The 143,398-nt window shown below is 40.8% G+C and overlaps 6 protein-coding genes across 12 annotated transcripts; 3 read left to right on the forward strand and 3 right to left on the reverse strand.

Annotated features, from left to right (window-relative positions):
* Positions 1-5,699: 5,699 nt before the first annotated feature.
* Positions 5,700-18,151, forward strand: coch (coagulation factor C homolog, cochlin (Limulus polyphemus)). The gene is made up of 15 exons (XM_069152834.1): positions 5,700-5,785; positions 7,677-7,718; positions 7,815-7,859; positions 10,768-10,924; positions 12,095-12,228; positions 12,515-12,586; positions 13,061-13,117; positions 13,287-13,434; positions 13,612-13,715; positions 14,226-14,452; positions 14,621-14,735; positions 15,161-15,304; positions 15,382-15,538; positions 15,647-15,741; positions 16,148-18,151. Exons 2-15 carry the CDS (start codon positions 7,685-7,687, stop codon positions 16,318-16,320), a joined length of 1,662 nt encoding a protein of 553 aa, XP_069008935.1. The 5' UTR covers positions 5,700-5,785; positions 7,677-7,684; the 3' UTR covers positions 16,321-18,151.
* Positions 18,152-19,907: 1,756 nt separating this feature from the next.
* strn3 (striatin, calmodulin binding protein 3) lies at positions 19,908-38,054 on the reverse strand. Of its 2 annotated transcripts, XM_069152836.1 has the most exons (16): positions 37,530-38,053; positions 29,707-29,810; positions 29,512-29,585; positions 29,009-29,087; positions 28,453-28,614; positions 28,236-28,374; positions 27,966-28,101; positions 27,732-27,871; positions 27,440-27,618; positions 26,405-26,452; positions 26,102-26,223; positions 25,568-25,735; positions 25,326-25,466; positions 25,066-25,173; positions 24,647-24,733; positions 19,908-24,117 (listed from the first exon to the last, which is right to left on the reverse strand). In XM_069152836.1, the coding sequence occupies exons 1-16, from the start codon at positions 37,806-37,808 to the stop codon at positions 23,948-23,950; spliced, it is 2,136 nt and encodes a 711-aa protein (XP_069008937.1). In that variant the 5' UTR covers positions 37,809-38,053; the 3' UTR covers positions 19,908-23,947. The 2 variants fall into 2 exon arrangements, with proteins under 2 accessions (XP_069008937.1, XP_069008936.1); XM_069152835.1 differs by having other exon boundaries at positions 28,236-28,614; positions 37,530-38,054.
* Positions 38,055-38,442: 388 nt separating this feature from the next.
* Positions 38,443-41,127, forward strand: ap4s1 (adaptor related protein complex 4 subunit sigma 1). Its single transcript, XM_069152840.1, has 6 exons — positions 38,443-38,762; positions 39,135-39,291; positions 39,385-39,471; positions 39,587-39,655; positions 40,069-40,080; positions 40,275-41,127. Exons 2-6 carry the CDS (start codon positions 39,154-39,156, stop codon positions 40,401-40,403), a joined length of 435 nt encoding a protein of 144 aa, XP_069008941.1. The 5' UTR covers positions 38,443-38,762; positions 39,135-39,153; the 3' UTR covers positions 40,404-41,127.
* Positions 41,128-41,173: 46 nt separating this feature from the next.
* Positions 41,174-69,769, reverse strand: hectd1 (HECT domain containing 1). 3 transcript variants are annotated; one of them, XM_069152838.1, is made up of 44 exons: positions 69,573-69,769; positions 66,236-66,409; positions 65,682-65,831; positions 65,335-65,569; positions 63,043-63,270; positions 62,197-62,478; positions 61,753-62,023; positions 61,473-61,549; positions 61,257-61,355; positions 60,960-61,074; positions 60,556-60,730; positions 60,073-60,211; positions 59,576-59,746; positions 58,831-59,053; positions 58,261-58,524; positions 57,937-58,148; positions 57,702-57,848; positions 57,245-57,339; positions 56,831-56,936; positions 56,597-56,731; positions 56,340-56,479; positions 55,817-56,029; positions 55,534-55,644; positions 55,265-55,431; positions 54,991-55,167; positions 51,721-52,722; positions 50,695-50,916; positions 50,251-50,384; positions 49,998-50,154; positions 49,768-49,838; positions 49,090-49,241; positions 48,938-48,992; positions 48,609-48,837; positions 48,370-48,452; positions 47,952-48,079; positions 47,510-47,711; positions 47,258-47,395; positions 46,639-47,123; positions 46,351-46,509; positions 43,195-43,273; positions 42,939-43,032; positions 42,519-42,669; positions 42,262-42,406; positions 41,174-42,154 (listed from the first exon to the last, which is right to left on the reverse strand). In XM_069152838.1, exons 3-44 carry the CDS (start codon positions 65,819-65,821, stop codon positions 42,017-42,019), a joined length of 7,746 nt encoding a protein of 2,581 aa, XP_069008939.1. In that variant the 5' UTR covers positions 65,822-65,831; positions 66,236-66,409; positions 69,573-69,769; the 3' UTR covers positions 41,174-42,016. The 3 variants fall into 3 exon arrangements, with proteins under 3 accessions (XP_069008939.1, XP_069008938.1, XP_069008940.1); XM_069152837.1 differs by having other exon boundaries at positions 56,597-56,749; XM_069152839.1 differs by lacking the exon at positions 50,695-50,916 and having other exon boundaries at positions 56,597-56,749.
* Positions 69,770-71,778: 2,009 nt separating this feature from the next.
* Positions 71,779-93,374, reverse strand: heatr5a (HEAT repeat containing 5a). 4 transcript variants are annotated; one of them, XM_069152843.1, is made up of 42 exons: positions 93,228-93,374; positions 90,944-91,173; positions 90,659-90,870; positions 90,401-90,509; positions 90,147-90,296; positions 89,799-89,970; positions 89,403-89,563; positions 89,072-89,321; positions 88,346-88,501; positions 88,001-88,251; positions 87,412-87,523; positions 87,048-87,200; positions 86,802-86,901; positions 86,236-86,345; positions 85,710-85,879; positions 85,456-85,619; positions 85,008-85,113; positions 84,733-84,923; positions 83,502-83,661; positions 83,176-83,365; positions 82,905-83,074; positions 82,460-82,486; positions 81,002-81,146; positions 80,636-80,818; positions 80,310-80,549; positions 80,007-80,185; positions 79,144-79,212; positions 78,817-78,996; positions 78,414-78,648; positions 78,196-78,300; positions 77,976-78,110; positions 77,747-77,874; positions 77,284-77,431; positions 76,698-76,871; positions 76,239-76,340; positions 76,051-76,134; positions 75,286-75,462; positions 74,992-75,143; positions 74,734-74,841; positions 74,372-74,474; positions 74,021-74,174; positions 71,779-73,844 (listed from the first exon to the last, which is right to left on the reverse strand). In XM_069152843.1, the coding sequence occupies exons 2-42, from the start codon at positions 91,067-91,069 to the stop codon at positions 73,697-73,699; spliced, it is 6,189 nt and encodes a 2,062-aa protein (XP_069008944.1). In that variant the 5' UTR covers positions 91,070-91,173; positions 93,228-93,374; the 3' UTR covers positions 71,779-73,696. The 4 variants fall into 4 exon arrangements, with proteins under 4 accessions (XP_069008944.1, XP_069008943.1, XP_069008946.1 ...); XM_069152842.1 differs by having other exon boundaries at positions 89,403-89,566; XM_069152845.1 differs by lacking the exon at positions 82,460-82,486.
* Positions 93,375-93,878: 504 nt separating this feature from the next.
* hikeshi (heat shock protein nuclear import factor hikeshi) lies at positions 93,879-96,230 on the forward strand. The gene has a single exon (XM_069152846.1). The coding sequence runs from the start codon at positions 94,191-94,193 to the stop codon at positions 94,785-94,787; it is 597 nt and encodes a 198-aa protein (XP_069008947.1). The 5' UTR covers positions 93,879-94,190; the 3' UTR covers positions 94,788-96,230.
* The last annotated feature ends 47,168 nt before the right edge of the window (positions 96,231-143,398 follow it).

Raw genomic sequence — 143,398 nt, forward strand, 5'->3', positions numbered from 1 at the left:
GTAATATACGAATGGAGTTTAACCTTTAACAAGGCATCATCTTTTATAAACTCTTCATATGTCTTGTGTTTAAAATCTTAATTTGTAAATTAAAGCTGTCCGCTTAATGTGATGTTGTTAAAACAACAATATTTACCTAAAATTTGCATGTTAACCTGATGTTGATCCAAAAACATGCACCTCAGGTCAGGTTACCTGGCGCCGGGCTAGTGGCAGCCTGCTGCAGCAGCTCCCCCCTGAGAGCCCCCCTGCTGTAATGAAGAAATTTCCCCTCGGGGATTAATAAAGTGTTTTAAATCAAAATAAAAAAAATTAACCTCTCTGCAGCGCCCCCTGGTGTGGAGGCAGGTGTCTGCAGCTTGTGAATCACTAGTGATGTTATTTAAAATCTTAAATTTAATTAAATATAAATGTTGTTAATGTAAGAAAGATGCAACAAAACCCTTTCAATACTGTTCCTTGCGTCATTTCAAGGATTTAAATCATTTTTAGGTTTTGTGTGATAATGATTAAACAAAAAGATTTCAATAAAAAAAAGGCATAAATTACAAACTCACAAACTCAGTTTGTTCTTCCCGACCAGCAGAAAATTAAACACAAACATCTTGAACAATAAACAAATTGTTTTTTTTGTGTACCCTGATGGAAACGTGACAGATTCTCATCTCAGTATTTCACAAGTTTTCCACGAGTTCTACTCGGTGTGAAACCCCACATGCTTCTGTTTTTATTATTTCTACTGCCGAGACCACCCGCCCTCACACACACAAGCTTGTACATCTGTCTTTGTGAGGACTCACGTTGACGTGATGTATTACCAGGACTCGTACCCAAACCTTAACCGTCACTGTTAAATGCGCAACCTCAACCCTGAACTGGACTCTGACCTGAACCCCCAGTCAGCCCAAAATGTCCTCACAAGGTTTGAAATTCATATTGGTTCTCACAAAGGAAAACACAAACCCACCCAGAGTTAATCCCGGCTCAGTGTCAGTAATGTTATGTTGACTTCATGACCCGGGAGCTGAAATAATGAGGAGCAGGAGGAGCAGGAGGAGCAAAAGAAAAGGGGGTGAAGATGTAGAGCCGGATGACGAAGAAGAGGGTGATTAAAAAGGAGGATTGCATCGAAAAGACTTTAGTCATCGACATTTATCTGATGCAAAAAGCTGTATAACTCTGGACCGTCATAAGAATTCTGTGTAAAATAGATTTTTCTTTTCAAACTAAAACATGGCTGACCAAACAACCCAATCAAAGCACTTTACTGAAGCTTCGGAATCAACAAAGAACGAAGAACTTGAATGAAAAATTTATTTAAAGCAACAAAGTGTAACCTGACGCGCCACAGAACCGTCTGAAAAGTCATCCCTTGAACAACAGCAAAGGACCTTGTGAAGAAGCCGCAAGAAACGGGTTCAAAAGTATCTGGACGCACAGTAAAACAAGTCCTATGGCAACATAACCTGACGGGCACTCAGCTCCAACTTTGCCATGTAAAAAAAAAAAAGCCAGACTACACTTTCAACGGCACATGAGGAGACAGATCTTATTTTTAGGAGAAATGGAAGTAATGAAAAAAATAAAAGCTGAAATCATTCTGACATTAGGATTTTTTTTAATTTGAATTAGATGTCAGAAAATGTAAATAATAGGATTTCAATGGATTTGGCTAACGCATATGTAAATTTCCAACTTCAATATGTAGACATTTGGTCATCAGCAGTGTCTTACAATTGAACACACACACCTGCCTGTGTACGTCCAAACACACACACATTATTCCTGGTTATCCGAGTTTTCCGCGTGACTGTCAGCAGCCTGCCGTCAACGTAGGAGTTCGTTTTTCGGTGCTTTTTTTTTTTTTTTTTAATATCTGCTGGATGAGGAAACATCCAGAAACACTCACTGACTGTAATGTTCTTATTCCAGCCTGTTAGACCTGAACATCAACCCGGAGAATTAAGCACTCTTTAATGCTGCGTTAATGCTACCAGCGCTCAGATTGAGTTAAGGTCTCACTGTTATGTAAAAAAAAAAGAAAAAAAAAAAAGGCTCTTCCCAAGGTTAAAGTGGATTAAAAATCGGACGCCTCTGCAGCTTCACCTGGAGGCAGCCGCCCTTATTACAACGATATTCCTATTTCAGCTGCTCTCATTTCTTGTCCACATCTCCTACTATTTGTACAGCATTTCTACTTTATATATTTCTACCACACTGCATTTCAATAGAGAAGTTTGTCCCAACTTTTGCGGACCCGACACGTCCCACTTCTCTCTCCATTTCATGCTTCAAACACGAGGGCGCCGGGTGATTCTTATCCCAATGAGTGCAGGTGGCCGGTCCATTCAAGTTTTAAGGCCAAGTGGGGCAGTAGTGAGGAGGGTTTGTGCTCAGCTGCTGGGATGAAGTGCGTAGGAGTGATTGAGGTAGCAGCGCCAAGGGGAGTACTTTTAGCCAGTCACTTGCGATCCAATTGCACTGTCGGATCGCGACGCCAGTTGCGCAAAGCCTCTAAATGGCAGAGGTGTCTCTTGTTGACTGATTGTGCTCTCTGGGAAGTTAAGGCACTGCGACGCATCGCGCTGTCACCTGGTGGTGCGTTATTTTAAAGGAAAGTTTTAGAGAGACTGTAACAAAATTTGCAGATGAGTGCATGCATGGTTCACTGAAAACATTTTAAACCCAGCACAGATCCTGAATCAGTGGTCTTCATTCCAAATCCTCTCCACCCTCCCCCCCCTTTTTTTTTTTTAGCTGACAGATCTTATTGGGTCCCGTCCTCTTCCTGCCTTGACCTCAGCTGACCATCAGATGTTTTATTTGAACCTTCTCGTCCTGATCTAATGTTTCACAGTAACGTCAGTGTTACGGGATTTTTAAGGGACAGAGATAACGTGGAGGGATCCCACAAAGAGCGGTTTGTTCTCCGAGGACTCTTGACACACATAGATCGGGTGTCCGCAGCTTTTCTGCTCTCTGAGGGCTGGAAAAGAAACCAGTGTCTTTAAATAAGGGAGGGGGTAGGATGTTATTTGGAGCATCTACACTAATCCAGGAGGAAGATGATCCAGCTGTTTCAGACTCTGCAGGAAGCGACCAGTAGTTCACTGTCTGTGGTGAGTGGTGAGTTCAGTGTCTGTAATAGCAGCATCTGTAGTGGATGACAGTTGGTCTAAACTTGCCCGAGGTCTCAACTTCAAGCTGAGCAGCAGCTCTGTGGGAGATCAGCGACTGTACACAGATCACATTCCTGCTCTGGATGCTACTCACTCACACTCACTCACTCACTCACTCACTCACTCACACACACACACACACACACACACACACACACACACACTCTCTCTCTCTCTCTCATGCACACGCGACGCCCATCTGATAAAAACTTTACAAAGAAACTAAACATCTGCTCAAAATCTCAATAATGAAGCCAGGAACAGGTTATATAAAAGGGAATAATAATACATCAGTCCACAAAACCACAACTCCACTTCTCTCAATGAGCCTTCTACAAGGTTTTGACCTAAGCGTACTGAAAGCATTCACGATTCATGATTAATTTTAAATCCAGGGACGTATCATATTATTAAAATGTTTCCAGGGCCAAGAAAAGTCTCATGTACAATGCCAAAGCAAAAAAAAAAAAAAAAAAAAGTAGTAATTTAAGTACAAGTAAGCATGCACTATCTGCATCCATGGTGTAATTTTTAGCATGTTAGCATGCTAACACAAAGTCCAGCAGAGGCTGATCATCATCAAATCAACTGTATAATCCAAATAAAATATAGAGACAGTTGTAGATCTGTAGAAGTCAAATGTTCTTGTTTTAAACCAGTGTTTTAATTAAATTTGACCTGTTCTTTTCCTGTCTGGATAATATCACGCTGGTCAGAAGTAACAATCCTCATATCATTATACAACGGCACATATGAGCTGCAGGAAAGCTGTGGAGATTTAAACACAAAGACACCCCTGATGTCTGGCAAACAGAACTGTTTTGACTGAAGCTTCCATCACATGGAAAAGAGTATTAGCGTCGCTCGGACGCAAAACAGACCCACTCGAAGAGAACGAACCGGAACTTTTAATTAGACAAAATCAAAACAAAAGACAGTAAAAAAACAAACAAAAAAAAATGCAGCAGAAAATGTTTCCATCTGAAACCTTTTAACAGTGAACTGCCCCCACAAATTTGTGATGAAGAAATGTTCACATTTCCATCCTATACCCGTCTGTCCCATCTCTCGCTTCATCTATACAAGAGTCTGAAAGCCTTCCGAAAATGTTCCTCTTTGCTCCGGTTACATTCCTCCCTCAAACATTTTCTTTGCCCTTCTCATTTTACCAGCTGCATGCTGGGAGCTGGCCAAGCCGAAATTCCTGCCTGTTGCTGTCTGGTCTGGCTGTATACCTGCACACAGGTACGCTGTAACACTACCGAGCCGACCCTGAGCTCCGCCCCAGCTCCGGACACTGACCAGAGCCTCGGAGGTGATAGAACAAGGCCAACGTGAAGAGTGGTGGTGTTGGACATTTATTTGGTGCAAAGTCTAAGCTGTGCATTACTACTCATGTTGAGGGGCCGAATCAGCAGCCAAGCTACAATCAACAAACTTCCTGTGCTATATAGAGCTCCGTTCACCTCACATGATATCTCATGTCTTTCTTTTGTTTGGAAACCTCTGATTTGTGCCTTAATGGTACAAAACGAAGCTTAAATTATAAAAACTTAAATTTGTATTCTACTCAAATATTTGCCAATTTGGCAACACAGTTTGAGACATACAAAACTGTATCATCTGCGTAAAAATATATGAGCAGAAAGATAATTTAATATACGAATGATGTAAGTAGTACTGAGCCAAGAATAGACCCCTGTGGCACCCCAATACTGATGCTGACCACAATGTGCATCCACTGAGGTACTGGCATTGATGGAAGTGAAACTTATCATGGCACAAAAAAAACCCCTGAAATTATGATATTTACTACACCTAGAATATTTACTCATTTAGTGAACAAACCGTTGGACTAAAACACAGAGCTAAAGATACACTTTCTTTACAGCTCTCCCACTATGCGAGATGTTTTTAAAGTCCACATCAACCATCAGCTAACCATTCAGCTGATTACTTGTCGCCCCCTCACAGTGATGCAGCACCCTGTTTACGCTGTTCTCAGTGCATGTAATAATCCATAAAAGATGTTTAAAAAAATTAAAAAAAAAAAAAAAAAAAAATTGAATGAGTTGTCAGTAAGATCAAAGTCAACAAACCTCAAACATCAGAGCAAAACGCAAAGTCGCTGCTTCTTTAACAGGCAGCTTTATTTGATTATACATCAAAAACAAATTGATTAGTCCCATATTTGTCAGCAATATTTCAGTGATTAAGTAGTTTCTTGTAGTAGTTTGTTTGTTTTTGAGGTAATTCTGTTAAGTTGGTGCTGATATTATTAATATATTACACACACATTGATTAATTGTTATTACTGCATTGTAAATACCCACTAAGCGGTTGTGGTTGATTTTTCTTCAGTTCGTTCCTATTTCTCCTTCTCTCCCTCAGGTTGACCTGTCACTGAGGCCCCTCCCACCTCCCCCTCTGATGTCACCACTGCAAGGTGCGTGTGTGTCTGTGTGTGTGTATGAGCTTATTTAAAGGGCTGCCTCTCTCTCGCCGGGCGATCAACACCGGCTCAGCATCGTCAGTTTACTGCCTGCTGCTTCTTCCAGGGAATAAACTCTGAACAGTTTTCCTCCGAGACGCCTGCTGAAGAAACAGTCAGTAAGACTGAGATTCCCACTGACTCTGCACAAAGATCCTCACTGACCTGCTGAATGACTTTCTTTTTGGCTCAATGATTGACTGGCTGACTGATTGACCCACTTTGTTAACTGGTTTACTTACTGTTTTTTTCCTGCTCCTCTTGCTAACTAGTTTGCTGATTGGCGGTTTCATGTATTCACTGGCTGTTTAAACTGGGATTGGCTCACTGATTGGTTGATTGGTTTGCTGACTTAACAATAATTTGTTTACAGTTTACCAATTTACTTTATTTGATTGTTAATTCTTTTGCTGACCAATTTGTGATTAACTGGCTTTTTACTGACTGGTTTGACGAGTGGTTGATTGATTTGGTGGCTCTGGTTGGGAAACCAACTTACTGTTTCTTTCCTACTCTGATTGGAGTCTACTTATTCTTTTCCAGTTGTTAACATTTTGAACTACTCCCTGCCTGGTTTGCTGACTGGTTCACCATTGGTTCACAGTTTGTTACCTAACCTGTTAGTTTTTACAAGATGGAAGATCTTGCTTAAATGTTACTGAATGGTTTGGTTTAGTTGTGTAATTTGAAATAGATTACTGTCTTGTCTGACTTGTCTTTAATTTCATTATGTGTATTAACTCATTTGCTAAAAAGCTGGTTGATTATTGAATAATAGTTGGTTAGCTGCTTTCTGATTTACTGTGTTAATTGTTGTGATTAACAGTTTTAGTAACTGACTGGTTGACATAACTAATCTAATTTTGTGCCCGTTGACTGACACTTTATGTAGTTACTACCTGGTTTATGAACTGCTTTACTCATTGGCTGATGTATTTTTAATGGTTTATTCTCAAATTATCTGTATTAACTAAACCAGTTGACTGGTTTACATTATGTTTATTGATTGACTTTGTTTGTTAAGTGGTTTATTGACCATTTTAGTAAAAAAACAGACACTATGGCTAATTGATCACTAGTTTACTGAGGTAACTACTGATGAAACCATTATACTCATTCTTTTCAAGATGACTAATCCTGTTTAACTGTTAATGGCATGATTTAAATGTCACAATTAACTCGTCTCCACATTGTTTACTTATTGACCGACACTGTTTTCTAGCTGCTTTCCTGACGGGTTTAGTCCTTTTTGAGAGATGAGTTTTGATAACTAATTTACTGACTTGGTTGAACTGTGATTGGTTCACTAACTATTTATTTTGATTACTGACCGGTCCATAAGTGGCGTGGTTGTCTGTGGACTGGTTTACTGACTGCCAGAGTAGCTGATGTCTATGTTGAAGCCAGCAACTGATGAAGTTAGTGTCAGATGGGGGATGGAAACTGAGAGAGCAGCGGTCTTCTCTACCTGATCTGGAGACGAGTCCGTCCCTCAACAAGCTCAGCGATTCATTCAGAAAGAAGTTGTGTAAAACAATATATGGTTAGAAAGAAGCCAAACTTTTATTCCAGTAAATGTCGCGAGATGGCCTCGGGACGCTGATGAGTAGTTAGGTCAGTTACATCTCCGGTGGGTTGCAGAGGTAGGCATGTTAATCACTGCTCTCTGAATGAATAGCTGAGCTCAGTGACTCATCTTGCAGAGTGATCAGGGAGAGACCCTGCTGGTCTCCGTTTCCACCGCCGGTCTCTCAGCATACAAATACATTTTCCTGTGATATATACTTAATTAATTAAAAGTCACAGCTTAATAAATATATAAAGTATAGTTTTGAAATGACATGATGCACTAACTGGTTCAGTTCCGTCCAGTCGTGTCTAGTTTGAACAGTTAAATCCTGTGTTATGAATATATGATTTACCGGCTGTTTATTAGCAGAATGATGTCACATATAAACATGTGAAGTATCTGCTTTTCACAGTAAACTGAGATCGTTTCATTTCAGGTGCAGAAATGTCTCCGCTGTCTGTCCTGCTGCCTCTGACAGGTACATTCTATTCTATTCTATTCTATTAAATGCACTTTCTCTCTCTCTGTTGTGTGTATGACAGGTTGATGTAATCGCTCTCACTTTTTCTTTCAGGCTTTTTCTTCTTGATTTCTTCAACATTTGGCTCAGAATCCAGTGGTGAGTCCTGAAACATGTCTGTCTGTCTGTCTGTCGATGCTGTCCTATCATATTTACAATACATGTGAGCTGCAAGTATAAAAAGTGAAACCCGTGTAACCATAGCAACAGCAGCGATGCTTTAGACTCTTCGGGCAGTTAACTAACAAGTGAAACTAACCAGACTAGAAACACACCTGTTTTATTTTGTATGCGTAACATGTATGACCTAAAGCTGTGGCTAGGTGCAAATGAATGTCCTCATAAGTGCAGTAGAAAACTCAGCACTGACCCAAAAAAGAACAAAAATAGTTTAAAATCCCTGTTAGCTCCCCCAGAGGCTGCCAAACGCAACGCAAGTGTCTGCCAGTTTCTGACCAAAGCAGTTGTCAGGTGCGGTCATGTGCGTCGTCGGAGCACTGATATCTTGAGGGAACAGAAAGTGACTGACTGACCAAAACCAGGTCTAGGAATATGCACCTACATAGGTGGGTCCACAACACACATTCCTTGTGTGTGCTTGTTACACACACATGGACACACAGCAGTGCACAAATATGCAAAAGATGAAAATGAGAAAGATTGCAAAGTGAAAAGCTATTATCATGAACATCAATCTACACCAGAGCAGATCTGTTTCCTCTGTTCTTCACCACCTGTTGGTGAATCTGCCATTATCGTAGTTATGATGGGAGAAATGAGCCAGAAGCACATCTGGCTCTCAACAGGAGCGAAACATTAAAAACTATGATGGATTTATTTCATGTGCGTCCAAAACACACCAATAATTAATTGAGGCAATAAGCAGCATGAGCTATGCGTCCTTACTTTGTGCTCAGATTATCCACTGCTAAACTGGCAAAAGTGGATTTGGACAAGTCTGAAATGGACTTGGGCCACGCGCTTTACACCACGCGCTGAGATCATCAGAATAGAGCCCAAAATTCTTATGAGCGGTCACAGCAGAAAGTGGCTGCAGTTTGGTGGTGGCGTTGAAGAAGAAAGCTCCATCAGGTCCATTTCTCGCTTGGTAGCGAGGGATTATATAAGATTAAAAAGCAGCTGCAGCGCTAAGACGATAGCGTCCTCTTTAGGAATGCTGTTTCCTTGTTTCCCTGAATCGATGCAACAGAGCCGGAGGGTGCAAAGTTAGCACGAACCACAGAGACACAATAGGTATATTAACTCTTTAAGCCCTAGAGGCCCCCCGATTGGGGGCCAGGGAGAAGACTTAGCAAAACTATCATTAAAATATGGACATATATACTGATATTTACACATCTGAACAAATCTCACAAGTGTTTCCTTTATTATTAAAAATGTTTGATTTTAATAAAAAATTTTTATTGTGGTTGCAGAGATATATTCTTTTTATTACGGGTATGCAATTTTCAAGCAGAGGCCTAAAAAATAGGTGTGTTTTTAAAGGGTTAACAGAGGCTGAAATAAACCGGTATTATCCTTTATAATCTAAAGGGTTCATCCTCTGGAGAGCAGGAATTAGATCAAGAAAATGAATGTTGCTGTTGAGGTGTTTATGTTATTTTTTTTCTTTCATGATCTAAATATAAAACAGCTGCGGCAAACACAAATACAAAAAGCTGCCCTCCCAAGTCTAAACTAAAAGTCATCACCAGGCAATACAAACAGGCGACAGAAAAAGAAAAACCTGTAAACAAACACAGCGTCTTAAAAATAAATTATTCAGCAATTGTTTACATTTACATAGAAACTCTCACAAAATCTTCCAAATTTCCCCCACAATTCAGCTTCTTTAACTTTAACTTCTAAACTAAAAACGGTGATAGTTCAATAAATAACTTTCCTTCCTTCATGACAATATCCATTTCTTTGCAAAGTAATTAATCATGATCGATATCCCGGTAGTAGGAGATCCAGACGTGGATTCATGTTGACATTGATTCAGTGAAAGCCTCGATAGACCTCCAAAAACGACTGGCAGAAGAGGCGGATAAGTCGTGTTTCAACACGAGCTTCAACGTGTCGTAAACGCAACAGAAATATACGTTACTAAGATCCTGATCCGTCATCTAAAACCTTTGATGAGTTATTTGTTTCAACACCGGCCCCTCTGTGGACAGTTTGAGGTAACTGGAAACTTCCCGGTACGACTTTTTTTACAACTTTTCTTTTCCGTGTTTATGTTGAACCCGAATCATAAAAATGTCTGAAATTCAACCCAACCACCCGACTGTCCTCTGATAGATGAAACAGATGAAAAAGCTCCTTTTATCCTTCGTCAGTCCTTTCAAAGAGGACATTTGTTATTTCGACTGTATTTCAATGAACTCTCTCACAAATAGTATTATGTAACATTAAATCTCCTTTTTTTTTTTAAACCATGTCATTAATCTTGTTGGTTTTTGAGTTCTTTATATTTCTTTAAAGGTGCTTTGGTTATTGTTTCACCTGTCAGTATAACAGTGACAAATGGAACAGTGCTAGAAAGTTTCCCGGTTTATATTACCATAATCACAACAAATCTTTGATATATTTTGTATTTTAATAACCATTTTTAAAACTTTTTTTCCTTCCTTTTCATCTTCCTTTTATTTATTTTGTTATACTGATCTTTATATTATAATTAAATCAGATTTTTTTTCATCTTCTGCTCTATTTTCTATTTATTCCATTTCTACCTTTATTATATCGTGTTTTATGTACGTTTTTATGGTTTTTCCAGCTTCTGTTTTCTTTTTTCATTTAATTATTTTTATAATGTATTTGTGTGTTATTTATTAATATTATGTTAATTTGCTTTGCCACAGGACTAAACCAATTAACCACATATGAAGTAGTTACAGTACTTTGACTTTAAGTGATGCCAATATTTGTGTAGTTTTACTTGAGTAGGACTTTAACTTGTATCTTGAGTATTTTGAGGGTATGATTTTGTTTCTTTGCTCAGTGCCTTACCCGGTGACCTGCGTGACCCGCGGAGCCGACCTGACGCAGGACGGCATGGTGATTTTATGTCCTCCTGACTGCAAAAATTGGAGGATGTCGGTGTTCGGGACGGGAGTCTACGCCTCCGTCTCCTCTGTCTGTGGAGCTGCTGTACACAGGTACGACTAAGATAGAAAAAAATTAAATAGGAGAGATTAATATTTGTTTTTCATGTCCTTGAAGTATTTTATGGGGTTTATTTTATCTCCATTAATTATTAGTCATTTTAAGTGCAATTATTCTCATTTGTTTGTCTAATAATACATAATTATTGGATCAAATTGATTTTTTTTTTTTGCAAATTGTCTCCATTTTATGAATTTTTAAAAAAAAATTATTTTGCTTTTTATTTGTTATTTTAATTATGTTTTTGTTCAAGTAATATCAATTACATGATTTTTCCATTGTCCTTTTATTCTATTTCTGTCTTTTTTATTAATTTTTCTTACGTCTTCATAATTTTTTTTAAATGTTCTCCTTTTAATAATTTTTTAAAATACATTGTTTCATGTGTGACAGGTTATCATTATTATAGTTCTTTGCTGTCTAGTTGTAGGTTGATTACTTCCTTGTTTTCTAAATACAGATACACTAAAGCCTTTAAGACGCAACACCAGCTGCAGCTTATTGTCACTGTTTTAATATGAATAAATATATTACATTACTTCCCTGTATGGGCGGTCAGGCTGCAGCAGGTGGAGGCGGGCGGAGCGAGAAGTGTTTCTGCTGCGTTGGGAGTAGATTTTCGGACACGTGGACCAGACTCTGTTCTGCTACCGAGATGTGACATAATAGTGAGCAGTGTGAGTCCCACTGCGTGCTGAACCTCAACCGAACACCAACACCATGAAGGAATGTGCAGGAATGAAGGATTAATCTTTTAACCCCAAGTGACCCCCTCCTTCCTCTGCAGAGGGCCTCCAGGGGCCCCCGAGAGGAAACACTCTGAACGGCACCGACTCTGCTCCCTTTATTCCCTCACTCCTTCATAGATGTTTCCTCTTCCTGTTATCTGAAGCGTTTTTCTCTCGCCATTATGAGCAGAACTTCCCGTTCGCGTCATGAAAACTTCAGGGACGCAGATTTAAGTTTCATCTCAGCTACATCAATGTAAAATGTGAAGTAGACGACCGTCAGGACTTATAAATCGTGCTTCCATATTTCAGCTGTTATCTTCTGTGATTGTCAGGTGACGACATCCAACCAGGAGTCTGTGCTGCTCTCTAATTCCCTACTTTTATTGTTTAAGGTTTAAAATGTGATGTTGGACTTTGTCTTGGCTCCTACAGGGGGGTCCTGGGACCGTCTGGGGGCCCCGTCAGGGTTCATAAGCTGCAGGGACGACACAAGTATGTGAGCTCCTACGCTCACGGCATCCACTCGCAGGCCCTGTCTCACTGGACCTCCTCCTTCAACCTCACCAGTAGGTGTAGTCGAGTAGCGATTCATTGGTTTGTTTATTGATCAGCTGATTTTAAAGTAAGACAAACGTTTGTCCCGGGTTTCTCCTGGCCCCTTCTTGTTTTCTTGTGTCTTCCCGTGATTTTCTTGGCCCCCAAACTTATAAATAATTATCATACACGGATCCGTAAGCTTCGGATGTTTGTCTGACGTTCTCACTGGATTCCAAGTACAAACTTGTAACACAGCTGGTTTAAATGCTGCTGATCTCCTCCTCACAATTTTCTGTATCTACTGTTTGTTACCAGAGCCTGTTAGTGTTCCACTGGAGCTGACCAGTGAGACTAGCACCACCGCTCTGCCTGCTGTCGCACAACCAGGTGACTGATGCACACCATCATATACTACTAAATCTAATCCACTGATTTCACTGACTATTAAACAACTATTACACAAAGGCATTTATTTCTATTTCGCTCTGTTTTATATTATTATAAATTTGTATTCATTTGCTTTACATCCGTTTTAAAGTGATAACACAGATATTTCCCGTTACTGTCTGGGTAATACGTCTTTCTTTTCTTGAGGCTTCCAGACTCAGCAGGAGTTTCATGCTTCCAGCAGACAGACGTTGTTACCTCAGCGTGCGTGCGTGCGTGTGTGCGCGTGTACTTGCATTTCAATCTGTGTGAGGACCAAGGTTGTGGACCTTAAGAGTGAGGATGTTTAATTCTGACCTTCAAGGAGCTGTTTGACGGTTCAGACTTTAGGTTCAGTTTAGGATGAGGGGATAAGGAGTGCATAATGTCAATGAGGGTCCTCACAAAGATAGAAACATGTGTGTCGTGTTGCAGCAAAGAAGCCGCTGAAGAAGCCGTCAGTGAAGAAAGCTCTGGCAGGCGGAAATAAAGGTACGTTGTATTACTTATGTTTTGTTTTTGTTTTTTATTCCAAAAAAATTGTTTTGCTATTTTTAATCGCCCACAATTTGAATTTCCTCTGCCAGGTCATCATAATCATTATCAATCTGCTATAATCATTATATTTAAATAAGATATTTACCTGTGTGTGCACGGGCAGACTGTAAGATGGACATCGCCATGGTGATCGACAGCAGTAACAACATCGGGCAGCGGAGGTTCAACCTGCAGAAGAGCTTTGTTACCAAAATGGCGGCCATGTTGAGAGTCGGACCAGCGGGACCTCATATAGGTCTGATACAGGCCAGGTCAGGCTCAACACACACACACACACACACACACACACACACACACACACACACACACACACACACACACACACACATTAAAGTTAGGTTTAGGGAATTTATGACATCACTGTGTGTCTTAACAAATACAGATGTGTATGTTCTGATTATCTGTTTTTATTTGTCTTGTGTTTACAGTGACGTTCCCAGGATAGAGTTCCTTCTGACCAACTACACTCAGCCTAAAGAGCTACTGTTTGCTATCAAGGAGCTGGCCTACCTAGGAGGAGACACCAACACAGGCAACACACACACACAATAAATTTAAGATGTTTTAGCATTTGTGGTATTTTTGAAATAGGACCTAAAGACAAACAACGCCACAAGAGGGCGCAGATGTTACCAGAACTGCCGCAATCCATTTTTAAAGTGACTGATTGTCTCAGATCTCCTTGTAAATACTGCTTGTCAGTTTATTATATCAAAAACATTATATTTGTTTACCTCTTTGTATGTTTTGGTGGTAAAAATATTTGTTTGTAAAGTTATAAATTCAATTGAGTAAATAGTACCATACTTGTGTAAATGCTCTTGTGCCCTCCATTGGTTGGTTTTGTTTGAACGTAACATTCGTTAGCGCAGAACACACAAACTCTAGGTTATAAATGCATTATGAAGAAACAAAACCTAAAGTTTAATAAGAGAAAAGAAAGTTTAATAAAGACAAAAAATAATCGTTTATTTCTTAGAAGGGCTGTGCTGCTGTAATTACATTCAAATGGCTTACTTGTTACTCTTGTTGGCCTCCTCAGGTAAAGCCATCATGTTCACCGCGGAGACCTTCTTCAACCAGGAGAACGGGGGCCGGCGGGGTCACCCTCGGGTGATGATGGTGTTGGTTGACGGCTGGCCGTCCGATGACCTGGAGCAGGCGGCCATATTGGCCAGAGAGAGCGGCATCAATGTGTTCCTTGTGTCTGTGGCCAAGCCGGCACCGGAGGAGCTCGGCATGGTGTGGGACAAAGACTTCATGAAGAAGGTACAGAATTTGTATCTATTTAGATGCATAAACACACAGATTAGTTATTAACGTGCTGACTGAGTTGGTGTTTTGACTGTGAGAAGTTACAGCAGCTCTGTGCAATGTTAAAACAGTAGAAACGTGAGTTTTCTGGGTTACTGACGGTTTCTTCTTCTCCTCCTGCAGGCCGTGTGTAAAGATAACGGCTTCTTCAGCTATTCTGTTCCCAGCTGGTTCAGCACCACCAAACACGTCCGACCTCTCACTCAGAGACTCTGCGCGCTGGACAGCCTGCTCTGCAGTAAGACACACCTGCACCTGTCTAAGGACAGCAGAGAGGACACAGAGGTCATGACCTAAAGAGCACTTTAGATTTGATGATAAAAACGTACAAATACCCAATAAATACTAGTGTTTGACAATTTATTGGAACAATAATGAAATCCCACCAGAATATTTTCCTAGCATAGTGTTTAGAGAACAGCTTAAAGACTCTGGGACTAATAAAGTAACTACCTAACCTAACCTTAAAACTAGAGTTGAATAAAATAACAATAGAAAAATATCCAAATTAGTTGAAAGCTTTGTATTTTCAGGTCTCTTCAACATTATCTGGTTACTGGACAGTAAATAGCAGTAAATATATTTTTTTTAATGAAATCACGTTATCTAAAAAGTGGTTCAGTGGTTAGCGCATTACATGAAAGTAATTAAATGTGTTTTTAGGCAAAACCTGCTACAACTCCGTGAACATCGGCTTCCTCATCGACGGTTCGTCCAGCGTCGGCGATGGAAACTTCCGGCTGGTGCTGGACTTCCTGGCGGGAATTGCCAGGAGCTTCGACATCTCAGATGTGGGATCTCGCATTGGTCAGCTAAGCAGCATGCAGACAATCCATTAACTGAGGTTCCGATTGGCTGGCTAACTGGCTGTGTTGGTGATGCAGGTGCGGTGCAGTTCACCTACGATCAGAGGCTGGAGTTCGGCTTGTTCGACCACTCCAACAAGGAGGATGCCATCAACGCCGTGAGGAGGATCCCCTACATGAGCGGAGGAACATCGACCGGATCGGCCATCAGCTACACCACCCAGAACCTGTTCAGGTAACACGGGTGCCGTCCCATCGCACTCCTGCAAATGCACATTAGATTCGTTGGGACACGTCAGTGGTACAAAGTAGACCGTTTTACAGTTTTAGTTTTCTGTGGCAGGCAAACAGGACGAGGCCGCAATTTCCTCATCGTGGTGACAGACGGCCAATCGTATGACGACGTCAGAGGCCCGGCGGTGGCTGCACAAAGACAAGGTGTGTGTGTGTGTGTGTGTGTGTGTGTGTGTGTGCGTGCGTGCGTGTGAAAACTGACATGTTTTCAAGTTCACTCGCTTTCCCGCTCAGCCCATAGACTTAAGATTGTGATGACGGATTTAAATACTAACAATATGAAGTACAAAAACTGACCATGGTGTCTTCTCAACAGTTTCACAGACATCTTATTTCTAATGGTGGTCAAAGGGGAAACTGCTTTGTGGGCTTCAGGGGATTTGTTTTTGTTGCATTGCTGCAGGTGACCAGTGCAGCAAATTGGCAGCACTGCATCAGCTCTATTAAATACATCAGCAAAAAAAAAAAAAAAAAAAAAAAAAAAAAAGCAACGGCAGTTTGTGTCACGTCTCTCTCCTGTTACTGGTTTCTCCTGTCCACCAATCACCAGGCATCACTGTCTTCTCGGTGGGAACAGCCTGGGCGCCGCTGGATGACCTCAGAGCGATGGCGTCGGAGCCGAAGGAGAGCCACACCTTCTTCACCCGAGAGTTCACCGGCCTCGCCGAGTTCATCCCGCTGCTGGTCCGAGGCATCTGCCGAGACTTCACCGAGAACAACTGAGAACACACACACAGGTCTGAGATTCTATACCTGCGAGGACCTTGGTTCTGTTAACATTACCTGGTCACCAGAACCCCCAAAGATCTGATCCTTTACTTTATCAGGAGTCACATGACCAACCTTTTTTTTACACTCTGAGGGTCTTTGCGAGATTGGCAGGTAGAGTCACACTAATTAGGTAATGCTGACTAATCAAGTCTCAAACAGACCAGAATAAAAAGTAGAAGACCAGGTCTTCACAAAGATAGAAGCACTCGAGAGAAGAACTCACACAAACTCTGTATATATACTGTACACATGTACCCTCTAATACTAATACATGAAAACACATGTACATAAAAGATGCTCTTATACATATAAAAAAGGTCTATTTAAGTTTGTTCAATGAGCTGTTGGGAAATTAAAAAAATCAACAGTAGAAACCAGAATCATTCACCCTTCCCTGAACGCTCCGCTGATGACTAAAAACTAGTAACACTTTACAAAGGCAGGAAACTACTCAGAAGAAAATACAAACTATAAAATGAAACTCTGATTATAGAGGGGGAAAACAAAATCAATAATTGATATATCCGCATCTCATGAAATAAATCAAATGCAATTGTAAGAAAGTTGACTTTCAATTATTGTAAAACAAACCCCTTACTTGAGGAAAATAATGTGATTATAATGAGATCTTTGTGTCATAATTAGAGAAAATTATCCCATAATTAAAAAATGTTTCTAATAAATGATTTTCTTCCAAATCTCAGAGGATAAAATTAAAGATAACTGGAGGAAAGTTTACTTTTCAGGTTCCTCTCTCATAGTTATAAGCAACAATTTCATAATGAAGAGACTTTGATGTCGGAATTAAAAAGTCTAGATCTCAAATTCACCAAAAAACTATTTTGTCTTCATGTAACCTGTATATAGTATATTCTAATTTAACTCACTGGAGTTTTCCACTGCATGTCGTGACCTTGCTCCAGTGCGATCACGTTACACAGGTGATCGTTTGTTAAATTCTGTTCAATAAAATAAACTATCCACTCATCTCGTATTTGCATATAACACTAGTTGACAATTCTGTAATTATCTTGATGTACATTTGCAAAATATTTGTATTTTTCTTTTTCTATCATCTATAATCTTTTTTGAGCTGCAGCTCCGGCTGAAACCAAACTCAGAAATTTTCATTTGAACCATAAAACTCCATTTAACACGATTGTGGTTATTTTACAATCAGATTCACGAGACATCTGTTTAACAAGGACAAAAAAAAAAGTTTCAAAAACGTCACTTCCGGGTGTTGGCAATTCTATTTTCCTACACTTGTGATCAATATAGTCAATGGATTAATAGAACATAATAAACTATGAATAATCTGATGATCATTTCTTTGCACTTCGTTGGGTACTTTTGATACTTTGCAGGACTTTTGTATTATTTTTACTTAAGTAAAGGACCTGAAGGATTTTTTTTTTCCCCTCCATGCCACCTACCAGGTTACTACACCCACGTCCATCTGCAGAAACAGTTTTAATTGTCTATAATGTTTAAACGGTTTCTTTGTAAAGGTCTCCAAGTTTTTACTGAAATAAACTGGATGAAAGGAAAAAAAAAAGTGGAAAACAGAAGATGAATTTAAAGGGTTAAACTCACCTGTGTGGGCTTTTGGTTGTCGGGCAGAAGTTTGCAAGCGTCCGACTGTAAGAACACATGCAATTTTTTTTAAAATCAGATTATTTTTTTCTGTGTGTGAATGAACCATTCGATAATGTTGTCCTGTTTCTATATTTATTTCCTGTTTTTTCTCGTGTTTTCCTAATAAAGAATAGTTGTTTTTACAGCTTGTCCACCGGCTTCTGGTTATGTTACGGACAAAGACGGTGGCGCCATCTGGTGTCCAAACAGCAGACAACAGTAACAGATGCTACAAAATGTTCTTTTACAGCTATTTCTGCTTTGTTAGCATCTGTCACTCAGTAATCAGTTTAAGGTTTAAACCATAAAGCTGCACACGGTTGTGGTTTAGTCCCAGTGTCTGAACCTGCTGCCTGCATAAAACTGATTTATCACAAACCTCATAACACCGGTTGGCAAAGATGTTGTCCCATGCAAAAAAAAAACAATTAAGTGTAAATATATTTTCAGATTTTCTCCACCACCCAGTTTATTTTTCAGCGTACTCATATGGGTTGAGCCCATCTTTTTTTGGTAGCCAGTCGCTGGACACTGAGGAGGGTTGTTCCTGAGGCCAAATACAGGTGGTTATCTCACAAGTGCACTAAACACGGTCAAGTAAAAAAAAAAAGCCTGATAGTAAGATTCCAAAAACAGATTTGACTTCAACATTAAAAAGTTTTATAAAAACCACGCACTTTAATTTGTGCAACAAACGAATACAAAAATTGTAAATGCCCGGACGTGGTAGCTTTGATTTGTTATTATTTCCAGATGGGAAAAGTTGGACTGTATTCCAGAGGTCAGGACGGTGCGTTTCCTCTTATACGGACTGTGGTTTCCGTACCTCCGTATTGGCAGGGCGAGCCGCCAGCAAGAAATTAAACCAAATACGAACACACTGGTGGGTATAACTGCAGTTTTGTCCAGCAACTACTACGTATGGGAGCTGCGCATACATTTGTTTCTGTCACTACGCCAATTTGTCCGTTAGGTGAACGTCGCTGAAGTTGATGAACGCTCGTTAAGTGACTGAAAAAAAACAACCCGCCTAAAGTTAAGCTGTCAATGGACACACTTCGACCTCAAGCTTGCCCAAACCAGACGAGAATGTCAGCATTCATAAAACATTTATAAAACGTGCCCTACCTGTATTTATTGAAAGTAGGAAGCACGCTAACGTTAGAGCACCCCCCTCCCCCCTCCCCCCTCCAACCGACCAGCGGGTTAAGGTTACCCCAAAAGAAGGCGGGAACGTGTTTGTAAACCCAAAGTTCCCGGATGTGCCGGTCTAATCTATAGCGAATCAGCTATGAACAGTTCCTTATGCACACTTCCATCCCTGATTTTAAATATTAGATGAGATCCTGTCCGACAGGCCAATGAGGAGGGAACCAGAAGACTTTAGAACCACCTTCACCTTGTGTCACAGTTACAAGATGAGGTCTCCAAAAGTATTTCTCTTTTAAGACTACTTTGCTCTTCTTTACTTACCAGCAGCTAAAAAAAACAAAACTGTCCTGGCTCCATCCTATAAAAGTGGCAGATCAATGGGCCTCATTGTATGCGGCTCTACTACAAAGCTGCAAAGTGCAAAAAAATGAGTCTGACCCATAGAGACACAACAGACACATGATAGGGAAATAAAGCAGGCTGAAAAAAAAAATACACCTGTGATGAAAACAAAGTGGAGCCAAGCGGTCCAGTGAAAGCATGCAGGCTGTAGTTAACAAATACTTACACCCCACAGTATGCTGTGATGTTATTTTATACTGCAAGTCCTCATTTGTGCAGCATAATGTTTCAGTAAATACCTGCAGTGTTGCATAAACTGAACTCCAGAACCTTTTTATTTTGGCGGTCCACGGCAATGACTGAAATCTGCTGAACACATGAAGCACAATGAAGAGCGGAGCGGCAGCCTCTGTACAGGTACACCATTTAATAGTTATTATAGACATTTTATATACATTTCAACAGCTGTATTCTGCTATGTGGTACAGTCTTTAAAATCTGCTGTTCATAGTTTGTAAAACAAAACAAAACAAAAAAAACTTACAAAACTCATCAAAACTCGCAGACTGATCAAGAACTTTTTTTTCCATTTTTTGGAAGACTAGAAAAAATACTTTTATTGTATTAATCATGCATTACACAAACAGAAAAGTCTTAGTTACACAGTAAATCGTAGCGTTGGTGAAAATAAAAACAAACAAAACAAACAAACAAAAAAGTTTGTTTCGGGTTGTGATCAATCAGGAGCCACTCGTGTTACAAATCCCTTCAAGTTAAAAAAAAAATAACATTAAAACCGAAACTGTGGATCAGAACAAACCACAACGATAACATTAAACTCCCCGTGAGTCAGAGCCGCTCGCAGCCAATCAGACGGCGGCGTTTCAAACCTGCTCTGATTGGACAGTTTCTGCTGGAGCTCTCATGTTTCGTTTCCTGATAAGACTAAAAACCTGCGAGTGATTTAAATAACCCCTGCTGTGACGAAGAGGAGCCGAACGTGGTGACAGTGAAGTGATATGAAGATGAAGACGAAGAGGAAGAGGCGGAGGAAGAGGAAGAGGAGCAGTGAGGAGGCAGTTATCCAAGTTCCTTTCTGAGACCTGCAGCTTCACCTGTTTACACTCAGACCGAGTCTGTGCAGGTACCACTTGCCAGCTTATAATTGGTGATTTATTACTGGAAGTTAGTGACCAGTTTCCATGGTAACAGCTAACAGTAGCAGGTTAATGGAAGAAGCTGCTTCACAATATGAAGTCCTGTGTCTGCTTATTGGCCTTGTTTTTACTTTGAATTTTTATGGACATTATTTAATTTATATTATCTGTTGTATTTCTTAACAAAAACACCTTTTGACATGGTTATAAACTTTTTAACCAGATACTTTTCATGTAATTGGGAAACTATTGTTTGTTTTTTGTCTGTTTTTTTTTTTTTACAAGCAGCTTTACTCGTATGGTGGTTTTGTGACAAAGTTCGATGCACACAAAAAAAATTAAAATGTTAAGAGTCAAAGATTGTTTGTGTGGAAAGTGTTTTTTTTACAACAACATTTTTCTTTTATGAAGACAAAATTAATGTTAGGGGTTTTTTTTTGTGTCGACGTCAATTGTATGAGGGACTTTTGTGCTTTTATTTGGTCAGTTGATGTTTTTAGACAAGTCGTTGGATGCTTACAGCCTCCGTTAGCATGATCACTGCTACCAGCTGCTGTTTCTCACTGGAAGAAGTCCCGTTTACCCTCCATCAGATGTCCATATTCTTTTTATACGTTTCCAGCAAGCTGCTTTCATATTTAAATTATTGTAATGTCCCTTTCTCTCCTGCTGCATGCTTGTCCTCTGAAGAGCAGGTTTAAACTGATATCTGATGTTTTGGAATAAATAAACACAGAATTGTTATTTTGGAGTAAATGTCATTTTAGACTGCCCTCTCCACCAGCTCACATGTTTACTGTTTGTCCAACGTTGCAGCCCGGACATACGCCAACAGACGCAGCAACCACAGCTTGTTGGCTCCCTCCTCTTCCTCGGCCGAGTCACAATACTGCTCAGCAGCAGGTCCTCTCTCTCTCTCTACATTACTTGAGATCTGCGTCTGAATCCCGGGAACTGAACTAGACTCCATCCTGACGAATCAGACAGAGGCGAGGTGTGTGAGTCACCATGCGATGGGAAACAGGAAGTGGATGGGCGAAGGTGTAAGGGGGGACTGGCAGTGGCGGGGATGGCGGGGCGGGACTGGACGGGTGAGAGGAAGCCGAATCCTCCACGGTGCAGGTAACGAGACATTTATAAAAAAGGATTATAAAAACTAGATTTATTTTACACAAACAAAAATATGTAACTACAGTAACACTAAACGCCCGAATCTTCCGCTCGTTACATCGCTGGGCTTCAAATGCAGGGCTCTGATTGGCCCACCAGGGGCTGAGGTCGGGGAGTATCAACCAATCCTATGTTCTCGTCAGGACGGACATCTAATCAGCTCAGACCTCCTCAGAGACAAACAGAAAATCTGTTTTTTTTTTAAACCGTCGTGGTCGCTTGTGAAGTATTTAGAAACAAAATCAGCTTTTTTTTTTAGCCTTCCAATTTATATTCCTTACAAACGGTAAAAAAGTTAAAATCTGACAACGGTTTTCTTCGTTTTCTTAAAATTTTAGCTCAGATTTCAGGAGATTTTTTTTTTTTTTTGAGGGAAAAAAAAAACCGGTGAGTTTAAACATCACATGTTCTGTTGACTCCAGCTGCTTGTTTCTGGAGGATTAAAGGAGGAAAAAAAAAATCCCCCTAAAATGTTTGGTTTTGTTTGATTTAAACTTTTTCAACGTTCACCAATTTTAGGGTGAACGTACCCTCTCTTCAGTCAGGATTTCCTTACAGAGGTACGACGCGCTTCTGGCATTAGCAGAGCAAAAACTGATATTTAAACCGTCATTACTGGAGGAGAGTTTACATGGACACGAGTATCCCGGTTCTGCTCATATTGTGGAGAAGATGTTTACGTTGAGCAAAAGAAATCTGTCTCTGATCAATACGAGTATCTACTTACTGATGACACTTCAACATGTCTCCTACATACAGGAACAGCTCAGTGTTAATACCATCTAAAAGGACCAGACTTCATTCGCATATCTGCGTATTTAATATCAGTTTGCGTGTTGGCAAATATCGAGGATGAACATTTACGCCTTTTCAGATCAGAGCAGCTAAAATGAGGGCCCAACAAACCCCATTCAATAACTCACTGAAAACTTTGTTAAATTACACACATTTCTTATTGAAACGGGTGTTTGTTACTCAGTTTTGTCAACAAGATAAAGGCCCTAAATCAAGTAGTTTCAAATTTTCTATCTGGCCTGCATTAAAACATTGTAAATACAGTCAAGACTAAACTGGGGTTGATGTTCACATGCAGATGTTTCCCGACAGGACTCGCAGGACTGCAGCTAGCAGATTCAGGTTTTTCTAACCAGGTTCCGGGTTTCTGAAATCAGGACCTAACAAGCAAACACACAACAGGGACTCTTGAAAATCCCGATCTGAAACCGGGACACTCGTGTCCATGTGAAACACTCAGGGTAGCAGCTACAAGTGGTTGGTTGAAAGTTTGACCGTTTTAGCAGAGCTGAGTGCAGCATTGCAAAAAAAAAGAAAAGAAGAAAAGAAGAGAAAAGAAAAGAAAAAAAGTTTGAGTGGGTAAATTTATGTCTTTCTGCAAACAATCCCACAATCCAATGGGCCGCACCGTTGTACGACTGAACAGCTGGCGGCGATGGCACAAAATGATGAGAAGTGGGCGGAGCGAATCAGTGAACCAAGGATCGACCCGTCGGCCGCAGACGGTGCAAGAAAAACCTCAAACTACTGAACGGCGCACGCTGATTTCAGGGGGAATTTTTCCTTTAAAGTCTGTCCTCTGCTCCGTTTCTCTGGTCAGGAGGTCACGCTAGTGTTCCTTTTTTTTTAAGGAGAGGAGGGGGAACCGGGGGGAAGGGTGTGTGTAGTGCCATCACAGTTACGTTCAGGACTCTGCAGACAGTGGGACGGGAGGGGGGCGGGCGGATGACATCACGGGAGAGGGGGGAGAGGGGGCAGGTGAGCTGCTCTGTGTCGACCTGCAGGGGGGTTAACATTTCCACAACGTTTCTGCTGCTGAATGTCTCAGTCTTTTTCAGTCAGTCACAGGGAGACCACGCCTCTCCACCTCGTGTGTGTGTGTGTGTGTGTGTGTGCGCGCGCATTCAATTGTCCGATGGAGATCCCGTCACCTCCAGTCTTTCATATTAATATATTTTCAGTGTTCAGAGACCTGAACAGACCTGAATCCTGTTTGTGTGTGTACAGACTAGCCTGTCTCTCTCTCTCTCGCTCCTTTTCCATCCGTCTATCGGTGTCTCTCGCCCCGCGGTCGTCCGCTTTCCTCTCCGTCTTTACCTCCTCGTCTACACGTAGACCCTGGCGAGAGCGTCGGCCCCGGCGGAGGCAATGTAGGCCTTGGACGGGTGGAAGGCCACGTCGTAGATGGCCTCCTCGCTCTTCTTGCGGTGAGCTGTGATTTCCTGAACACATGTTTTACTGTCGAGGTTCCACAGACGCAGGGAGCAGTCGTGACCTGAGGAAGAGGAGGAGGAGTAGGAGGAAGAAATATGGTCACGCACTGCAATCCAGTTTTTCTGAGGAATTCAATTATTTATATTACCACCTGCAGGAAGCAGCTTCCAGGGTCTTTACAGAGTTTGATTAATTCAAATGATTACTTTTTAATACCACATTGAAAAGAATTCAACACCCGTTTGATCGTCATATCAGTTACTGCAGTAAATGTACTTTATGTCTGACATAAAACCACCGCAAAGACACACACATGTCATTATTGTCTCGTAATCTGTTCATGCCTGGATCCACATATACAGTAGAAAACTGATGGGTCAGCAAATAATTTAAAAAAAAGAATGAATTGAAGTTGAAATAATTCACTAAAATCTGCCAAGTGCTTGTTTTTAACGGTCTACAGCAGGAAAGAAAAGGATATCTGAGACCTTTGTAATTTAAATGTAAAGCTTGTTTGGTGAAACTGAATTCAGTGCTTTAGGAGACCTTCAGATCCCCTGAGGTGGATGAAAACTTTAAAACAGACTTACTGCCGGACATCAGGTAGATGCCGTTAGGATCCACGGCCAGACTGGTCACTGCGTCCAGGTGAGCCACCATGGCATGGATCACCTTACCTGCAGGAGAACAGTTAAACACTTCACTGGAGAGTTCTTCTTTCTGATGATTCCGATTTCTGAACGAGCTGCGCATATTTAATTCAACTTTGGACAGAACCAGGCTGAACATTTCCTGTTGTTTCAAGTCTTTATGCTAAGAGAGCTGCAGCTTCATGTTTACGGTTACACGCACGACTGCACTAATCCAATTTCTGCCAGGATAATCGTAGCGGAGGCGAGAGTCGAGCTTCTCTTTTCCGAACTGTCAGTGAAGTGGATATTCCGACGTTAAATTGCTTCCGAAAATAAAATGATCGCCTCCCGTCTGAACGGCTCGGCTGCGCACTGACCTGACTTGTTATCGTAGAATTTGATGTGTCGGTCTTCGTGGGCGCTGATGGTGACGGGCAGCGTGGGATGACTCACCACCTTGTTGATATGATTCGACCCCGGGAGGGCTGATGGGGCGATAGGAGAACATACAGATGGTGTAGCAGCAAAATTACACAACTGCATCTTGTTGAAGGGAGGCGTCTTGTAATCACACACATGATCTTTGTGTGTGTGTGTGTGTGTGTGTGTGTGTGTGTGTGTGTGTGTGTGTGCTTACTGCTCTCTCCCTGCCCCTTCAGCACCAGTGCAGGCTGGGAAGTCTCCAGGTCATACACCACCACGTCTCCGCCGTTGAAGGACGCCACCATGTGGGCAGGGTCACAGCCGTTAAAGTCCACCGATGTGGGGACACCGTTCTCTACAAGCAGACACGCACGTCAATATGAAAACTGTCTTGACTGGTTAGTGCAGACAGGGAGGGGGGGTGGGGGGGTGGGGCTCCGCTCTCCATCACCTCACCTTTGTTTGTGTTGAAAGTGCTGATGCAGGGGTTTTTCTCTGTCGGGTTCCACAGTTTCACCGTTCCATCGGCCGAGCAGGACAGGAGGCGGTTCTTGATGCCGCTGTAAGCCAATCCCCACACGGCGTCCGTGTGCCCCGTCCAAGACCCCGCCAGGACGCTGGGATCTGATTGGACGAGAGCGGAGAGGGGCCTCGTGGTCATTAGACAGAAGAGCTTTTTCATTGTTCATTCTTTAAGTGAACACATTGGAAAAATGAAGACTGTTTTGAAAAGAACAGACATTTTTTTGGGGAAAGTAAAAACATTTTAAAAATGTGAGAAAGTCAGTTCTTGGACAGTTTTAAAATAAATTTTTTAATGAGGACCTTTTTTGTGAAATTTGAGTCAATTTTAGATATCCAATTTTTAAAAGTTGAGGCCACTTTTGGAATGAGCGTGGCAACATCAAGAGCCATTTTTAGGCGGAGACATTTTGTCTAGTCACCGCTGTGTTTGGTTTTAGGGCTGCAGTAGTTAAAAGGCAGACGTACCGTAGGTGTCGTAGGGGTCGACGTTAGAGCTGGGGATGTTCCACCACTGGATGGTCGAGTCGATGCCGCCGCTGAAACACTGTTCACCGCTGGAGGTCATCGCCAACGACAACACTGGACCACTGAAAAGACGGAAGACGCGTCGCAACTCATTTCTAAGCCTTTAACATTGGATTTTTGTGGGATCGGTATCTGGAGTTCATTAAGCCGTGATGCCGGCAAATCTATCATCAGATAAAATGCTACAGACACTTCCCCCATTGTGCAAAGTGTGATAGCAGTTGTGCGTGTTTGGATACGTACACATGGGCTCTGAATGTGTAGACGGGCTCCACATCGAAAGAGGCACTTCTGAAAAACAACACAGATCGTTATTTAACACAGTCACCCTCAAACAGCCTCTTCAGCTCGCCGATGTTTAGAAAGCTTAAGAGGCTCCGACGTGATGTACCGCGGCGCAGTAAATCCTCAAGGGGAATTCTTTACAGGGATTTACGTGTGGAGACACTGACACATCTGCATTTGAAGTTCGGCTGAATAGCGTCAGGAAAAAAAAAAAAAAAAAAAATTGGGGGGGAGGGGGGATGAGATGCAAATACTGAAGGATGTGTCAGGTCTGAGCAGAGAGGATTTTCCTCTGAAAGCAGAGTGAATCCAGGAGTTTTAAAGAGGATGAGGACAGGACGTCTCTGATTAACTGTTATTTCTTCACCAGCTGAACTTTTCAGATTTCTGGACCGTTTTGAGACCTACCATGTTGAATATTGTCGATTACATCAAGCACTTTGCAACCATAGCGGTTTTAACACCCGTGAGGACAGAGCACCAGTCAAAACCGAAGAAATCAACAGTATGAAATAACTGATATGGATTTAGAGGAAATAAAAACGTGTAAACAAACCAAATCACGCTTCATATTTAGATTGCATGTTTGCCTTTATGACAGCTTTAACACTGTTGTCAGGATGTGAAGCGGCTCCGAGAGGTCGTCCCCTGGGACGGTTTCCAGTTAATTGGTCCAAAGTTAACTGGTGGAATTTCTTCCCTCTTAAATGACACCGTTGAGCTTAGCAGGAGCAGCATTAGTGTTTCAGCAGGACAACGAGCCAGAAGACCTCAGAGACTTTAAGAGGACTGAGTCACATGACCTGGCCTCCGCGATTAACAACCTAAACCCAGCTGAGATGGTTTGAGATGAGCTGTAGCGCAGAGTGAAGGGAAAGCAGCCAACAAGTGCTCAGCATATGTGGGAACTCCTTCAAAATAAAAGCATCTGGGACAATTTTTTTTATTCACATTTTTTTTAACCGTTTATGTTTAGAGGTGGTGTTTGTGTACTTTTTGGCAGGGACGGTCTTGGTGAGGTTCCACAGTTTGAGGGTGTGGTCCTCCGACACGGTGACGAGGCAGGGCTCGACGGGGTGGAAGGCCAACGCTCGGACACCGTCGAAGTGGCTCCGCAGTGTGTATTTGGGGTTCCAGGTCTTCCTGAACGAAGACTCCTTATTGGACGGCAACTGAGGGCGGGGGGCGGGGAGAGAGGGAGAAAAAAAAAAAAAAAAAGAGTGTGATTGAAGTCGTCGGTGAAGATCTGCGCCTGAAAACTACAGCTGTGGTTTGTTGTTCTCACGTCGTAGCCGTAGTCCGTTTCGTCGTTGGTGACGGTGAGGTCGGCGAGGTCGCCCAAACCCAGCACGCTCTCTAACACGTCGTCGGCGCCGCCCAGTAGGAAGGACTTCCCCCCACCAGTAGGAAACGGTAGAGGCTCCGCTGTAGAGAAAGACACTTTCATAAATATCTCAGCACGGATAGAAGGCAGGTCAGAGGAGCTACACAGCCAGCAGGATTCGCAGACGCGTCTCACCCCACTCCGTCCCGTCTCCGGAGCTCCGAGCCTCGCCCGCCCCCTCACCGTCCTCGGCCGTGACAAGGAAGTCGAACTCCTTCAGAGCCTCCTCCGTGTCGGCGTCGTCCTCCGACGCTAAGCCCTCGTTCCCCACCTAGACGAGGAGAGAAGATGGAAATAAATAAAAATGGTGGAAGGAGAAGGTGCAGGGGACATACAAAAGGAAGGCAGGCAGTAGGATGAGATGCACAGTAGTGACTTAAGAGGGGCTCTCCGCTTTTCGCGTACCTTGGTCTTGTGTTTCTTGGCTCTGTGGTGTTTGTCAGTGCTGATATCGTCCATCAGGTCTCCCTCCTCGTCCTCGTCTTCGTCGCTGTCCTCTGCGTTCTCCAGGAAGTTAAACGTCTCCAGAACATCACCCGGACTTCTGAAAAGGCACACATCGTCACACGTGTTTGAGTTAGTGACACAGTGACTCTGTGTGTCTGTGGGCGTGTGCGTGTACCTCTTGCTGTCCTTGCGGCGCTCCGTCCCGTTGATCAGGTGCTGCAGGTTTTTGTTCTCCACAGATCCGTTCTGCTCAGAGCCCGACAGGCCGAGCAGAGAGCGAACCCTCTGAGTACGCACGTCCAGGATTGTGTCGGTGTATCCTACTTCCTGCAGGTACCTGAACACAACACGAGTTCATTTTCCACCATTTTTTTTTTTTTTTTTTTTTTTACTTCCTGTGCCCTTTGGTCCTATCTTTTACCTGCCTTGTTGCATCTCTAAAATGCACTCTGCATTTAGGATGGGCATTCATCAACATATTAACAATGAAAAACAATTAATCAAAAAAGAATGGAAAAACAGTTTGGTGCAGCCAACAAATATAGAATGAAAGTTTCACCTGGTTTTTTTTTTTTTACAACTTTAAGTGAATCAGGAGACATTTTTATTCTGATACGATGAAATTTGGGGAAGTTTGTGAATGTAGTTTTAGGTACTGGATATATCTTTCTAAACTCTGGCAAAGCTATTCAACAACATAAACTCAGCATGTTCCAGTCTGGTGTTCTTACTGTCTGAGTAGCTGCCGTCCTTGTTTCCAGGTGAGCTGACTGTTGGCGGGAACAGCAGAGACCTCTGAGTCTTTGGTGTCTGAAGGACAAAAAAAAACAGAAATAGTGACCGGATACAGCACCACCTGCTAGACGCGCCGTTACACTGGGCAACATGTTACCGCAGTACAAAACTGCTTTTCTTTTTTCCAGAAACACATTCACAGGGATCACTTTCATTATTAAAAATCTAAGAAAATATCAGGGGAAAAAAAAAAAAAAAAAAAAATCAGAAAGATTTGTTGAAAATTTGTATTATTGATTCTTATTAAACATTGAAATAACAGCTGGGAAAAAACAGACTTGCAGCTGATATTTTCAAAACTACTACTTAAATAAAAAGAGGATGAGAAGGAGAGCGAGTAAGACAGGAAGAGGAGAAGGAGAAAGCAGAAACATGAGGAGATTAAAGAGGAGGAGGAAGTGTATAAGCATTAAAAAAAATATGTTGATATATCACGTACCTGATTCAAAGCTTGGCATCTTCATCTCTCCTTGGTTTAACTCTGTTCCATATTTTAATTTGTGGTATTTTGCTCTAAGGAGGGAAAAAAAGAGGGAAAAAAAACAACATTTCATTTACCTGATTTAACATTAAAATGAACAAAAATATATATATATATTTTTTTATTTCAAAGAGCAGAACAAAAGTTCCTTACCTTTCCTGTTTCAATGCGTATTCTAACATTTTTATTCTTCTAACCAGGTCGTTCTTCAGGTTCTCCTGACCTTTCCTCTCTCCCTGCAGGAATGCTATCCTCGCCTGGAGAAACACAGAGAAAGTTACAGCGTCACGATTCATTTCACATCTAGAACACAAATGTGTGCAAATGTTTCTTCCGAGTTAGTAGCCTTTAATTACGGGAGAAAACCAGCCGGTGAGGATTAAACTGTCATTCGACTGTAAATTAGGATTTAAAATTGGTCATTTTGGTGGGCGTGAGAATTCACAAAGATCTTCTTCTGTGGTGTTCCTCTCCCTGAAGCTGCGCAGTATTTGTTCAGAGTAGGAAAAAAAAAATAGGGCAAATACTTCGTTTAAATATTTATATAATGTCCAACATGATGAAGTGAGAACTTGTGTCATTTTAAAATGACTTGCGAGGGACGAGTGCTCTGCCCGACGCCGGTGTTACAGTGTGTTCGGCGACAAGAAGATGGAGGCAGCACATTTGTGGCTTGATGATTGGATGAACAGTCGTTCATTTTTAGCAACACCAACTTCTAATTGCAGCTGTAATTATGTTGTTAGTCATTTTCATTGTTCTGTACTACTCGCAGCAGTTTTTAGGCTACAGTGGTCTGAGCTCTGCTGGTCTCCATATATGTAAAATTCAAAAACAGAGGAAACTTTATATGTATGTCAAGAAACACAGGTAGAGAATTACAGAGATAAATACCTGCTCTAGAAAAACAACAATAAAGTTTTAAACAAATAACAACAAGAAATCAGACCAAAGGAAGAGGAAGACTGAAGAAAATCGATTTTGGACTGACAGTGAAAAGCTGCTACCCAAATCTCTGTCCTCGAACCTGCAGATCACCTCCGTCACCTGGCAACCAGCAGCACTTCCTGGCTGACTGATCCCACCTGTCAGTCCATTGGTCCCGCTTTCAGTCGGTCTGTCAGTCCAGCTGTTTGTCTGTCTGTCGGTCCAGCTGCCAGTTGGTCAGTTAACCTGTCTGTCAATCACTCAGTCCACCTGTCTCTCAGTCAGTCCAGCAGCTGTTACTGAAACCCAACACTGATGGAGGTCAATAGCTATTTATACACAAACGCACTGAGTGCGCTCTGCCAACGTGCCCATGGAAACACAGTAGTGTGTTTTTTGTTGTTGTTGCGCGACTTCCTCTACTATATGTCGTCATGACGACAGGGAAACCAGAGGTCCTTCCTCGGCCAAAAAAGAGAATGAGAGAGAGAGAGAGGTCGGGCCTGTACTGGGACGTCTGGAAGGAGGATTACATAATAGACTACACTAATTCAGCCTTGCTCTGATTAGCCGGCTCTGTGATTGACAGCCACAGCTCCACGCCACCCCCGAAATCCCCTCTTACATACCAGATGATGTAGATAAGTGCGTGGTGGTTCAGCCAGTACAAAAAAAAAAAACAAACACAAAAAAAACAAACACATCGTCCCAGATACATGATAAACACCAGTGTCTGGTCACAACAAACTGATGAATAATATTCACATTTATTTATGTAGGATATTTCTGATCAAAAATCAGCAGTTCATATAAATCCACACCAGCTCCATTCAAATATCAGTCCTCCCCAAAAGCCTGATCACGTCCATGGAGACACACTCAGTGCGTCCAGAGAGCCGTGATTTCAGCATGAGTCATTAACACTTATAGGAAACTGACCATGACACATTGATTATATTATGACTGCAAACAGGACATCGATGACATGCTTTAGCAACCTTTTAGCCAAATAATCAGTCAGTCAACTGGCAGAAGATCATAATAATCAACCATTTCAGTGAATTAAAACAAAGAAAGATTAACACTTGATGCCTCTATGTCATTGATTGTTATATATCTACATCTGCACATATTTCTATGCCTATTCCCAGGTGCTAAAATATATTGTGATGCTAATTATACATCATATACAGTAAAAACGTAAGGCTAACGGTTTTAACTTGTTAAAAAGAAATCTGTTTTTAGTGGCAGAAAAGTGGTAGGAATGGAGGCCATAACGGAGACAGAATAAAATGGGAACCAGATTTGATGATCCTGTGATACAGACTGATACTGTGAAATGTGTTTCTAGCATTTGTTTGTTTGTGCTTGCAATACCAGTTGGAGGAGCAGGATTACTCTCCACCGGTTGTATTTTTACAGGGAGACTTTGGACTGTAATCTGAATGCATCCCTGCAGTTTGAGGGTGTGTGTGTGTGTGTGTGTGTGTGTGTGTGTGTGTGTGTGTGTGAGAGTGTGTGTGCGTGCGTGCCAGTCAAAGTAATCCATGAGAAGCAGCTGTTAATGCGGAATCTCTTCACAGCCACTTCATGTGGAGTTTTCTCATCCGTTCTCAGTTTAAGACTGAAGTCACACACACAACCCCTCCCGCCCAGTGCACCTGGTGAGTATGAATCAAGCGCTCCTTAGGGAGCTGAGTTAGGTCAAAGCGCTGGGGTGGTGACGAAGGAAGGTGTGTGTGTGTGTGTGTGTGTGTGTGTGTGTGTGTGAGAGAGGAGTGAGCTCACTGGCCTAGATTTACCAGGCTAAACAAGGGGGAGCAAGTCATCGGGGCCATTCCTCTGAACAACTGCATCATTAACGCACACAATATTTGTGAGGACACTCGCTAACATCGTGTCCTTAACCCGATTCCAACTTCAATCCTGAAAGCAATATGGACTCTCCAACAGCCATTAAAAAAAAAAAAAAAAAAAAAAAAAAAAAAAATCGAGAAAGATGTCCTCACTCACAACTTTGTTTGGAAGCATACTGTAGAAACAAACAGACGTCCCATAAAAAGTCAAGCGACAAACACTTAAATCTATTCAAACTGACGGAAATAATTATTTTGGGCGATTTTCTAAATACCTGATATATTAAGTTTAAGGAAAATATAAAAACTCTACATGCCGTTTTATCCTCTCTTCACTTTGTAGCTGACAGCCAGTTGAACTTTGGTGTGTGTGTGTGTGTGTGTAGCAGTTATTTCAGGCCGGTCTACTTTTAGCGTCCAGCTGGGATCGGGCTGTCAGAGCAGGGCCCACTGAGCCAGGCTGCCTAATTACAGCCTCCAGTCCCGCAGCCCTGCCCTCTTTGCCAAAACACAGCGTCACCTTTGCACCGCCTCTTCTTGGGGGCTGCACTCTCCAGGTGACCAGGACGACCTTTGACCTGATCTGTATAGCAAACCGCTCTTGGATTTAGCAAACATCTACAGTGAAGCCAAGATTCAGTTCTGAGAACTGGTGTAAAAGTGGAACCGGTTTAGTACCTGCAGGGAAAACGGGGACTTAGAAAACACCTCCAGACTCAGAGAGTTTCAACCTTTTTACAGTTACAAACGAAGCGTCCACATCGACAACAACGGTAACAAAGTGCTGCCTTTTTATGTAAAACTGAGCAGAAGCTTTATGTTAAACTGGAAGAGCTGCGGGTCTGGAAGGGGCTGCTAATGTCACCTTGCACTAACTTGTCACTGTTTTCCAATATAACTGGATGACTGATTGATAAAGAAAATACTCATAAAACACTGAGAAGACTCCCCGTAGACACTTAAAAATAAAAGCCTGATGCGATGGAGAAAACACTGCTAATGTACTGTGCTGCTCTGTTCAGTAAACACGACATCCACCGTGTGGTTTGACCGTCCTAGGGGAAGAAATCTGTTGTTCTTCCTCAGCATTATTCCATATTTAATCCCCATTTAAGGATTTATTGGGGAGGGAGCTCTTATCCAAATTGAAGGTCTAAAGACCTCTGAAGTGGAACTGTGATATTGGATTACATTTATAAAAAAAAAAAAAAAAAAAAAAACTGACATGACTTGAAAAGAAAGGCCGGTCAAAGGTCAAAGGCCTGCAGCTGGTCAGCATATTTTCCTCCCACCATCTCCTCGCTGCTTTCTGCTTTCCGTAATGGCAACAGATTCAGACTCGAGCATCAATATTTTACAACTCGGATCCTTTTAACAACACTAACCCCAGACGATAAAAAAAATACTAATCTGCTTGCAAGCTTCCTGTGGAGTTTTAACAGCGCATATCGCAACGTCACTGCTGCGATTCAACGTTAAACTGTCTGATTTCGGGTCTCACGGCTGAATCTGCTTCTCACCAGCAAACGGTGATGATTGTACAGAGTGTGAAAGTCGCACGAGTCTTCCTCGACAAAACGATGCTGAAACTGCAGGCAGGGCGCAATCTGTGGACTCTGCACAGTTTACACAGCAAACAGGAGCAACCTGAACCAATCAGATCATTTCACTGAAGCCACAGACACTTGGAGTGAATCCATGACCTAAAACACAAGTGACTGTCGCTTTAAATAAAGAAACAAGGCAGGTCAGAAGAGACAGGTTTGTACATTGTATTTAGAGTAACACTTTAGACCATGAATTATTAAAGTACATTCACTGGGATGTTTCATGTCTTTACCCGTTTTCTCCTTAAGCAGAGAGAAACTTTTCCCCATTTCAACAGTCCCAGAAACTAAACTGCAAAAAACACGCCGGGACCTTTCAGAGTATAGTCTGTTTCCACCACATCCGAGGCAGCGCAAAGATTAGGCAAATTAGACCAATAATGGATTAAAAAGCCTCTGTGTGGTTTGAGACGGGATTTCTGAACAACACAGTCATCTTGGTGTTGCTCTCTGATGCACCGTTGTACGACTGCGACGTTTAAAATCTGAAAAAAAAATGAGACGTGCCCGTTTGATTTCATGAATAACCAAAAAGCTTAATGACAACACCTGCTTCAAGTGATCACAGCCCGTCGGACTAATGCCTCTGTAATGTGTATGATGCTCTTACATGTCCACATTATGATCAGAGTCCTCTTCCACAGAGTGGGATGAGTGCACCTAGCCAGCCATAATAAAGTAATTTAGCTTCTTCCACTAATGCCCTTTGTCAATGTGTCCAGTAAAGGGATATGAAGTGTCTGTATTTTCTTGTTTAAAAGTGAAAGAGATGCAAAACAACCACTAAGAGAAGTTTAAAAAAAAAAAAAAAAAAAAAAAAAAAAAAAAAAAAAAGGCCACATAGAAGGACAAAATGGCCACAAAGAAACGCAAAATATCCAGAGATTAAAAACGACCAATAAGGGACACAAAACAACCATAAAGATAATTAAAACGGCCACACAGAGCGGCAAAATGGCCACAAAGAGACGCAAAACAGCCACAAATCGGAAATTATTTTGTGCGTCTTTCTCTCAGTCTGTGCGTCTTAGACAGGAGAGATGTGGCAGGAAATAAAAATGGCAAACGATATGGTTTTACAATTAAGATTTTGCTGACATTGTCGCTTGCGTTACGAGTCACCGAGTTCCCAAACGGCCGTCTCTCGCTGCGGACAAAATGTCGAACTAATCCAGCAGGTATTTTCATGAATGTGCGTGACCATTTGCCTTCACAGTTTACTGGCTCCCCCCCCGCAGTAAATGTTCACACCTCAGCAGCCGTTCGTACGTCCGACTCTTATCAGGAACTCTGACAGAGTCATGCAGAAGGCATCCAGCGTCGCAGAGCAACAAGTCAGAGCAGAGCCAAGTCTCAGCGTGAATGCTGACCCTGTCATTACACACGCGCGTGCGCGCACACACACACACATCAGGGTGTGTTAAGACAAAGATGTGAACTGTCCCACATTTCATCACTTTACTCCAAGTAGAAGCCGAAGGTGAGCAAATCTATGGTCTGAAATACACTTTGAGGAAGAGTGTGTGTGTGTGTGTGTGTGTGTGTGTGTGTGTGTGTGTGTGTGTGTGTGTGTGTGTGTGTGTGTGTGTGTGTGCGTGCGCGACTCTGTAGCTGCTCAGCGGTTTGACAGATTTGTTTTCACTTATTTTATAGCTGGAGTCGTAATCAGCAAAATCTTATCCCACCTTAATTTTATGTAAATGTAAACTAAACTTCATATATTTGTTTTGGACGTTAGAAGATGTCCCTTAGTAACTTAATAACAACAGGAACTGTTCACTGTTTTATGACATTTCATAAAGAAACCGATTAATTGACTAACGGGGAAAATAATAGGAATACCAGTTGAAAACAAAACCAACTGTCTGGGGGCCTTTTCTCACCTCATTTCACATCTATATTTACAACCGTCCTCTAATGTGTAATCATGTCGCCTGTGAACGTCACAGCACCGTGGTTAGTGGCTTTAACTGAAGACATCTGTGCTATTAAATGTATAAACATAAATGACTTCACTTATTTACTTCCATGACAATACATCAATATAAAACAATTTTTTTTTTGTTTAAATAAACACGTTATTGGTGTGTATCTGTTTAACGGCGATGGGAAAAGATTCTTATGTTTACAAAATCTGCAGCGGGTCAAGTAATCGAACAACTTACAGGTTCAAAAAACACTGTCCACCAATTTAATGACCTTGAACAGTAAGCTTATGCTAACATGACGTGCTCGTTTGTATTAGTTTTCCTCAGTCACTTCTATGTTATTAAGAAGTTTCCCTAATTGTAATGCTGAATTGAATAATTTACATGTCAAAACTGGTCGTTACTGGGAATGCCCTGAAATGATTTTTTTTAACAGTTCACTCATCAGACACAGAATTCTGTCAGTAAGAAAAGACTCGGAGCTGTTTGTTCCCAAGGGTAAAATAAATCAAATAAAAAAGTGAAACATCTTCATGTGAACTTAAATGAAGCATAAATGCCACAAGTGTAGATTTAACTGTTCAGTGTATGATATATCCGTGAAAAATGTATTGTTATTGGTCCAATACTTAGATATGGTGCTGCTTTCACAGGCCTGCTAGCCAGTTCAATGGAAAACGCTTTAAGTAATTACTAATAGGTCCAGCAGTGTGTTAAGTTACTGTATTACATCACTAAGGCAGTGTTTTCAACTAAAAAGGAAAAGACGACAATTATTTCATATCACAATATCCAAAATCTAAGATGAAATCTCGTCTCATATCACGATATAAATTAATACAATATTGTTATATCACCACGTCCTAAGTTTTCGAATAATTTACTTATTTATGGAAATGTATTTTCCTCTTTGAGTGGTTGCACATGTAAGATCAGTATCGTCCTTTATGGAGCCTCAAACGCCACATTAGTGCGTCTGCAGCACTTTCAGGATCTAATGTCATGATCAACCAAAGGAGATGATTCAAAACACCAACTGCTCTCATTTATGGTCAAGCTGCTGCTAAAACACCAACACAGACCCTGTGCGTGATGCTAACAGAGTTAGCAGACTCGCTTTTCCACCATAAAGGCTTTTAAACCACTTTTTCCCAACGCAGGAGTGCTTCATTGGGGAACTCGGGCCCAGCTGTTGATTTAACAGTAACACGGCTAGCTCAGCTAGCGTGACAAACTAAAATGGCTGCGTGCGGATTAGTTAGCCGTTTCACTTCTCGTTTAGTAGCCAACGTGTGACCTAAAGTCCACATTAAAAACAATTTCAGCTTTATCACACCGCGGCGAGAGCAGGAACACGAGCTCAGCTAGCTGCTAACGTGCTCGTTTGGCAGCATTGATGAAGCTAACGGTGAAGCTAACGGCTAAGCTCCGGTCGAGCTAACGGTAAACCATCGCATTCCGTGCTCTGACCAGTTAGCCGACCTGGTTATAAACACTGAGGGTTTCTTCGCAGTTTAACGTAAATATGAAGTAAAATATCAAAAGGTATATTGAGCACTTCTTCACAGTAACCACTCGACTATATGCGTCCCCTGTTATTGTTGTTCTTAGCTCAGGCTAGCCTGGTCGGCGCTCGGCGCTAAGCTGAGCGGGCTCACCTGAAGCTCGGCCCGCTCCACCTCCCAGTGCGCCCTCTCCATCTCGAACCGGGCCCATTCGTGCTGGATGTAGTGCAGAATGCCGGGGATGGTGTACTGCTGCTGCGGCCGGGGTAGCTCGTCTGGCTGGTGTGGCACCATGACTCCTCCGCCGCCTGCACCACCTCCAATCGGCGGATTAGCGCTACAGCTGCTGCTGCCCTGCTGCTGCTGTTGCGGCGGCGGTGGCTGCCGCTGGGCGGCCGCTCCGACCCCTCCTCCGCCGGGCTGCTCGTCCATGTTTTGTTTTTTTAGGAAAGTAGAAGGAAAGTGTCAGGGAGCGACGGTCCACGGAAGGATTCCCGCCCCCTGGAGCCCGTGTCTCCACTCCGTGCCTGTCGCGCTGGCTCCGCCGCGGTGTGTGAGGCTGACTAGCCGCGGAGCGCTGCGGTGAGTGCGGCTGAGTACGGACACGGTGTTTGTGTGTGTATCTAACCGGCCGCCATTACTGCTCTCTCTCTCTCGCTCTCGCTCTCTCTCTCTCTCTCTGGATCACGGTGGGAGAACCCAGCCGTGCTGCATGACGGGACACATCCATCCTGTCATCTAAATACAGTGTGAAACGTTCTCGTACAGGGAAGACGTAGGAATCGTGTGGTGAAAGCCATGGAATAATAAATAGTGTGACAAAAATCCACAGGTTATCCCTTAAGGCTTTACATATACAAGAAACTACAGTTAAAGTTAAGTATAATGATTGTATTTATTATTAGTCAGTCTTTATCTCATTTCATTACACTGCTTTTTTACTTTCCTTACCGGATTTGATCACATTTCTGTTTATATTATTCAATTGTACACTATAATAATAACAATATTTAGCACTTTTGTTGTTAAAAAAAAAAAATGAAATCATCAATACAGTTTTGAAAAACACTAAACGTGACCTTTCTCAACTCTCAGCTCTCTCTCTGATTTACCATCAATTACTCTTAACCTTGAATGCACCAGAGAGCGTCTTACTGCGCATGCCTCGGAAATGCTAACAAACTAGCTTCGCATCGTAAGAGACTGAAGCTTCTCGTTTGTTTGTGGTTGTTTTTAACTTTAGTTTGGCTGTAATTTAACGTTTAGATTGTGAATTACCAACAATGTGTTAAAAATAAACTGGATTTGGTTTCAAACAAGTTAACGGCAGTTATTGTTTTTAATGATGGTGCTCCTCTAGCTCCAGACGTAAGCTAACCCCTACCGGTAAGTAAAACAAATGTTTACGTTAACAACCGATATGTGACATGGTTTACCGGTCATATAGAGGTGATGTACTACAGTGAAAACGCTACTATTAACAGTCATAAACGGGTAATAGCTTTTTTTTTTTTTTTTTTTTTTTTTTTTTTTCTTCATTATTGTGGTATGATGCCTTCATGTGCTCCTCGGACACTCTGTTGTCCCAGTAACGGAAGCCCTAAACACAACTACACAAACAGAGCCTTTAAAGGGTTTTGGGCCTCTCTAACAGTTTACCAAAGAGTGTGATGTTAAATATTCTAATATATGTGATCAAGCCACTGTGAAAATCAATAATCTCCCAACAGTATATCTGATATTGTTGTTCCTATGCAGCCAACAAGCCCAACCGAGAATGATCAAGTTTGTGCTGATGGTGAACCGGCAGGGTCAGACCAGACTGTCCAAGTATTATCAGCCCGTGGAGCTGAGCAGGAGGGCGGCGCTGGAGGCTGACGTAGTCCGCTGCTGCCTGAGCCGCAAGAAAGACCAGGTACCTGTTTTGTTTGTGAAGTGTCCATCATGTTTAGTTTAAAAAAGAAAAAAAGAGGGGTATGATCCTTTAACTCTGCTCGTGTGTTTACAGTGCTCCTTTGTGGAATATAAAGACTTTAAGCTGGTTTATCGTCAGTATGCTGCTCTGTATATCGTGGTGGGAGTCACAGACAGTGAGGTGAGTCTGTACAGGAGTCTTGGTATTTTACACCTCTGTGTCTGACGTGCTGTCACTCTCTCTGTCCACATTTCGCTCAGCAGGATGTTTTCTGTCTCCTCTCGACTCACAACAGAACGAGCTGTCAATCTACGAGCTGGTCCACAACTTTGTGGAGGTGTTGGACAAATACTTCAGCCGGGTGGTGAGTTCAGTTCCAGCAGGGAATTCACCTAATGTCAAACAAAATTTTTAAAGGATCAGGGTGTCTGAAAAAGCATTGATTTCAAAAGTAAATATTTTATTTTAGGCACTCACTGTAGTTATAAAAATCTCTGTCTGTGATTATAGCAAAACAAAAAAGAAAATAATTCCTCGGTTCATTGTTCCCTTATTCAGGTACAGATATTGTTTAATGATTACCTCATTATATAATGGGGAATTCTTGGTCTTTGGGCCAATTGATTTATCACATATCTTAAGGACTCCGTTCAAAGATCATAAAGAAAGTTTGAGTCCTAAAGAGGAGACATACATTTTCTTTTTTTAAGTCGTAGAAAAGTGCAACTCACTGTCAATTTCAGTCTAATAACTGTGTTTGTGTTTATCTTCCAACAGAGTGAACTGGATGTATCCTTTAATCTGAGGACAGAAGCACACATCACTGATGCTAATACTAAACATCAGCATTGAAGAACCTCAAAGAGACACAAAATAATAACAAAGACACACACGTCACCGTTTTTTTCAGCAGACGTTCTGTTTGTATGTTTTTGTTTGTTTGTTTGTTTGTTGTTGTCTCCTTGACCTTGCGACATCTTCAGATCATGTTTAACCTGGACCGAGTGCACGTCATCCTGGACGAGATGATCCAGAACGGACACGTCGTGGAAACCAACAAGAGCCGCATCCTCGCTCCGCTCACCGCCATAGACAAGATGGCTGACGGCTGACGCCTTCAGGAAGGATGTCACAGACTGTTTTTCAGACTGGAGGACTCGACTTATGTCGACACTCTGTAAACCGCAGGGACTCGAACCTGCGACGGCATGATTCACTTTGACTCATGAACTCTGATCAATATATTGCTATATGATCGTCCTCTGAAGCTGGCAGATTTAAAATCATCCAGGAGAGCAGGCTGTGTGAATTCTGTGAATTCAGCATTTAATAAATGTTTGCTCAGAGTCCAGAAATATATTTGGTGCTACTTTGTTCTGTAAAGCTGGAAAAACTGCAGTATTATTTGTAATTCATGTTTCTTTCTTGTTCTAAATAATTGGATCTTGTATGCCTGTTTGGGCATCAAACAAAACTCCAACCTATCAATAAAAAAAAGCCAAAATAAATGTAGAAAAACATGTCTAATCTATATTTAATATTAACAATAAAATGTTCCAAAGTTGTCTTCTACAATATTATTACACTTTCTTTAGAAAGTTATAGATTAACCAAATAAAAGATATTCTAAAGACCTTTCTTATTTTAATATATAATGTTATAATCAAAATGTTTCAAAATAAAACTCAGTCCGTGTTGTAAAACTTCAGTTACACCGGCAGATTTCTACCACAGACCAAATTAAAAGTGTTTTAGGCGATCATCAATTTGTTTCTTCTATAAACTGACTAAACTTTCAAACGAAAATGTAAAATATTATTTTCTAAACTGGCATCTCATTTTTTTGTTTGTCATTTCCATCCACAGACCACAGGACAACAGCTTTACTTCATACTTTGCAAACAATTTAATGAGTATTTTTTGGAGCATACACATTTGAAAATATCTGTTTACCTCAAACTGCAACTTGAGTTAAATAAATGTTTATAATATACAAAGAAAATACAGGGAGAGCAGAGCTTCTTAACTTTTTTTTTTTTTCTCGTTTTTCTCTTTAGATGTGCCTCGCACACAACCAGTGTTTTTTTTGTCTATAGCTTCATCGTAAAAGAAACACCAAATGCTCTCTGACCTTTGACCTTTACAGCCGGTCTGAAACAAACCAGAAAAACTGTCGCACGCACACGGAAACCAAAAGCAAATAAAAGAAAACAAAAAGGAGGAGGAGAAAGAAGCCCGACTGTCTGAAGGAGGAGGAACTGAAAACAGAAGCTACGAGTCAAACCAGGCACTAAACTGAACAGACAGGAGGAGGAGGTCCATACACATACACACATACACGCACACGCACACGCACACACACACACACACACACGCGCGCGCGCACAGCAGCCTGCAGCATCAGAGCAGAAAACAAACAGCAGCTTAGGAGGGAGACAAGGATGGTGGTGCTGCTGCTGCTGCTGCTGATGATGATGATGATGATGATGATGATGGAGGAGGAAGTAAGGAGACAGCGAGAGGGAGGGGAGCATTTCTTTTTTCTTTTTTTTTTACTTCTGCAACATAAACCTCCTCCTCCTGCAGGCGGTCGGTCCGTCAGTCAGTCAGTCGGCTGGTTCGGGATTGGCTGACCGATCCATCAATCACGTGGCGGGGCGGCGAGACGACGGACAGATGACTTTTGAGGAGCATGCTCAGTGCGGCGGCGGTGGTGGTCGGGAGGTCAGTTGAGGTGGAAGCCTTTCTCCATGGTGGCGGCTAACAAGCGCTCCCGCATGATGTCCTCGGACGAATACTCGGGCAGCTTCAGGTAGTGAACACACGTGTTGACCGACGGGTAACTGCAGTCTGTGGCGTCCACCTGAGAGGGGCGGGGGGTGGAGGGGGGGTGGCGGCGTTAGTGACCAATCAGCTCACAGAGTCTAAACACATCATTTGGAAAGTAGCCAATCAGAGAGTGAGTTTTACCTTCCGGACTATGGTGAGGCGGGGGTGCAGGTTGGAGAGCCCACCGGGGGGCAGCGTGGAGCAGCCGGTGGTGAACTGCAGGAAGGCTTTCCTCTCATCGGATGACATCCCGCATAAAACTCGGACAAACCGCAGGAAGCCGGGGCTGAGGAAGAGGAGTAGGAGGAAGGAGGAAGAAGAGGATGAGTTCAAATTAAATATTACTTCTGTTCTTTCTCTTTTTATTCTGAATCAAAACCGGGGGTGTGATGTCGTACCTGTCTCTGGTGTAACCCAGCTTTGGTTCAGTGTAGTTGATGATGTCATCAGCAGTCCAGGAAGGTGATTGGTTGCCACAGAGGATCATCTGCACCTCCTTGTGGCTGAAGGAACTCAGCTTCTCCATCGGAAACACTCGATTAAAACCCTCTGGAGAGGAGAGGAGGATGAGGAGGAAGATGAAGAGGAGAGGTTTATTGTTACATTAGTTTTGGTCAAATAATCAAAATTAAGTATCTTGTGATTAAACAGGAAAAAAAAAAATGAGGAAAAATTCTCATACTTCTCAAAAAAACGGGATCAAGTGTTTTCTCATAATTACCATAAAATATATCACCATAACATGAAAAGGGTTGTATTTAGAGTTGTGTATTTAAAGTGTGTGTATTCAGAGCTTTTTGGGTGTGTATTGTGTTTACCCCTGAAGGCCTCCATCTGTTTCTGGATGCCAGTGTGCATACAGAAGTCAAACATTAACTCCACGTACTCCTCAGCGTTTTCCATGGTCACCATCTATACACACACACACACACACACACACACACACACACACACACACACACACACACACACACACACACACACACACACACAAACAGACGGACATACACCTTCAGGATAAACTTCCCTCATACTCGTGTAAATAGGTCTGTTGGTGACACTCGTTGTTTTTACCTCGTCGTCTCCGTTTGGTTTGAGATCCACAGCGGAGAAACCGTGAACCTTTGAGGACGGACAGAACTGGAAGTTTAACCTGCAGAGAGGACGATGATTTAGTTAGTTAAACATTTCTATTTTTTATTGTACTGATGAATATGCAGGTGACTCCTCGTTTCCCCTCCATTTCTACAACAGAGGTGGAGAGTGCAAAGTTTGCAGAGGACAGACAGCATGATGGGAAATACAGCAGGGTGAAAAAAACCCACCCTGAATTATAAATTAATTCAGGATCACTTTAACATTTATCAAAGAATAATCAGTGTAGATTTTTTTTTTTTTTGTATTCCTCTTGTCCGAATAAACTTGTCAATTCTCAAAGATGGCTGCTAGAAATGGTATTTTATCCATGTGACAAAAAAAATTGTCAAATATCAGTAGCTTCTTTTTTCCAGTTTCTTTCTAGCATATAAAAAGCAGACACTGTGTCAGTCTTGTTGTATTTCTGGTTGATAGAAACCAGCAGGTTCATCAGTTACTGCAAGCTTCTTTATCTCTTACTTTCCCCCACTCTCTCAAACCGACAACCCTCCCACATCAATAGACTCTGTACCTGTCCGTCGCAACATTTGCTCCCTCTCTCCCACCTCTGTTTTATCTTCAACTGACTCTTTCTCCCTCATGCATCCTAACTCTGCCACAGACACTCTCCTTTCTACTCTGTCTTCCCCTCTTGATTCTCTCTGTCCCCTTACATTACGACAGGCCCGCAAGTCCCCCCCAGCTCCGTGGTTGTCTGACTCGGTGCGTGCCAAGAGAGCCACTATGAGAGCAGCAGAAAGGAAATGGAGAAAATCTAACCACCCTGACGACCTGCTCACCTATCAATCTCTCCTCTCCTCTTTCTCTGCCTCTATCTCTGCAGCCAAAAGCTCCTTCTACCAAACCAGAATTCAATCCTCATTTTCCAACCCCAAAAAGCTATTCTCCATCTTATCCAACCTCCTTGACCCTCCTTCCCCCCTCCATCCTTCTACCAAGCCACTTTGTCAACTGCTTTATTAAAAAGATAAGATGACATACGCTCCTCATTTTCAAACCCAGTTTCTGTAACTACATGTCCATCATCTTCATCTTCACCCCCTTCGCTTTCCTCTTTCACCCCCCTGTCTCCCAATCAAGTTCTCACGTTGGTAACCTCTGCCCGCCCAACCACCTGCCCCCTTAACCCCATCCCATCTCACATTCTCCAGTATATTGCTCCAGACCTTCTTCCTTTTCTCACCCATCTCATCAACACTTCTCTGTCAACTGGCTGCTTTCCGAACTCTCTGAAGGAGGGAAGAGTGAACCCTCTCCTGAAGAAACCCCCCTCACCCCGGCTGACGTAAACAACTACAGACCTGTCTCTCTTCTTCCCTTTCTTTCCAAAACTCTCGAACGAGCTATCTTTAACCAACTCTCCTCCTATCTCCACCATAATAACCTTCATGACCCTCACCAGTCTGGTTTCAACAGACCACTCAACAGAGACGGTCCTCCTTGCTGTCTCTGAGCAGCTTCACACTGCTAGAGCAGCCTCTCTGTCCTCTGTCCTGATCCTTTTGACCTTTCCGCTGCATTTGACACAGTGAACCACCAGATCCTTATTTCCTCCCTTCAGGACCTCAGTGTCTCAGGCTCTGCTCTCTCCCTGTTCTCATCCTACCTCAACGACCTCACCTACCGGGTAACTTGGGAGAGGATCGGTGTCTGAACCTTGTCCTCTCACTACTGGTGTCCCTCAAGGCTCCGTCCTGGGTCGCCTCTTCTTCTCTCTGTACACCAGAGTACTCTGGGAGTAACTACATAAACATATTATAACTACGGCTCTGTCATTCACTCACATGGCTTTTCCTACCACTGCTATGCTGATGACACCCAACTGATCCTCTCTTTTCCCCGATCTGAAACACAGGTAGCCGCATTAATCTCTGCCTGTCTGACTGACATCTCTCAGTGGATGTCCTCACACCACCTGAAAATCAACCTCGACAAAACCGAACTGCTCTTCCTTCCGGGGAAAGACTCTCCCACCCTCGACCTGACCATTACCTTGGACAACTCTGTTATCCCCGACCCTGACTGCTAGGAACCTCGACGTGACACTCGACAGTCAACTCTCTCTTTCTGCCAACATCGCTGCAACGACACGTTCCTGTAGATACATGCTGCACAACATCAGGAGAATACGTCCTCTTCTCACTCAGAAGGCGGCGCAGGTTCTGGTCCAGGCTCTGGTCATCTCACGTCTGGACTACTGTAACTCCCTCCTGGCAGGTCTACCCGTTAGCGCCATTCGACCTCTGCAGCTCATCCAGAATGCCGCAGCTCGACTGGTCTTTAACCCCCCGAAATTCACTCACACTACTCCACTCCTCCACTCTCTTCACTGGTTACCGGTAGCTGCCCGCATCCGTTTCAAGACATTGGTACTTGCGTACCGCGCTGTGAACAGATCGGGTCCAGTCTACATCCAGGACATGGTCAAACCCTACATCCCAGCCTGCTCCCTCCGCTCTGCTTCTACCAATCGGCTTGTTGCTCCCTCACTGCGAGCTAAACACTACAAAATCACGACTTTTTGCTCCTAAATGGTGGAATGAGCTCCCCACCGACATCAGGACAGCGGAAACTCTGTACATCTTCCGCCGCAAACTACAAACACACCTCTTCCGACTTTACCTTGAACAGTAGAACTTTAGTAGCACTTAAAATGACACTTACTGATAGCACTTTGTAGTTTGGCTTTCTTGAAGAAATTGTATTTTCTTGATTCCTGTTGTTCTGGGTTTTGTACCCTCGTGGTTGAAATGCACTTATTGTAAGTCACTTGGATAAAAGCATCAGCTAAATGAAATGTAATGTAATGTAATGTTTCAATTGTGAATGATTATCAGTTACTGTTCGCCTCCATCTGTACTTTTGTCTTGGCCTTTAATTGGATCATCCAGCCTCCCTAAGGAAACAGTGGCCACGCAGAGTATAACCATGGAAACCTGCAGGTCTTGTGTGTGTGTGTGTGTGTGTGTGTGTGTGTGTGTGTGTGTGTGTGTGTGTGTGTGTGTATGTGTGTGGTGTGTGTGGTGTGTGTGTGTGTGTGTGTGTGTGTGTGTGTGTGTGCGTGTGTTTTACCCGAGGTCCTCGATGCTGAGTGGGGGTCCTGAGCCCAGCGGGTTCCTCAGCATCAGGTCCTGCAGTCTAGTGTTTTTCTCGTCCTCGGACAAACTCTTGCTGGCCAGAATCTGCCTCCTCTTCACCGCCAGCTCCTTCACCTCTTTCAGGAACCTCGCCCTGCAGGAGGAAGAGGAGGAAGGATGCAAGGAGAAAGGGAGAAATGGAAGCAGAGGAAACGGACGCGGTGAGTTTTCCGTTTAAAACTTATGGCGAGACGGGTGACCGACTGACTGGCGGCCATCTGACCTGTGCGGGTTGACGAGCTGGAAGTCGTCCCAGGTCAGGATGCCGTGGTACCAGGCGGGTGGTTTGGGCTTGGGCGGGTCCATGATGAACTCGGACTTGGAGTCCTCATCGAAGCTGCCCACGGAGTATGTCTCCTGGCTCTCCTCGGTGGACGCCTCCGACTGCACCTCGGACAGCAGCAGGAAGGGCTGCAGGTACGGCCGCTCGGGGTCGTGGCCCTGCGGCGAGCTGCGAGACTGGTACAGCAGCTTGCTCATGTTGGACTTGATGTCGCCCATGCAGAGCAGCTTGAAGAAGGGCTGCGAGACCGGCAGGTCCACCAGCCGGTTGTCCTGGATGCACTTGGCCAAGAAGACGCCCAGGAAGTGGAAGAGCTTGGTGTTCCGCTCCAGCTCCTCGCTGTCCTGAGGGAACGGAGCCGGGAACAGGCCGCAGGAGCGCTGGACGTAGTAACCGGGGGGCTTCAGGCCGCCGCCCAGGTCCACCTGCAACACGAGCAACAGATGATGCTCAGCTGACTGCAGCGGATGAATCCAATCATTTGGAAAGGAATAAAAAAAAAAAAAGACAAGAGGAGCAGGATTTATGGCCGCCATGCGAGTGTTTTCGCGAATCTTACCTGTCGAGACTCATCGTCGGGGAAGTCGTCGTCACACAGCCAGATTCCCAGGGACGTCCTCTGAAACTCTGCAGCCACCAGAGCGTAAAACTCCAGAGTTGGACCGAGACCTGTTCCCTCCTCACCCTGGAACTCCACCTGCACGCAAGAGACAGTATATTTACATTCGCGTGCTTTACTTCCGTGTTGTGATTTTTGCTGATTGCTATTATTGATTAATTGAACTTCAGAATTTGAAAACTCCCGTCTCACCTCCAGCACGGACTTCCTGTCGGCGTGGAGCTGCATGACGGACTCGGCCCACTCCATCATGGCCTCTCCCCGGGGGACTTTGACTCGCTCGTGCTTGAGCCGACCCACCCTGAACTCTCCGGGGTCGTCCCGCCGCACCGTGGTGGACGGCCGGGAGCGCTCCATGGTTGCCTCCCGCCGGTTCTGGAGCCACACGATTGCCCTGCAGGCACATTTAGTTTTTTTTTGTTCTTTTGAGTCTTTTGCATTTCCATAAACTTGAATTCCCGATTTATTTATTTTTTTAAGGCAGGGTCTATCCAGATTTGTTCATACTCACTTAAAACGTACAGTTTAAGTGTCTTTCGGACATTTTCCTCCAAGTTATTTGAATATGTTCGAACTGTTTTTATAGCAGCTTATTGTGGGTTAGCAAATATGTCTGTCTGTCTGTACGGCTCACCTGGAGGCTCCGAAGGCGGTGCAGGTGAAGTAGAGCTGTCGAGTCTCGAAGGGGATGAGGAAAGGACACTTGGAGGTGAGCTGTTCACACCAGTCGGGCAGCGCTCCGCTGGCAAGAGCCAGAGGCTCCTGGAAAACACAAAACCGCTCAGTCTTCATACATGAACAGGAAAGATAAGCTAAGCACGGGTGTCGTTTACTTTTTCACAGCTTAATACCAACGTGTCACCGCATTATATATTTATTTGTATCTTAAATACTGCAGTTGATCTCGACTGAACCGACATACCGCTGATGCTACAACTAGCTGTGTGCGCAAAAACAGCACAGGAAGTCCTATTGGAAGCACAAAAACAGACGTACGAGGTATTTTTCCTTCATAAAAGCCGCTTGAAACGGTAAAACCACGATGTACTGACCTCGATCTGCTGCAGGATCTTGGTGGTGATCTTCTTGCTGGTGAACTCCTCTGGAGCCGCGTTGAACTGCAGCTCGTCCACATCTGCACAAACAAGTTCATCATTTAAAAAAAAAAAAGAAAACCTGCCAAATTAAAATGTCTGCAGAAACAAATCTGCCGCCGTTTCTGTGTGTGTGTGTGTGTGTGTGTGTGTGTGTGTGTGTGTGTGTGTGTGTGTGTGTGTGTGTGTTTCCGTACCCTCCTGCAGTGTGCGTGCATTGGGGCTGGCGTCTCCTCCGATGATGTAGAGGATGCGCAGCAGCTGCAGGACGTCTTCCACCCCGCAGGCGTTCTGGCTGCAGCCCGCCTTGGCCTGCGCCGCCTCTCTGGCCCCGCCCAGGATCTCACTGCTCTGATTGGCGGAAATCGAGCTTGGGCTCAGACCACCGGAGCGACCCCCAACCCCGACACCGTGTTCGCAGAAGTCCTGTGGGGAGAAGAGATCACAGGTCAGGTTCGGTGAACAGCGCCACCACCACAGCCGGAGCTGCGACGTCATCATTTACAGCAACGGCATGCCGACTCACCATCTTTCCGCTTTCCTTCTCTTTGTCAGAGTCTTTCAGCTCTCTGTACATTATCCTGCAGCAGAAAAACAGCCTCAGTTAAAACTCACAACGTCGGCGAGATCCCCGCGAACAGTTCGTACGTGTCCGATTCAGACGGCCTCCTCTCTTACGTGTACGTCGGCTCCCAGATGCGCCGCAGTTTGTCCGTCTTCACGGATCCGTTGCAGGAGAGCTGCAGCAGCCGCTGGACGTAGTAGAAGATGGTGGACTTGTAGTTGGACAGAGGAAGCTCCACCTCCCGGGTTGTACCCAGCCCGGCCACCTGAAAACACACACACACACACACACACACACACAACACACACACACACACACACACACACACACACACACACACACACACACACACACACACACACACAACAAATTAGCGCGTGGCTTGTTTTTTTTGTTTCCAATTTTTTTTTTCGGTGACAATGAAAACATTTAACAAAGAAGGTTTCCACATTTTCAAAGAAATATTTAATCATAAATTAGATTTTCTCTCATTGTGAATTAAACATGACATCTTTTGACATCCTGGCATTAGAAGGAGGTTTTTGTGAGCAAACATTCTTAATCAAGACCGTAGTGTCGGGTTTCAAACAAAAAAAGTCAAATAATTTTTTTTAGTTTTTTTTTTTTAAGGGCTTTCAATTGTCAGATTTGTATTTATCTGAACTCGGTGCTTCTTCCAGACTTTAATGTACGATTCTAAAATGGCACCAAATCAGAAAGTGAACCTTTGGAAGAATTTTAAGTCGTGATGGACTCATTAGCTCATTAATGTGTTGTGTAATCCATTTTACCTTCAGCGTGAGAGCAAGATGGGGAGACGGAGTGCATTCCACCTCCTCCTGAACCTCCGAGCGAGGAGTACCTGAACCAAAGCAGAAAGTGAGAAATTCACTTTTACTGAAACACTTATTTCATTTGAATGCATTTTTATCCAAATTTAAATTGAAAGATGTTGCCGTGTTCAGGGCTGGTGTGTGTGTGTGTGTGTGTGTGTGTGTGTGTGTGTGTGTGTGTGTCGTACCCGGTGGGGGGATCTCCAGGTCGGTGGTCTGCTGGACATTGGTTCTTCCTGGTCGGGGGTCGAAGGCGGGGACCAGAGCGGAGAACTGCCTCTTCAGGACAAAGTCATCGTCCCACGTCCTCCTGCGTCCTCCTTTGGTCTCATACTCCTCCTCCTCCTGCAGGACAGCGGCCATACACACACACACACATCACATCTTCTGACATCACTTCCTGTCAATAAGCGGTGAACTCAAAGATGCCAGTTTACTTACCAGGACCTCCTCGTACTCCTGGTCCTCCTGATTGTCGTCTTCGTTCTCATCGTCGTCGTCATCAGGCTCTGGGAGGTCCTCTTCGTCGTCCAGCTCAGCCAGCAGAGTGTTGGCACGGCAACTGTCCAGGAAGTCTACAGGAGGTTTCCAGAAAGAGGGACAGCGAGGGAGACGTAGAAGACGCATAACGTGGGATAAATAGTTCTGAACAGTGGACGAAACAATGGGACAGTCTCTGAACTTTTTGATTGTATCTTGTAAATTCACTTACAGAAACATATTTCAAGGACGTAAAATAATTTATCCATTCATTATTAATGTGACAAACTCTTATCTGATGTCATGCAACAGCTCGAAACTCTGCTCCTTGTTGTAAGAGTTAGACAGCAAGTTAGCTGAAGCAGGCTCTGTGTGTGTGTGTGTGTGTGTGTGTGAGACACCAACCATAGAGAGAGAACTCGGCCTCCTGTCCCGTGTCACTCTCGCTAGATGTGGACGTCAGGCTAGTGGTCAGGGTGTTGCTTAGCAACTGGCCCACAGACAGGCCCGTGGTGGCCGTGGCTACATTATTGCTGCTGGTTACTATGGAGGTTGACATGGTAACGGTGGAGGTTGTGCCAGTGGTGGTGAGGTTAGGAAAGCTCTGAGCGCCCATGAGAGGAGAAGCTGCAAACACACAAACAAACAAACAAACAAATTAAATGGCGGTTAGTTGGTCAGGAACCGAAGAGACGAAGCAGCAGGTAAAGCTCGTTACGCTCCAGTCAGTCAGCTGACTGGGAGGAAAGGCTGCCGATTGGCTGGAGGGCTGCTCATGCTCGTTCAACCAGCAGGATGTGAACCAGAGAACTCCAACTGGATTTGGTCTCGGGTTTGACCTCGAGACTCAGAAACGTCCGACGTGCATTTTTAGTCAGCCACTCTACACACAGCCAATTCAAACTCACTGGTTAGCATCTTCATCCCGGCGGAGACTGTTCCTATATGACTTCAAGAGTAGCGCTAATCAGATTTGATTGTTTACTTTTACTTTCATAGATTTTGATGGTGCATTGATATTAAATTGATTAACAATGATTTTGTCCTACCAAAAAAACAAAAACAAAAATCTGCTGAATCAAAAAATTTGGGGTTTTGTTGTTTCCAGACTACTCGAATGTACATGAAAAAGTGGCAAAAGTTACGTTAAGTGTAACAACAGCATCATTTATGAATAAGTCATTTACTTCAAAACTGCCTGGTAGAAAAATCCTTTAAGCCGATTTGAATTCAGCATAAAAAGTACTTTAAAATGCACCATTATTAGTTTGTGGGATAAAAAAAAAAAAAAAAAAAATCTTGTTGCCCAGTGTAATTCGTGCTAGACAGTTGTACTGCAGTACTAGTGGAGTCATGTTAAGCATCCACTCACAGTGTTGGTGTATCACCCGTCTTTTAATGGCACTACTGTGTTAATGTTGCCGTACTCACTGGCAGTACTCATGACGTTCCTGCCCAGTGTGTTGGTGTTGTTGTCGCTACTGCTGCGGCTCAGGTTCATGTTGTTGGTGGCGTTGGTGCGCGACATGTTGGGCGCGCGGCGGACAAACGACTCCATGAGGCTAGCCTCTCGGGACGACAGGTTGGGCACGCTGGCGCTGGAGCTCATGGGAGCGCCGGCGGCCAGCAGGGAGCTGACCGACAGCCGGGCGTTGGCCGCCGAGCATAGGGGCCTCTGGGAAGGCGTGTCCTTGCTGGAGGACTCCGACACCGAGCTGACGTCGGGGGAGCTCACGCTCACCAGCCCCATAGAGATAGCCGTTGCCGGGTCGGCGGCGGCCACGGATGAGTCATTGTTTCGGGCTTCGTCTCCGGTGGCGGACGTGTCAGCAGTGAGCGTGCCGGAGCTGGACGCCGAGCCAGATTCGCCCTCCCCCGCGGTGGACAGCACGACGATCGGCTCCGGCAGGTGTCCGTCGGAACCGACCCCGCCTCCCGTTACTCCGCCCACCCCAGCGCCCTGGTCCAGCAGCAGCCCCTCGGCTCTCCTCTCCAGCCGCAGGCCCCCCGCACCCGGCAGCCCAGCGGAGGAGCTCAGGCTGATGTCGGAGGAGGACGCGACACTGCAGACGGAGCTGCTGCTGCCCTTCCTGCTGGAGGAGCTGGCCCCGCCCAGCGATGAGGCCCCGCCCTTGTCGGGACAGTTATTTTTCACCAGGCTGCTCCACGACTGCTGCTGCGAGGACGAGGAAGTGGAGGAGGAGGAGGACGAGGAGGTGGTAGTGGTGGTGCCGCCACTGGCCGCCGGCGTCACAGAGGGTCCCACCGTGGAGGAGGCGGGGCCTGAAACAGTGGATGAGATAGGTTTGGGTGACGGCGCTGTGGCAGCCGACTCAGGGTCGTACCCTGGAGCAAGCTTGAGGTCAAACTTCCCTTCAGCGCCCATACGGTAAGAGTTAGAGCCGCCAGCATCCCAGGTTACATCAATCCAGCCTGGATGGACAGAGAGATAGGAGGGAGACGGACGGATGGATGTCAGAGACCCGGCAGAGAGAGAGACAGAGAGAGAGACAGAGAGAGAGAGAGAGAGAGAGAGAGAGAGAGAGAGAGAGAGAGAGAGAGAAGGAGGACAGCAAAGAAGCAGCTTACAGTCAGAGCAGCTCCACACTGGACCAGTTCAGATCAGAAACTTTATGCGAAATGGTCCTTTAAAGTCACAGTGAAAAATACTGGTGTATGGTGGAGCCTTAACAAATAACCGATTAGTCAAGTAAAAGGAAAAATCATCTGCAACCGTCTCTGAAAACGCTTTGCTGATATTGACTCGTGTTGGCAATCAGGCATACAAAATCCTGGGAGGACAACTGCATTTGTGGGCTTTCAAACAATCCTCAAGCTTTTCCTTCTCTCTGTGCCTCTCATTCGGGGTGCCCTTGAGAGCATGAGCTAACTAGCCAATCACACAAGCAGTCCTGGGCTGAGTCCCGGGCTGAATTTCTGCCCAGATCCCAGAAAGTGCTTGCATCGGATCATAAGACTCTCATTTTGATTTGTGTCGGTAGTTGCTGCCAATGCTGCAATAACTTTTTTACCAGGATTTTCTGCCTCTTAACTGAGGCTGTATGTCTGAAAGGACCTGCATCTGCATTTTGTCGAACAGCCAGTAGGAAAGCCATCTCTCTCTCTGAAATGAGCTGCGATTGGATTAAAGTCTCTGTCATAGGCTACATTATCTAAACCCTGAATAAAGAGCCGAAAAGATTAATTAAAAGAATTTATGCAACACTCCATAGAAGTGCTGTTTCACTGTGACTTTGTTATAATCTTTTTTTTTTTTTTCTTTTTTTTTTAACTCCACTTGTGGAGTTTTTTTTTTTTTGGTGCAGGTGGAGCAACGAGAGAAAAATATGAACACGGTCACAGAAAATGACAATCAAAGCAAAAAGTAGAAAATATTTCTGGCAAATGCAAAGCGTCAAAGCCACAAACGGGAGAAATTAAAACTCAGAAACAACAATAACGATCATCCCTGCTTTGTGATGATTCTTTCTTTTTTTTCTTTTCTTTTTTTTTAAATGATAATCGAAGGAGCTGCTGGTGCCGTCTCCAGAACATCAGATCTGAATAAAAACACAGAAACATCAGGAGGAGCAGGAGGCAGAGAGGAAGAGGAAGGAGGAGGAGGAAAGAGGAGGGAGGAGGGGTGTTTGCTGATTGTCGTGTACGTGTGGCTCTTATTTAAATCTGATGTTCAAGGTTGAATGTATAAATGTAGAAGTGGAAATTTGTGGCTTCGTCGCAAAAGCTGATCACTTGTTTCTTGGCAAGCACACGCAACCAAGTTTCACTGAAATCTGCCGAGAAGCTTTTGAGAAATCCTGAAAAACAAAAAAAGGGACCAAAAGTCCAAACTACTTCATAAAACCCTCTCAAAATTGTAACTCATTTTGCACAAATTTGCCACTGTCTGAGTGAAACTGTGCTTCTTCAGTTTGACCAGTTAACTGACGATTAATCACTAAACTCCAGTGCTAACAATTTAAAATTGAAAAGAAAAGCGTGTCATGTCGTTGGTTAAAATGACAAACCTTACTAATACAGAAGTCGAAATTCACTCAGAACTATTTGATTTTTTTTTTTTTTAAATCGATAAGTCCGATTTCTTTATTTCCATTTTGGAAATGAAGTAAAAGTACAGAACTTGGCATGTGAACTTGAGGCCGTGGCGCAGACGAGACACGTCACTGTTAATCAGCCCTCTGACAGCCGAAGGGTTCAAGGTCAGGTGTAGGAGGATGCGAGGAGAAAAGGGTTACTGTACACACGGCGAGGAACCTGCTCTGTTCAGACATATTTTATGTATCCTTATTAATTATGGGAGTAAAACACCAGAATGCCGACTGTGGGCAGATCTGATCCAGTAAAACTGAAGATGAAAAAAAAAAAAAAATAATAATAATAATAATTTCAACCTATTTTTGTATCTGTACGTGATCTTTTAAAAACGTCATTGTTTAATTCACTTCAGATTTAGGACCAGCTTTCTGCAAGCCAACTCAAAATAAGAAATATGGGTTTACATATTGTTTTATGGCACAAACGTCTGCCCACATCGGAGCGGAAACGCGGACTCCTGTTAACGAAACCTTAAAAAACGACATTTTTCCAAATACACCAGCAGTTACTCCTCGTCCGGCTGCAGGATCAAAGATGCATCGGGTTTTTACTTTTACAGTTTCAGGGTTTTCTGTCCCGTCTTACCGTTGTGAGCCTCTCCGGTCACGGTGCCCTCTCCGCCCGGGTTCCCGTCCTGGTCGCGCCACTTCCAGTCGATGCCGCGGACGACCCGCGCCCCGGGGACAATGTACTTCATCACCTGGGAGCGGAACAGGCGGCGCTGGCGACGCAGGTTCGCCTCTGCCTCTTTCACGGCTTTACCTGAGGGAGGAGGGTGGCGAGAGCGGACGTCAGGCTCAGACTGTGCCGCCGAAAGAAATCTGGAAATTTGACCTAACGGTCTCAAACGAGTTCTCACCTAGCTGGTCCTCGCACACAGCGGTGACGGTGCCGTACAGCTCCAGTCCGGACAGGGACAGGTAGTGCGTCTGGCCGCTGGCGTTCTTTCCCATCTGTTTGATTCGGATGTGTCTCCAGCCCTGCTTTTCCTCTTTGGAGGGATCCAGAGGCCACGTGGCAGTCGACCTGTGAGAGAAAAACAAAACAAACAAAAAAAGAGTTAAATCAACGTCCGCCAAAGCGCGTGGTTTAGACCGGGATGGTGGGAGTTTGGCAGATTGGGCGTACCCCGGCTCATTGAGGCTGCCGTCGTCGACGTGGGTGTAGAGAGTCGTCCAGTTCTGACCGTCCTTCGACACCTGAAACACCCAGTTCCTCAACGCCGAGCGGCCATAACCCCTGCAGGAGGAAGAAGAGGAGGAAGCACAGGAAAAAAAAAGAAATGTCAGTTTGATGCCATTCATTTGCTTCATCACCTCGCTCATTGCCCAGTTTCCTGCTGTCTCTCGCTTTGTTATCTGGCGTTTCAGACCGCACGCTTGCATCTGGGAAGGCGCGTTTGTTTCCATACCTTGCATGCCTGAGCGTGTACGCTGTGGGAATCACCCACAGGCCGAGGTCGACGGCGAACCAGGCGTTCTTGTCGTCGTTGGTGTGGCAGTTGAGGGCGGAGCTGTCGCGGCTCAGGATGTCCTCCAGTCGCCCGTAAGGGAGGTTCCGCCCCTCCGAAGACGTCACCACCACCAGACCGTAAGCCGCGGGGTTCACCCACTCGTAGGCCGTCCTGAGAGGGACGAAAGTGCGGTTTGGTCAGAAGAATAAATTCCGTTGAAACTGAAAGTCTGGACGCTAATTTATCATTTCAAACTCCACATTAAGCTTCTTTCATGAGTCTACGAGTAGAACAAAGTATGAATATATCATGTTTCATTTGCCTGATATACACAAGACAGATTGTTAAACTAAACTCCATTCAAAATCTGCTAAATTATTTCTTTCCTTCTTGTGTGCGCTGAATAAAACTGTACTGGGAAAAAAAAAAAAAGCAGCTGCCCTTTTTGTTCCGTTTTTTGTGGCCGTACGACTGCTCTTACTTAGCGTTGGTTCCGACCCAGTAGATGATGCCGTTCTCATCAAAGTCGTGTTGATGTCTGAAGGTGAACGTCTGTCCTTCCCTCAGCTTCCTCACAAAGACAAAGGACGAGCGCTCAAAGTCGTACCACTGCTTCGCCACCTGGAGGACGAAGAGGAGGAGGAGGAAGGAGAGGAGGGAGGGAGGGAGGTTAAAACTGAACTGTACTGGTTGAATGTGTGATTCATGTTTTGTTTTGTTTTTTAAGCGTGTCCTCACCATCTTCAGCAGGTACTGCTCCAGAGACTCCACAGTAGCGAGCGGCTCCATCTTCAACATGCGGCCCGTCCGGTCGATCAGAGCCGTCTCCCCCGGTGCACGCTCCAGACGGAACCGCAGCCGCCTCGTCAAGATCTGGAGCGCACAGACACACTTCCGTCAGAAGGCGCGCATGCAGCAAACCAATCAGTATCCGCGATGACCCACCGGCGTCCAATAGACACGGTGACTCACCTGCAGGTTGTATGAGGATCCCGGAGTGTCGTACAGGTGCAGAGGTAGACGTTCTATTGACTCCAGGACAGCTATCAGTTTACGTATTAAGGCAACAGCTGGTCGGCTGCGCGCACGCACACACACACACACACACACACACACAAACACAACGTTAATCATCAGCTTTAATTTGACTGGAAAATCGGATTAAATTCAACGACAAAAAAAAAATATCTTTGTTTCGTTCCTTCACATCGATTATGAATCGTCTGAAGCGCTGCAAGTCTCACTGAGTGGGCGAGCAGAATAATCATTACCGGAGAAACCAAAGAATCCTCTGGTTATTCGTCATTAGTTTGTTTCTAACATCATTACGTGCGAGCGGGAGCTTTGGGTTCATTAACTGAAGTCAGGATGTGAGCATGTTGTTACCTCTCATCATCTTCGTTCTCGCTGAAAGCCGCCTTAAAGACATTGATCCTCTCCATTAAAGGCTTACAATCATGTTTCAGGTCCAGGTCCACGCTCTGCACACAGACAACAACGGCTTCAGATCACACTTTCAATGTGTTATGTTGCATTTAATAACACATTAAACAACATTGTTAATACCTTTCGATGGTCATACTGATCGAAGAATAACAGAAAAACAGCCAATTTGAGGCCTAATGATAAAATCTATAAATTTATGTGGTATTATTTATTCACTTTTGTATTGTTGTCGGTGCTTCCCTGATGTACACAACGTTAATTGCTTGTAATACAATCGTCAACTGACCTGGACTCAGAGAATATTAATAATATATAACAAGAATATTACTCAATTGGTATATTTAAAAACAAAACAAAAAAAACAGGGATTGAAGAGAAGGTTTTAAAGGACACTGACATTGTTGAGGACAGTGAACAGAGCCTGGACCAGGCCACTGCTACACATCTCATACGGAGAAATGGTGTTTTCGTCCTTCAGGACTACGATCAGGTTCTCCAGAGCTGTTTTCATCAGATCCCTCCACGTGTTCTCCCCTTCAATACACTGTTAACGACACACACACACGTGTCACACAACACATCAACAACAACAACAACAACACGACTGTGATGAATCCAACGTGCCCGTGTACCTGTCTGTTGGTGTGCAGCTCCCAGGCGGATTCCAGCTGCGTGGAGATGTTCCTCAGAGTGACCACCACTCCTCTGGGCATGCTCTCCACCGCTTTGAAGTGGTCGTCGTACAGCTCCCTCGCCATGCTCTTCACCTTCTGCTTCGTCTTCTCCAGCTTCGACTTCAGCTTCCTGCCTCGCTTCCCCGTCCAGCCCGTCACGAACTCGGAGCCTGGGGGAACACACGGCAGCGGGGAAATGCAATGACGTCCGAGCGCAGCGGCTAACGCAGACGCGTTCCCCTCTTCGGGTTCAAGAAGTGTTTCCCCGAGTCCAAGACTCACCCAGCGACGTCTCGGCGGTGAATGAGTGTTTGGTTCCTCTGTTGGACTCGAAGACGAAGCCGGGCAGGTCCTCCTTCAGGATAGTGGCCTGCTGCCCATCCGAGTTGTGGATGGCGATCTCCCCGTCCTTCAGGCAGGTCAGAGACCAGTTGCCCACCGTCAGCTTGGTGGGGCCGACGCTGGACAGGATGGGCTGACTGGCCGTTACGGGTTTCACCTGACTCCTCGCTCGCTGCAGCTTCTCCAAGAATTCACTGCGGGACTCTGGAGTAAAAAAAAAAACAAAAAAACGGAAAAGAGACATCAGCCGGAGCAACAACTAAAACACATTGAGGCGAGTGTCATTTGGAGAGCCTTATTCATTACATTTCATTTAGCTGACGCTTTTATCCAAAGCGGCTTACAACACACCGATGGTACACCATCGGGAGCAATTTTTTAGGGGTCAGTGTCTTGCTCAAGGACACTTAGGCATGTGGACAGCAGGAGCTGGGATCGAACCACCAACCTTCTGATTAATGTACAACCCACTCTACCAACTGAGCTACAGCCTACCACAATTATTCATACCGGAGCTGTCCGACCCGCCCTCGGGACTCCCGCTGGAGTACATGGTGGCCAGCTTCCCGTCCAGGATGAACCTGAACCAGCCGTTGGAGCCATTGGAGAGCTCGAGGGCGGCGGCATCGGACCAGATGTAGAGACAGTCCCTCCCTCTGATGATGGACCAGTCCCTCCAGTGGTACGGCTTCCCCTGCTGGATCTCCCTAGCATCCTCCTGTGCCTCCTCCTCCTGCAGGACAAACGGCCATGCACGACATTCAGTCAGATATGCACGTAATGTTTGGAACACGTTTGACCAAACAAAACAAAAAGAAGATGCAAAGACGACTTTAATCATATCCGCTTTTGGATTTTGATGTTCTGTTAAATGGTAAATTGTGGTGAAAAAAAAAAAAGTACATCGAACTAACTTGGGAAAAAAAACGGGCTGAGACTGAGAGTGTCTAATTACACAACTAATATCTGAATATGATAAGTTAAAGGGACAGAAAAAGAATCCAAAATGTCCAAATTTAAATTATTTTTTCCCTTCAAGAAAATCAGGATTTACCAGAATGATGAAAAAATTTCTTGAATTTAGCTGATCCAACTCTGTTGCACAGCTATAAATCAACAACTGGACATAGAAAAAGATTTTCATCCATTGTTAAAGTTTTTTTGAATGCGACGCTGCAGAATCAAAAATCAGGTCTTAAAATCTGAAGCCTCTGCTGTATCTCATTGTCCTTCCTCTCGCTGTGTCTCGCTGTACCTTCTCGGGCTTCGCTTCATCCTCATTCTCGTCATCGGACGCCGGTCCAGCCAGAGTCGACACCTTGTTGATGACACCCAGTCGGGCCAGCTGGTCGAGGAAAACGTCGCCGCCTTTGTCCACCAGATCCCTGATGATCTGCAGGGCCAGGAGGTGACCGTCGTCGTCGTCCTGACGCAGAGAGAAAGAAAGAGCGGGAAGGAGTTTCTCAGTATTTGTCATCTACAAAGCATTTTTTTTCTTCCCTCTCTCCAAGAGTCCAACAAACAAACTGCTTACGAGCTTTTAATTTGATAAAAGAGGGGGTGAACGCGGAGGGGTTAGAGTGTGATGCGTGTTTGTACTTGTGTTACTACTGTTGTGGGGATTTAAATCTTGTTTCCACAGGTCTGGCTGTGTTTGGATGTTTGGTTCCGGTGGATTTTTTTTCCTACTCTGAAATGATGGAAACGTGTGTGTCTGTGTGTGTGTGTGTGTGTGTGTGTGTGTGTGTGTACCTCCTGGTCCAGGACAGTCGCAGTGATCTCCACCAGCACCGTGGGCAGGTTATGTCCCGTCTCGCTGTCACACACCTCCTTCAGCAGAACTTCACTGCTGTAGTGGACCATCTTCCTGATCAGAGCCAGACTGGCTTTCCTAAAAAATAAAAAAATAAAAAATAAAATGTACATCTTTATTTTTCAAGGGGAAAAAAACAAACAAAAAGGGAAACGTGTTGTCGCTTCGCTTTGTTCCAACCAATCACAGACAGCTCGGCTTAAAAGGTGCAGTCCACCTTTTATCTGCTCTAATTACATTAGAATTAAGAGCGGACATGGTGGTGCACTTCCATCTGTTCTGAATCAAACTAATGAAGTTCAGGTAATCCTTATTTGTATTCAGTATTAAATTTTGTTTTATCTGACTTATCCCAACAAACAAATGCTAGAATAAAGTGATCAATACTTGGTGTATATTGCTGCGACTGTGGTTCAGGTTACCTAATAGAAGGCAGCATGGTTTGCTGAAAGGTTTGTGCAAAAACAGGCAGAAGTCTCTTCAGGTAGATGGGAGCCATTTCTGGGTCTCCTTTGGGCTCGCTGCCCTCCTCCTCCTCCTTGTTCACGTCTTTCTTCTTCTTGTCATCGCCTTTGTTCACCGGACACATCCAGTCGCCTGAAAACACGAGCGGATTTGACAGATTTTTATCTGGATCGTGCAAAAAAAAAAATAAAAAAAAAATAAAAGGTGCCGTTGACTGGGACTCCGGATACGTGGCAGAAAATGGAAGGATTGAGCTTTTCTTTTTTTTATGTGTAATGATTAATTCATTCGATTTGGCCGTGTGTGCATGAATAAGCAGAATGATGAGGTCGGACGGAGATGGGTTATTGGGTTTACTAACCGGGTGACTGCAGTATCGCCACCACCTCGCTGTGTCCTCTCTCCCTGGCCTTGTCCAGAGGAGTCTTTCCGTCCTCGTCCCTCAGGTCAGGGTTGGCTCCGTGACGCAGCAGCGTCTGTAAACACACACACACACACACACACACACACACACACACGTCACAGACACACACACACGTTACAGACACACAACCGGTCAGATGTTTGATGTGACAAACTTAATAGAGTCTGACTGCTGAATGATTTGAACCTCATCTGCATTTACACTGTGTATTCACTGTGGATCTTTGTTTGTTACCTTGGCTACTTGTGGGCGTCCGAAACAGGCAGCGTAGTGTAGTGAGGATGACCTCTGACCTCTGTTGACGTCAGCCCCCCTCTCACACAGAAACTCCACCTGGAGCAACAACAAACACACAGTTTGTTGAAGTTTAATTGAAATTTTTTTTAAAAACGAGAAGGAGAAATCAAATTTTCCAACGAGGAGCTTTGTGTCTCGATTCATTTTCTTTACCATTTCCTGTGTGCCAAAAGCAGAAGCCCAGTTGAGCAGCGTCTGTCCAACATCGTCCATGAAGTTCACTTCAAAAGCTGCGACGGAAAACGCATAGTTATTTAATGTTGTTCCCATTTTCTACCCGAATTCAAATCTGGCTTGTTAATAATTCAGTAGCGAGTCAGTGACGTTATTTATTGCGTCACGCTCATACGCGTGTCCAGCCTATTTTCTTTTTTTGAAACCACACGCTCTGAGGCTCACGGGTCCCGCAGCATTTGGTCTGTCGAGTCCTCACCTCCGGTGTCGATGGCATCGATCAGCGCGTCGGTGTCCTTGCTGCGGATACAGTCGATGAGCTGTCGGTGGGATCTCTCCCCCGAGCTGTCCAGACGTCGCAGGCCGGGGATGCGACTCGTTGAGCCCGCCGTGGACTTCGGCAGTGCCTTCCGACCCTCGAACAGGAGCACGAGCAGGAGGTCCACCAGCCGCATGGTGTCCAGCACGCAGCGCTCATCTCCTCCCAGCGCGGACTCCATCGAGTCGGGCAGCGCCGAACGCAACAAGTCCTAAACGGAAGGAACGCACCGGAAACATCTGAATACCTCGATCACTTTTGGTTAGCGAGACGAGTGCGAGGCCAACCTCCCGTGCTTTGTCAGGCGTGTGTACGTGCGTGCGTGCGTGTGTGTGTGTGTGTGTGTGTGTGTGTGTGTGTGTGTGTGTGTGTGTGTGAACCTACGTGTGTGACGAGTGGCGACCCCCTGCACAGCGTGGACAGCAGGCTGACGATGGTCGACACCTGGTTGCTCAGTTTGGAGTCGCTGGCCGACGGGGCGGCGCCTGTCGAGGGCCGGCCCGGCTTGCAGGAAGAGGCGGGGCCCGACACGATGCCGCCCGCAGCCGCCATGCGGGACAGCAGCTCCTCCGTCAGGCCATGTTTGGCTAAAGGGGCGGGGTCCACGCCGCGGCGGGTGAACCGGTCGGCTAACGAGGCGAAGCAGCGCAGCGCACCGTCTGACACCTGGAGGACGAGAGTGGTGAGAGCTCGAGGACAACTTCCCTGTTTTATCAAGTCCTCCCAGGGACAAAGCAACTGTCATAAATGATGTAAAGCAGAGGTCTTTAACAGGGGGGGGGGGGGGGGTCTGCAAAATTTTTGGTTGATTAGGCAAGTGTAAAATTTTTTTTTTCCAAATTTAAATGTCTTTAAAGACACATTAACATGAATCCAACATATTGTAGCGAATGTATAAATGGAGGCAGAAGATGTTATCTTTCAGTCAGAAATGCACACTAACAGCGCCAGACCAGCCTGGACCTGTCCTTCCAAGCCTCCTGCACTCCTCCAGTTTAATATAAACCACAATTTTATACAATATATATAGTAAGGAGTCCCTGCTCCATCTCTCTATCAGTTTGGGGGTCCTTGGCCTGAAAAACATTGAAGACCCCTGATGTAAAGGGTTTGAAGTGAATCTCATGGAAATGTGTGCCGGAGTAAATAAGGAATAAATGACAAAAACAAAAGAAATAAAAAAATTCTCAAAGAGTCCAGGAAAGGTGCCTCAAACAGCCGCGGGGTTACCTGGTGGTCTTCATGTTTGAGGAGGCTGGACAGAGACTCGACGCAGGTCTCCAGAGAGGAATCCTGAGGCTCCATCTTGCTGCAGAGGCGGGACACCACGGCCATGGCCGAGTGCAGCGTGTCTTTGTGGACCAGGTGGCCGCTGTCTCGGATGAAACTCAGCACACAGTTCAGACCGCCGGCCTCGAACACGGCGCCGGACTCCCTGGTGCAGATCAACTCCAGCACCTGGAGACACACAAGCACACACGTGTAGTCGAACGCTTGATCAAAGTACCTTTAGATGGATACTTGAACTCAGCCTCTTGGTACCTTCATACAACCGAGCTACATGACATCCTCCAAATCATGCCATTGGTCTTTAAAGCCACCTTTTGGGTAGTTTCCATCTATGTTTATTGCAAAAGTCAGATTTTTAACGACTTGAAATTCTCAATTTTCCAGAGTTTTATTTAATTTGAATGATCTTAACATCAAAATTGATCTTTGCGTGAACACCCTTTGATGTCTAACATGCCTATTTGGTGGGAATCATTCACAAAACTGGAATTAAATTGGAAGAGCATTTGTTTTTTTTTCAAATGCACATGATGAAGATCTTGTATTTTTCTTGCTCCACTGTTTAGCACACATAGGCCTAAAAATTTAAGACATGGCATTTTTTGTATTTACAAAAATCCTTGTCCTTAAACCGTTTCCTTGTTTATAATTTAGCCGATAAAATGTGCCCCTAACAAAATCTTAAATTCAAGAGAACAACAGTGTTGCTCCCGTATTGAATATGGAAAAAACATTAATTCTTCCAGGATAAATTCTGAGAAGAGCTTTATGCAATATTGTTATTCTCCTGATGCAATTTAAACTTCCAGAATCAAATCAGGAGATCAGTGCAATTCATAATCTAATATTTGGGAGGTCAACCTGGAAAATTTTTATTAACACGGGCTCAAACAGCACAAAGCAACATAAACTAGAATACATGATGGATAAAGAGCATCTTTCTGCCGCCATTAGCAGAACAGATCAGAGTTGGGACCGATTTGAGTCTGAATAAAGAACACAACTGTCCCGTGAAGCCTATTAATAAATATCTGGTAGCACATGGTTATGATCTCCTGCCTGTGGCGTGACTCTGCTCCCAAAACTCTACAAAAACACCCTGAACGCAGGAGGAGCAGCAGCAGGCTGAGTTCTGATCAGCAGTTAATCATCACATCCGTAACCTAAATCAGGATAATAATACATAAACAGAGCAGCAGATCGGGGAGACGCCCGATGAGATTTCACTGGAACAAAACAAACTGCTGATCAGCCTTATCAAACTGATGACATCACAACCCCGGATGTCTCAGTAACGAGGTAAAAAAAAAAAAAAAAAAAAAAATGCTGAAGCAAGCTGCCCAAGAAAGAGAGATTACCATACCTACAGAGGCAGTGTAGCCGAGAGGGGGGGGGGGGAAAAGGGGGTCTTTCATCTTATGTCTTTTTAAGCTGATCACCGTCACAGAAAACTAAAAAACTGTAGATTTTGCACACTGTCTTTGGAGAATTCTTCTGCAGCATCTATTGAATTTTAATTAGCGAACTGAATCTGAGTTGTGGGAACTAGTTATGGAGTGAGTCCAGTAGTTAATGGGGAGCAAATAAATTCTATTTGGGGTTTATTGGGATTCGGTCACAAATTGTGCCATTCAAATTCAAATTTAAATAATTCACATTCAGTTTCTGGGAACACATATTTCTGCCCATAAATTTGATCAAATGCGTGATCAGTTTTATGATGTAATGTGGCACTGAACTGACGTGGATCAGATCAGTTCTGCTGCACATTCCTGGGATCAGCTGCTTGTTACTGGCTGTGTGGCGGATAAGATCATTATTCCAAATCGTATGGGCTATAACGTATACACTACGTTACATACTACATAGTCACATGACAATTTGCATTTTAATCCACCGTAATAAACCAGTTTCAGACCAACAAAGCAGGTTCTAGTGAATGTTTAATCTGTTCTGACAAGTTCAGCATCAGAGCGACGGAAGTGTTTCACCGTAAAAACATCAAGCTGCAGCAACAGCTATTTGAGCTAGCTGAGAGCTCGTCGACGCTGCAGGCAACTTTGCTCCAAAAGATGACTTTTTGAACCTGATATCTGTGGTGGATGTGGCCGTGTCACAAGATTCAGATATGGAAAATAATGCAAATGTATGAAGCAAACGTATCAGAAATATGCTGCTGTTGTCGCTTCGACTGCCGCCCTCCACCCTCGTCCCTCCTCCCTCGTCTCCTACCTTGACACACTGCTCAGCCAGGTCTCTGCTGGTCCTGTTGTTCAGCTCCACCACCACCAGCCGGTTGCACAGCGCCTTGATGGCCCCGTCCACTCCCACGATCCTCCGGGTGCACTCCGCTGACACGTCCAGGTAGTAGGTGATGGCTCGGGCCGTGACCTCAAGCACGTTGTCTGGAGCGCTCTCGTCCAGGAAGATCTTGCAGAGCGCCGGGAGGAACGTCCGAGGGGGACATCTGATATGGGGGCATTGGAGGGGGGGGCAAGAGATAGAGAGTCAGCTGAGCTTCGACCTCACAGCTGCTGGCTGAACGTACAAAAAACTGTGATGCAAATGTGCCAACTCACGTCTCGAAGCAGCGGTCGACGTTGTCCGACATGAGCAGCAGCATGCAGAGCTGTTCCAGAGCGATGAGCTGCATGTCGCGCTCATCGCCCTGACCCATCTGCAGCCACTCCAGCAGGGTGTCTGGGTCTACGTCCGCCATGATGGCTAGCCTACAGACACGCATACAACCAGATTATGTCAGGGTTGTCTATGGAGATGACAAACGTGTGCGTTTCCGCGATAATCTGACACACTGCCACTGTTTTAATTACACGTGCAGGTATATGATTGAAATCCACTAATTGAATCTGAATCCCTTATCGAAACTCGTCAAGTTCAGCTTCAGTTGTCTGCAAGTTAGAAACAGCTACAAGTCAAAGATTCAGTACGGACCTGTTATCAGCCGTAAACACAAACAGTGGCTGAATGAATTCAAATAAATATTAATGAAGTCTAATAATGTCGACAACCTGCAGCAACGCTGATTTATTGATTTGATATTGTTTGCCGTGAAACCCTGAAATATCAGCTGGCACAAACTGACTTTTATTTGACCCAAATAATGGAGCCTTACCTGGCTCCCCGTTGGCTACCCGGTCTGGCTCAGCGCCCAATCACTGCTCACAGTTGTGTCGCTGTTTGGGACTCATCCAACCAACCGGACGGAGGGAGAGACGAAACACTGACGGTCGTGGGGGAAATGGTTGCTCGCTCTCACAGGATTTTCTGGGACATGAAGTCTCTTCACCTGCAAACGGGAGGAGAAAGCGAAGGAGGGAGGAGGAGACGTTTAAATAGCTGACACCACCGAAAGCAGCACTCAGCTGACACTGCTGTGACTGTTTCACCCTGCTGAATATTTCTACAGATGTTTTCTGTTCCGTCCAGTTTAGGTTCTGAATTCGCATAAAAAAAAAAAAAAATTTTAAATAGAAAAATAATTATCTGATGCTCGTTTTTACAGGGCAGTGGATAATTCCTGAATAACAGAAGCTTGTGCTCATTCACACACAGGAGTGAATAATATCTGGACAGCTACTCTTGTGCTGGTTTATGCAAGGAAATGGATAATTTCTCTGCAAAGAGGGCTGCAGCTGATCTGAACCTTAGAGATTATATACCCTGACTTTAGACTGACAGGCAGCCAACGTGCAGATTCTTTACAAGGATGTGACAGAGGCTACCGTCAGGGAAAACAGCAGTTTTAGTAGAGATACTGACAGAATTCTTGTTATATTAATAAAACAACATGTAGAGTATTAAAACAAACCCCAAAATGTTGAATATTTCACAGTGAAATGAAACAAAAATCTTCATAACAGAGACGCTGGAAGCAGAGAATAATTTGTGTTTCATAACAGTTTGCATTTATTTGACTGTTAATCATTTATCTAAAGCAGGACCTTTCATCCCAACTGTACATGGCACTTCAGAGCAAATTACATTCTCCTCTCAAACCTCAAAGATTTGAAATTTCCTCCCCAAGCAAGAGCAAGAAAAGCAGCAATCATTTCTTCATCATCACCTGTCCTGTTTTTCACGACTTCCATCAATCTCCCTGACGCAGAGGACCGGCGGCTGTGTTTGGTAGCATCGTACTGCAGCAATGCATGCTGGGAGTCTGTTGGGTCCAGGCTAAGTTGATTAGGGCCTAATTTGAAGCCTGCCTGCCTGCCTGTCTGTCTGTCTATAAACAGGCTGTTCTGATGCAGATCCTCTTATCAACAGATTAATCATCACAACTTGCCAGAGCGCCCTGACCTCCCCTTCTTCCCCCTCTCGGGTGGTGGGGTCGGGGGGGGACGACCACAGCGGGACTGAGTGCATCGCACGCCCGCCGCAAGTCAGTCCGAGGGTTTTGGCTTTCACCCCTTTAACCCCTCACGGTGTCTTGTGTCTACTTTCTAAGTCCAGATTGAGGTCAGTGATCGGCAGCGGCGACAGAAAACACTTTTCTTTATATCCTGCTCTCCCCCCCTTCCGGTGTGCCCGGGCTCTGACAGTGTTGTTGTGACGACCACGACAGCAGCACATTACTTCACAACACAGAGGTTACTCAAACAGACCGGAGTTCAAGCACAGTCAACCCGGACCATGGACAGCAGTGGATACCGACTTGGGGGGAGGGAGGAGAGACAAGGTCAAGTTCGCCCCCGAGTTCTGACGTATACAGCTCTGTAACAAAAACACTGAAATGTGACTCAGTTAATGTAGTCAGCATCGCCAGTAGTGATCCTGTCAATCAGATCGGTGCCTCCCATCAAAAGACGCTTGTAGAGCTGAAACAACAAACCAGTCTCTAGAAAAATAACCAAAATGAACAATTTCAGTCTATTTTTAATGAAAAAAAAAAAAAAAGCTAAATATTTGCTTTTCTTCTTTGTCAAACTTCCCTGTCAGCTGAAAAAAACAACAACAACAACAACTCAGCACTTTTACAGGTGATGACAATAACCGTTAGCTTTTTGGTCACCCACACGTGGTATGATTTCGCTATTTTTGACAATTATTAACTGATTTGTAAAAACTAGCAAAGACAATGAAAAGTATAGTTTTTTTCTCCAAATTATCAAAAATGATGTCTGTGCTACGATCATAGCAACTAATAAAGGTTACCAAATGCAAAAACCTAATACATCTGAAGGGCAAGATTTTTGTTTTTAACCCGCCAACAGTCCAAAACTCAAAGATATTCGGTTTTCTCATATCTCGGATGATAAAAACACAAAATACTCGACCATTATTTGATCATCAAAATAATGGCAAATGAAGATTTCGGCTGATTGATCGTTGCGGCTCTAAACTTGATAGAAGTATGATTAAAGTTACAGATGAAGTGGTTTATAAAGAACAGTCCTTGAGGTCCACAGCTAAATACAATGGCAGCTCCATCTGATGATGAAGATCGGGGGACAAGACCGAAAGCTCCAGAACGACTCATGGGCGCACGTCATGGTGGGACTGTTTGGCCAACTTCATAAAGTTGTACATTAATAATAGTAAGAGGAACTGTTTCCAGGGGAAACCACCAAGCAAATACATAGAACCTTCTGGCGATTATTTCCCATCTTTTCCTCTGCTTGAACAAACCTCCTTTGTTTCTTACACAATGTCAGAAAGTCGGCCACGGAGCCTTGTTATGAGTGAAACTGGAAAAATGTTAAGGTTCAGCCATATCTGACAGAGCTAGCTGTGTGCCCCCGAGTTTCATCATCTGACCCGGGCATAACGAGATCAATTATTCCATCAGACACAAATCAACATAAGAGGATATAGCGGGGGTTATGTTACAGGCGGCATTAAGCCTTACAGCTGGCTGTTCAGCCGGGTACACAGGGCTTTATGGTCGAGTTACACGGAGCTGCTGCCAGTATCTGAGCTGTTAGCTGTACTTAGAGAAGACTTGCTAACGTAACGCTTGCTCGCAACTGCGATGTTGTCAGGCCGGTGAAACAAACTGTAACCCTAAGAAAATATCTTAAATATATTGCCAGAAACCCCAAATCCGTAAATAAAGTTAAATGTGGAATTGTTAACCAGCACAAAAATAATCTAAGACAACAAAACCCAGAGAAATGGCTACTGTTAGCCGGTTTGCTAGCATTAGCACCACGCTAGCTAATTTTATCGCTAGCTGAAATAACAAAATTAAATAAAACCGCAATTCCTATCGATTTAAACCCCCAATACTGAAGCGTTTCACCCAGAGACAATGGTAACCTTAGTTTATGCGAGTTGAATATGTCGCTAATGTCCTCTTAGTGAGCTTAATGTAACCGTGGCCTCGGACTCTAAACAAAAACCGCAGGGCTCAAGTTCCGGGAGAGCCGAGAGGCCGCGATGCAGCCGCGGATACCAATCACGAGCGACACCGACCGAGCTGCGGCTGACCGACGGGACGAATCACTCACCGTTTTTTCTTGTCGGCACAGAAACGGTCGGCAGATGTGAAGAACTATCCTCTGTGTCCAGCTGAGGGTGGTCAGCCGTCTATATCGCCGATGTCGAGGGTCTAATCAAGGCGTTCCCATTTCTTCTGAGCGGGTCTAAAGAGGTCAGAACGGCGGGGCGATGAACGGAGCAGACCGGACTGAAATGGAGAGCTGAGCCGACGGGGTATGCGGCGTCCAGGGGCCGCCACCGAGCTCGGAAATACCAATGTCCAAGAGGTAACGGTTGTAAACATGTTAATAAAGTTTGCCACTGGAGTCGGTTAATATTAATAATAACAGAACGTTACTTTTGAAAGACGGAAAGCTTTAACACAAAATCACTTAACATCGTAGGTATTCTCGGGAAAAAAAAGAAAACACGGAATTATCAATATTTTCAATTATTTATCAGCATTTAAATGAAAAAAACGAATTGGAATAAAATCACTTGACAGGTATTATAGTTTTTATTCTTGCATTTCTGTGATTAATTTGTGTTTTTATATAGACAACTTTCCAGTCTAAAATCTGTTTTTACGTTCTGTTTTTTTAGTGGGTGTATATATAATTGTATTTATTGATTTATTAATATATCTATTATGTATAACTGATTGTTGAGTGTATTTAGTCCTTTCTTTTCATTTTTCATAGACACTGCAGTGACACTTAGTGACAGTTTTATCACCGGTGTGTATAATCCTGGTATTATCATCATTACACACTGCCCTCTAGTGTTCATAGTGCGTAACTGCGTTCATTTCGCTTTTATTTTGAATTATTTTACTGGAAACGTTGCGTATACGTAATTTTTTTTTGTAACTTGAAACGAATTCCGTTGTTGTTGATTTTTTTGACCACTAGAGGACAGAAGAACTCCTAATGTGTTTCGATTTTATTTTGAAGAATTTGAAAATATTTACGTAAAAATAATTTGTTTCCCATAAGCTAATTTAGTTGTAGTTGCAGATTTTGAGAAGAAAGCAGAAAAACTCATGTTCTGTGTGATGTTATTTGAACATAAAGCTCCTAAACTGTAAGCATTTACCTTGTGAATGGCTATTTTTCCGTTAAAACATAGCTAACACTACAACTAAGAAATATCCTAGTGATCCCTCTGAATCTCTTAATAAACTTTCAGTAATTAGCCAAATAAATATTATGATGTTCCTCCTTAGAAAGCTGCCAGACATTTTCCCTTTTTGCTCGCTAACTAGTAACAGGCGTAGAAGATACAGTCACAAAGTAATTCTGATTGAGAAAACTTTATTAGGAGAGTTCCACATCACATTTTCTGGTTCCAAACCTTTTATTGTAGGACTTTGGAAAGTAGTTAAACTATTAGAACTATTGTTAAAAAAAAAAAAAAAAATCGCATGAAAGATTTATAAAAAAAAAACTACCCGAAGAGAATAATCTCTTAGAAAATCATACAAATGTTATAATAAATCATAAGAGCTCTGCTTCCACCACTGATCACTAATTAGGTTTTGATCTTTGCTTTTTATGTGTATATGTTGCTCTGATGTGACGCACTTTGGGTTACAGGCTTGTATGAAAGGTGCTATAAGAATAAAGTTGGGTAGAGTTGACTTGAGAGGTTTAGTCGTGATCATTCTAGTTTTCTGACAGCTCTTGAAGGCAGCATCCGGATTTAAAGCGGCTGACGTCAGGGGGCGCTGTTTTGTTTGGTGAAAGATCAAGTTTCCAAGGTATTTAGCAAACACAGAAAGTAAACAGAAGAATAAACTGTAAGGAGTTTTTACATGTTTAATCTTCACGTTCTTATTTTCTGCTGTTTCTATATTTCAGTCTGTTACTAGTATGTTTAATGTCAATGGCATTGGCTTAATAATCACCGACTTTTCCTTACTTTATTTCATCATTTTCTTTTTTAATATTTCTAAATGTTCTACCATCTCATTTGGTTTAATTTTCCATTGTTTTATCCATTTTTATTTAACCTTTAAGTATTTATTTCTAGTCTATTTGTTTTTGTTTTATTTTTACTTTTTCAAACACTTTCTTGGACTGTTTGTGTCCAGTAAACATCAGGATTTTATTTTATTTTGACAGTTTTCATTCGTGAATATCTTCTTTTTTTTTTTATAACGGAAGTGCAGGCAGTTCATTATGTAATCAATACAGATATTTCGCAATTTAAGGACAAACGAAGAAAACCAAAGGCTGAATTTGAAGACGTTTTATTCACTCACTGGTGTTAGAAAAAGAGCACATTAACTGCATTACCTCATTCAGCTCACACCTGTAGAGTTCACAGAGCAGACGGCCAGGTGAGCCCCACACACACACACTTTAGTGTGTGTGTGTGTGTGTGAAACACAGCTGAAGCTGGAAGACTGAAGCTCACCTAGTTTGTTTTCTTATTGCAGCTCATTATTTTAGTGTTTCGATGTGACGTTCAAGGTCATCATGTTAAGAACATCCACCAACTAAACTTACATTCCTTCTTCTGCCCATCTACAGTTTTTACTGCAGTCGACAGCGACCTGATCACCGTCGGGTTGATGTTGTAGTGTTGTTAAACTAAAGTGCTGACTCCGAGAACTAAATTGTCCCTCACAGGCTACTGTATAACAGCTAGGGAGTTTTTTTTAATTTGTCACGCCAAACTAAATCAAAACTTGACAAAAAAATGTTTTTTTTTAAATCCTCTTCATCCCCTGAGCTCTTCTCTGTTATGCACATTCATTAGAAGATACTTCAACTGTTTCATGTCACGACCTTTGACCCCTGACCTTCATTTACTGTTAGTGATGCAGGAAAGCAGCTTATTCTACTGTATCCAACCTAAAGTACATACAAAATGGAGTTATTTCAAAATAAAAGCTGACTGATTGTTCCCTTTCATTTACCAACAAACAGCACGCACACTTTAACTTTCAATGCACATTTCTGGAAAATAAAACAAAACATTCGGCTCTCTTCTGTCCGTTAAAAGCATGATTTTGGATTCGTTCGTGCTCAGTTGTAAAAACCCAAGTTAAACTTTATGGAAGCTGTTGGATTCAGGTCTTCTCACTCAGACTCAAGTTTATCTGCCAGGATGGTAAAAATCTAAATCTTCGCGTTTTCTGGATTCTCAAAAACACCTCCAAACAGAATGACAGCATTCACAAAAAGAAAGTACAAAAATGAGATAAAGTATTAAAACTAAAGGTTTTCATCCCAACTTCACAAAACCATCACCGTCGTCCCCTCAGGAGTTTACATTTCAGATCATTTTTTTTCATGAAGCCCACATTTAGTCAGTATCTGTAACTTTTCCTCACAATTAAAAAACTAAATACTTTAAAAAAAAACATGTTTCCTAATCAGAAACAGCTGTTCTGCAAGAAAACATCCAGATGTGACTGCATTAAAAAAAAAAAAAAACTTTCTCACTTCTTATTTTTTTTATTTTTGGGATGAAAACCTTCAGATATGACAAACGTTTCCCCTCATTGCTCTTGTTGGATTCTTCCTCCAGCTTCCTGAAGCTATCGGTGATGATTGACATGATTGATTACTGACTGAACGACTGATAAATCCGCTCATCAGTGATCATTTATAAAAACACCGCTTATACATTGAAAATAAATCCTTAGTGTTTCATTTTATGTTGAACATTTAACAAATTGCCTATTATATCTTTCACTGCAGACAGCCAGCTGGTCCCAGCTCATTTTAATGCTCTGCATGTTAATTTTTATAGAAATGTAGTGAAACTAATGTCTGCCTGGAAGGAGTCAATCAACCCAAACACTGATGGATGATTAAAATGCAGGATTAGCAGTTGTTGTAATAAAAAACATTGGATCTGATATTTTTAACGTCATTCTAAATGACAGAATAAAACGACCGATACCGGTGACGTGTGAGTCAGTAACATGCAGCTCACGTGAAGATCGATTTATCTCCTGACAGTCTACCACGTTGGAGGAAGTTAGAGAATCACAAAGGTGCAGCTAGTTTTTGTGAAATGTGAGGTTTTAACATCGTTATGTTACTGGTCAGATTCTCAGACAGCAAAAGTACCGTCAGTCCTGGGGGGGACGGTGAATGCACCACGGTGGGATTGTGACAATAAGCGTCGGTGCGTCGTCTCACAGGAAGTTGGTTTTGAGCGTGATGCTCGGGGAGGACTTGGTGGAGGGGTTAGCGCTGCTAGCTTTAGCATTCAGACTCTCCTGGTTCCCTTTGACAGCGGCTTCCAGACGAGACTTCAGGTGGGGAGACGACGTGATGAGGCACCTGAGGGATGGAAAAACAAATCACATTTTTAAATAAGAAGCTCCGCTGAAAGTATTAGAAATAACTTTATTCATGCAAAATAACTCCTTATTTATAGTCAGGAGGGTGGAGGTTGTTGTCAGGAAACTCTCCTGTTCCCACACAAAGTCAAATTAATTCCATATTCGAGCTTTCACCTGAAGACGGCTGAGTGCTCGGGGCCAAGACGCATCAGGTCCTTGAGCACCGCCTCGTGGAGAGACCGGGACGCTGCGGGGGCGGAGCCGAGGGCGTTTTCATCCAGGAGGAGGGAGATGAGGAGGGGCAGCAAGACGGACACCAGCTGAGGACCTGACGGGAAAAAAAAGGACCGACAGTCTTCAGTACAAATGGCAGATATGCCCCCCCCACGAGAGACAAGAGGATCTCAAACTCCTCCAATAATCAACAACCATCTTCCTTTAGCACTACTTTACTCCACCATACCACATTTGTCCATCTTTCTCCTCCTTCCCAATCTACTGTGATCTGCCGCGGACTCTACTCACGCTGTATCTCGTCAGCAGCCTGGACCAGAGCCTCCATCGCTCGGATCCCCTCCAGGACTCCCAGCAACTCCTCCGGACTCTGAGGACGACTCCGCTCCACCTTCTGGGGAAAGAGACAAACATCATCAGAGCAACGCATTCATTATACCAGCAGGTTCTTTCCAAAATGAGGACTTTTATTAAGCATACTATAGTTTTTTTTTAACACTTTCTCTCCTTTATTTCCTGTCCTTTTGATAATAAAGGCATAAAACTCCTGACCCCTGAAGGAAAATCAGACCGTCTCATGTTTTACTTTCAGTTGTATTTCTCAAATATAACCGTAAAACTGTCAAACAACTGAAAAGGTACTGGTTCAGTACCTGCAGGAATCGAACCAGTGACGGGCCGAGGGCCTGGATGTAGGGGACGGCCACGCTCGGCAGAGCCTGAAACACTGACGTTAACAGCTGATAGCACCGACTCACAACCTGGAACAGAGAAAGCAGAGGAAACAATCCAGAGTTTACAATATTTATGATAATATATTTCACGCAATTTCCAACATCTAACGACAGAAACTGAAAAATATGTAAATTAGATACATTAAATTTAGAGCTCTCTCTGTTTGTGTTACTGACCAGCGGGTCTTTGGCGTCCATGCTGGCGGTGAAGCGCTGCAGACAGAGTGCGTGCAGAGGCTCCACGGTGCAGACATCAGGACCGGCAGAGAGCAGGAAGATGGTCAGAGCGGTGAGGAGGCTGATCTGGTCCACGACGCAGCCGGAGGCCCCTGGAAAATAATTAATCTCAAATTGGTATTTACAGCTTTATAACAGGCTCTCTGCAGGTTAATGGACGTTAAATAACTGACTTTAAAAATGACTGCCATTATATATATATATATATATATATATATATATATATATATATACCAGCATCCCAAAGTGTCAGCAATGTGTTCAGGGCTGATCGCAGCAGCAGGTTCCAGGCTCCTCGGCTCTTCTCCTGTCGACTCATGGGTGACGTCAGGACAGATTTGAGAGCCTGAAGAGCCGCCTGGACCACCACGCACAGACCGGCCCTGCCCCCTGAGCCCGCCACCGGTGCACCTGGGAGAAAAAAACAACAACATGCATTTAAACACAGGTTTTGTGGTAAATCTCAACGTTATCAGCAGGTCTTGTTTTTTGTAACCGTCAAGTTTGAGTTCTGCAAAAACTGAATTTATTCCCCCCAAAAAGAAACAAGTCGTGGCTATACAGACATATCAGATTTGAAGTTCAAAACATTAAAGGAGCACAATAGTTAATTTGGAGTTTTGTTTGAGTGCATGTGATATTTGGTCGCCTCGTTTTTGGTCTCCAGCTGCTCCCGAGGGAAACATCTGTCTCTTTAGCAGCTGAATGCTGCTCTACGTTCACCAGCTCGTCTCTGATTGTTGATTTTAGATTACAGCTTCTTCTCAAATAAACAGCTGCCTGCTGTGGCTAAAACCACGCTATGAAAGTGATTAGACTGAAGCAGAACAGTAAATTTGTAGTCAAACTGATAAACAATCAGCTCAAACTCCCTGTAAAGCTGTGTAAAGCCGAGGGGAGCTAAAATTAAAAAAAAATAAAAAATATTCATCACACTCGTATTATCAATAACTGTAACATCCTTATTGTGGACAAACACGGGTCGATTCTTCAAATTACCGGCGTGTGTGCCGGGCTGGTGGACCAGCTCTCTGAGGACACCCAGCAGCAGGTAGAGGACCGTTGGGAGGATGGACACGCTGCCTGCAAAGGAGACAGACAGCAATCAAACCGACCGACCAATCAGAGAGGCAGATACTGAGGGGTGTCAGCACTAGCATGAGAAGGAGCGCGAGTTGTGCTCTCACCTTCGGGGGAGCAGACAGAGGGCAACTCGGAGAGGACGCACAGAGCCGATGCAACCAAGCGACAGTCGCTGTGGGTCAGAGTCCAGGCTGAACCTCCGGGACCTGAATGCATGAGGAATGATTACAGTGCCGTGGGAGATATGAACTACAGTTTGCAATTCCTGAAGAAAATAAAGTGATATTTCTGCAAGCTCATTGCACCGCTGCTGTTTGCAGATGCAGCTGTTGAGGGTCGTGACAAGCGCTTAGATTTCTGACGATGTGAAGCACTTTGTTTTTGTATTTGCAAACTGTTTAAATGTGCAGTTTAACTTTTTTCCTTTTCTTATATTGTTTATATTTTACACAGAATCTGAATGTGTCCTGGACTCCTCCTGCTCTTCCATCCTTTCATTTGAAGGTTTTTATATCTTTCTTTGTGGCTCCATTCCCACTCCCACTCCTCCTTCTCCTACTCACCCGTTGGACTGGTCCCGGCCAGTTTGGGGCTGAGCTGCGGGAGTTTCCGGACGAGCACGCAGAGGCAAAGCTCCAGCGCTCCGAACACCAGTGAACGGCCAGGAATCAAACCACCGGTGTCCCGACCTTCACCGAACTCGGGCAGCGTCTCCTTCTCTGCAGCTCCGTCGTCCACTGAGGAGCAATAAAGTTTGACACAAAGACGCTCAGGCTCAAGGAGAGAGGAAACCGATTTAACCGTTATGCTTATCAGTAAATAAGGATCTTAAATTTATCTTCTAGACTTTAGAGAGTTACACTTTACAATCTGATGATCTATTTTCCTTAGTTTAGAGTTTAAAAATCAACAGTCAAACTTGAATATTGGCCCTGATGGACACCCATACTGCTTTATCTAAAGTATATGCTAAGGTATAAAGCTGGAAATATTAAAAATAATTGTTTTTGTAATGTTTTCAAAACAACAACATTCCACTGTGTTGTAATTCACAATTTGACCTGATGGTGTTGTCTCACATCCTAAAACTTTTTTGACAACAAGAGAAATACAGAAAATCTACAGGCTTCTCGTTTTTCATGTGTTCACCTTCAGCACTGTGGCGTTTCTCTCTGACGTGCTCCTGCGCGGCCGTCACGATCTGTCGCAGTAAATCCAACACGGCGAGCTGAACGGACGCAGATTCTCTGGTCACCATGAGTCTGTGGAGGACGCTGAGCAGCTCCACACTCAGAGCCTTGAAGGGAAACCGAGGGAAGCAAACACGTGACTCAACAATTAAATACAATATATTTTCAGTTTTTACTGATTCAGATTGTTTGGTCTAGTTTATTCACTAAATTATAGCCTGGATTATGTTCTGATTTATATCAAAAGTTCTGGTCTGGATTCTAGCCTCAAATCTTAGCTAGAATTTGGCTTTGCTTATAGCCTTAATTTTGGTCTTATTTCTGGATTGCAGTCTGGAAACAAGCCTTGAATTCTGGCCCAGTTTCTAGTTTGGTTTAAAGTGATATTTCTGGTATGGGAATCAGGTGTAGCTGAGTCTCACCTGGTCATTTCCAATCTTAGCTCGGGGCCAGGACACATCCAGCAGTGCCTGCAGAGCTTTCAGACAGGAAGTGATGTTCTCCATCTGGTCCTCCGAGTGCGGAGAGCAGAGGAACTCCACACTGATCCCTGAAAAACAGGACCAACACAACCAAAAACTTGAATATGAGTAAAGTGAAGACACTTTTTAGTCTGCAAATGTTTTTTTTGTATTAAAACCAGTTTCCTACCCAGAATGAGGTGCAGTCTGTCGCTGTTGATGTCCTCTGGACTCTTGGCTCCGCCCCCAGAGCTGGTGTGTCCCATGGAAGTGGGCGTGGCCGGTCTGGACAGGTTGGCGGGTGTGTCATCTGGCATCACAAAACCTGCAGACATCTGACTGTTTAACACACACACATACACACCTGTATTATGACATTAAACGGAGGAGGCATGAGGAGAAGTGCTGACCTGTGCTGTGGAGCCAGAGCGAGGTGGCGTGGAGGACGGGAGCCCAGGAGGAGGAGTAATGAGCTCTGGCTTGGGTTACCGTCTCAGCTGTGTAGAAGGAACCTCCTGGAGGAGAAAGAGGAGGAGAAACACTTCATAAAATATCTATTTTATTGCTCACGAGAACTATTTAGACTTTGCTAATAATATAAAGACACGATCAGTTTAACTCCTCCTACCGGCTGCAGGAAGCTGTGATGCGTACTCCTGTGGGAGGGTCAGCAGCGCGTAGTCCTGCAGCACCAACAACCACAGGCAGCTCAGCGTCGTTAAATCTAATTGGACTAGCTTCAGAAGGCCCGCCCCTCCTGACTCGGAGTCTGAGCTGTCATTGGCCGGAGAGGAGACTGACAGGTCTGCTGGACTGCCGGCGCTCTCCTTCAGTCGGCTCCTCTGTACAGCCACGATGTAAACCTGAAGGTGAAACAAAAACGTGCTTATTGAAAAGATATTGTTTACAAAAGATAATATGCACACAAGAAAACACAAAAAAAAAAAAAAAACACTGTTACCATGGTGATAAAAGTAAACTTGAATGATTACACGGAACAATAAATAAACATAAAACCAGTGAACACTCACCTCAGCCCAGGCTTTGAGGACGGCCAGCGTTTCCATGGTAGCAGCGGCCTCGTTGTACAGCTGGCTGGACGTGTCCCCCCCGGCCTGGATCTTAGCCAACGAGGAGGCCAGGAGCTGGTGGACGCGCCGCAGGTCACGGAGGTCGCTGACCACGCCACTGGCAATCCACGCACTGCACACCTGGAGAGGGAAGTGGGGTGAGGAGGGAGGGGGAGAGGTCACAGGTGAGAGAAGAAATTGGAGGTCAGAGTCTCAGCAGCAAACCAGATGTTAGTTACCAGAGTAACATGACAGTGAGGGTTATTAAAAATGATTATTGATGATTACCTGGCAGGCCTTGGCGGTGACGTCAGGAGGGGCGTCAGCGGTGAAGGCTGGCCTGAGAGCAGCTCCAACCTGCAAACACATATACAGCAGGTGAATACATTCTTTACCCGGATGCATAATAGATTCTGTAGCATCTTTACAATATAGAAAAAGTCTTTTTTTTTACAGCTGTGGTCTAATATCTGTGTTTTTGAGACAGGTAAAATAAGTGGCCTAAAAATGAGGATGAATATTAGTTTTTGTAATTACTATGTTTAGTGCTTTGGAGGACTCTACTTCTACCTAAATCTTTATCCAAAAAAACTATGACATGTTACATATAGAAAATGCTTATTGCAGGTAAAAAATGTGAAACACTAAGTCTGCATTTTGACTTTGCATTACGAGACAGGAAGCTGAAGTGACTTATGAACTCTAACTTTTAACTCAATGATTATTTCTATCTCTGTTTAATTTCATTGCAAGCTAAATATTTTTGGGCTGTTGGTCAACATTTATGACTATTTCTGACATTTTTAGTATAGACAAGATAATTAAGACTCTGCATGCCAGTGATGGATTAGAGAATAATGACCACCTGCGGCCAATCAGAACACTGTATTCTCTTGGCATAAATATTTACTATTTACTGCTGCAACTACAATATAGAAGGTGCATTTGTAAAAGTTCTGAGACTGGTGCTTTTGTAGGCAAACGCAGAGCAGGAGAGTGACGTGCATGGAGCAGGGTGAAGCTATAACGTTCATGAGTAAGTAGTCCAAGTTCTCACTCATGTTATCAGAGAACCGGAGTTACCTCTGTAACCTAAAGTTGGATCTACATCAGCACCTGAGTTACACGCGTTTTTTCTGACTGGTCCTTACGTTAGCTTGGTACTGCTCCAATATCACATGCCCGGGGAACTCTGGTTCCGGGATGGCTGAGAACCGTCTGATGATCACCAGCAGCGTCTGGAGTCCCGCCAGTCGCAGCTGATCGCTGTGGTCCGTCGCCGCCATGAACGCCATGCGGACCAGGTCGCCGAGGTGGAGGACCAGGAAGTCTGAGGAGCCACAAGGGGAGGTGTGTGTGTGTGTGTGTGTGTGTGTGTGTGTGTGTGTGTGTGTGTGTGTGTGTGGTGTCTACGGACAGAAAACTGAAGGGGGTCACTGTGAGGGAGGTCTTACCAGCGGATTCGTGCAGGCGCCGTTCCTGAGCCAGAACCACATCGAAGTGGGCCGGGTCGGCGGTCTCACACTGCGCTATGATGCGACACACACACTCCATGGCGAAGCAGCGCGTGGCCCAGCGCAACGCCGTGAACGGGCCGCTGGACTCCGACCGGGCTTTGAAAGCAGAGGAGTCATCGTCTCTGCTCAGATCCGCCTCCTCGTCCTCCTGACTCGCCTCCACCGGAGCCCGACAGTCTGAAAGGAACATTTTTAGTAGTGAATACAATCAGAACCTGGTAATTCTGAAATCCTGAAATGTCCATAAACAACTTTTAACCCACCTGTGGTCGCAGACAGGACGTCTTTGCAGAGTTTGAGCCAGTGTCCCAGTTTGCTGCTGGTGGCGCTGGACGCCATCATGTGGACTAGAGTCTCCTGGATGTCCCTCCTCAGACCTGGATCTGACTCCCGGTCCAGCAGAGTGAATAGTGCTCCCTCCAGACCCACCTCCTTTATGGTGACATCTGCACCAAGAAAGGTGAAGAAGAAATGAGTGCAGCAAACTACACAAGTGTTCCTCACAGCTGCATCTCAGTCCACTCCTGACCAATCAACACCACCTTCAGAGACCATCTGGCAGCGTTAGCTTTTGGCTATATTTACAGACGTGTTTGTTTATGTGTACTGCCCGCTGTAAATAAACCCACCGAGTTGCGTGTTGTCCCGTCTCGGCAGCTCCTTGACCAGAGTGATGGCGTGCTCGGACACCTCCAGCGCCTCCCGCTGGACGAGCTGCCGCAAGCACGCCACCACGGCCCGCCGCAGACACAGGAAGGAGCTGCACAGGTTGGCCTGAAAAACACACACACACACACACACACACACACACACACACACACACACACACACACACACACACACAGAAGAGTTTATATATCTGGGTAATGGCAGTCATCAGTGAAGCATGCAGCTGCAAACAGTGTTTTCTCCAGACGTAAAGGCTTCAATGAATTTTTACTTTAACTGCTCTGATAAATATTTTCTCCAATCATTAAAATGTGATAAAAATAGTAAAGAATTATAAAGATTATGAGTTCTTTGAGTCTCCAGTGAGCTCCTCAAGTAGATTTCGTTTTGTATGACCAAGAGTACAAAATCCAAATCTTACATTTGAGAAGCTGGAAACAGAAAATATTTGCTTTTTTAAAAATAAAATAAAAAAATCAACTAACATTATAAACAGTTTTTATATCTATACGCATATTTTATTTTTGTCAATTGACTAATCATTTCGAGTATAAAAAGTAATTTTCTATCACTTTTTTCTATAACATTTACAAACTCAATATATATTGCTCGTTAGAGAATTATTCATCAAATTCCCAAGATGTATCTTAATAATGACAATAATAATAACTCTTTCTAGAGGAAACACTGAGAAGTTTCACCTTTGGAGATAAAAACAGCCGGGTGGGGTGGGTGGGGGGGCGGTGTATTAACCATGTGTATTAATAATAACGTAACAGAAAAGAAATGTTAATGTTAACATTCAGTGCAACGGAAAACTGTGTTGACAAGATTCACAACTGAAAGAGGTTAATGTGTTTCACAACCAAGACACGACTGTGTTAAAACAGTATTTAAGTGAATAAAATTGTTTTAAAAAACAGCGGGGCTGGGCGATATGGAGATCTTTTTATCCATATCATATCTATCATGATTATAAATTAAGATAATTTTTTGTTGAGCTTGTGATGTTACTGCAACATAAACCTCGTGGTTTGTGATATTTCCTGTATTTATATACATTTCGATATAATAACAGCATGATATTGTCTCATTCACTGAGTGGCTAAAAATAACCAAAAGCTTTCTGTGTTGCAAACGCACTATTTATCTTTAAAAAAAAAAAAAAAAGTAATCTAAAAATAAACAGATATTTTGAATCCTGTTAGTCTGAATATGAATAATTCCGTAAATGTGAATGTTTATTTGTTGTCACAAGAAATTGATTTTATTTTTTTCTATTTATATCGTCCAGCCCAACTCCAAAGTAATAGAAAACTCAGTCAAAAAAAACCAAAAAAAAAACGGGGATTATAAAGCTGAATAAAAGGTGAGAAAAAAAGCCCAGCAGCTTTAGGCCTTCAAGAGGACCAACATACCAACATGGAATAATCCAACAAGATCTCCTGTAAGACACAATGCAGGGTCAAAAAAACACATACATACGGACTGAGAGCTAACACAAGACTCCTTGAACAGTGTGTTTAAATACTGTAGATGGGCAGCTTGGTGGGAATGAGGACATCACAAAAGATGTAAATCAGCTTCTTCTAATCACACAGTTAGCCGTTTTAATTGGGATTATTGGACCAATCAGCAGACATCTTGACACTGAGACTAATAGAAACTGCAGTAATTAACTATTAAATAAAAACAAAAACAAGGATTCTGCTGTGCTGAATGGTTGTTGTTTTCTTCCTTCTTTTTGCATTTTGGAGTTGTTTTGTTGACTTTAAACGTTTAAAGCTGGTCTGTAATGTGTCATTAGCGTTTTATTTTGTCTTGTGCGTGAAAGAAAAGATTCCCCCACTCGGGTGTACTCACGCAGAGCGCGGGTACAAGGCTGGCCAGGTTGACGTGTGGCGGTGAGAACATGTGCAGCTGCTGCAGACAGGAAATGGCTCTGGCCTGAACCAGGCAGTCCGGACCGGCCTGCATCACGCCGCATCCCACTAGGCAGCTGGAGCGCAGACCGGACACCGTGGCGCCGTCACCTTGGAAACACAAGGAGCACACATCAATCAAACACCTCTACATTCTACCCTTCCTCTGTGATTCTCGAGGAGCCGAGGGACGGGGGAGGAGTTAGTGTTACCCTGCAGGTCGGGGCCCAGGCAGGTGATGAGGCCGTGCAGGCAGCGTCCCAGGCTGTAGTGCACCTCGGGGTGGGTGGGTGGAGTGGAAAGCAGCAGCCGGATCACCAGGGTGAAGGAGGGCTCGGCGTGGGTTCGATACAGACCGCCGGACAGATCGACCACCAGGGACAGACCATGGAGAGACCAGGTCTGGACCAAGAACGGCGATACAGGAGGGTCAGGACTGAGACAGTTTAGGAAAAAGAGAGGACATCTTGTCCCAAATGTCACAAGTTGTCCAGAAACCTCTGGAAAGCCCTCGTATATAGAACAAATGAGCGTGTACCTGGACCTCCGGCGAGGTGCTGTCCTGGCTCAGGGTGAACAGGACTCCCAGGCAGGTGGACAGGTGTTGAGGCGAGCTGATTCCTCCGCTGTAGCGATACAGCACCCCCAGAGCCAGAGCATAGCCGCTGCGAGACGCCGCGTCACGAGCGGTCTTCAGCCTGAAAGAAGATCAACACCGTCAGCCGACATTACTGAGGAAAACTGCCACTCATCCATGAGCATCAGTTTATACAGACATGGGAGGAGTAAAAGTCTGAGATCTTATTCAGATCTGTCAGAATGCACTGTTCCCTTTTTAATGACATAGCTTTAAATTCCCATAGATTAAGAGGTGCTTATGTTTTTTCAGGAGATGGGTCTACAGCAGGGGTGTCAAACTCATTTTAGTTAAGGGGCCACATACTGCCCACTTTCATCTCAAGTGGGCCAGACCAGTAAATTCATAGCATAACAATGCGTAATAACGACAATATTTCTCTATGTTTAAATCATTGGTGAAGGTTTTTGGATGATAAACCCTATTTTAAGGTCTTTCTACAATAAACTAGAAACATAAAGACCAAAAACTCAGATATCAGCCCACTGTTTATCTGCCTGGGCTCTACTCTGCAGATTCCCTAGCAACGAGCGCTGCTGCCTGTGGCAATGAGCGCTTCAGCCTCCGGAGCAGACAGCATTTATGCTGTTTTTGAAGCAATTACTGGATCGATTAAAAAAAATTACAAAATGTTTGTACTCATAAACCTCCATATTCTTATAGAGATGCAATTTATGTCTTTCTGTAATTTTCACACTTAGCAAAGTCATCCGGCGGGCCGAGCTGGACCCCCTGGCGGGCCGTATGTTTGGCACCCCTGGTCTACAGTATTACATCTTTGGTTGATGTGACATGACTTCCACCTCTGGATATTAATACACACTCAACTGTCATCATTTTCTGTCTTACACACACTGATTTATCTGGGTCGCAGCTTACTTTGAAGAATTTCTGGATTGTTAGGTCACTATTTTGTGTATTTTTGGACCAGAATCTGCTTTATTTCCACTTTAAAGATTTCAGAGACTGAAAATAGATACAGAGGAGGTTTATTTGATTTCTCCTTAACCATTCACACATATAAAATTTTGTAAAAAGCATTAATATTACAATAAATATTTGAGTGAGATAGATTGTAGAGGAATACAAATGTAAGAAGGAGAGTGCAAAGTGTGTGTTAACATCCACCGACCTGTCGAAGCAGAGAAGGGAGATGGAGACAGTGAAGCCGGGGTCTCCGACCACCTGAACCAGCCGGGCCAGACCTTCGGCGGCGAGGCAGCGCAGCAGGGTACCGACGCTCTCCAGCGCCCCCGTCAGGAGAGACAGCGCGGGTGAACGGATCTCCTCCGGCCCCAGAAAGCTCCGGATGCTGCCCTGATGCTGAGGAGAGAGATATAACCTGACATAACGTCATGTCAGGTTGCTACATCAATCATGAGCATTCATTCTTGACAGACGTAGTACCTTGAGCAGGCTGCAGAGGGCGGCGCAGAGGTGTGTCTGGACGGTCTGCTGGCGCTGACCCTTCAGCTGGTTCACCGTTTCTATAAACTGCTCCAGGATCTTCACTCTGACAGACAGACAGACAATTTGTCATAACATAAAACAGGTTTAGAAAGCTTATTAATCTCATAAAGGTTCGTTGTGTAGAATTCAGGAGGATGTATTGGCAGAAATGGAATAGTCCTAATTATGTTTTAATTAGTTTTAAATCAGATGAAACAAATAATTGTTGTGTTTTTGTTAGCTTAGAATGAACCCTTCATATCTAAATCCTCTTCCAGGAGCTGCCATGTTTCTACGGTAGCCTAGAAGGGACAAACCAAACACTTAGAAAGGGAGAGGTCATGTCAGTCTGCGGTGGTTCATCTGTGCTGGTTAACCCGTGCAGTGCAGCTGATTGGTCCGTTACCTCTGAGCAGAGATGATGTGAGGGAAGAGAGCTCCGAAGAGCTGGACGGCGGCAGCGGTCAGAGCCACAGCAGGCGGAAGAGGAGCGGGAGCTTCGTCGCCGCCGTCACAGAGGCTGAAGGGGTCGTTGTCCAGAGAGCCTCCGCCGACGCTGCTGCCGTGGAGCTGAAATCAAAAACAAACAAAAATAAAACACACTCACACCTCATGTTGAGTTATCTCCGCCTCGAGGCTGAGAGCTGGACAGAGCGTCACCTGTTCCTCGATGTATCGGTGGTCGGTGTCTTGGACGGCGGGGCCCACTAGCAGCAGGTCGTCGTGATGACAGAGGGGCGGCAGCAGGGTGAGCTCCGAGCACGGCTGGTTCAGGTTGTCCTGACCGGACAGATCGGACACCAGCTGGTTCATCACCAAACCGAAACTCTCTGCAGTAGAAGAAACACTCTTCAGAGCAGAGTTTTGCCATTATGAGGATTTTCAGTTTTTTTATACAATTGTAAATTTAATAATTTTGAGTTGATGAAACAAAATTAAACGTTTAAGAGCACCTTTCTCTGTTTTCAGATATATAAATATATATATTTTACAGATAAAACAATGAATGTATTATTTAAAATAATAAATATAATTGTTAGTTGCAGCCATATCCAAGAAATAAAAAAGGAATGGAAGAGCTGAGGAGCACAAAGTGAGGAACATAAATCAACGATGGAAGAAAGACGGTAAACAAATTGCAGAAAGAAAACAGAAGACTGAAAGAGTATCGGAGGTGGGGCGTCACCGTGGTAGGTGTGCGGAGGCAGCAGAGCGAGCAGCTCGTAGACTCTCAGTCTGTAGACGAGCGACCAACAACGAACTGAACTCCCGTAAGACCTGATGAGAGCAGGCAGCCTGGAGATACACGAACACCACACACGAGAATTTCAGAGGTTTTCCAGTAGGAATAAAAAATTAAATAAATAAAAAACATAAAATCAGACTTTATAGATCCTGAAAGGGCCTAAATGTGTTACAGCGGCACTTAGAGATGAGAAAGAAAAAAAAATCAGGATCTATTTTCATAAGATAAAATAAAAAAAATGTAAATAGACATGTGGAAAATTGACATAGAACAAAAGTGCAGATAACATCTCTGTCAACAAATCAACAATGTTAGTCCCTTACACTTTCCAACTTCTGTACTCTATTTGTGATTTTCAGCTCATTGGTTTTTTCTGAAGATGAAAATGACAAATATATACTTTTATTTTGAAAAATTGCACCCACAGTGCCTCCTACTGGGACACTGAAAGGCCGGGAACATTTGATATAAATCTTATATAAAAGAAATATAAATCAGGGACTGACTTGGTGAGAAGGGCCACAGCGCAGGCCAGCGGCGTGAGCAGACGGCTGATTATGTCATCGGTGACGAGCTCCCTGCAGTGAAGCAGCAGGTTCTTCATCGCTGTTCGGACGCAAAACACAGTTCAGATCGATACAAACTGCTTGATTCACACACACGACCCTCCCCCCCCCGCCCCACCACCACCACCACACACACACACACACACACACACACACACACGGGTGTTAAGCAGTGCGTGTACTGACCGCTGAGTGCCCCGGCACGTCCCTCCAGCGTCACCTGCCACGTGAAGTAGTCCCCTCGTCGCAGCTCCATCTCCTGCTCCCGCAGCGAAGCAGGAAATACACACCGCCACAGGAGGAGGAGGCGGGACAGGTGGTGCTCCACCACAGCTGGACCTGGACACACAAACAAACAAATACACAAGGCATTTAACAGAATAACTGATTTGAGGAGGATGTATTCACATTTTTTAGATTATTTTTGGGACATTTGAGAAGTATTTTTTGGGACTTTTTTTTTTTTTCAGATATTTTAGCATAAAGCTACAGAATATGTTTGCAGATGTTGTTGACAGTAAAGTTCACGGCTGTGTTCAGCAGTTTTTACCTAAAGTGATGAGAGAGGAGACGAGCAGCCAGCCGGCCTGAGTCCTCTGTAGAGAGATCCGACTGTTCTGAGAGGCTGAACGGAGGAGGTCTTCGGCCAGACCCAGCACCACCTACACACACACACGTAAATATATACAAAAAATATCCAAAACATATATGACACGAGAATACACTTTTAGCATATTTTGATTATGAAATATTATGTTTTATAGACCACATTAAAAGAAAGAAGAAGACACTTTATGTATACAGCAACTTTCAAACCAAAGTTATTTGAGGCTTTTACAAAGGAAAAAAACAAATTATAATAATTTACTCCACCATTAAAAAAAAATCCATAAAATTTTGAAATGATGATAATGATAAGAACAGGTCAAATGAAATTTATGAAATCAACATAATAAATAATGAAAACAATACAAACAATGACATAAAAGAAAGTGGCGCTAGGACACTAAAATGAAGAAGAAAATGATCAGTTAAATCAACTCTAAAAATGATGATGCAATAATCCCAATGTGACAATATAAATGCATGTATGACCAAATATTCTGTGTATGTTACATGTGACGGCATACGTTCCCCACCTTGCCCTTGGTGTGTGGGATTCCCAGGGGGCAGCGCTGCACTGCCGCCACCAGGGCGGCGACAGCGGCTCCGTACCCGGCCACGGCCTCAGGGGAAGACTTCAGAGCAACGAGGCGCTCGGCGCAGCGGTCCAGCAACGGGGAACACTGGGAAGGCATCGCCATGACGACACAGCGCAGGCACCAGGCCGCGGCCAGCCGGGCCGAGGCGACGGGGTGGAGGAGGACGGAGATCACCGTGTCCAGGAGGGCTGCATGAATATATATATACATTTAAACAATGTCAAATACTGGTAGTGTCCTCAGAAGTATATGAAAGACGCGTGTGCGTGTTTCGCATCTGACCTGTGGTGGTGTCAGTGAGGAGGGGGGCGGCGGTGGATCCCAGGCCCTGAATAAGTCCTCCCAGTTCCTGCAGGCAGCAGACCAACACGTGCTGACTGGCTGAGACGTCCGCAGACGAAACTCTGGTCTCCATGTTCCCGTCAGTCAGAGCTGAATCTAAACAAACAAACAAACACAAACATCATCAAAAACACAGTCAAGTGATGAACACACAGGAAATTTTGCATTATTCCATCATAGAAAAACTATAAGGCTGCCAAAAACCAATAATTATCAAAATGATTAACTCATCTGATAATTATTTTCTTTAATAATCAATTGATTCTTTAGCATGTAATTGTCAGAAAATAAAGAGAAATGTTGCTTTTTATTCCCTGAAGCCCAAATAATACCCATCGTTTGAGTTTACTGCCATAAAAAAAACAAGGAAGCAAATAATATCGAGCAAATATTTATATTTGAGAAGCCAGTACCAGGGAACTTGCAAATTTTAAAAACAGACTCGCTAATTACTTTCTTTTTTTTGGTGATTTTACATTTGATATTTTTTCTATACTGCTAAATAGTATCTTTTATTACATGTTTCTTATCTGTACTTTCCTGCTGCTCCTATGTAGGAAACATTTTAGCACTTGAACCAACCTGTAATTCAGTAAATCATGTTTTTATGATGGGATATAGGAGGCAAGTCACATTAATTAAGAATTCTCCTCCGTCTCAACTCACCGATGGCTCGTTTCTGGGCGGCCACGGTGAGGCAGAGCTGTTTGGCGGCGTTGGTCTGCGCCTTCTCTCCCAGCAGAGAGCCCAAAGTGCTCCTCAGGATGAAGGAGACGCAGCGGCGGGTCACCACGGCGTCGCCTGGCGTCTGCGTCGCCCTGCCGTGGGACGCCAGTTCCATCAGCAGGGACAGGAAGGCAGGGAAGTTGGCCTCCAGCCAGGAACCGCCCAGCGTGGAGACAAACACCACGCAGGCCTGAGGAGAGACAGAGAGGCACGGTGAGTCCGCAACCAAAACGTAAGGAGCATCGATCCCCTTGTTGCCGCGGCGACCCACCTGCGTGACTCCGATGCGGATATCCTTGCTGACGGAGCTGGTCCCCTTCAGCATGTCTCCGCTGGCTCGGAAGAAACCCCCTCCGCCCCGCAGGAAGCCCCCCGACAACAAGTCCATCACCTCCTCCAGGGAGCTGCGACCCCGAGTACCCTGCCTGGAGACTGCTGGGTAAAACAAAAGAGAGATTAAACAGATCGTATCTCCATTATCATAAATGGCAAAAACTAGAAACAGAACTCTTCTTCTGGGAGAGTCGTGTTTTAAAGTACATATGTTTACATGGACGTATGGATCTATATATTTACATGTATGTAGAGGTGTTTATTTAAAGCTGGAGACTATTGTAGCCTCAAAACCAAGGGAAGATATGAAAATGAAAATTTTCTGTTCTCGTACCGCTGGGCTGTCGGGGCTCCACAGCAGCAGCCAGCAGAGTTCCCAGCAGTTTGGCTACGGAGACTCGGACGTTGTAGTTGGATCCCTCGAAGGCCCTGAAGCACAAAGTGGCTACGTTCTCCAGTTCGCTGGTCCACAGGAACACCGCCTCCCTGTGCAGCTCCAGCAGACACTGACAGGACGATGGGAGAGAAGCTGTTTACTATCTGAACTACTGACACGCAGTGTTGGTGCATTAAACAGTTCATCCTGCAGTCTGGAGTTTCCAAGTTTCCAGCCTTAAAATCTGATTACTGATTTAAAAAATAATCAACATAAAGGGATATTTTGACTATCAGTCGTCGTTACCATGGCGGCGGCACAGCGCACTGCCATGGAGCGGTCTGTCAGACATGTTCTCGCTGCCTTGTAGATGTCGCGGTGACACGGCACGGCGGCGGCGCCCAGACCTCGCAGGATCTTTTCCACGCTCAGCATGATCTCATAACGACCCTGCGACTGAGAGAGGAACGAGGAGGGTTGATTTCTGAAGAGATGCCACTGTCCATCTCTTTCACATGTTCGGGTTAAAACTTGCTTCAAAACCTTAAATGCAGACAAACCTCAGCGCTCTTCATGGCCTTCAGCAGGTTGGCTAACGTGTCTTTGAAAGTTCCGCTGAGCATCCGACCGAGCTGCTCGTACAGACCGCCAAGGCACGCGATGGCCGCCCTGTGACACACATAAATATATCATCATCGATAACATCACTGAAATACTGGGCTCAAGATGTCTCTTATATCACTCTGTTCTCCCTCCAAGAGAAGGGGCAACAATTAAAACACATTCTTCCTACGTGCCCTGAACGCATCCTGACTTACAGTCGGGTCGGGAGGCCGGACGGCGAGTCGTCTTTGCTGCGGATGATGTCATTGCACCTCTCCACCATCAAGCTGGAAGGGAGGGGGTCTCCCATGCGGTAGAGCAGGGACAAGCAGTGGGCCAGCATCCAGCGGGTCGGCGGGCCCGGAGAGCCAATCAGAACGCCTGACAGCTGGTCGACCAGCCGCCGCTGGTTCTGTCTGACGTCAGCCTGAAAGGATGAGAAACAATTTGAGTGATGCTGCTGTTCATTTTTAACTTTCCATGTTCACGTGACCTCTCACCCTTTCGGTGGCCGGGAGGAGCTTCTTCAGGTGATTCAGCCATTCGAAGATGAACTCCGCCCTCTGATGTTCTCCCAGCTTACTCCACGCCTCCTCGTTCAGGAGGAGGCTATGAGTGCGCTCCATCCCAAAAAAAACTCCAGTAGCAGCCACCCTCCTCCTCCTCCTCTTCGTCTCCCTCTCTCAGTGAGAGAGAAATTTTCTGTCCTGATCCGCCATTCTCCTAAATCCTGTTAGACACAAAGGAACAACAGATCATTATACTTTACTCAACATCAGAGGAACAGTCACATAAATCTGTGAAAATAAAAGGAAAGATTAAGTACAGGGGTCTCAACTACAATTCTCACAGTTAAAGTGTCTTCTTCCTTCAAATCCTTAAGTTTTTAACTCTGATTTCCTGTTATTTATTTGGGTAGAGGCCTCTGTAATACATATTGCACAGCAATCACGTGTATTTTTGTAGGGAAAAACCTGACCAGTAAGGACAAACATTAATGCCAATAACATGTTCTAGAAAACTACTGAAGAATCCCTGAGCTCCACTGAGGGACTTCAAGTGTTTTTTTGGACCAAAGTGTTTTAGCCTTTGTGTCTCTTTGAAAACTAACAGAGCGGATCGGACCGGAACCGCAGGGGTGAGGGGATAAAACAGAGACGCTGGCAGCTCAGCCGCCGGATGAATATCTGAAAGATGCAGAGAGAGAGAGAGAGAGAGAGAGAGAGAAGCAGCTCATAAATTATTCAACAAAACAACTCCGTGTTCTTCGTTAACACACGAGGAGAGTGTTTGCTGAAATGCGGGAAGACTCTAAAAATAACCTTCTGTCCCACGGAAAAAAAAAACTCCAAACACAGCTTTAAAAACCAACACGTTGCAGCAGAGCAGTAGGAAACATTCTCACCGCCTGCACATTTGAACACGTAACAGCCCTTAAAATGACATCTGTGGCAATGACAAAATAAAAATCTCTGCATCAAGAACTCCCAAATGTCCACATTGACATTCGAAACTGAAACTCCTTCAGTAATATGACATAAACAGAGAAAAACTGCAAATCATCACAGCTGGAAGCAGTGGTATTTTTCATATTAACGCTTTACATTATTGCATGACAGCTAATATCAAAATATACTGCACTGAGCTGACATGCATTAATGTATCGCCACACATTTAATGTATAAAAATCACAGCTCGCCCTCTTTTACAACCTGTGATGTCATCAGGAAGGAAAGAGTCAGGGAAGGACTTTTTGAATGTACTGTGGGAACGGTTACAAGTCGCACAGAGAGGACATTGTGTCTGTACTGTCCTCCCTTCGCCATGGTTAGTCTCAGTGCTCCTATTGGTCCATATCATGTAGTCTGAACCCCACAAAGGTGGTGGCGGGGCAGCCTGGCAAACGGTGGCAATCATCTGCTTATTTTCTTGATTAATCAATTATCCATTTTATTAATAGAAATGTGAGGTAATGCAGAAAAACGCCTGTTTTATTTTCTATTTCTTTATATCCCATCATTATATGTCTCATTCTGTCCATCAAACTGTCCAAAACCATGAAAGAAAAGCAGAAATCCGTGCACCTCATGCCACACCTGAGAAGTCAAACCAACGGAGGTAAACAAAAACATCACTTGCAGCTGCTTTTCAGTCGCTCTTTAACCTTCTTGTTTAAATACTAACTTTTTTTTTTTTTTAACTTCTAGCAGGGATTCCAAAAAGATCCCAAATCTGTCAAGCTAACTTTTGAGTAAAATGTGATTAAAATGTTGCACTGGATATCACATACTTAATTAATGCAATGTTGCAGCCATGAAAGCATGAAGCCCAAAATCTCAATATTTCAGTGTTAGATCACTTATTTGTTGTCAGTTAATAAACTTCAGCAACAATCCAGACCTCAAGATGTCTCCTTTACCAAACCTCCAGAGTGCAGCCTGAACCTGACAACTTTAGTCCGGGTTTACAGACATATTATGAAGTATGTATCTTTCTGCATCACTTTTAATTGACCAGAAAAAAAACAGGCACTCTCTTGTTTCCACAAAGACACCCACAATATCTGTCAATAAACAGAGCAACATGCACAAAAAGTAAGCTGACAGCGGCTGACATGCGCTGAAAAACATTTCTGATACTCTACATGAATAAATAAACTATGAAATAGCTTCTTCGCATATGTTTAAAAGCCCAGACAGCAGCTAACAGGCTCAACTGCTAGCATCGGGTGGCTAACCCATATAGCAAAAAGGCACAAATCGAAATAAAAATGCCACCTGTTACCTGTTAGCGTCGGATAAAAGCTATTAGTCTGTACAGGACGGTGTCTGTCCACGGACACGCGAGGAGAAACTTTATTTCAGTTTGTTTTCGGGGTCCTAATGTTGCTCCAGAGAGACAGCTGAGCCACCCGCAACTAAACTGACCCGCTGATACACGCAGCGTCAATAGTGGGAACGGACATAGAAGACATCCGGTTGGTGATTTTCAAAATAAGACACATCAGGTTCATTTTTAAATATCTAAATTTTATTTAGTTTAACAATTCAGTCAATTTGATATTGTAATAATAATAACAATAATAGTAGCAGTAATACCAACAACAGTTTCAAAACTACTTATGAATGTACATTTTGTAATATACACATGAATATATAAAACGTATAGCTCAAAGTGGATTGCATTTGGTTCCATCTCTTTAATTGGAAATACAAATGCTTTAATTTTTTTTTGTGAGACGAGGACTTATTCCTGCTAACTATACTTCCAGGTCGATTGACGAATCATCGAACGTCACAGCACAGCCAAACAATTACACAATAAACAGGAATATGTATCACAGGCTCCTTTAACATGTACCATCGTGTCAAAACTACTTTTTCTAGGATTTTAGACTCTGGTGTCTCCAGTGTAACCACACTGAGTGAGATGTGCCTTTCAGCCCTGATGAAGGGCTACAATTTTCCATCCACAATCCAGGACGTCCAGTCGAAAGCCGAACAACAGAAGCAGAAGTGGCCGTAACGGACTGACGTGACGGACTGCACCAGAAGTTTCTAGCAGCCCGATACAACTTTCTCATGTTTGGCTTCACACAGTTCCCCGTCTTGTACCGGGTAAAAACGTCCCATAGAGAACTTCAGTGATTCGGGCTGTGAGCAGGTCGGTCTGCTACGCTGACTCTTACTTTTGCAGGCGAAGCTAAAGCTAGGTCTGGCTAACGCTGCTAACTAGTTGTCCGCAGGAATGTTCGGTTGTTTGGTCGCCGGCAGGTTGGTGCAGACCGACGCGGTTCAGGTTGCCTTGGACAAGTTCGTGTTCAACCTATCGGACTACGAGAACGTGAACCACGTGGTGGTGTTTATGCTGGGAACAGTGCCGTTCCCCGCCGGCATGGGCGGTGCCGTCTACTTCTCCTTCCCAGATCCGGCGAGCGGCGGCTCGGTGTGGCAGCTGCTTGGCTTCATCACCAACGAGAAGCCCAGCGCCATCTTCAAGATTTCGGGGCTGAAAGCGGGTGAGGGCGGGGCGCACCCCTTCGGCATGATGGCCTCGTCCTCGTCCCCCTCCATGGCTCAGGTCGGCGTGTCCGTGGAGGCTCTGGACCAGCTGGTCCAGCAGATCCCGGTATCCAGCGCTGCCGTGTCCACCGTGGACTCCTTCCTGCAGTTCACCCAGAAGATGCTGGACAGCCTCTACAACTTCGCCTCGTCCTTCGCTGTGTCGCAGGCGCAGATGACACCAAACTCCACGGAGACCTTCATCCCTTCCAGCTGCATCCTCAAGTGGTACGACAACTTCCAGAGGAGGATGGCACAGAACCCGAACTTCTGGAAAAACTGAGGAGGACATTAAAAGACTGAACCTGCCGAGAACAGGTCCTTCAGGTTAATAAAAAGTTTAGGCTTGGTGCCTCCCTTAATCTCCCTCAGAAAATATGCTGTGCTCACACTTCACTGATCTGAGCAAAAAAGAGTGAAATAGAAAAGGCATGGAAGAGAAAAGGATGGTGAGGTATGAGTCAGTTAAAGAGTTGTAGGAAATAAAAGAAGCTCAGCATGTAACAAGGTCCCCCAGCAGCCTCGGCCTATAACAGCATAACTAAGGGTTGGTTCAGGTCTACCTGAGCCAGCCCTAACTATAGGCTTTATCAAAAAGGAACGTTTTGAGGCTAATCTTAAAGCTAGAGAGGGTTTCTGCCCCTCAAACACAAACTGGGAGCTGGTTCCACAGGAGAGGAGCCTGAAAACTGAAGCTCTGCCTCCCATTCTATTTCTGTAAACTCGAGGAACCACAAGCAGACCAGCGTACTGAGAGCAAAGTGCTCTGCTAGGATTATATGGTTCTATAAGATCTCTGAGATATGATGGAGCCTGGTAATGTAGGGCTTTGTAAGTCATCAAGAGAATTTTAAATTCTATTCTTGATTTCACAGGAAGCCAGTGAAGAGAAGCTAAAACTGGAGAAATATGATCTCTCTTGCTAAATCCCGTCAGTACTCTTGCTGCAGCATTTTGGATCAGCTGCAGGTTTTTAATGAGTAATTTGGACATCCTAGCAAGGAATTACAATAATCTAGCCTAGAAGTAACAAACGCATGAATGAGTTTTTCTATGTCACGCTGAGGAAGGATTTTCCTGATTTTATTAATATTACGTCACCTAAAATAAGTCTTGTCACAAGAAGGCAGTTCTGGAGATTTGCTTTATATGGTGGTTAAAGGACAAATCCTCATCAAATATGACTCCAAGGTTCCTCACAGTTTTGCTGGAGGCCAAGAGTCATCGAGAGTAACTAAGTGATTACAGAAAGAGTTTGAGGTGTTTAGGACCAAGTACAATAACTTCTGTTTTGTCTGAATTTAGAAGCAGGACGTTTTTGGTCATCCAGGCCTTTATGTCTTTTAGACAGGCTTCAAGTTTTACTAACTGATTAGTTTCATCTGGTTTTATAGAAAGATATAGCCGAGTGTCATCTGCATAACAATGGAATTTTATTCATTGCTTCCTGATGACATCTCCTAATGGAAGCATGTACAAAGTAAAAAGTATCGGGCCCAACACTGAGCCTTGTGGAACTCCATAACCAACTCTTGTTTGTCTGGAAGATTAATTGTTGACATGGACAAACTGAAATCTATCTGATAAGTAGGATTTGAACCAATCTTGTAATGAAAATACTTTCAAGAATACGTAAATGAAATACATACATGTAATTCGAGTCAGATCTTTGTGTGCACTTTATTATAAAGTGATATGAAGTCTTTCAATTTAGGCTAAACACTCATACAGTCTGCAATTGTTTATTTTTTTTTTTTTAACATTACATTTCATTTAGCTGACGCTTTTATCCAAAGCGACTTACAATAAGTGCATTTCAACCATGAGGGTACAAAACCCAGAACAACAGGAATCAAGAAAATACAATTTCTTCAAGAAAGCCAAACTACAAAGTGCTATAAGTAAGTGTCATTTTAAGTGCTACTAAAGTTCTACTGTTCAAGGTAAAGTCGGAAGAGGTGTGTTTGTAGTTTGCGGCAGAAGATGTACAGAGTTTCCGCTGTCCTGATGTCGGTGGGGAGCTCATTCCACCATTTAGGAGCCAGGACAGCAAACAGTCGTGATTTTGTGGAGTGTTTATCTCACAGTGAGGGAGCAACAAGCCGATTGGTAGATGCAGAGCGGAGGGAGCGGGCTGAGATGTAGGGTTTGACCATGTCCTGGATGTAGACTGGACCCGATCTGTTCACAGCGCGGTACGCAAGTACCAATGTCTTGAAACGGATGCGGGCAGCTACCGGGTAACCAGTGAAGGGAGCAGAGTAGTGTGAGTGAATTTCGGGAGGTTAAAGACCAGTCGAGCTGCGGCATTCTGGATGAGCTGCAGAGGTCGAATGGCACTAACAGGTAGACCTGCCAGGAGGGAGTTACAGTAGTCCAGACGTGAGATGACCAGAGCTTGGACCAGAACCTACACCGCCTTCTGAGTGAGAATAAGACGTATTCTCCTGATGTTGTGCAGCATGTATCTACAGGAACGTGTCGTTGCAGCGATGTTGGCAGAAAGAGCGTTGACTGTCACGCCGAGGTTCCTAGCAGTCAGGGTCGGGGATAACAGCTGTCCAAGGTAATGGTCAGGTCAAGGGTGGGAGAGTCTTTCCCCAGAAGGAAGAGCAGTTTGGTCTTGTCGAGGTTGATTTTCAGGTGGTGTGAGGACATCCACTGAGAGATGTTAGTCAGACAGGCAGAGATTCATGCTGCTACATGTGTTTCAGATCGGGGAAAAGAGAGGATCAGTTGGGTGTCATCAGCATATCAGTGGTAGGAAAAGCCATGCGAGTGAATGACAGAGCGAAGAAGAGGGGACCCAGGACAGAGCCTTGAGGGACACCAGTAGTGAGAGGACAAGGTTCAGACACCGATCCTCTCCAAGTTACCCGGTAGGTGCGGTCGTTGAGGTAGGATGAGAACAGGAAGAGAGCAGAGCCTGAGACACCGAGGTCCTGAAGGGAGGAAATAAGGATCTGGTGGTTCACTGTCAAATGCAGCGGAAAGGTCAAGAAGGATCAGGACAGACGAGAGAGGCTGCTCTAGCAGTGTGAAGCTGCTCAGAGACAGCAAGGAGGACCGTCTCTGTTGAGTGGTCTGTTGAAACCAGACTGGTGAGGGTCATGAAGGTTATTATGGTGGAGATAGAAGGAGAGTTGGTCAAAGATAGCTCGCTCCAGAGTTTTGGAAAGAAAGGGAAGAAGAGAGACAGGTCTGTAGTTGTTCACGTCAGCCGGGATGAGGGGGGTTTCTTCAGGAGAGGGTTCACTCTTGCCTCCTTCAGAGAGTTCAGAAAGCAGCCAGTTGACAGAGAAGTGTTGATGAAATGGGTGAGAAAAGGAAGAAGGTCTGGAGCAATAGACTAGAGAATGTGAGATGGGATGGGGTTAAGGGGGCAGGTGGTTGGGGGGGTAGAGGTTACCAACGTGACAATTTGATTGGGAGAAGGGGGTGAAGATGATAAATAGGCAGGTAGAAGGATGGAGGGGGGGGGGGGGGAGGTCAAGGAGGTTGGAGAAGATGGAGAATAGCTTTTTGGGGTTGGAAAATGAGGATTGAATTCTGGTTTGGTAGAAGGAGCTTTTGGCTGCAGAGATAGAGGCAGAGAAAGAGGAGAGGAGAGATTGATAGGTGAGCAGGTCGTCAGGGTGGTTAGATTTTCTCCATTTCCTTTCTGCTGCTCTCAGTGGCTCTCGGCACGCACCCAGTCAGACAACCACGGAGCTGGGGAGGACTTGCGGGCCTGTCGTAATATAAGGGGACAGAGAGAATCAAGAGAGGAAGACAGTAGAAATTGGAGTGTCTGTGGCAGAGTTAGGATGCATGAGGGAGAAAGAGTCAGTTGAAGGGAGGGCAGATAAAACAGAGGTGGGAGAGAGGGAGCAAATGTTGCGACGGACAGGTAGAGTCTATTGATGTGGGAGGGTTGTCGGTTTGAGAGAGTAAGAGATAAAGAAATGGTCAGAGACATGAAGTGGAGTTCTGTTTTACCAGCGCATTCATCCCTTAATACAGCGTAAAACTGCATTAAAGTGCCACGGCTTAAACTAAGTCTTTACGAACAAGTTTACTAATCAGAACTATGGCAAATGAGATAAAGTACATGGCCAAAGTGGTTTCAAGTCACTTTGTAAGGACAATTTCACAGGTAACAGCGTTTCAAAAACAGCCTTATCTCAGCGAGAGAAGCTCAAATACAGCATAAAACTGCATCACAGCTCCACGGCTTAAACTAAGTGTTTATGAACAAATTTCTTCATCAGTACTATGGCAAATGGCGTAAACTACATGGCCAAAGTGGCTTCAAGTTGTGTCTGCAATTTCACAGAAAACAGCATTTCAAGTCTCACTTTCTCAGCCTAATGTAAAACTGCATCACAGCGCCACAGCTTAAACTAAGTGTTTACAAACAAGTTTCTACTCAGAACAATGGCAAATGGGATACACTACATGGCCAAAGTGGTTTCAAGTGACTTTACGTGGACAATTTCACAGGAAACACAATGTTTCAAAAACAGCCTTATCTCAGCGAGAGAAACTCAAATACAGCATAAAACTGCATTACAGTGCCACTGTCATGTGGAGGTGGTGATTACAAGGACCCAAATGCAAGCTCACAGACTTAGGTATCAGTTCCAAAATACAGTCTTTCTTGTAATAAACAAAAACCAACAAACCAAAAGGTGTCACCTATCGTGTCCACTTGCTTCCAGTCGGGGGGGGGGGGGGGGCAACTCGACCGACAGATCCGGGGAGACACGGCAGGCAGGGCAGCCGGCAGACCAGTGGAAGGAACGGCGTCAATAATCCTCCAACTGGTGACTTTGACAGGGGCCACCACAGGAGGAACAGGAGCTGGAGGAACGGGAACAGGAAGGACGGACAACAGACGGAGGACGGACGGGTGGCTAACAAAAATGAACCGACAACCAGAGTAGTGCAGGTTACATATAGTCCGGGGAGGTGATCAGGGAGATGCAGCACACCTGCAGGTGGTGATCAGGGGTGAGTGGCTGCAGCTGCTGGGACCGGTGAGGGGCGTGACCACGGGAGGTGAGGGGCGTGGCCACATACAAACTGACAGGAGAGGTGATGTTTACAAACAAATTTCCTACTCAAAACTATGGCAAATGGGATACACAAACAAACAAACAAAGTGGTTTCAAGTCACTTTACGTGGACAATTTCACAGGAAACACAATGTTTCAAAAGCAGCCTTATCTCAGCGAGAGAAGCTCAAATACAGCATAAAACTGCATCACAGCTCCACGGCTTAAACTAAGTGTTTATGAACAAATTTCTTCATCAGTACTATGGCAAATGGCGGAAACTACATGGCCAAAGTGGCTTCAAGTTGTGTCTGCAATTTCACAGAAAACAACATTTCAAGTCTCACTTTCTCAGCCTAATGTAAAACTGCATCACAGCGCCACAGCTTAAACTAAGTGTTTACAAACAAGTTTCTACTCAGAACAATGGCAAGTGGGATACACTACATGGCCAAAGTGGTTTCAAGTGACTTTACGTGGACAATTTCACAGGAAACACAATGTTTCAAAAACAGCCTTATCTCAGCGAGAGAAACTCAAATACAGCATAAAACTGCATTACAGTGCCACTGTCATGTGGAGGTGGTGATTACAAAGACCCAAATGCAAGCTCACAGACTTAGGTATCAGTTCCAAAATACAGTCTTGTAATAAACAAAAACCAACAAACCAAAAGGTGTCACCTATCGTGTCCACTTGCTTCCAGTCGGGGGGTGGGGGGTGGGGGGGGGCAACTCGACCGACAGATCCGGGGAGACACGGCAGGCAGGGCAGCCGGCAGACCAGTGGAAGGAACGGCGTCAATAATCCTCCAACTGGTGACTTTGACAGGGGCCACCACAGGAGGAACAGGAGCTGGAGGAACGGGAACAGGAAGGACGGACAACAGACGGAGGACGGACGGGTGGCTAACAAAAATGAACCGACAACCAGAGTAGTGCAGGTTACATATAGTCCGGGGAGGTGATCAGGGAGATGCAGCACACCTGCAGGTGGTGATCAGGGGTGAGTGGCTGCAACTGCTGGGACCGGTGAGGGGCGTGACCACGGGAGGTGAGGGGCGTGGCCACATACAAACTGACAGGAGAGGTGATGTTTACAAACAAATTTCCTACTCAAAACTATGGCAAATGGGATACACAAACAAACAAACAAAGTGGTTTCAAGTCACTTTACGTGGACAATTTCACAGGAAACACAATGTTTCAAAAACAGCCTTCTCTCAGCGAGAGAAGCTCAAATACAGTATAAAACTGTAACACAGCGCCACGGCTTCAAGTAAGTGTTTACAAACAAATTTCCGACTCAATAATATGGCAAATGGCTTAAACTACATGGTCAAAGTGGCTTCAAGTTGTGTCTACAATTTCAAAGAAAACAGCATTTCAAGTCTCACTTTCTCAGCCAAATGTAAAACTGCATCACAGCGCCACGGGTTAAAATAAGTGTTTACAAACAAGTTTCCTACACAGAACTATGGCAAATGCGATACACTACATGGCCAAAGTGGTTTCAAGTCACTTTGTGTGGACAATTTCACAGGAATCATAATGTTTCAAAACAGCCTTATCTCAGCGAGAGAAGTTCAAATAAGGCATAAAACTGCATCACTGGACCACGGTTTAAACTAAGTATTTACAAACAAATTTCTTTTGGCATAAAAAGGTTGAAGAAATAATACGCAATTGTTTTTTAATTACATATTTCAAAGTGTTGCATATACTGTCACTAAGGATTGTACATACTATTATGGTTTATTTCAGTATATAACATTCTAGTATGAAATATAGTCCCAGGCCTATCAATAGATATCTTTTAATATACATTCGGGGTTAAACCATGGTCCAGTGATGCAGTTTTATGCCTTATTTGAACTTCTCTCGCTGAGATAAGTCTGTTTTTGAAACATTATGATTCCTGTGAAATTGTCCACACAAAGTGACTTGAAACCACTTTGGCCATGTAGTGTATCGCATTTGCCATAGTTCTGTGTAGGAAACTTGTTTGTAAACACTTAGTTTAAGCCATGGCTCTGTGGTGCAGTTTTACATTTGGCTGAGAAAGTGAGACTTGAAACGTTATTTTCTTTGAAATTGCATACGCAAAATGACTTGATGCCACTTTGGCCATGTAGTTTATGCCATTTGCCAAAGAACTGATGAAGAAATTTGTTTGTAAATACTTAGTTTAAACCGTGGTCCAGTGATGCAGTTTTATGCCTTCTTTGAACTTCTCTCGCTGAGATAAGGCTGTTTTTGAAACATTATGATTCCTGTGAAATTGTCCACACAAAGTGACTTGAAATCACTTTGGCCATGTAGTGTATCGCATTTGCCATAGTTCTGTGTAGGAAACTTGTTTGTAAACACTTAGTTTAAGCCATGGCTCTGTGGTGCAGTTTTACATTTGGCTGAGAAAGTGAGACTTGAAATGCTATTTTCTTTGAAATTGCATACGCAAAATGACTTGAAACCACTTTGGCCATGTAGTGTATCGCATTTGCCATAGTTCTGTGCAGGAAACTTGTTTGTAAAGACTTACTTTAACCCGTGGCGCTGTGATGCAGTTTTACATTTGGCTGAGAAAGTGAGACTTGAAATGCTGTTTTCTTTGAAATTGTAGACACAACTTGAAGCCACTTTGACCATGTAGTTAAGCCATTTGCCATATTATTGAGTCGGAAATTTGTTTGTAAACACTTACTTGAAGCCGTGGCGCTGTGTTACAGTTTTATACTGTATTTGAGCTTCGCTCGCTGAGAGAAGGCTGTTTTTGAAACATTGGGTTTCCTGTGAAATTATCCACCCGAAGTCACTTGAAACCTCTTTGGCCATGTAGTGTATCCCATTTGCCATAGTTCTGAGTCAGAAACTTGTTTGTAAACACTTAGTTTAACCCGTGGCGCTGTGATGCAGTTTTACATTTGGCTGAGAAAGTGAGACTTGAAATGCTGTTTTCTTTGAAATTGTAGACACAACTTGAAGCCACTTTGACCATGTAGTTTAAGCCATTTGCCATATTATTGAGTCGGAAATTTGTTTGTAAACACTTCCTTGAAGCCGTGGCGCTGTGTTACAGTTTTATACTGTTTTTGAGCTTCTCTCGCTGAGAGAAGGCTGTTTTTGAAACATTGGGTTTCCTGTGAAATTATCCACCCGAAGTCACTTGAAACCTCTTTGGCCATGTAGTGTATCCCATTTGCCATAGTTCTGAGTCAGAAACTTGTTTGTAAACACTTAGTTTAACCCGTGGCGCTGTGATGCAGTTTTACATTTGGCTGAGAAAGTGAGACTTGAAATGCTGTTTTCTTTGAAATTGCATAGGTAAAATGACTTGATGCCACTTTGGCCATGTAGTTTATGCCATTTGCCAAAGAACTGATGAAGAAATTTGTTTGTAAATACTTAGTTTAAACCGTGGTCCAGTGATACAGTTTTATGCCTTATTTGAACTTCTCTCGCTGAGATAAGGCTGTTTTTGAAATATTATGATTCCTGTGTAATTGTCCACACAAAGTGACTTGAAACCACTTTGGCCATGTAGTGTATCGCATTTGCCATAGTTCTGTGTAGGAAACTTGTTTGTAAACACTTAGTTTAAGCCATGGCTCTGTGGTGCAGTTTTACATTTGGCTGAGAAAGTGAGACTTGAAATGCTATTTTCTTTGAAATTGCATACGCAAAATGACTTGAAACCACTTTGGCCATGTAGTGTATCGCATTTGCCATAGTTCTGTGTAGGAAACTTGTTTGTAAAGACTTACTTTAACCCGTGGCGCTGTGATGCAGTTTTACATTTGGCTGAGAAAGTGAGACTTGAAATGCTGTTTTCTTTGAAATTGTAGACACAACTTGAAGCCACTTTGACCATGTAGTTAAGCCATTTGCCATATTATTGAGTCGGAAATTTGTTTGTAAACACTTACTTGAAGCCGTGGCGCTGTGTTACAGTTTTATACTGTATTTGAGCTTCGCTCGCTGAGAGAAGGCTGTTTTTGAAACATTGGGTTTCCTGTGAAATTATCCACCCGAAGTCACTTGAAACCTCTTTGGCCATGTAGTGTATCCCATTTGCCATAGTTCTGAGTCAGAAACTTGTTTGTAAACACTTAGTTTAACCCGTGGCGCTGTGATGCAGTTTTACATTTGGCTGAGAAAGTGAGACTTGAAATGCTGTTTTCTTTGAAATTGCATAGGTAAAATGACTTGATGCCACTTTGGCCATGTAGTTTATGCCATTTGCCAAAGAACTGATGAAGAAATTTGTTTGTAAATACTTAGTTTAAACCGTGGTCCAGTGATACAGTTTTATGCCTTATTTGAACTTCTCTCGCTGAGATAAGGCTGTTTTTGAAATATTATGATTCCTGTGTAATTGTCCACACAAAGTGACTTGAAACCACTTTGGCCATGTAGTGTATCGCATTTGCCATAGTTCTGTGTAGGAAACTTGTTTGTAAACACTTAGTTTAAGCCATGGCTCTGTGGTGCAGTTTTACATTTGGCTGAGAAAGTGAGACTTGAAATGCTATTTTCTTTGAAATTGCATACGCAAAATGACTTGAAACCACTTTGGCCATGTAGTGTATCGCATTTGCCATAGTTCTGTGTAGGAAACTTGTTTGTAAAGACTTACTTTAACCCGTGGCGCTGTGATGCAGTTTTACATTTGGCTGAGAAAGTGAGACTTGAAATGCTGTTTTCTTTGAAATTGTAGACACAACTTGAAGCCACTTTGACCATGTAGTTAAGCCATTTGCCATATTATTGAGTCGGAAATTTGTTTGTAAACACTTACTTGAAGCCGTGGCGCTGTGTTACAGTTTTATACTGTATTTGAGCTTCGCTCGCTGAGAGAAGGCTGTTTTTGAAACATTGGGTTTCCTGTGAAATTATCCACCCGAAGTCACTTGAAACCTCTTTGGCCATGTAGTGTATCCCATTTGCCATAGTTCTGAGTCAGAAACTTGTTTGTAAACACTTAGTTTAACCCGTGGCGCTGTGATGCAGTTTTACATTTGGCTGAGAAAGTGAGACTTGAAATGCTGTTTTCTTTGAAATTGCATAGGTAAAATGACTTGATGCCACTTTGGCCATGTAGTTTATGCCATTTGCCAAAGAACTGATGAAGAAATTTGTTTGTAAATACTTAGTTTAAACCGTGGTCCAGTGATACAGTTTTATGCCTTATTTGAACTTCTCTCGCTGAGATAAGGCTGTTTTTGAAATATTATGATTCCTGTGTAATTGTCCACACAAAGTGACTTGAAACCACTTTGGCCATGTAGTGTATCGCATTTGCCATAGTTCTGTGTAGGAAACTTGTTTGTAAACACTTAGTTTAAGCCATGGCTCTGTGGTGCAGTTTTACATTTGGCTGAGAAAGTGAGACTTGAAATGCTATTTTCTTTGAAATTGCATACGCAAAATGACTTGAAACCACTTTGGCCATGTAGTGTATCGCATTTGCCATAGTTCTGTGTAGGAAACTTGTTTGTAAAGACTTACTTTAACCCGTGGCGCTGTGATGCAGTTTTACATTTGGCTGAGAAAGTGAGACTTGAAATGCTGTTTTCTTTGAAATTGTAGACACAACTTGAAGCCACTTTGACCATGTAGTTAAGCCATTTGCCATATTATTGAGTCGGAAATTTGTTTGTAAACACTTACTTGAAGCCGTGGCGCTGTGTTACAGTTTTATACTGTATTTGAGCTTCGCTCGCTGAGAGAAGGCTGTTTTTGAAACATTGGGTTTCCTGTGAAATTATCCACCCGAAGTCACTTGAAACCTCTTTGGCCATGTAGTGTATCCCATTTGCCATAGTTCTGAGTCAGAAACTTGTTTGTAAACACTTAGTTTAACCCGTGGCGCTGTGATGCAGTTTTACATTTGGCTGAGAAAGTGAGACTTGAAATGCTGTTTTCTTTGAAATTGCATAGGTAAAATGACTTGATGCCACTTTGGCCATGTAGTTTGTGCCATTTGCCAAAGAACTGATGAAGAAATTTGTTTGTAAATACTTAGTTTAAACCGTGGTCCAGTGATACAGTTTTATGCCTTATTTGAACTTCTCTCGCTGAGATAAGGCTGTTTTTGAAATATTATGATTCCTGTGTAATTGTCCACACAAAGTGACTTGAAACCACTTTGGCCATGTAGTGTATCGCATTTGCCATAGTTCTGTGTAGGAAACTTGTTTGTAAACACTTAGTTTAAGCCATGGCTCTGTGGTGCAGTTTTACATTTGGCTGAGAAAGTGAGACTTGAAATGCTATTTTCTTTGAAATTGCATACGCAAAATGACTTGAAACCACTTTGGCCATGTAGTGTATCGCATTTGCCATAGTTCTGTGTAGGAAACTTGTTTGTAAAGACTTACTTTAACCCGTGGCGCTGTGATGCAGTTTTACATTTGGCTGAGAAAGTGAGACTTGAAATGCTGTTTTCTTTGAAATTGTAGACACAACTTGAAGCCACTTTGACCATGTAGTTAAGCCATTTGCCATTTTATTGAGTCGGAAATTTGTTTGTAAACACTTACTTGAAGCCGTGGCGCTGTGTTACAGTTTTATACTGTATTTGAGCTTCGCTCGCTGAGAGAAGGCTGTTTTTGAAACATTGGGTTTCCTGTGAAATTATCCACCCGAAGTCACTTGAAACCTCTTTGGCCATGTAGTGTATCCCATTTGCCATAGTTCTGAGTCAGAAACTTGTTTGTAAACACTTAGTTTAACCCGTGGCGCTGTGATGCAGTTTTACATTTGGCTGAGAAAGTGAGACTTGAAATGCTGTTTTCTTTGAAATTGTAGACACAACTTGAAGCCACTTTGACCATGTAGTTTAAGCCATTTGCCATATTATTGAGTCGGAAATTTGTTTGTAAACACTTCCTTGAAGCCGTGGCGCTGTGTTACAGTTTTATACTGTTTTTGAGCTTCTCTCGCTGAGAGAAGGCTGTTTTTGAAACATTGGGTTTCCTGTGAAATTATCCACCCGAAGTCACTTGAAACCTCTTTGGCCATGTAGTGTATCCCATTTGCCATAGTTCTGAGTCAGAAACTTGTTTGTAAACACTTAGTTTAACCCGTGGCGCTGTGATGCAGTTTTACATTTGGCTGAGAAAGTGAGACTTGAAATGCTGTTTTCTTTGAAATTGCATAGGTAAAATGACTTGATGCCACTTTGGCCATGTAGTTTATGCCATTTGCCAAAGAACTGATGAAGAAATTTGTTTGTAAATACTTAGTTTAAACCGTGGTCCAGTGATACAGTTTTATGCCTTATTTGAAATTCTCTCGCTGAGATAAGGCTGTTTTTGAAATATTATGATTCCTGTGTAATTGTCCACACAAAGTGACTTGAAACCACTTTGGCCATGTAGTGTATCGCATTTGCCATAGTTCTGTGTAGGAAACTTGTTTGTAAACACTTAGTTTAAGCCATGGCTCTGTGGTGCAGTTTTACATTTGGCTGAGAAAGTGAGACTTGAAATGCTATTTTCTTTGAAATTGCATACGCAAAATGACTTGAAACCACTTTGGCCATGTAGTGTATCGCATTTGCCATAGTTCTGTGTAGGAAACTTGTTTGTAAAGACTTACTTTAACCCGTGGCGCTGTGATGCAGTTTTACATTTGGCTGAGAAAGTGAGACTTGAAATGCTGTTTTCTTTGAAATTGTAGACACAACTTGAAGCCACTTTGACCATGTAGTTAAGCCATTTGCCATATTATTGAGTCGGAAATTTGTTTGTAAACACTTACTTGAAGCCGTGGCGCTGTGTTACAGTTTTATACTGTATTTGAGCTTCGCTCGCTGAGAGAAGGCTGTTTTTGAAACATTGGGTTTCCTGTGAAATTATCCACCCCAAGTCACTTGAAACCTCTTTGGCCATGTAGTGTATCCCATTTGCCATAGTTCTGAGTCAGAAACTTGTTTGTAAACACTTAGTTTAACCCGTGGCGCTGTGATGCAGTTTTACATTTGGCTGAGAAAGTGAGACTTGAAATGCTATTTTCTTTGAAATTGCATACGCAAAATGACTTGAAACCACTTTGGCCATGTAGTGTATCGCATTTGCCATAGTTCTGTGTAGGAAACTTGTTTGTAAAGACTTACTTTAACCCGTGGCGCTGTGATGCAGTTTTACATTTGGCTGAGAAAGTGAGACTTGAAATGCTGTTTTCTTTGAAATTGTAGACACAACTTGAAGCCACTTTGACCATGTAGTTAAGCCATTTGCCATATTATTGAGTCGGAAATTTGTTTGTAAACACTTACTTGAAGCCGTGGCGCTGTGTTACAGTTTTATACTGTATTTGAGCTTCGCTCGCTGAGAGAAGGCTGTTTTTGAAACATTGGGTTTCCTGTGAAATTATCCACCCGAAGTCACTTGAAACCTCTTTGGCCATGTAGTGTATCCCATTTGCCATAGTTCTGAGTCAGAAACTTGTTTGTAAACACTTAGTTTAACCCGTGGCGCTGTGATGCAGTTTTACATTTGGCTGAGAAAGTGAGACTTGAAATGCTATTTTCTTTGAAATTGCATACGCAAAATGACTTGAAACCACTTTGGCCATGTAGTGTATCGCATTTGCCATAGTTCTGTGTAGGAAACTTGTTTGTAAAGACTTACTTTAACCCGTGGCGCTGTGATGCAGTTTTACATTTGGCTGAGAAAGTGATACTTGAAATGCTGTTTTCTTTGAAATTGTAGACACAACTTGAAGCCACTTTGACCATGTAGTTAAGCCATTTGCCATATTATTGAGTCGGAAATTTGTTTGTAAACACTTACTTGAAGCCGTGGCGCTGTGTTACAGTTTTATACTGTATTTGAGCTTCGCTCGCTGAGAGAAGGCTGTTTTTGAAACATTGGGTTTCCTGTGAAATTATCCACCCGAAGTCACTTGAAACCTCTTTGGCCATGTAGTGTATCCCATTTGCCATAGTTCTGAGTCAGAAACTTGTTTGTAAACACTTAGTTTAACCCGTGGCGCTGTGATGCAGTTTTACATTTGGCTGAGAAAGTGAGACTTGAAATGCTATTTTCTTTGAAATTGCATACGCAAAATGACTTGAAACCACTTTGGCCATGTAGTGTATCGCATTTGCCATAGTTCTGTGTAGGAAACTTGTTTGTAAAGACTTACTTTAACCCGTGGCGCTGTGATGCAGTTTTACATTTGGCTGAGAAAGTGAGACTTGAAATGCTGTTTTCTTTGAAATTGTAGACACAACTTGAAGCCACTTTGACCATGTAGTTAAGCCATTTGCCATATTATTGAGTCGGAAATTTGTTTGTAAACACTTACTTGAAGCCGTGGCGCTGTGTTACAGTTTTATACTGTATTTGAGCTTCGCTCGCTGAGAGAAGGCTGTTTTTGAAACATTGGGTTTCCTGTGAAATTATCCACCCGAAGTCACTTGAAACCTCTTTGGCCATGTAGTGTATCCCATTTGCCATAGTTCTGAGTCAGAAACTTGTTTGTAAACACTTAGTTTAACCCGTGGCGCTGTGATGCAGTTTTACATTTGGCTGAGAAAGTGAGACTTGAAATGCTATTTTCTTTGAAATTGCATACGCAAAATGACTTGAAACCACTTTGGCCATGTAGTGTATCGCATTTGCCATAGTTCTGTGTAGGAAACTTGTTTGTAAAGACTTACTTTAACCCGTGGCGCTGTGATGCAGTTTTACATTTGGCTGAGAAAGTGATACTTGAAATGCTGTTTTCTTTGAAATTGTAGACACAACTTGAAGCCACTTTGACCATGTAGTTAAGCCATTTGCCATATTATTGAGTCGGAAATTTGTTTGTAAACACTTACTTGAAGCCGTGGCGCTGTGTTACAGTTTTATACTGTATTTGAGCTTCGCTCGCTGAGAGAAGGCTGTTTTTGAAACATTGGGTTTCCTGTGAAATTATCCACCCGAAGTCACTTGAAACCTCTTTGGCCATGTAGTGTATCCCATTTGCCATAGTTCTGAGTCAGAAACTTGTTTGTAAACACTTAGTTTAACCCGTGGCGCTGTGATGCAGTTTTACATTTGGCTGAGAAAGTGAGACTTGAAATGCTGTTTTCTTTGAAATTGCATAGGTAAAATGACTTGATGCCACTTTGGCCATGTAGTTTATGCCATTTGCCAAAGAACTGATGAAGAAATTTGTTTGTAAATACTTAGTTTAAACCGTGGTCCAGTGATACAGTTTTATGCCTTATTTGAACTTCTCTCGCTGAGATAAGGCTGTTTTTGAAATATTATGATTCCTTTGAAATTGTCCACACAAAGTGACTTGAAACCACTTTGGCCATGTAGTGTATCGCATTTGCCATAGTTCTGTGTAGGAAACTTGTTTGTAAACACTCATTTTAAGCCATGGCTCTGTGATGCAGTTTTACATTTGGCTGAGAAAGTGAGACTTGAAATGCTGTTTTCTTTGAAATTGCATAGGTGAAATGACTTGATGCCACTTTGGCCATGTAGTTTATGCCATTTGCCAAAGAACTGATGAAGAAATTTGTTTGTAAATACTTAGTTTAAACCGTGATCCAGTGATGCAGTTTTATGCCTTATTTGAACTTTTTATTTTTTTATTTGACCTTTATTTAACCAGGTAATATCAATTGAGAACCAATTCTCATTTACAATGATGACCTGTCAGCACAATCCTGAGGTGCATGTTTTTGGATGATGGGAGGAAGCCGGAGAACCCGGAGAGAACCCACGCAAGCACAGGGAGAACATGCAAACTCCTCACAGAAAGGCCCAGGACCGGATTCGAACCTAGAACCTTTTTGCTGTGAGGCGACAGTGCTAACCACTGCACCACCGTACCGCCCAATCTCGCTGCGATAAGGCTGTTTTTGAAACATTATGATTCCTGTGAAATTGTCCACACAAAGTGACTTGAAACCACTTTGGCCATGTAGTGTATCGCATTTGCCATAGTTCTGTGTAGGAAACTTGTTTGTAAAGACTTACTTTAACCCGTGGCGCTGTGATGCAGTTTTACATTTGGCTGAGAAAGTGAGACTTGAAATGCTGTTTTCTTTGAAATTGTAGACACAACTTGAAGCCACTTTGACCATGTAGTTAAGCCATTTGCCATATTATTGAGTCGGAAATTTGTTTGTAAACACTTACTTGAAGCCGTGGTGCTGTGTGACAGTTTTATACTGTATTTGAGCTTCTCTCGCTGAGAGAAGGCTGTTTTTGAAACAATGGGTTTCCTGTGAAATTATCCACCCGAAGTCACTTGAAACCTCTTTGGCCATGTAGTGTATCCCATTTGCCATAGTTCTGAGTCAGAAACTTGTTTGTAAACACTTAGTTTAACCCGTGGCGCTGTGATGCAGTTTTACATTTGGCTGAGAAAGTGAGACTTGAAATGCTGTTTTCTTTGAAATTGCATAGGTAAAATGACTTGATGCCACTTTGGCCATGTAGTTTATGCCATTTGCCAAAGAACTGATGAAGAAATTTGTTTGTAAATACTTAGTTTAAACCGTGGTCCAGTGATGCAGTTTTATGCCTTATTTGAACTTCTCTCGCTGAGATAAGGCTGTTTTTGAAATATTATGATTCCTGTGAAATTGTCCACACAAAGTGACTTGAAACCACTTTGGCCATGTAGTGTATTGCATTTGCCATAGTTCTGTGTAGGAAACTTGTTTGTAAACACTTAGTTTAAGCCATGGCTCTGTGGTGCAGTTTTACATTTGGCTGAGAAAGTGAGACTTGAAATGCTATTTTCTTTGAAATTGCATACGCAAAATGACTTGATGCCATTTTGGCCATGTAGTTTATGCCATTTGCCAAAGAACTGATGAAGAATTTTGTTTGTAAATACTTAGTTTAAACCGTGGTCCAGTGATGCAGTTTTATGCCTTCTTTGAACTTCTCTCGCTGAGATAAGGCTGTTTTTGAAACATTATGATTCCTGTGAAATTGTCCACGCAAAGTGACTTGAAACCACTTTGGCCATGTAGTGTATCCCATTTGCCATAGTTTTGTGTAGGAAACTTGTTTGTAAACACTTATTTTAACCCGTGGCGCTGTGATGTAGTTTTACATTTGGCTGAGAAAGTGAGACTTTCAAACAGCCTTATCTCAGCGAGAGAAGCTCAAATACAGCATAAAACTGCATCACAGCGCCACGGCTTAAACTAAGTGTTTACAAACAAGTTTCCGAATCAGAACTATGGCAAATGGGATAAACTACATGGCCAAAGTGGTTTCATGTCACTTTGTGTCTGCAATTTCACAGAAAACAAAAAGTCATGTTGTCTAAAATATGATAAAAAAAAAGTCATACTATAGCATGTCGTGTAAAATATGAAAAAAAGTCACGCTATAATATGTCGTCTAAAATATAAAAAAGTCAAGCTATAACATGTCCAAAATATGAAAAAAAGTCATACGATAGCATGTCGTCTAAAATATGATCAAAAAGTCATACTATAACATGTCGTCTAACATATGATCAAAAAGTCATACTATAGCATGTTGTCTAAAATATGATCAAAAAGTCATACTATAGCATGTCGTCTAAAATTTAAAAAAAAGTCAACCTATAACATGTCCAAAACATGAAAAAAGTCATACTATAACGTCGTGTAAAATATGAAAGAAAGTCACGCTATAATATGTCGTCTAAAATATAAAAAAGTCAAGCTATAACATGTCCAAAATATGAAAAAAAGTCATACCATAGCATGTCGTGCAAAATGAGACAAAAAGTCACACGATAGCATGTCGTCTAAAATATAATCAAAAAGTCACACGATAACATGTCCAAAACATGAAAAAAGTCATACTATAACATGTCGTGTAAAATATGAAAAAAAGTCACGCTATAATATGTCGTCTAAAATGTAAAAAAGTCAAGCTATAACATGTCCAAAACATGAAAAAAAGTCACACTAGAGCATGTCGTCCAAAAAGTGAAATAAAGTCATGCTATAACAAGTCGTCTAAAATATGAAAAAAGTCATACTATAACGTCATCCAAAAAGTGAAAAAAGTCTCAAAATACCATGTCGTCCAAAAAGTTAAAAAAGTCATAAAATACCATGTCGTCCAAAATATGACACAAAAAAGTCATACTATAGCATGTCGTCTAAAATATGATAAAAAAGTCATACTATAGCATGTCGTGTAAAATATGAAAAAAAGTCACACGATAACATGTCCAAAACATGAAAAAAGTCATACTATAACGTGTCGTGTAAAATATGAAAAAAAGTCATACTATAGCATGCCGTCCAAAATATGAAAAAAAGTCATACCATAGCATGTCGTGCAAAATAAGACAAAAAGTCACCCATGTCGTCTAAAATATGATCAAAAAGTCATACTATAACATGTCGTGCAAAATAAGACAAAAAGTCACATTATAGCATGTCGTCTAAAATATGATCAAAAAGTCATACTATAGCATGTCGTCTAAAATTTAAAAAAAAGTCAAGCTATAACGTCCAAAATATGAAAAAAAAGCCATAAGATAGCATGTCGTCCAAAATATGAAAAAAAGTCACACTATAACAAGTCGTCTAAAATATGAAAAAAGTCATACCATAACGTCATCAAAAAAGTGGAAAAAGTCTCAAAATGGCATGTCGTCCAAAAAGTAAAAAAAGTCATGTCATCCAAAATATGACGAAAAACTCAGACTATACCACGTCGTGTAAAATATGAAAAAAAGTCACTATAACATGTCCAAAACATGAAAAAAAGTCACACTATAGTATGTCGTCCAAAATATGAAAAAAAGTCATACTATAGCATGTCGTCTAAAATATAATAAAAAAAAGTCACAAAAAACAAGTTTCGCACTCAGAACTATGGCAAATGGGATACACTACATGGCCAACGTGATTTCAAGTGACTTTGTTTTGACTATTTCAAAGAAAGCACAATGTTTCAAAAACATGCGAGAGAAGCTCAAAAACAGCATAAAACTGCATTACAGCTCCACCGCTTAAACTAAGTGTTTCCAAACAAGTTTCCTACTTGGAATTATGGCAATTGGGATAAACTACATGGCCAAAGTGGTTTCAAGTCACTTTGTGTGAACAATTTCACAGGAAACACAATGTTTCAAAAACAGCCTTATTTCAGCGAGAGAAGCTCAAAAACAGCATAAAACTGCATTACAGCTCCACGGCTTAAACCTAAGTGTTTACAAACAAGTTTCTTAATCATAACTATGGCAAATGGGATAAACTACATGGCCAAAGTGGTTTCAAGTCACTTTGTGTTCAAAAATTCTCAGAAAACAGTATTTCATGTCTCACTTTCTCAGCCTAATGTAGAACTGCATCACAGTGCAACGGCTTAAACTAAGTGTTGAAAACAAGTTTCGTACTCAGCACTTTGGCAAATGGGATAAACTACATGGCCAAAGTGGTTTCAAGTCACTTTGTGTTCACAAATTCTCAGAAAACAGTGTTTCATGTCTCACTTTCTCAGCCTAATGTAAAACTGCATCACAGCGCCATGGCTTAAACTAAGTCTTTACTAACAAGTTTCCTACTAAGAACTATGGCCTTTGGGATAAACTACATGGCCAAAGTGGTTTCAAGTCACTTTGTGTGAACAATTTCACAGGAAACACGATGTTTCAAAAACAGCCTTATCTCAGCGAGAGAAGCTCAAATACAGCATAAAACTGCATCACAGCACCACGGCTTAAACTAAGTGTTTACAAACAAGTTGCCGAATCAGAACTATGGGAAATGGGATAAACTACATGGCCAAAGTGGTTTCATTTCACTTTGTGTCTGCAATTTCACAGAAAACAAAAAGTCATGTCGTCTAAAATATGATAAAAAAGTCACACGAAAGCATGTCGTGTAAAATATGAAAAAAAGTCACGCTATAATATGTCGTCTAAAATATAATAAAGTCAAGCTATAACTTGTCCAAAATATGAAAAAAAGTCATACGATAGCATGTCGTCTAAAATATGATCAAAAAGTCATACTATAACATGTCCAAAATATGAAAAAAAGTCATACCATAGCATGTCGTGCAAAATGAGACAAAAAGTCACACGATAGCATGTTGTCTAAAATATAATCAAAAAGTCACACGATAACATGTCCAAAACATGAAAAAAGTCATACTATAACATGTCGTGTAAAATATGAAAAAAAGTCACGCTATAATATGTCGTCTAAAATGTAAAAAAGTCAAGCTATAACATGTCCAAAACATGAAAAAAAGTCACACTAGAGCATGTCGTCCAAAAAGTGAAATAAAGTCATGCTATAACAAGTCGTCTAAAATATGAAAAAAGTCATACTATAACGTCATCCAAAAAGTGAAAAAAGTCTCAAAATAGCATGTCGTCCAAAAAGTTAAAAAAGTCATAAAATACCATGTCGTCCAAAATATGACACAAAAAAGTCATACTATACCATGTCGTCTAAAATATGATAAAAAAGTCATACTATAGCATGTCCTCCAAAATATTAAAAAAAGTCATAATATAGCATGTCGTCCAAAAAGTGAAATAAAGTCATGCTATAACAAGTCGTCTAAAATATGAAAAAAGTCATACTATAACGTCATCCAAAAAGTGAAAAAAGTCTCAAAATAGCATGTCGTCCAAAAAGTTAAAAAAGTCATAAAATACCATGTCGTCCAAAATATGACACAAAAAAGTCATGCCATAACATGTCGTCTAAAATATGATAAAAAAAGTCACACTATTGCATGTCGTCTAAAATATGATAAAAAAAAGTCATACTATAGCATGTCGTGTAAAATATGAAAAAAAGTCACAAGATAACATGTCCAAAACATGAAAAAAGTCATACTATAACATGTCGTGTAAAATATGAAAAAAAGTCACGCTATAATATGTCCTCTAAAATATAAAAAAGTCAAGCTATAACATGTCCAAAATATGAAAAAAAGTGATACAATAGCATGTCGTGCAAAATAAGACAAAAAGTCACACGATAGCCTGTCGTCTAAAATATGATCAAAAAGTCATACTATAGCATGTCGTCTAAAATTTAAAAAAAAGTCAAGCTATAACGTCCAAAACATGAAAAAAAAGTCATTCTATAGTATGTCGTCTAAAATATGATAAAAAAGTCATACTATAGCATGTCGTGTAAAATATGAAAAAAAGTCACACGATAACATGTCCAAAACATGAAAAAAGTCATACTATAACGTGTCGTGTAAAATATGAAAAAAAGTCATACTATAGCATGCCGTCCAAAATATGAAAAAAAGTCATACCATAGCATGTCGTGCAAAATAAGACAAAAAGTCACCCATGTCGTCTAAAATATGATCAAAAAGTCATACTATAACATGTCGTGCAAAATAAGACAAAAAGTCACATTATAGCATGTCGTCTAAAATATGATCAAAAAGTCATACTATAGCATGTCGTCTAAAATTTAAAAAAAAGTCAAGCTATAACGTCCAAAATATGAAAAAAAAGCCATAAGATAGCATGTCGTCCAAAATATGAAAAAAAGTCACACTATAACAAGTCGTCTAAAATATGAAAAAAGTCATACCATAACGTCATCAAAAAAGTGGAAAAAGTCTCAAAATGGCATGTCGTCCAAAAAGTAAAAAAAGTCATGTCATCCAAAATATGACGAAAAACTCAGACTATACCACGTCGTGTAAAATATGAAAAAAAGTCACTATAACATGTCCAAAACATGAAAAAAAGTCACACTATAGTATGTCGTCCAAAATATGAAAAAAAGTCATACTATAGCATGTCGTCTAAAATATAATAAAAAAAAGTCACAAAAAACAAGTTTCGCACTCAGAACTATGGCAAATGGGATACACTACATGGCCAACGTGATTTCAAGTGACTTTGTTTTGACTATTTCAAAGAAAGCACAATGTTTCAAAAACATGCGAGAGAAGCTCAAAAACAGCATAAAACTGCATTACAGCTCCACCGCTTAAACTAAGTGTTTCCAAACAAGTTTCCTACTTGGAATTATGGCAATTGGGATAAACTACATGGCCAAAGTGGTTTCAAGTCACTTTGTGTGAACAATTTCACAGGAAACACAATGTTTCAAAAACAGCCTTATTTCAGCGAGAGAAGCTCAAAAACAGCATAAAACTGCATTACAGCTCCACGGCTTAAACCTAAGTGTTTACAAACAAGTTTCTTAATCATAACTATGGCAAATGGGATAAACTACATGGCCAAAGTGGTTTCAAGTCACTTTGTGTTCAAAAATTCTCAGAAAACAGTATTTCATGTCTCACTTTCTCAGCCTAATGTAGAACTGCATCACAGTGCAACGGCTTAAACTAAGTGTTGAAAACAAGTTTCGTACTCAGCACTTTGGCAAATGGGATAAACTACATGGCCAAAGTGGTTTCAAGTCACTTTGTGTTCACAAATTCTCAGAAAACAGTGTTTCATGTCTCACTTTCTCAGCCTAATGTAAAACTGCATCACAGCGCCATGGCTTAAACTAAGTCTTTACTAACAAGTTTCCTACTAAGAACTATGGCCTTTGGGATAAACTACATGGCCAAAGTGGTTTCAAGTCACTTTGTGTGAACAATTTCACAGGAAACACGATGTTTCAAAAACAGCCTTATCTCAGCGAGAGAAGCTCAAATACAGCATAAAACTGCATCACAGCACCACGGCTTAAACTAAGTGTTTACAAACAAGTTGCCGAATCAGAACTATGGGAAATGGGATAAACTACATGGCCAAAGTGGTTTCATTTCACTTTGTGTCTGCAATTTCACAGAAAACAAAAAGTCATGTCGTCTAAAATATGATAAAAAAGTCACACGAAAGCATGTCGTGTAAAATATGAAAAAAAGTCACGCTATAATATGTCGTCTAAAATATAATAAAGTCAAGCTATAACTTGTCCAAAATATGAAAAAAAGTCATACGATAGCATGTCGTCTAAAATATGATCAAAAAGTCATACTATAACATGTCCAAAATATGAAAAAAAGTCATACCATAGCATGTCGTGCAAAATGAGACAAAAAGTCACACGATAGCATGTTGTCTAAAATATAATCAAAAAGTCACACGATAACATGTCCAAAACATGAAAAAAGTCATACTATAACATGTCGTGTAAAATATGAAAAAAAGTCACGCTATAATATGTCGTCTAAAATGTAAAAAAGTCAAGCTATAACATGTCCAAAACATGAAAAAAAGTCACACTAGAGCATGTCGTCCAAAAAGTGAAATAAAGTCATGCTATAACAAGTCGTCTAAAATATGAAAAAAGTCATACTATAACGTCATCCAAAAAGTGAAAAAAGTCTCAAAATAGCATGTCGTCCAAAAAGTTAAAAAAGTCATAAAATACCATGTCGTCCAAAATATGACACAAAAAAGTCATACTATACCATGTCGTCTAAAATATGATAAAAAAGTCATACTATAGCATGTCCTCCAAAATATTAAAAAAAGTCATAATATAGCATGTCGTCCAAAAAGTGAAATAAAGTCATGCTATAACAAGTCGTCTAAAATATGAAAAAAGTCATACTATAACGTCATCCAAAAAGTGAAAAAAGTCTCAAAATAGCATGTCGTCCAAAAAGTTAAAAAAGTCATAAAATACCATGTCGTCCAAAATATGACACAAAAAAGTCATGCCATAACATGTCGTCTAAAATATGATAAAAAAAGTCACACTATTGCATGTCGTCTAAAATATGATAAAAAAAGTCATACTATAGCATGTCGTGTAAAATATGAAAAAAAGTCACAAGATAACATGTCCAAAACATGAAAAAAGTCATACTATAACATGTCGTGTAAAATATGAAAAAAAGTCACGCTATAATATGTCCTCTAAAATATAAAAAAGTCAAGCTATAACATGTCCAAAATATGAAAAAAAGTGATACAATAGCATGTCGTGCAAAATAAGACAAAAAGTCACACGATAGCCTGTCGTCTAAAATATGATCAAAAAGTCATACTATAGCATGTCGTCTAAAATTTAAAAAAAAGTCAAGCTATAACGTCCAAAACATGAAAAAAAAGTCATTCTATAGTATGTCGTCTAAAATATGATAAAAAAAAAAGTCACAAAAAACAAGTTTCGCACTCAGGACTATGGCAAATGGGATACACTACATGGCCAACGTGATTTCAAGTGACTTTGTGTTGACTATTTCAAAGAAAACACAATGTTTCAAAAACATGCGAGAGAAGCTCAAAAACAGCATAAAACTGCTTTACAGCTCCACGGCTTAAACTAAGTGTTTCCAAACAAGTTTCCTACTTAGAATTATGGCAATTGGGATAAACTACATGGCCAAAGTGGTTTCAAGTCACTTTGTGTGAACAATTTCACAGGAAACACAATGTTTCAAAAACAGCCTTATTTCAGCGAGAGAAGCTCAAAAACAGCATAAAACTGCATTACAGCTCCACGGCTTAAAACTAAGTGTTTACAAACAAGTTTCTGAATCATAACTATGGCAAATGGGATAAACTACATGGACAAAGTGGTTTCAAGTCACTTTGTGTTCACAAATTCTCAGAAAACAGTATTTCATGTCTCACTTTCTCAGCCTAATGTAAAACTGCATCACAGCGCCATGGCTTCAACTAAGTCTTTACTAACAAGTTTCCTACTCAGAACTATGGCAATGGGGATAAACTACATGGCCAAAGTGGTTTCAAGTCACTTTGTGTTCAAAAATTCTCAGAAAACAGTATTTCATGTCTGACTTTCTCAGCCTAATGTAGAACTGCATCACAGTGCAACGGCTTAAACTAAGTGTTGAAAACAAGTTTCCTACTCAGACCTATGGCCTTTGGGATAAACTACATGGCCAAAGTGGTTTCAAGTCACTTTGTGTGAACAATTTCACAGGAAACACAATGTTTCAAAAACAGCCTTATCTCAGCGAGAGAAGCTCAAATACAGCATAAAACTGCATCACAGCGCCACGGCTTAAACTAAGTGTTTACAAACAAGTTTCCGAATCAGAACTATGGCAAATGGGATAAACTACATGGCCAAAGTGGTTTCATGTCACTTTGTGTCTGCAATTTCACAGAAAACAAAAAGTCATGTCGTCTAAAATATGATAAAAAAAAGTCATACTATAGCATGTCGTGTAAAATATGAAAAAAAGTCACACGATAACATGTCCAAAACATGAAAAAAGTCATACTATAGCATGTCGTCTAAAATATGATAAAAAAGTCATACTATAACATGTCGTGTAAAATATGAAAAAAAGTCACGCTATAATATGTCGTCTAAAATATAAAAAAGTCAAGCTATAACATGTCCAAAATATGAAAAAAAGTCATACCATAGCATGTCGTCTAAAATATGATCAAAAAACTCAGACTATAGCATGTCGTGTAAAATATGAAAAAAAGTCACTATAACATGTCCAAAACATGAAAAAAAGTCACACTATAGTATGTCGTCCAAAATATGAAAAAAAGTCATAGCATGTCGTCCAAAAAGTGAAACAAAGTCATGCTATAACAAGTCGTCTAAAATATGAAAAAAGTAATACTATAACGTCATCCAAAAAGTGAAAAAAGTCTCAAAATAGCATGTCGTCCAAAAAGTTAAAAAAGTCATAAAATACCATGTCGTCCAAAATATGACACAAAAAAGTCATACTATAGCATGTCGTCTAAAATATGATAAAAAAAAGTCATACTATAGCATGTCGTGTAAAATATGAAAAAAAGTCACACGATAACATGTCCAAAACATGAAAAAAGTCATACTATAGCATGTCGTCTAAAATATGATAAAAAAGTCATACTATAACATGTCGTGTAAAATATGAAAAAAAGTCACGCTATAATATGTCGTCTAAATTATAAAAAAGTCAAGCTATAACATGTCCAAAATATGAAAAAAGTCATACCATAGCATGTCGTCTAAAATATGATCAAAAAGTCATACTATAGCATGTCGTCTAACATATGATCAAAAAACTCAGACTATAGCATGTCGTGTAAAATATGAAAAAAAGTCACTATAACATGTCCAAAACATGAAAAAAAGTCACACTATAGTATGTCGTCCAAAATATGAAAAAAAGTCATAACATAGCATGTCGTCCAAAAAGTGAAATAAAGTCATGCTATAACAAGTCGTCTAAAATATGAAATAAAGTCATGCTATAACAAGTCGTCTAAAATATGAAAAAAGTCATACTATAACGTCATCCAAAAAGTGAAAAAAGTCTGAAAATAGCGTGTCGTCCAAAAAGTTAAAAAAGTCATAAAATACCATGTCGTCCAAAATATGACACAAAAAAGTCATACTATAGCATGTCGTCTAAAATATGATAAAAAAAAGTCATACTATAGCATGTCGTGTAAAATATGAAAAAAAGTCACACGATAACATGTCCAAAACATGAAAAAAGTCATACTATAACATGTCGTATAAAATCTGAAAAAAAGTCACGCTATAATATGTCCTCTAAAATATAAAAAAGTCAAGCTATAACATGTCCAAAATATGAAAAAAAGCCATACCATAGCATGTCGTGCAAAATAAGACAAAAAGTCACACGATAGCATGTCGTCTAAAATATGATCAAAAAGTCATACTATAACATGTCGTGCAAAATAAGACAAAAAGTCACACGATAGCATGTCGTCTAAAATTTAAAAAAAAGTCAAGCTATAACGTCCAAAATATGAAAAAAAGCCATACTATAACAAGTCGTCTAAAATATGAAAAAAGTCATACTATGACGTCATCAAAAAAGTGAAAAAAGTCTCAAAATAGCATGTCGTCCAAAAAGTAAAAAAAGTCATGTCATCCAAAATATGACGAAAAACTCAGACTATACCACGTCGTGTAAAATGTGAAAAAAAGTCATACCATAGCATGTCGTGAAAAATAAGACAAAAAGTCACACAATAGCATGTCGTCTAAAATATGATAAAAAAAAAGTCACACTATTGCATGTCGTCTAAAATATGATAAAAAAAAAAAAGTCATACTATAGCATGTCGTGTAAAACATGAAAAATAGTCACACTATAATATGTCCTCTAAAATGTAAAAAAGTCAAGCTATAACATGTCCAAAATATGAAAAAAAGTCATACCATAGCATGTCGTGCAAAATAAGACAAAAAGTCACACGATAGCATGTCGTCTAAAATATGATCAAAAAGTCATACTATAGCATGTTGTCTAACATATGATCAAAAAACTCAGACTATAGCATGTCGTGTAAAACATGAAAAAAAGTCACACTATAACATGTCCAAAACATGAAAAAAAGCCACACTATAGTATGTCGTCTAAAATATGTAAAAAAAGTCATACTACAGCATGTCGTCCAAAATATGAAAAAAAGTCATAAAATAGCATGTCGTCCAAAAAGTGAAATAAAGTCATGCTATAACAAGTCGTCTAAAATATGAAAAAAGTCATACTATAACGTCATCCAAAAAGTGAAAAAAGTCATAAAATAGCGTGTCGTCCAAAAAGTTAAAAAAGTCATAAAATACCATGTCGTCCAAAATATGACACAAAAAAGTCATACTATAGCATGTCGTCTAAAATATGATAAAAAAAGTCATACTATAACATGTCGTGTAAAATATGAAAAAAAGTCACACGATAACATGTCCAAAACATGAAAAAAGTCATACTATAACATGTCGTGTAAAATATGAAAAAAAGTCACACTATAATATGTCATCTAAAATATGATCAAAAAGTCATACTATAGCATGTCGTCTAACATATGATCAAAAAACTCAGACTGTAGCATGTCGTCTCAAATATGATAGAAAAAAGTCACGCTATAACATGTCCAAAACATGAAAAAAAGTCACACTATAGTATGTCGTCTAAAATATGTAAAAAAAATTCATAATATAGCATGTCGTCCAAAAAGTGAAATAAAGTCATGCTATAACAAGTCGTCTAAAATATGAAAAAAGTCATACTATAACGTCATCCAAAAAGTGAAAAAAGTCTCAAAATAGCATGTCGTCCAAAAAGTTAAAAAAGTCATAAAATACCATGTCGTCCAAAATATGACACAAAAAACTCATACTATAGCATGTCGTCTAAAATATGATTAAAAAAAAGTCATACTATAGCATGTCGTGTAAAATATGAAAAAAAGTCACACGATAACATGTCCAAAACATGAAAAAAGTCATACTATAACATGTCGTGTAAAATATGAAAAAAAGTCACGCTATAATATGTCGTCTAAAATATAAAAAAGTCAAGCTATAACATGTCCAAAATATGTAAAAAAGTCATACCATAGCATGTCGTGCAAAATAAGACAAAAAGTCACACGATAGCATGTCGTCTAAAATATGATCAAAAAGTCATACTATAGCATGTCGTCTAAAATATGATAAAAAAAAGTCACACTATTGCATGTCGTCTAAAATATGATAAAAAAGACATACTATAGCATGTCGTGTAAAATATGAAAAATAGTCAAGCTATAACATGTCCAAAACATGAAAAAAGTCAAACTATAACATGTCGTGTAAAATATGAAAAAAAGTGACGCTATAATATGTCCTCTAAAATATAAAAAAGTCTAGCTATAACATGTCCAATATATGAAAAAAAGTCATACCATAGCATGTCGTGCAAAATAAGACAAAAAGTCACAGGATAGCATGTCGTCTAAAATATGATCAAAAAGTCATACTATAGCATGTCGTCTAAAATATGATAAAAAAAAGTCATACTATAGCATGTCGTGTAAAATATGAAAAAAAGTCACACGATAACATGTCCAAAACATGAAAAAAGTCATACTATAGCATGTCGTCTAAAATATGATAAAAAAGTCATACTATAACATGTCGTGTAAAATATGAAAAAAAGTCACGCTATAATATGTCGTCTAAATTATAAAAAAGTCAAGCTATAACATGTCCAAAATATGAAAAAAGTCATACCATAGCATGTCGTCTAAAATATGATCAAAAAGTCATACTATAGCATGTCGTCTAACATATGATCAAAAAACTCAGACTATAGCATGTCGTGTAAAATATGAAAAAAAGTCACTATAACATGTCCAAAACATGAAAAAAAGTCACACTATAGTATGTCGTCCAAAATATGAAAAAAAGTCATAACATAGCATGTCGTCCAAAAAGTGAAATAAAGTCATGCTATAACAAGTCGTCTAAAATATGAAATAAAGTCATGCTATAACAAGTCGTCTAAAATATGAAAAAAGTCATACTATAACGTCATCCAAAAAGTGAAAAAAGTCTGAAAATAGCGTGTCGTCCAAAAAGTTAAAAAAGTCATAAAATACCATGTCGTCCAAAATATGACACAAAAAAGTCATACTATAGCATGTCGTCTAAAATATGATAAAAAAAAGTCATACTATAGCATGTCGTGTAAAATATGAAAAAAAGTCACACGATAACATGTCCAAAACATGAAAAAAGTCATACTATAACATGTCGTATAAAATCTGAAAAAAAGTCACGCTATAATATGTCCTCTAAAATATAAAAAAGTCAAGCTATAACATGTCCAAAATATGAAAAAAAGCCATACCATAGCATGTCGTGCAAAATAAGACAAAAAGTCACACGATAGCATGTCGTCTAAAATATGATCAAAAAGTCATACTATAACATGTCGTGCAAAATAAGACAAAAAGTCACACGATAGCATGTCGTCTAAAATTTAAAAAAAAGTCAAGCTATAACGTCCAAAATATGAAAAAAAGCCATACTATAACAAGTCGTCTAAAATATGAAAAAAGTCATACTATGACGTCATCAAAAAAGTGAAAAAAGTCTCAAAATAGCATGTCGTCCAAAAAGTAAAAAAAGTCATGTCATCCAAAATATGACGAAAAACTCAGACTATACCACGTCGTGTAAAATGTGAAAAAAAGTCATACCATAGCATGTCGTGAAAAATAAGACAAAAAGTCACACAATAGCATGTCGTCTAAAATATGATAAAAAAAAAGTCACACTATTGCATGTCGTCTAAAATATGATAAAAAAAAAAAGTCATACTATAGCATGTCGTGTAAAACATGAAAAATAGTCACACTATAATATGTCCTCTAAAATGTAAAAAAGTCAAGCTATAACATGTCCAAAATATGAAAAAAAGTCATACCATAGCATGTCGTGCAAAATAAGACAAAAAGTCACACGATAGCATGTCGTCTAAAATATGATCAAAAAGTCATACTATAGCATGTTGTCTAACATATGATCAAAAAACTCAGACTATAGCATGTCGTGTAAAACATGAAAAAAAGTCACACTATAACATGTCCAAAACATGAAAAAAAGCCACACTATAGTATGTCGTCTAAAATATGTAAAAAAAGTCATACTACAGCATGTCGTCCAAAATATGAAAAAAAGTCATAAAATAGCATGTCGTCCAAAAAGTGAAATAAAGTCATGCTATAACAAGTCGTCTAAAATATGAAAAAAGTCATACTATAACGTCATCCAAAAAGTGAAAAAAGTCATAAAATAGCGTGTCGTCCAAAAAGTTAAAAAAGTCATAAAATACCATGTCGTCCAAAATATGACACAAAAAAGTCATACTATAGCATGTCGTCTAAAATATGATAAAAAAAGTCATACTATAACATGTCGTGTAAAATATGAAAAAAAGTCACACGATAACATGTCCAAAACATGAAAAAAGTCATACTATAACATGTCGTGTAAAATATGAAAAAAAGTCACACTATAATATGTCATCTAAAATATGATCAAAAAGTCATACTATAGCATGTCGTCTAACATATGATCAAAAAACTCAGACTGTAGCATGTCGTCTCAAATATGATAGAAAAAAGTCACGCTATAACATGTCCAAAACATGAAAAAAAGTCACACTATAGTATGTCGTCTAAAATATGTAAAAAAAATTCATAATATAGCATGTCGTCCAAAAAGTGAAATAAAGTCATGCTATAACAAGTCGTCTAAAATATGAAAAAAGTCATACTATAACGTCATCCAAAAAGTGAAAAAAGTCTCAAAATAGCATGTCGTCCAAAAAGTTAAAAAAGTCATAAAATACCATGTCGTCCAAAATATGACACAAAAAACTCATACTATAGCATGTCGTCTAAAATATGATTAAAAAAAAGTCATACTATAGCATGTCGTGTAAAATATGAAAAAAAGTCACACGATAACATGTCCAAAACATGAAAAAAGTCATACTATAACATGTCGTGTAAAATATGAAAAAAAGTCACGCTATAATATGTCGTCTAAAATATAAAAAAGTCAAGCTATAACATGTCCAAAATATGTAAAAAAGTCATACCATAGCATGTCGTGCAAAATAAGACAAAAAGTCACACGATAGCATGTCGTCTAAAATATGATCAAAAAGTCATACTATAGCATGTCGTCTAAAATATGATAAAAAAAAGTCACACTATTGCATGTCGTCTAAAATATGATAAAAAAGACATACTATAGCATGTCGTGTAAAATATGAAAAATAGTCAAGCTATAACATGTCCAAAACATGAAAAAAGTCAAACTATAACATGTCGTGTAAAATATGAAAAAAAGTGACGCTATAATATGTCCTCTAAAATATAAAAAAGTCTAGCTATAACATGTCCAATATATGAAAAAAAGTCATACCATAGCATGTCGTGCAAAATAAGACAAAAAGTCACAGGATAGCATGTCGTCTAAAATATGATCAAAAAGTCATACTATAGCATGTCGTCTAAAATTTAAAAAAAAGTCAAGCTATAACGTCCAAAATATGAAAAAAAGCCATTATATAGCATGTCGTCCAAAATATGAAAAAAAGTCACACTATAACAAGTCGTCTAAAATATGAAAAAAGTCATACTATAATGTCATCAAAAAAGTGAAAAAATTCTCAAAATAGCATGTCGTCCAAAAAGTAAAAAAAGTCATGTCATCCAAAATATGACGAAAAACTCAGACTATACCACGTCGTGTAAAATATGAAAAAAAGTCACGCTATAATATGTCGTCTAAAATGTAAAAAAGTCAAGCTATAACATGTCCAAAACATGAAAAAAAGTCACACTATAGCATGTCGTCCAAAAAGTGAAATAAAGTCATGCTATAAGAAGTCGTCTAAAATATGAAAAAAGTCATACTATAACGTCATCCAAAAAGTGAAAAAAGTCTCAAAATAGCATGTCGTCCAAAAAGTTAAAAAAGTCATAAAATACCATGTCGTCCAAAATATGACACAAAAAAGTCATACTATAGCATGTCGTCTAAAATATGATAAAAAAAAGTCATACTATAACATGTCGTGTAAAATATGAAAAAAAGTCACGCTATAATATGTCCTCTAAAATATAAAAAAGTCAAGCTATAACATGTCCAAAATAAGACAAAAAGTCACACAATAGCATGTCGTCTAAAATATGAAAAAAGTCATACTATAACGTCATCCAAAAAGTGAAAAAAGTCTCAAAATAGCATGTCGTGCAAAATAAGACAAAAAGTCACACGATAGCATGTCGTGTAAAATATGATCAAAAAGTCATACTATAGCATGTCGTCTAAAATTTAAAAAAAAGTCAAGCTATAACGTCCAAAATATGAAAAAAAGCCATTATATAGCATGTCGTCCAAAATATGAAAAAAAGTCACACTATAACAAGTCGTCTAAAATATGAAAAAAGTCATACTATAATGTCATCAAAAAAGTGAAAAAATTCTCAAAATAGCATGTCGTCCAAAAAGTAAAAAAAGTCATGTCATCCAAAATATGACGAAAAACTCAGACTATACCACGTCGTCTAAAATATGATAAAAAAGTCACACTATTGCATGTCGTCTAAAATATGATAAAAAAAAAGTCATACTATAGCATGTCGTGTAAAATATGAAAAAAAGTCACGCTATAATATGTCGTCTAAAATATAAAAAAGTCAAGCTATAACATGTCCAAAATATGAAAAAAAGTCATACGATAGCATGTCGTCTAAAATATGATCAAAAAGTCATACTATAACATGTCGTCTAACATATGATCAAAAAGTCATACTATAGCATGTCGTCTAAAATTTTAAAAAAAGTCAAGCTATAACATGTCCAAAACATGAAAAAAGTCATACTATAACATGTCGTGTAAAATACGAAAAAAAGTCACGCTATAATATGTCCTCTAAAATATAAAAAAGTCAAGCTATAACATGTCCAAAATAAGATAAAAAGTCACACAATAGCATGTCGTCTAAAATATGAAAAAATTCATACTATAACGTCATCCAAAAAGTGAAAAAAGTCTCAAAATAGCATGTCGTCCAAAAAGTTAAAAAAGTCATAAAATACCATGTCGTCCAAAATATGACACAAAAAAGTCATACTATAGCATGTCGTCTAAAATATGATAAAAAAGTCACACTATTGCATGTCGTCTAAAATATGATAAAAAAAAATGTCATACTATAGCATGTCGTGTAAAATATGAAAAAAAGTCACACTATAATATGTCGGCTAAAATATAAAAAAGTCAAGCTATAACATGTCCAAAATATGAAAAAAAGTCATACGATAGCATGTCGTCTAAAATATGATCAAAAAGTCATACTATAACATGTCGTCTAACATATGATCAAAAAGTCATACTATAGCATGTCGTCTAAAATATGATAAAAAAGTCACACTATTGCATGTCGTCTAAAATATGATAAAAAAATGTCATACTATAGCATGTCGTGTAAAATATGAAAAAAAGTCACGCTATAACATGTCCAAAACATGAAAAACAGTCTCAAAATAGCATGTCGTCCAAAAAGTTAAAAAAGTCATAAAATACCATGTCGTCCAAAATATGACACAAAAAAGTCATACTATAGCATGTCGTCTAAAATATGATAAAAAAAAGTCATACTATAACATGTCGTGTAAAATATGAAAAAAAGTCACGCTATAATATGTCCTCTAAAATATAAAAAAGTCAAGCTATAACATGTCCAAAATAAGACAAAAAGTCACACAATAGCATGTCGTCTAAAATATGAAAAAAGTCATACTATAACGTCATCCAAAAAGTGAAAAAAGTCTCAAAATAGCATGTCGTGCAAAATAAGACAAAAAGTCACACGATAGCATGTCGTGTAAAATATGATCAAAAAGTCATACTATAGCATGTCGTCTAAAATTTAAAAAAAAGTCAAGCTATAACGTCCAAAATATGAAAAAAAGCCATACTATAACAAGTCGTCTAAAATATGAAAAAAGTCATACTATGACGTCATCAAAAAAGTGAAAAAAGTCTCAAAATAGCATGTCGTCCAAAAAGTAAAAAAAGTCATGTCATCCAAAATATGACGAAAAACTCAGACTATACCACGTCGTGTAAAATGTGAAAAAAAGTCATACCATAGCATGTCGTGAAAAATAAGACAAAAAGTCACACAATAGCATGTCGTCTAAAATATGATAAAAAAAAAGTCACACTATTGCATGTCGTCTAAAATATGATAAAAAAAAAAAGTCATACTATAGCATGTCGTGTAAAACATGAAAAATAGTCACACTATAATATGTCCTCTAAAATGTAAAAAAGTCAAGCTATAACATGTCCAAAATATGAAAAAAAAGTCATACCATAGCATGTCGTGCAAAATAAGACAAAAAGTCACACGATAGCATGTCGTCTAAAATATGATCAAAAAGTCATACTATAGCATGTTGTCTAACATATGATCAAAAAACTCAGACTATAGCATGTCGTGTAAAACATGAAAAAAAGTCACACTATAACATGTCCAAAACATGAAAAAAAGCCACACTATAGTATGTCGTCTAAAATATGTAAAAAAAGTCATACTACAGCATGTCGTCCAAAATATGAAAAAAAGTCATAAAATAGCATGTCGTCCAAAAAGTGAAATAAAGTCATGCTATAACAAGTCGTCTAAAATATGAAAAAAGTCATACTATAACGTCATCCAAAAAGTGAAAAAAGTCATAAAATAGCGTGTCGTCCAAAAAGTTAAAAAAGTCATAAAATACCATGTCGTCCAAAATATGACACAAAAAAGTCATACTATAGCATGTCGTCTAAAATATGATAAAAAAAGTCATACTATAACATGTCGTGTAAAATATGAAAAAAAGTCACACGATAACATGTCCAAAACATGAAAAAAGTCATACTATAACATGTCGTGTAAAATATGAAAAAAAGTCACACTATAATATGTCATCTAAAATATGATCAAAAAGTCATACTATAGCATGTCGTCTAACATATGATCAAAAAACTCAGACTGTAGCATGTCGTCTCAAATATGATAGAAAAAAGTCACGCTATAACATGTCCAAAACATGAAAAAAAGTCACACTATAGTATGTCGTCTAAAATATGTAAAAAAAATTCATAATATAGCATGTCGTCCAAAAAGTGAAATAAAGTCATGCTATAACAAGTCGTCTAAAATATGAAAAAAGTCATACTATAACGTCATCCAAAAAGTGAAAAAAGTCTCAAAATAGCATGTCGTCCAAAAAGTTAAAAAAGTCATAAAATACCATGTCGTCCAAAATATGACACAAAAAACTCATACTATAGCATGTCGTCTAAAATATGATTAAAAAAAAGTCATACTATAGCATGTCGTGTAAAATATGAAAAAAAGTCACACGATAACATGTCCAAAACATGAAAAAAGTCATACTATAACATGTCGTGTAAAATATGAAAAAAAGTCACGCTATAATATGTCGTCTAAAATATAAAAAAGTCAAGCTATAACATGTCCAAAATATGTAAAAAAGTCATACCATAGCATGTCGTGCAAAATAAGACAAAAAGTCACACGATAGCATGTCGTCTAAAATATGATCAAAAAGTCATACTATAGCATGTCGTCTAAAATATGATAAAAAAAAGTCACACTATTGCATGTCGTCTAAAATATGATAAAAAAGACATACTATAGCATGTCGTGTAAAATATGAAAAATAGTCAAGCTATAACATGTCCAAAACATGAAAAAAGTCAAACTATAACATGTCGTGTAAAATATGAAAAAAAGTGACGCTATAATATGTCCTCTAAAATATAAAAAAGTCTAGCTATAACATGTCCAATATATGAAAAAAAGTCATACCATAGCATGTCGTGCAAAATAAGACAAAAAGTCACAGGATAGCATGTCGTCTAAAATATGATCAAAAAGTCATACTATAGCATGTCGTCTAAAATTAAAAAAAAGTCAAGCTATAACGTCCAAAATATGAAAAAAAGCCATTATATAGCATGTCGTCCAAAATATGAAAAAAAGTCACACTATAACAAGTCGTCTAAAATATGAAAAAAGTCATACTATAATGTCATCAAAAAAGTGAAAAAATTCTCAAAATAGCATGTCGTCCAAAAAGTAAAAAAAGTCATGTCATCCAAAATATGACGAAAAACTCAGACTATACCACGTCGTGTAAAATATGAAAAAAAGTCACGCTATAATATGTCGTCTAAAATGTAAAAAAGTCAAGCTATAACATGTCCAAAACATGAAAAAAAGTCACACTATAGCATGTCGTCCAAAAAGTGAAATAAAGTCATGCTATAAGAAGTCGTCTAAAATATGAAAAAAGTCATACTATAACGTCATCCAAAAAGTGAAAAAAGTCTCAAAATAGCATGTCGTCCAAAAAGTTAAAAAAGTCATAAAATACCATGTCGTCCAAAATATGACACAAAAAAGTCATACTATAGCATGTCGTCTAAAATATGATAAAAAAAAGTCATACTATAACATGTCGTGTAAAATATGAAAAAAAGTCACGCTATAATATGTCCTCTAAAATATAAAAAAGTCAAGCTATAACATGTCCAAAATAAGACAAAAAGTCACACAATAGCATGTCGTCTAAAATATGAAAAAAGTCATACTATAACGTCATCCAAAAAGTGAAAAAAGTCTCAAAATAGCATGTCGTGCAAAATAAGACAAAAAGTCACACGATAGCATGTCGTGTAAAATATGATCAAAAAGTCATACTATAGCATGTCGTCTAAAATTTAAAAAAAAGTCAAGCTATAACGTCCAAAATATGAAAAAAAGCCATTATATAGCATGTCGTCCAAAATATGAAAAAAAGTCACACTATAACAAGTCGTCTAAAATATGAAAAAAGTCATACTATAATGTCATCAAAAAAGTGAAAAAATTCTCAAAATAGCATGTCGTCCAAAAAGTAAAAAAAGTCATGTCATCCAAAATATGACGAAAAACTCAGACTATACCACGTCGTCTAAAATATGATAAAAAAGTCACACTATTGCATGTCGTCTAAAATATGATAAAAAAAAAGTCATACTATAGCATGTCGTGTAAAATATGAAAAAAAGTCACGCTATAATATGTCGTCTAAAATATAAAAAAGTCAAGCTATAACATGTCCAAAATATGAAAAAAAGTCATACGATAGCATGTCGTCTAAAATATGATCAAAAAGTCATACTATAACATGTCGTCTAACATATGATCAAAAAGTCATACTATAGCATGTCGTCTAAAATTTTAAAAAAAGTCAAGCTATAACATGTCCAAAACATGAAAAAAGTCATACTATAACATGTCGTGTAAAATACGAAAAAAAAGTCACGCTATAATATGTCCTCTAAAATATAAAAAAGTCAAGCTATAACATGTCCAAAATAAGATAAAAAGTCACACAATAGCATGTCGTCTAAAATATGAAAAAATTCATACTATAACGTCATCCAAAAAGTGAAAAAAGTCTCAAAATAGCATGTCGTCCAAAAAGTTAAAAAAGTCATAAAATACCATGTCGTCCAAAATATGACACAAAAAAGTCATACTATAGCATGTCGTCTAAAATATGATAAAAAAGTCACACTATTGCATGTCGTCTAAAATATGATAAAAAAAAATGTCATACTATAGCATGTCGTGTAAAATATGAAAAAAAGTCACACTATAATATGTCGGCTAAAATATAAAAAAGTCAAGCTATAACATGTCCAAAATATGAAAAAAAGTCATACGATAGCATGTCGTCTAAAATATGATCAAAAAGTCATACTATAACATGTCGTCTAACATATGATCAAAAAGTCATACTATAGCATGTCGTCTAAAATATGATAAAAAAGTCACACTATTGCATGTCGTCTAAAATATGATAAAAAAAATGTCATACTATAGCATGTCGTGTAAAATATGAAAAAAAGTCACGCTATAAACATGTCCAAAACATGAAAAACAGTCTCAAAATAGCATGTCGTCCAAAAAGTTAAAAAAGTCATAAAATACCATGTCGTCCAAAATATGACACAAAAAAGTCATACTATAGCATGTCGTCTAAAATATGATAAAAAAAAGTCATACTATAACATGTCGTGTAAAATATGAAAAAAAGTCACGCTATAATATGTCCTCTAAAATATAAAAAAGTCAAGCTATAACATGTCCAAAATAAGACAAAAAGTCACACAATAGCATGTCGTCTAAAATATGAAAAAAGTCATACTATAACGTCATCCAAAAAGTGAAAAAAGTCTCAAAATAGCATGTCGTGCAAAATAAGACAAAAAGTCACACGATAGCATGTCGTGTAAAATATGATCAAAAAGTCATACTATAGCATGTCGTCTAAAATTTAAAAAAAAGTCAAGCTATAACGTCCAAAATATGAAAAAAAGCCATTATATAGCATGTCGTCCAAAATATGAAAAAAAGTCACACTATAACAAGTCGTCTAAAATATGAAAAAAGTCATACTATAATGTCATCAAAAAAGTGAAAAAATTCTCAAAATAGCATGTCGTCCAAAAAGTAAAAAAAGTCATGTCATCCAAAATATGACGAAAAACTCAGACTATACCACGTCGTGTAAAATTTGAAAAAAAGTCACGCTATAATATGTCGTCTAAAATGTAAAAAAGTCAAGCTATAACATGTCCAAAACATGAAAAAAAGTCACACTATAGCATGTCGTCCAAAAAGTGAAATAAAGTCATGCTATAACAAGTCGTCTAAAATATGAAAAAAGTCATACTATAACGTCATCCAAAAAGTGAAAAAAGTCTCAAAATAGCATGTCGTCCAAAAAGTTAAAAAAGTCATAAAATACCATGTCGTCCAAAATATGACACAAAAAAGTCATACTATAGCATGTCGTCTAAAATATGATAAAAAAGTCACACTATTGCATGTCGTCTAAAATATGATAAAAAAAAAAGTCATACTATAGCATGTCGTGTAAAATATGAAAAAAAGTCACGCTATAATATGTCGTCTAAAATATAAAAAAGTCAAGCTATAACATGTCCAAAATATGAAAAAAAGTCATACGATAGCATGTCGTCTAAAATATGATCAAAAAGTCATACTATAACATGTCGTCTAACATATGATCAAAAAGTCATACTATAGCATGTCGTCTAAAATTTTAAAAAAAGTCAAGCTATAACATGTCCAAAACATGAAAAAAGTCATACTATAACATGTCGTGTAAAATACGAAAAAAAGTCACGCTATAATATGTCCTCTAAAATATAAAAAAGTCAAGCTATAACATGTCCAAAATAAGATAAAAAGTCACACAATAGCATGTCGTCTAAAATATGAAAAAATTCATACTATAACGTCATCCAAAAAGTGAAAAAGTCTCAAAATAGCATGTCGTCCAAAAAGTTAAAAAAGTCATAAAATACCATGTCGTCCAAAATATGACACAAAAAAGTCATACTATAGCATGTCGTCTAAAAATATGATAAAAAAGTCACACTATTGCATGTCGTCTAAAATATGATAAAAAAAAATGTCATACTATAGCATGTCGTGTAAAATATGAAAAAAAGTCACACTATAATATGTCGGCTAAAATATAAAAAAGTCAAGCTATAACATGTCCAAAATATGAAAAAAAGTCATACGATAGCATGTCGTCTAAAATATGATCAAAAAGTCATACTATAACATGTCGTCTAACATATGATCAAAAAGTCATACTATAGCATGTCGTCTAAAATATGATAAAAAAGTCACACTATTGCATGTCGTCTAAAATATGATAAAAAAATGTCATACTATAGCATGTCGTGTAAAATATGAAAAAAAGTCACGCTATAACATGTCCAAAACATGAAAAACAGTCACACTATAGCATGTCGTCCAAAAAGTGAAATAAAGTCATGCTATAACAAGTCGTCTAAAATATGAAAAAAGTCATACTATAACGTCATCAAAAAAGAGAAAAAAGTCTCAAAATAGCATGTCGTCCAAGAAGTTAAAAAAGTCATAAAATACCATGTCGTCTAAAATATGACACAAAAAAGTCACACTATTGCATGTCGTCTAAAATATGATAAAAAAAAAAATGTCATACTATAGCATGTCGTGTAAAATATGAAAAAAATTCACGCTATAATATGTCGTCTAAAATATAAAAAAGTCAAGCTATAACATGTCTAAAATATGTGAAAAAAGTCATACTATAGCATGTCGTCTAAAATATGATAAAAAAAAAAGTCACAAAGAACAAGTTTCGCACTCAGAAATATGGCATATGGGATACACTACATGGCCAACGTGGTTTCAAGTCACTTTGCGTGAACAATTTCACAGGAAACACAATGTTTCAAAAACAGCCTTATTTCAGCGAGAGAAGCTCAAAAACAACATAAAACTGCATTACAGCTCCACGGCTTAAACTAAGTGTTTCCAAACAAGTTTCCTACTCAGAACTATGGCAATGGGGATAAACTACATGGCCAAAGTGGTTTCAAGTCACTTTGTGTGAACAATTTCACAGGAAACACAATGTTTCAAAAACAGCCTTATTTCAGCGAGAGAAGCTCAAAAACAGCATAAAACTGCATTACAGCTCCACGGCTTAAACTAAGTGTTTCCAAACAAGTTTCCTACTTAGAATTATGGCAATTGGGATAAACTACATGGCCAAAGTGGTTTCAAGTCACTTTGTGTGAACAATTTCACAGGAAACACAATGTTTCAAAAACATCCTTATTTCAGCGAGATAAGCTCAAAAACAGCATAAAACTGCATTACAGCTCCACGGCTTAAACTAAGTGTTTACAAACAAGTTTCCAAATCATAACTATGGCAAATGGGATAAACTACATGGCCAAAGTGGTTTCATGTCACTTTGTGTCTGCAATTTGACAGAAAACAAAAAGTCATGTCGTCTAAAATTTAAAAAAAAGTCAAGCTATAACATGTCCAAAACATGAAAAAAGTCATACTATAACATGTCGTGTAAAATATGAAAAAAAGTCACCCTATAACATGTCGTCTAAAATATAAAAAAGTCAAGCTATAACATGTCCAAAATATGAAAAAAAGTCATACCATAGCATGTCGTGCAAAATGAGACAAAAAGTCACACGATAGCATGTCGTCTAAAATATAATCAAAAAGTCACACGATAACATGTCCAAAATGTAAAAAAAGTCATACTATAACATGTCGTGTAAAATATGAAAAAAAGTCACGCTATAATATGTCGTCTAAAATGTAAAAAAGTTAAACTATAACATGTCCAAAACATGAAAAAAAGTCACACTATAGCATGTCGTCCAAAAAGTGAAATAAAGTCATGCTATAACAAGTCGTCTAAAATATGAAAAAAGTCATACTATAACGTCATCCAAAAAGTGAAAAAAGTCTCAAAATAGCATGTCGTCCAAAAAGTTAAAAAAGTCATAAAATACCATGTCGTCCAAAATATGACACAAAAAAGTCATACTATAGCATGTCGTCTAAAATATGATAAAAAAGTCACACTATTGCATGTCGTCTAAAATATGATAAAAAAAATGTCATACTATACCATGTCGTGTAAAATATGAAAAAAAAGTCAAGCTATAACGTCCAAAATATTAAAAAAAAGCCATAATATAGCACGTAGTCCAAAATATGAAAAAAAGTCATACTATAACAAGTCGTCTAAAATATGAAAAAAGTCATACTATAACGTCATCAAAAAAGTGAAAAAAGTCTCAAAATAGCATGTCGTCCAAAAAGTAAAAAAAAGTCATGTCATCCAAAATATGACGAAAAACTCAGACTATAACACGTCGTGTAAAATATGAAAAAAAGTCATACTATAACGTCATCCAAAAAGTGAAAAAAGTCTCAAAATAGCATGTCGTCCAAAAAGTTAAAAAAGTGATAAAATACCATGTCGTCTAAAATATGATAAAAAAAGTCACACTATTGCATGTCGTCTAAAATATGATAAAAAAATGTCATACTATACCATGTCGTGTAAAATATGAAAAAAAGTCACGCTATAATATGTCGTCTAAAATATAAATAAGTCAAGCTATAACATGTCCAAAATATGAAAAAAAGTCATACCATAGCATGTCGTGCAAAATAAGAAAAAAAGTCACACGATAGCATGTCGTCTAAAATATGATCAAAAAGTCATACTATAGCATGTCGTCTAAAATTTAAAAAAAAGTCAAGCTATAACGTCCAAAATATGAAAAAAAGCCATAATATAGTATGTCGTCTAAAATATGTGAAAAAAGTCATACTACAGCATGTCGTCTAAAATATGATAAAAAAAAGTCACAAAAAACAAGTTTCGCACTCAGAACTATGGCAAATGGGATACACTACATGGCCAACGTGATTTCAAGTGACTTTGTGTGAACAATTACAAAGGAAACACGATGTTTCAAAAACAGCCTTATCTCAGCGAGAGAAGCTCAAATACAGCATAAAACTGCATCACAGCGCCACGGCTTAAACTAAGTGTTTACAAACAAGTTTCCGAATCAGAACTATGGCAAATGGGATAAACTACATGGCCAAAGTGGTTTCATGTCACTTTGTGTCTGCAATTTGACAGAAAACAAAAAGTCATGTCGTCTAAAATATGATAAAAAAGTCATACTATAGCATGTCGTGTAAACTATGAAAAAAAGTCACGCTATAATATGTCGTCTAAAATATAAAAAAGTCAAGCTATAACATGTCCAAAATATGAAAAAAAGTCATACCATAGCATGTCGTGCAAAATAAGACAAAAAGTCACACGATAGCATGTCGTCTAAAATATGATCAAAAAGTCATACCATAGCATGTCGTCTAAAATATAAAAAAGTCAAGCTATAACATGTCCAAAATATGAATAAAAGTCATACGATAGCATGTCGTCTAACATATGATCAAAAAGTCATACTATAGCATGTTGTCTAAAATATGATCAAAAAGTCATACTATAGCATGTCGTCTAAAATTAAAAAAAAGTCAAGCTATAACGTCCAAAATATGAAAAAAAGCCATAATATAGCATGTCGTCCAAAATATGAAAAAAAGTCATACTATAGCATGTCGTCTAAAATATGATAAAAAACTCACACTATAGTATGTCGTCTAAAATATGTGAAAAAAGTCATACTACAGCATGTCGTCTAAAATATGATAAAAAAAAGTCACAAAAAAACAAGTTTCGCACTCAGAACTATGGCAAATGGGATACACTACATGGCCAACGTGATTTCAAGTGACTTTGTGTGAACAATTTCTCAGGAAACACGATGTTTCAAAAACAGCCTTATCTCAGCGAGAGAACCTCAAATACAGCATAAAACTGCATCACAGCGCCACGGCTTAAACTAAGTGTTTACAAACAAGTTTCCGAATCAGAACTATGGCAAATGGGATAAACTACATGGCCAAAGTGGTTTCATGTCACTTTGTGTCTGCAATTTCACAGAAAACAAAAAGTCATGTCGTGTAAAATATGAAAAAAAGTCATGCTATAACAAGTCGTCTAAAATATGAAAAAAGTCATACTATAACGTCATCCAAAAAGTGAAAAAAGTCTCAAAATAGCATGTCGTCCAAAAAGTTAAAAAAGTCATAAAATACCATGTCGTCCAAAACATGACACAAAAAAGTCATACTATAGCATGTCGTCAAAAATATGATAAAAAAAAGTCACACTATTGCATGTCGTCTAAAATATGATCAAAAAGTCATACTATAGCATGTCGTCTAACATATGATCAAAAAAACTCAGACTGTAGCATGTCGTCCAAAATATGAAAAAAAAGTCATAATATAGCATGTCTTCCAAAAAGTGAAATAAAGTCATGCAATAACAAGTCGTCTAAAATATGAAAAAAGTCATACTATAACGTCATCCAAAAAGTGAAAAAAGTCTCAAAATAGCATGTCGTCCAACAAGTTAAAAAAGTCATAAAATACCATGTCGTCTAAAATATGATAAAAAAAAAGTCACACTATTGCATGTCGTCTAAAATATGATAAAAAAAAGTCATACTATAGCATGTCGTGTAAAATATGAAAAAAAGTCACACGATAACATGTCCAAAACATGAAAAAAGTCATACTATAACATGTCGTGTAAAATATGAAAAAAAGTCACGCTATAATATGTCCTCTAAAATATAAAAAAAGTCAAGCTATAACATGTCCAAAACATGAAAAAAAGTCATACTATAACAAGTCGTCTAAAATATGAAAAAAGTCATACTATAACGTCATCAAAAAAGTGAAAAAAGTCTCGAAATAGCATGTCGTCCAAAAAGTAAAAAAAGTAATGTCATCCAAAATATGACGAAAAACTCAGACTATACCACGTCGTGTAAAATATGAAAAAAAGTCACACTATAACATGTCCAAAACATGAAAAAAAGTCACACTATAGTATGTCGTCTAAAATATGACAAAAAAAAGTCACAAAAAAACAAATTTCGCACTCAGAACTATGGCAAATGGGATACACTACATGGCCAACGTGATTTCAAGTGACTTTGTGTTGACTATTTCAAAGAAAACACAATGTTTCAAAAACATGCGAGAGAAGCTCAAAAACAGCATAAAACTGCATTACAAAAAGAACAGCTACTATTTGACACAAACACTTGCACATCACCAGAGTGAGATCACCTACAAGGCTTCAACTATCTAAAAACAAGTCTTAAAATTCTAAACTGCCCATGATTTGACAATCACATTGCCAGTTTAGTATAATTTAACTAAGAACTTAAACTAAGTGTTTCCAAACAAGTTTCCTAATTGGAATTATGGCAATTGGGATAAACTACATGGCCAAAGTGGTTTCAAATCACTTTGTGTGAACAATTTCACAGGAAACACAATGTTTCAAAAACAGCCTTATTTCAGCGAGAGAAGCTCAAAAACAGCATAAAACTGCATTACAGCTCCACGGCTTAAACTAAGTGTTTCCAAACAAGTTTCCTACTCAGAATTATGGCAAATGGGATAAACTACATGGCCAAAGTGGTTTCAAGTCACTTTGTGTTCACAAATTCTCAGAAAACACTATTTCATGTCTCACTTTCTCAGCTTAATGTAAAACTGCATAACAGAGCCATGGCTTCAATTAAGTCTTTACTAACAAGTTTCCTACTTAGAACTATGGCAATGGGGATAAACTACATGGCCAAAGTGGTTTCAAGTCACTTTGTGTGAACAATTTCACAGGAAACACAATGTTTCAAAAACAGCCTTATCTCAGCGAGAGAAGCTCAAAAACAGCATAGAACTGCATTACAGCTCCACGGCTTAAACTAAGTGTTGAAAACAAGTTTCGTACTCAGCACTATGGCAAATGGGATAAACTACATGGCCAAAGTGGTTTCAAGTCACTTTGTGTTCACAAATTCTCAGAAAACAGTATTTCATGTCTCACTTTCTCAGCCTAATGTAAAACTGCATCACAGCGCCATGGCTTAAACTAAGTCTTTACTAACAAGTTTCCTACTCAGAACTATGCCCTTTGGGATAAACTACATGGCTAAAGTGGTTTCAAGTCACTTTGTGTGAACAATTTCACAGGAAACACGATGTTTCAAAAACAGCCTTATCTCAGCGAGAGAACCTTAAATACAGCATAAAACTGCATCACAGCGCCACGGCTTAAACTAAGTGTTTACAAACAAGTTTCCGAATCAGAACTATGGCAAATGGGATAAACTACATGGCCAAAGTGGTTTCATGTCACTTTGTGTCTGCAATTTCACAGAAAACAAAAAGTCATGTCGTGTAAAATATGAAAAAAAGTCATGCTATAACAAGTCGTCTAAAATATGAAAAAAGTCATACTATAACGTCATCCAAAAAGTGAAAAAAGTCTCAAAATAGCATGTCGTCCAAAAAGTTAAAAAAGTCATAAAATACCATGTCGTCCAAAACATGACACAAAAAAGTCATACTATAGCATGTCGTCAAAAATATGATAAAAAAAAGTCACACTATTGCATGTCGTCTAAAATATGATCAAAAAGTCATACTATAGCATGTCGTCTAACATATGATCAAAAAACTCAGACTGTAGCATGTCGTCCAAAATATGAAAAAAAGTCATAATATAGCATGTCTTCCAAAAAGTGAAATAAAGTCATGCAATAACAAGTCGTCTAAAATATGAAAAAAGTCATACTATAACGTCATCCAAAAAGTGAAAAAAGTCTCAAAATAGCATGTCGTCCAACAAGTTAAAAAAGTCATAAAATACCATGTCGTCTAAAATATGATAAAAAAAAAGTCACACTATTGCATGTCGTCTAAAATATGATAAAAAAAAGTCATACTATAGCATGTCGTGTAAAATATGAAAAAAAGTCACACGATAACATGTCCAAAACATGAAAAAAGTCACACTATAACATGTCGTGTAAAATATGAAAAAAAGTCACGCTATAATATGTCCTCTAAAATATAAAAAAGTCAAGCTATAACATGTCCAAAATATGAAAAAAAGTCATACTATAACAAGTCGTCTAAAATATGAAAAAAGTCATACTATAACGTCATCAAAAAAGTGAAAAAAGTCTCGAAATAGCATGTCGTCCAAAAAGTAAAAAAAGTAATGTCATCCAAAATATGACGAAAAACTCAGACTATACCACGTCGTGTAAAATATGAAAAAAAGTCACACTATAACATGTCCAAAACATGAAAAAAAGTCACACTATAGTATGTCGTCTAAAATATGACAAAAAAAAGTCACAAAAAACAAATTTCGCACTCAGAACTATGGCAAATGGGATACACTACATGGCCAACGTGATTTCAAGTGACTTTGTGTTGACTATTTCAAAGAAAACACAATGTTTCAAAAACATGCGAGAGAAGCTCAAAAACAGCATAAAACTGCATTACAAAAAGAACAGCTACTATTTGACACAAACACTTGCACATCACCAGAGTGAGATCACCTACAAGGCTTCAACTATCTAAAAACAAGTCTTAAAATTCTAAACTGCCCATGATTTGACAATCACATTGCCAGTTTAGTATAATTTAACTAAGAACTTAAACTAAGTGTTTCCAAACAAGTTTCCTAATTGGAATTATGGCAATTGGGATAAACTACATGGCCAAAGTGGTTTCAAATCACTTTGTGTGAACAATTTCACAGGAAACACAATGTTTCAAAAACAGCCTTATTTCAGCGAGAGAAGCTCAAAAACAGCATAAAACTGCATTACAGCTCCACGGCTTAAACTAAGTGTTTCCAAACAAGTTTCCTACTCAGAATTATGGCAAATGGGATAAACTACATGGCCAAAGTGGTTTCAAGTCACTTTGTGTTCACAAATTCTCAGAAAACACTATTTCATGTCTCACTTTCTCAGCTTAATGTAAAACTGCATAACAGAGCCATGGCTTCAATTAAGTCTTTACTAACAAGTTTCCTACTTAGAACTATGGCAATGGGGATAAACTACATGGCCAAAGTGGTTTCAAGTCACTTTGTGTGAACAATTTCACAGGAAACACAATGTTTCAAAAACAGCCTTATCTCAGCGAGAGAAGCTCAAAAACAGCATAGAACTGCATTACAGCTCCACGGCTTAAACTAAGTGTTGAAAACAAGTTTCGTACTCAGCACTATGGCAAATGGGATAAACTACATGGCCAAAGTGGTTTCAAGTCACTTTGTGTTCACAAATTCTCAGAAAACAGTATTTCATGTCTCACTTTCTCAGCCTAATGTAAAACTGCATCACAGCGCCATGGCTTAAACTAAGTCTTTACTAACAAGTTTCCTACTCAGAACTATGCCCTTTGGGATAAACTACATGGCTAAAGTGGTTTCAAGTCACTTTGTGTGAACAATTTCACAGGAAACACGATGTTTCAAAAACAGCCTTATCTCAGCGAGAGAACCTTAAATACAGCATAAAACTGCATCACAGCGCCACGGCTTAAACTAAGTGTTTACAAACAAGTTTCCGAATCAGAACTATGGCAAATGGGATAAACTACATGGCCAAAGTGGTTTCATGTCACTTTGTGTCTGCAATTTCACAGAAAACAAAAAGTCATGTCGTGTAAAATATGAAAAAAAGTCATACTATAACAAGTCGTCTAAAATATGAAAAAAGTCATACTATAACGTCATCCAAAAAGTGAAAAAAGTCTCAAAATAGCATGTCGTCCAACAAGTTAAAAAAGTCATGAAATACCATGTCGTCTAAAATATGATAAAAAAGTCATACTATAGCATGTCGTCTAAAATTTAAAAAAAAGTCAAGCTATAACGTCCAAAATATGAAAAAAAGTCATACTATAACAAGTCGTCTAAAATATGAAAAAAGTCATACTATAACGTCATCCAAAAAGTGAAAAAAGTCTCAAAATAGCATGTCGTCCAACAAGTTAAAAAAGTCATAAAATACCATGTCGTCTAAAATATGATAAAAAAAAAAGTCACACTATTGCATGTCGTCTAAAATATGATAAAAAAAAAATCATACTATAGCATGTCGTGTAAAATATGAAAAAAAGTCACACGATAACATGTCCAAAACATGAAAAAAGTCATACTATAACATGTCGTGTAAAATATG

This window comes from Embiotoca jacksoni, unplaced genomic scaffold (assembly GCF_022577435.1).
Source record: "Embiotoca jacksoni isolate LCO1_2020_lvr unplaced genomic scaffold, fEmbJac1.0.p SCAF_18, whole genome shotgun sequence".
In the NCBI taxonomy this organism is placed as follows: Eukaryota; Metazoa; Chordata; class Actinopteri; family Embiotocidae; genus Embiotoca; species Embiotoca jacksoni.

Coding starts and splice junctions, on each gene's coding strand:
- coch (XM_069152834.1), top strand. CDS start 7,685: ATGTCTCCGCTGTCTGTCCTGCTGCCTCTGACAG. Junction 7,719..7,814: donor TGTCCTGCTGCCTCTGACAG/GTACATTCTATT, acceptor TTTTTCTTTCAG/GCTTTTTCTTCTTGATTTCT. Junction 15,305..15,381: donor AGATGTGGGATCTCGCATTG/GTCAGCTAAGCA, acceptor TTGGTGATGCAG/GTGCGGTGCAGTTCACCTAC.
- strn3 (XM_069152835.1), bottom strand. CDS start 37,808: ATGGACGAGCAGCCCGGCGGAGGAGGGGTCGGAGCGGCCGCCCAGCGG. Junction 26,224..26,404: donor TACACATTCAGAGCCCATGT/GTACGTATCCAA, acceptor CCGTCTTTTCAG/TGGTCCAGTGTTGTCGTTGG. Junction 24,734..25,065: donor ATTCTACGATAACAAGTCAG/GTCAGTGCGCAG, acceptor GTTCTCCTGCAG/GTAAGGTGATCCATGCCATG.
- ap4s1 (XM_069152840.1), top strand. CDS start 39,154: ATGATCAAGTTTGTGCTGATGGTGAACCGGCAGGGTCAGACCAGACTG. Junction 39,292..39,384: donor TGAGCCGCAAGAAAGACCAG/GTACCTGTTTTG, acceptor GTGTGTTTACAG/TGCTCCTTTGTGGAATATAA. Junction 39,472..39,586: donor TGGGAGTCACAGACAGTGAG/GTGAGTCTGTAC, acceptor GACTCACAACAG/AACGAGCTGTCAATCTACGA.
- hectd1 (XM_069152837.1), bottom strand. CDS start 65,821: ATGGCGGACGTAGACCCAGACACCCTGCTGGAGTGGCTGCAGATGGGT. Junction 50,917..51,720: donor GAACGTCATGAGTACTGCCA/GTGAGTACGGCA, acceptor GTGTGTTTGCAG/CTTCTCCTCTCATGGGCGCT. Junction 48,080..48,369: donor AGATCCTGCAGCAGATCGAG/GTCAGTACATCG, acceptor TGTGTTTTCCAG/GAGCCTCTGGCTCTTGCCAG.
- heatr5a (XM_069152842.1), bottom strand. CDS start 91,069: ATGGAGCGCACTCATAGCCTCCTCCTGAACGAGGAGGCGTGGAGTAAG. Junction 87,524..88,000: donor TCCCACACACCAAGGGCAAG/GTGGGGAACGTA, acceptor GTGTGTGTGTAG/GTGGTGCTGGGTCTGGCCGA. Junction 73,845..74,020: donor GAGCACTCAGCCGTCTTCAG/GTGAAAGCTCGA, acceptor TCCATCCCTCAG/GTGCCTCATCACGTCGTCTC.
- hikeshi (XM_069152846.1), top strand. CDS start 94,191: ATGTTCGGTTGTTTGGTCGCCGGCAGGTTGGTGCAGACCGACGCGGTT.